The sequence below is a fragment of the Vigna angularis genome, chromosome 7 (assembly GCF_016808095.1).
Source record: "Vigna angularis cultivar LongXiaoDou No.4 chromosome 7, ASM1680809v1, whole genome shotgun sequence".
Classification (NCBI taxonomy): domain Eukaryota; kingdom Viridiplantae; phylum Streptophyta; class Magnoliopsida; order Fabales; family Fabaceae; genus Vigna; species Vigna angularis.
Window position 1 is genome coordinate 10,253,835 of NC_068976.1, and position 104,912 is coordinate 10,358,746.

The 104,912-nt window shown below is 35.4% G+C and overlaps 4 protein-coding genes across 7 annotated transcripts; 2 read left to right on the forward strand and 2 right to left on the reverse strand.

Moving 5' to 3' along the window:
* The first annotated feature begins 968 nt into the window (after positions 1 to 968).
* On the forward strand, positions 969 to 2,476 carry LOC128197939 (molybdate transporter 1-like). The gene has a single exon (XM_052880843.1). It carries the CDS (start codon positions 971 to 973, stop codon positions 2,351 to 2,353), a length of 1,383 nt encoding a protein of 460 aa, XP_052736803.1. The 5' UTR covers positions 969 to 970; the 3' UTR covers positions 2,354 to 2,476.
* Positions 2,477 to 14,552: 12,076 nt separating this feature from the next.
* LOC108336966 (uncharacterized protein PB18E9.04c) lies at positions 14,553 to 18,765 on the reverse strand. Its single transcript, XM_052880620.1, has 11 exons — positions 18,712 to 18,765; positions 18,560 to 18,621; positions 18,328 to 18,421; positions 17,826 to 18,236; positions 17,208 to 17,795; positions 16,780 to 16,935; positions 16,590 to 16,697; positions 16,411 to 16,494; positions 15,352 to 15,478; positions 15,222 to 15,264; positions 14,553 to 14,984 (listed from the first exon to the last, which is right to left on the reverse strand). Exons 1-11 carry the CDS (start codon positions 18,763 to 18,765, stop codon positions 14,846 to 14,848), a joined length of 1,866 nt encoding a protein of 621 aa, XP_052736580.1. The 3' UTR covers positions 14,553 to 14,845.
* Positions 18,766 to 26,364: 7,599 nt separating this feature from the next.
* LOC108338331 (uncharacterized) lies at positions 26,365 to 32,994 on the reverse strand. Of its 3 annotated transcripts, none has more exons than XM_052880341.1 (6): positions 32,796 to 32,994; positions 30,181 to 32,625; positions 29,905 to 29,992; positions 28,274 to 29,655; positions 27,329 to 27,569; positions 26,365 to 27,241 (listed from the first exon to the last, which is right to left on the reverse strand). In XM_052880341.1, the coding sequence occupies exons 2-6, from the start codon at positions 32,539 to 32,541 to the stop codon at positions 26,763 to 26,765; spliced, it is 4,551 nt and encodes a 1,516-aa protein (XP_052736301.1). In that variant the 5' UTR covers positions 32,542 to 32,625; positions 32,796 to 32,994; the 3' UTR covers positions 26,365 to 26,762. The 3 variants fall into 3 exon arrangements, with proteins under 3 accessions (XP_052736301.1, XP_052736300.1, XP_017430623.1); XM_052880340.1 differs by having other exon boundaries at positions 28,274 to 29,411; positions 29,493 to 29,992; XM_017575134.2 differs by having other exon boundaries at positions 28,274 to 29,992.
* Positions 32,995 to 39,328: 6,334 nt separating this feature from the next.
* Positions 39,329 to 101,974, forward strand: LOC108337981 (protein TIC236, chloroplastic). 2 transcript variants are annotated; one of them, XM_052880584.1, is made up of 23 exons: positions 39,344 to 41,500; positions 44,079 to 44,277; positions 44,375 to 44,434; positions 53,130 to 53,234; positions 54,479 to 54,619; positions 55,433 to 55,495; positions 62,744 to 62,974; positions 63,076 to 63,159; positions 76,778 to 76,935; positions 77,700 to 78,219; positions 85,413 to 85,583; positions 85,734 to 85,793; positions 86,384 to 86,506; positions 87,233 to 87,505; positions 90,800 to 90,865; positions 91,038 to 91,169; positions 91,253 to 92,074; positions 92,153 to 92,433; positions 92,609 to 92,868; positions 94,700 to 94,947; positions 95,087 to 95,278; positions 100,551 to 100,823; positions 101,483 to 101,974. In XM_052880584.1, the coding sequence occupies exons 1-23, from the start codon at positions 39,558 to 39,560 to the stop codon at positions 101,627 to 101,629; spliced, it is 6,552 nt and encodes a 2,183-aa protein (XP_052736544.1). In that variant the 5' UTR covers positions 39,344 to 39,557; the 3' UTR covers positions 101,630 to 101,974. The 2 variants fall into 2 exon arrangements, with proteins under 2 accessions (XP_052736545.1, XP_052736544.1); XM_052880585.1 differs by lacking the exons at positions 94,700 to 94,947; positions 95,087 to 95,278; positions 100,551 to 100,823; positions 101,483 to 101,974 and having other exon boundaries at positions 39,329 to 41,500; positions 92,153 to 92,410; positions 92,609 to 92,757.
* The last annotated feature ends 2,938 nt before the right edge of the window (positions 101,975 to 104,912 follow it).

The window sequence follows — 104,912 nt, forward strand, 5'->3', positions numbered from 1 at the left end:
GTGTTAGAATTATTGTTAGAATGATTAGTGTGAGCTGTGTGTGTGCTGTCAAGTATGAGCTGTGTGTGTGTGAGTTGTGTTCCAACCAAAGTGAGTTGGAAAGGAAATGGGTAGTTACTTTCTTTCCCTATAAATGTAATGCTAATGTAAAATGAGAGGTAAGCCCTCTCATTCAATAATATATTTCTATGTTCCTTCAATAGGTATTAACTTATAATTGGCTTGGAAAGTTAAACTTAAGGATATAGTGCCTAGGGAAATTTTTCTGGTTATGTTGTTGTTTGGTGCAGTTGTAATGTCAGTGAAATGAGCTTGGCTTATTGGTTATGTGTAGTGTGCTTGTTTGTGATTGGTGTACCTGTGTTCAACTTGGCTAAGAACAAACTTGGTTTTATTTCTTTTATTGCTGCGTTTTTTATTTTATTTTGCATCATATTTTTGTTTTGGGCCAGATTAAGGGGCCCATAGGCCGTGAGAGTTAGACAGGGTCAGTTTTACAGGAGCTCATTTCTTTCTTTCTCCTTTTTCGTTAGTTTCTCTTTTTGCTTCTCTTTCTTCTTCTTTTTCAAAAAACCCTAGGGTCAGGGTAATTGGTTGCGAAAGGGAGAGCGGCGTGAGGAAGAAATAATTGTTCCGAGGAGGTAATGGAAAAAAGAATTAATGGAGAAAGGGAATCGGAGGTTAGGAGTTTCACTTCTATATATTAAATTAGATTTAAATTCACTTCTTAATAATTAAAAAAAAAAGAAATAAAGTAAAATAATATATCAGAGAAGAATTTCGTTATATAATTCTTTTAAAAAAAATTATCTATTTCTATCGAAACATAAAAAAGTTGGACCACTTTAATAAATTTTTCAACAATTGCACATCTCAAGGAATTGATATTTCGGTGCACACATTCTTATAAGAGTGACTAGCCAACACAGAATAATACAAACCCAAGAGAGTCTCATTCAGAAACGCATTCATGGCAAACCAAAACCCTTCTTCAATTCCAATCTCAAACCCCGAAACAATCCAAACCGATCAAACCACAGGTTTCTCAGCCAAAGTGATCGTGCAGAAGGTCAAAACCAACTTGGTTTTACGTTCAAAATGGGCCGAACTCAACGGCGCCATAGGTGACCTCGGCACCTACATACCAATAATTCTATCTCTAACACTTTCCAAGAACCTCAACCTCGGCACGACATTGATCTTCACAGGTATCTACAACATCCTCACCGGGGCAATTTATGGGGTTCCCATGCCTGTCCAGCCCATGAAGTCCATCGCCGCAGAGGCCCTAAAAGATGCCAGCTTCGGCGTGCCGGAGATCATGGCCGCCGGAATCTTAACCGGAGGCGTGTTGGTGGTTCTGGGTGTGACAAGGTTGATGCAGCTTGTGTACACACTGATTCCTCTATCCGTCGTGAGGGGAATTCAACTGGCACAGGGCTTGTCCTTTGCTTTCACAGCTGTTAAGTACATGAGAAAAACCCAAGACCTGCCAAAGTCGAAGGCTTTGGGTGACAGGAATTGGTTAGGGTTAGATGGGTTGGTTCTGGCAATAGTTTGTCTGTGTTTTATTGTTATAGTGAATGGTGATAAGGATGATGATGGGTGTGAAAAGAGGGTTGAAGAAGATGGGAGAAACAGAAGTAGAGTGAGTAGAGCGAAGAGTGTTGTTTTTTCACTTCCTTCTGCTTTCATAGTGTTTGTGTTGGGGGTTGTTTTGGCCTTTGTGAGGAGGCCTGAGATGGTGCACGAGATAAAGTTTGGACCTTCCTCTATGGAAGTGGTGAAGTTGTCTAAGCATGCATGGAAGAAAGGGTTTGTGAAGGGTACGATTCCTCAACTTCCATTGTCAATTTTGAACTCTGTGATAGGTGTTTGCAAGTTGTCAAAGGATTTGTTCCCAGAAAAGGACTTTTCTGCAACTTCCCTTTCAGTGAGTGTGGGGTTGATGAATCTTGTTGGCAGTTGGTTTGGTGCAATGCCATGCTGCCATGGGGCCGGAGGACTTGCAGGACAGTATAAATTTGGTGGAAGGAGTGGTGGTTGTGTGGCCATTCTTGGTGGTGCAAAGTTGGTGTTGGGATTGGTGTTAGGAAGTTCTTTGGCACACATTTTAAGACAGTTTCCAGTGGGGATCTTGGGAGTGTTGCTTCTGTTTGCCGGAATTGAATTAGCCACCTGCTGCAGGGACATTAATAGCAAACAAGATTCTTTTGTGATGCTTATTTGCACTGCAGTTTCACTTGTGGGATCAAGTGCAGCTCTTGGCTTTTTGTGTGGAATGATAGTTTATGTGCTTCTTAGGCTCAGGAATTGGACTAGTGATAAACTTTTTCCTAACATGGGACCATAAAACACAACAAAAAAGGAGCATAATATATACAATATTATAGCTTATTGTCTCTTAGTTATTAGGTTCTTGTGTAACTCTATTACTACTAAATAAATCACGGAATGAAAAATCGTATTTTTCTAATGTGCTTTTTCTTCATACAATTCATTTTCCTTTGTTTGCATTTCAATTTAATCGGGACTCATAGTAAGGAGTTAAAATTTTTATTTTTATTAACTTATTTAACGTTTTACTTTTCATTTTTATTCGAGATCTCAAATTAATTATATTATCCTAATATATGTACGTTTTTTAGTTTAAATTATTTTATTCATATAAATAACTTTAAAATATTATTTTTTATATCAAATTTAACAAAAATTTAACCATTTACAACCAAAATCATTAAATTTTAAGATATATTTGTTGGTCTAAATATTTATAAATTAATCTTATATATAACCAAATTTGGTTACATCATAATATTATTTGATATTATATATTCAGAAGATATTTGATGTATATAGTACAATGTCACATTATTGTTATTTTATTAACTATTATATATACGGTAAATTGTTATTTTATTAGTCTTATATGTTTATCACATGAGTCATATGGTTCAAAAGTTCTATAAATATAAATGGTACTTAAGAGAAAATACACACAATCACTCGTATTCATTTTGTCTAACTTAAAAAGATTCAAACTCTTTTAATGATTTGAACATCAAAGAATTTTTTATAGGTAGATCTTTTTGTATTCTAATCCTAAAAAATACACATCAAAATTATTTAATTCACTTAAACTTTGTCAGATATGTTTGAAAGTTCATACTCAATATTCCGATAATAACATCTTCAAATACTCAAAAGTCTTTTACTTCAAATACTAAAAAAAATGTCTTTGGTGAAAGAGGAATTATTATCCCAATCAAGTCCCAACATAAACTATACAAAATAATAAGCTGGTAATTCAAATTTTCCTAATACAAATATAATATTCAAATTATTTGTGAGCTCACAATTCTATTCATTTATAACATCCAATCAAATAAACATTTTATTCACACATTAAATTCAAGTCTATTTATCTCATGGAAGGACCTATACACATTAGTTGTCATATTTACATTACACTTGATCGATCACATAGATATTTGAAGGTTTTAACAAAAATAAACAAATGTGTTTCATTTATACCTTAGAAATTTTGTACCTATCTTACACTACCATTGTTTTTACATTTAGTAAAGGGAAGAAACACAATTTACCCATATTACGGTAAATTCCTAGAACTTATAAACTAGACGCAATTATTTTTTCCATCACAAGTTAAGGTATAAAATCTTCATTAACTCTTATCATCTCATATCTTTTTTTGCTATCTGAGTCTAATAAAGAATAGATTCAAGATAATTCTCAAATTTTATAGACACACATTAATGTGACCAAGTCATATCCACACACTCTAGCTTTTCCACCTTAAGTTGCAATCAAATTTTAATTAACTTGTCTTGATATTCTCGCTATTCCAACAATAGTTTCACACAAGTTAAAATCTATTAAAAAAACTTTAAACATAAAACTAAAAGTACCACCAAGCTCTAACTAGTAAAAATTCGATTTTGCTCAACAAACCATGAAACACAAATTTCTCTTCATCCAACCATTCACATGCAACTAATCAAATAAAAAGAAATAAAGAAAAACTTATTCTGAAAGAGTTTATGGGGAACAATTATTATTCTCATCTTTATTAGTTTTCCCATTACAAAATCTTGAGAAAAAAAAATGAACGAATATATTAAAAATAATATTATGGACAGATAATACTTTTCATGGAATGAGATTTAAATGGTTTATTCTTTTATTTGTAAACTATTTAATTTAACTCTATCCTTTCACAGCTATATATATAATAATCTATAACAAGAATTCTTGTTAGATGGATGATGAACATTTATTATAATGTCAACGACATGAATATGAATTTGCTTTCATAATCAAAGAAAAAAACAAGAAAAGGAATATAACATTCCAATTTGAGCTAATGCGATCACCTTTCCGAATATATTTGAAAATTGGATGCTCGAACATATTTTTCAGAGAGTAGCAAAAACCATCAGGAATTAACCACTACCAGTAGTGATATTTTCTGTTTCTTTCACCTTTTCCACTTGTTTTCTTATAAACTTTAAACTTTAATCTATTGTCAAAGCTAATCAAAAGTGGTTTTCATGTTTATCAGTTGTCAATGATCAATAGAAGAGAGAGTAAACATTTTTTTTTCACACCCAATAACGTGTTGTGTTGAACTAATGATGGTGAAGAATAAGAATAGATAAAACTTTTCTGATAAGACTAGCCATTATGGAATATATGTTATGAATGAATATAATCGTTTTAAAAGTACTAACCGCATATCTTGCACTGAGCTAGATTACCATAGAGTTTCTGTTCATCCACTTAATATCAAATAAAATTATCATGGAGCATAAAAGGGTAAGAATCCCAAAAAGGGTTCAACTCATAGGGAAAAACAACAACAACAAAAATCTTCATTGAATTTAGAAGATATTAATGATGCATTTACAGCTGGAATGCACACCGGTAAATATAATTAACTTTATTTCTTAAATAGTTAAACGTATATAAATATAATTTTATTAGTTTATAGATGTCATTCGGAAATTTTTAAAAAATAAATTAAGGAGATTGATCATATATATGAATTGCCAATATAGGAAATCATGATATCACTTTAATACAAAGTATGATTTTTTTGAGTATAACTCCAAACATACATTTTTACATCAACTAGATCTTTATATTCATTTATACCATTCTTCTTCTCCCTTTAATAATGTTTAGAGTATGGCAATTATACTATCATGGAGATTTTCCACATTCATTTTCTTTTTGAATAGGGTTCTTCTGTGTTTTTCCAAAAATATAATGTTGTCACGTTTCCCATCAGATTGTACATATGCTCACCAATTAGGGTGTTGGTGTACTTTCAGTCTCTTGACATCGATTACCAATATTTCTTAATCTATGATATGGATTACTACATTTAAAAACGTTTAGATGGTCAATATAACAAGTTTTTTTTCTCATGTTTTAGTTGATGGTAACTCAAGTCTTCTTCGTATAGGACAAACATAATGTTGTCTAACCTTCAAGTTTTTATATGTTAGAAAGTTATCAAGGATCCAAAATAATAATGCATGCAAGTTCAAATATTCTTTTCAATATATTTCAAAGACATCAATCATTTGTCCTATAACAATCTCTGGTCTTCAACTTAAATGTACAAGGTGGCTACATAAAGCATAATTTCTTTTATAGCATTATAGGCCTTTAAGAGAAGGTCGTCTAATGAACAAGAATAAATCAGATGCTAAGATGCTTGTATTGGTTTATCTTAAAAACTAGGGTTACGTTCATTTGTTCTTTAAGAAATTCATAAAATGTTTCATTAATCAAATATTGATTATAAAGTGGTGCACAAACCACTAGTTATCATGCATATAGAAAAAATTATTGACTTTCGTCTTAATCATTACTGCATGTAAAAACTTTTGCATCGGTTATTTTGGAAACTATACTTCGATTCTTTAATTAAAGTATATTCAGACGAGGTAAAATATATATAACTTTAGACTTCGTTTCATAACTCAAGCTTATTCTTTACTCTATGTTTCGATTATTTTTGAATAAGAATCAAAGTCTACTCCTATATATTATTTTAAAAAAATTCAATTTTTTTCCATGCTAACATATTTTCCACTGTAGAATTATCGTGCTCCCCATCAACAAATAGAATCACCACTACCTTTACTACCTCTACACTGAACAAAAGAGATTAAAAAAAATTTGCATTAGGAAAAACGAATTATGAAACCAAAAAGAAAATGCAAGACCAAAGAGTGAGCACCTAACCGCTTTCGAAATGAAAAAAAAAGGAAGTTTGTAGTGACAACACGACTACAAACTTTGCGTTGGCTACGATAAAGAGAAGGAAAGAGAGTGGAGAAGTGACAACGAAAGTGGCAGTGTGATTCGCATTTGATGAAGAGGAAGGGAGCAAAGTGGTTCTTGCAATAGAGAACTGATGCGATGCAAATGAAAAAACTTTTGAAGAATAATGTTAACCCTAGTAGACGAATAGACGTCGGTTCTTTAAAGAATCGAAGCGTATAGTTGTGCAAATATTTTTAAAAATGATACCAATAACCACTTTTTAAATATATGCGCAACTATAGGCTTTCGGTTCTTTAAAGAATCGAAAGCTGCAATTTTCCAAATATTTACAAAAATTTCACTAATAACATTTTTGAAATTATTTAGAAAATTATAAGCCTTAGTTCTTTAAAAAATTGAAACATATACCCGTATAAGTTTCAATTATTTTAGAATTAAAGTTTATAGTTGTAAAAAAAATTTAAAATACCATCACATTTTGAAGAATTTTGTTTTTCTTGAAACAAAAACATATTAATCGATTTCAAAAATATTTTTTATAACAGTGAATCTCCCTCTAAGACTAAGAATTTTTAACTATCATTGCTAGTTATAAATAACAATGAACAAGGTGTACCCAAAGGATAATTTTTGTAGAAGGGTACACAACAAGGATTTCCTTACAATGGTATAATTACATAAAGTGAAGGGTAAAATTGTAATTTTTGTGTTAAAATATGTTATTTATATTTTGTCATCTTTCATGCATATTTCACGAGAATATAGACATTATAGAGCAATGTACATCTTTATATTGTTCCTTCAATTTTATATGCAAAATTATTTTAATTAACTCGAATATTCTCTCATATCTTTACATATGAAATATCTGAACAATATCATACATTTATATCAATTATAAAAGTAAAAATAAAAAAGCTGTGAAACTATGTCTTTTTATCATAGGTAAACACTCAAGTATGGGTAAATAAATTAATTTAAAAAAATAAAAATATAAAAATATAAAAAGTATGTTTTCAATTAATGGTAAGTAAAAAAAGACAATAAATAAATAAATTTTCTTTAAATTTTCAAATTTTAATTTTAGCACGAAAAAAGAAAAAATATAATACCAAAAATAATAATAAAATAAAACAACCTAATTTGTTTTTAATCATTTTGTGAGCCCAACAGCTGAATGGTTCTATACATATCATCATCCTACTTTTGTTATACATCCCTAATGAGACATGTCCCAAGAAAATATTTTGAAATCTCTGCTTTTACAGAAAGATATGATTTTGATAATTAGAAGCAATATTTCTGATAAGAATTAGAATTAATATCTTGATATTATGTTATGATTTGTTCCATCAGGTTTTGTAATTAGAGAAAGATATGATTATAATAATTTAAAGTAATATACTTGATAATAATTAGAATCAAATATCTCAAATATTATATTATGATTTGACTTTTGCAATATGGAGACCAATTCCTTCCTTACACAACCTATCATATGAAAAAAGAGGCACACAAATACACATGGACCCACAAACACACATATCTTCTTTTCGAAATCTCTTCTCCATTTTCCTCCTGCACACCATCATTTCATACCTCCTTTCTACATATTAAACTTCATACTTCATCTCGTCCATTACACTCAAAACTAATCACCATTCATCCTTCATCGCTACACCCAACATCATCCTTCTAATCTTCCTCATATCTTCATAAAAAATGGTTTCGAGTGAGGTCTTCCTACATCATCATTCTCTTAGCATTTTCCAATAAGGAACACACATTTTTCCTTATTCCATTTTTTCTACACTATTTTGCTCACATTCTAAGGTTGTGAACTTCTCTTTTGTTATTTTACAACATTTATTTCGTTTTCCAAGTCCCATTATATTCTTTTACATTTATGTATCATAGATTTTCAAACTCATTTTTCATCTTAAAAAAAATAAAATATAAAAAATGATAAAAAACTATAAAAATCATAAAAAATGATTTTTAAGCATTTTTAAAGGTATCAATACTCTTATGATCGTCCACATCGTTCTAGTACTTAATAACTTTTTTTAAATAATTTAATAAAAATTTTAAAGATATAAGTACTTGTGTGATCATTTGCATCGTTCTAGTACTTCATACTTTTCTTTCTAAATAATTTGGTAGATATATTATCTTTATCTTATTTTTATCTTTTATATCTTTAATTAGTTTGTTATTATTTCTTATTTGTATTTTAGGCTTAAACTATATTTCTTTTATTATAAATGGAGTACATTATTTGTATATTCAACATAAGAGAGATCAATCTCATAGATAGTTTTCACTATATTTAACATAATTAAATAATATTTTAAAAGTATGAGTACTCATGTGATCGTCCGCATACTTTTGTTTTTCTCAACCATGTTAAAATACAAAAACTATAAAATCTTGAAAAAAAAAATATAGTTTTATCCATCACTTGTTTTTTGTGCTTGTGAGATCGTTCACATCGTATGAAATATATTTTTAAATATTTCAAAAATATAAAAAAAATAGAATAATATATATATATATAATTCTCAAAAATAAAAAATATCAATATTTTCAATAAAAAAGTGTCAGAACTACGTGATCCCTAATTTTTCATCATGAATGGAGATACGTAGGAGCAAAGTTAGTTCTTGTCAAACTCATTTCCCAAAAATCCAAAACAATCCATAACAATTTCCTAACAAATTTCCATACATTTTTTTTCAGATAAAGAACTATGTAACCCTAATTTCTCATTTTGAATGAGAATATGTAGGAGTAAGTCATTTCTTGTCGAGCCAAAAGACCGAAAAAATAATTTTTTCTATAAGGTGTTAGGGAAAATCAAACATTTTGAAAATTACATCAACTTTGTACATTTAATTAAAGGTACTGCCCCTTAAGCAGGTACAATAAGGTATTAATATCCTCCCTGCACGTAACCAACTCCCAGACCCAAAATTCGATTTTCGTGGACCATGTCTTATTTTATGATTTTTCATAGTTTTTACATAATAAACTACTCCAAAACTCTTTCTCAAACCCACTTTTTTTGATTCGTCATCCTATCGTGATCCCGGTTGCGACAAATGATGACTTCACTAAAGACGTTAGAGAGTCAGGCCTAGTTGATTAGATGTGAAAATTATGTTATTTTTCTTTCCCCTTTATTCATATATATGTTGGTTCTTGTTCATTTTGATAATTGTATCTATATTGTTGACTATTTTGGTTATTGGAATAATTGTGTATCTGAATATTGAATCTTAGGGTAGGTGCCATGTTTATATTTTCCTGGGAAAAAAAAATTTGGTTCGTTTTGCTGGTGGAGGTTTGAGTATGCATTGAATTCTCCCTTGACACACACATTATGCATATCATGAGCGAGATCTTATACCCGAGTTCGAGTGTAACATAGAATTAGAAGGGTTGTGTAGTAGTACCACTTAGGACATACTTCCTATTTGGCTATCGTGAAAACCCCAGCCAAATTTTGTTCTTTTCATTTGTATTTTCACATATAGTTGAGGCTCAACTATTGTGGAAGTGTTGTGAAGAGGTGGCTTTGATCTTTAGGTTTAGGGAACCACCTTGTGATATTGCATATACTTTACCTTAGACCTTAAGCATTGAACCTTTGTTAAGGCACAAAGGGAGACTGTTTGCATTTTTTAATCCTCACCTTCTCGTGTGCATACTATACGTGTGAATAAATATTGCTTACGACACATGCACTACATTTAAGGTAGGTTTTTCATTCACATCAACATAGTTTTATGCAGGTTGGTGTCTCTTTGCGATTTGTGGCATAGTGGATTGTGGCGGCGCATGATGGAGCTCGTGGTGACAAGTTGGTTCAGTGAGGTGGTTGTTGGCCTAAGAAACATGGACGGCGACACAAGGAAGGAGAAAGGGAATTAGGGTTTCTAGTGAAAGAGACGAAGCTGATGTGGCAGGATTTGATGAGGTGGCTGCCTCTCATTTGTTGATTGTGTGTGTAACGTCATTTTAAAAAACCAACATTAGCATGCAACATCAATGTGATTTTAATGTCGTTGGCCCAATTTTGGCAGGGGTCTAATTTGAGCAATTTTGCAAAAGTCAGGACCTAATTGAGACGAAAAAAAACTAAAGGGTCTATTTGAGATTCACACCCAAAAAAAAGACCTAACGAACGATTAAACCATTTGCAAACATTAATAACAAAGTTGATAAAGTTAAAAAAAATAAAAACTATAAAAAGAAAAAAGGAATATTCAAGTTTAAAAATATTTTAATGTTTATTTTTTTCTTTCTCTAAACTCTAATGAAATCTCTTTTTTATACACAAATAAAGATTATAATACACTACTTAAACGAAATCACACAAAAAATAAATATTAAACTAAAAATAATTTAAATTTATCATAGATCTTTCCTTTTTGAACATCAATCCATGTTAGATGGTGATGAACAAGATTCATAATAATGATATTAAATTATTATACTATAGCAAATGAAACATCTTTACACTTATGATAATAAGTTAGAAAATAAAAATATTTATATAAAAAATCATAAAACCAATATTATACATGGTGAAAATAAATAACAAATAAAAATATTAAAAAAAGTAAAAATTATCAAATGTGTGTCTTTAAAAACAATTTGATACACATTGAACGAAATGGTACAAAGGAAAACTAATGTATAATTAAGGGTATGATAAGATGGAAAGTACCTTAGAGATTTAAGAATACTCTTTAGATATCAAAGTAGTCAAATGTTGAGAGTTTAATGAAATTTATTTTAACAAATCAAAAGTTTTCAAGTAAAACAAAAATTAAGGATCAAAACGAATATAGAAGACAAGTTGTTTATATTTCCTAACAAATGAAAGGTTTATGCTATTAAACACATGAAATTGAAAGTCAAACATTCTCATGTGAAAAAATAAACAATAAATAAAAATATTAGAAAAGAGTAGAAATAATTAAATTTGATACCTAAACACTATTTGTTTGATGATATACAATTTTGAACATAACGACACAAAGGTTGTGATAAGAGAGAAAATAACTTGGAGATGTTAGTGAATTTTATGAATATGGAACAAGTAAAACAATTAGAAAACAAGAGAAAAAAGAATGTAGCGAAAAAAAAAGAATGGTTATAAAACCAAAGACCGGGAGAATAATATGTGTGTGTATTTGTGTTTGTTTGTGTATGTGTCTGTGTGTGTGTCTCTATGTATGTGTGTGTCTATGTCTGTGTGTGTCTGTGTCTATGTGTTTGTATGTGTGTGATGTGTTTGTGTATATGTGTTTGTCTATGTTTGTGTATGTGTTTTTGTGTCTATATGTCTATGCCTATATTTGTGTTTGTGTGTCTGTGTTTGTGTTTGTGTTTGTGTCTGTATGTGTTTATGTTTGTGTGTCTGTGTGTATACATTTATGAAAAGTTATATAATAAGTTGTGAGTACTTTAATAATTTAAATAGGATGTGGATGAAGACATGAATGGATATTTGGACGGGTATGAAAATACTGCATTGATTCATTTAAACTTATGTAATATCTTGATCTTATATCGATTAATGTTTGCAATTTTCTTTAAAAAAACAGTATAAAATTCATTGTCACTATAATTTCATGTTAATGAATATAGTTGATGTGATGTAAAAATATATTTTTAAGCTTTGCATTAGTGTATGGTTGTCTTATCGGTAACGAATGACTATTTTATGAGATATTTCTTTTTCATTTAAAGATATCTTTTGGTTAATTTAAAAATATTAAATAGGTGATAAATTATTAATACTATTGCCAAATTATTTAAATATAATGGTGATTTTCGCTCTCCATGTGATTAGGAATAAATTTACCTATACAATTAACCGTATGTATTTGTTGTACTATAATAAAATCGTTGAAATAGTTAATAGTGTGGTGAATTTTACCTCACAATAAATGTAATGGGATACAATTGTCAATACGTACTTGTTGTGACACTATAGTTAAATTTCACAACTAATTAATGGTATTATGATATTATTGAAATATATAATGTTAATTAAATCTACCTTAAGTGTAATTATTTGTGCTAGCTAGACATTAAACAAACCAAAATCTCGTCTCTTTTTATTATAATTTATTTTCTCTCTCTCATTTTTCATAAAGGGTTGAGATTTTAGTGGAAAAAAATGTCACATGATAGGATCCATTAGACCCACTTAGAGGAGTAAACCATGGTTGGTCCTCTTATTGTTCTCATGCCACGTTCATCTTTTGCCAATCAATTGCAAGTTTTTAATGAAAATTTTTGCTCTATCCTTACCCAAAGGGCAAGAGGTTGAAAAGGTTAAAATCTTTGCCAATGTTAAAGTGGATTCTCTCAAAGCATATTCTCTTCTTCACAATTACCTACATTTATATTTTAAAGGTAACTTACATGACTTCATTCTCAATTTTATTCCCATTCACACCGTAATGTGACCTTAAACATAAAGGAACCAATGATTATCCTAAAGTTTGTGAAGGACATGATTTAGGTTGAATAACAAAAGATCAATTCAGAAGCTCCTTCAATTCTAGTTTGGGTCAAGTTCAAAAGAACCATTAGTAGTAAATGAAAATGATGGGGAAATCAAAATGGTTGCTTTGTTGAAAAAAGTGAAAAAGATTATAAAAAGTAGTTGATACGTAATTTAAAGAAAAGCAAGTGTAGTTTAAAATTACTAAGAACATTGACAAACGATGAAAGTGAGAAAAAGTGAAAAGACAAGGAAAAAAACGTCGACAATACCTAAATTTTCTTGTTTGTGGAGCTTAACAATAAAAGACAAGAATTTAATATAGTATTTGTTTGATCCAAACAACTCAGAGCATCATATTAAATATAAATGAATGAGAAGAAAAACATTTAAAAAGACAGACATGAAACCTTCGTGTGTATAAATTTTATTAAAAGAAAATAAAAACAAAAAATATGAGAGTTCCAAATCAAACCCATATAATATATTATAAAGAGAACCTCGAAACAAAAATAAAACATGATTAAAACAAAAATGAAAGAAATTTTGAAAGTAAATAGCTGATTATTATTATGAAAAGATCAAGAGAAATTTGAGATGACAAAGAAAAATGCCATTTATATTTTATTATATTTTCTAAACCTAAGACAGTCAATATATCCGTAAAATGATTATCTTCTCTGAAAATATGAGTGCAATTAAATTTCATATCATGACCAAACTTCATACATTTTCTTTTTGATGATCTCTTATAGTTTTGGTGAGAATTCATCGTCCCAATTTAAGTGTTCTACTTTTATAAGATATAGGTAGATACTCCTATGATTGATCTATAAATCACTGTGGCTCAATACAATAATTAGGTCTCTGTTGAATTTGAATTTCAATCATGGCCATGATAAAGTATCATATAGGGAGGAACTACAGATTTTGCAGTGGCAGTCCTTGTCTCTATAATGGAATTTTTGTTTTTCTAAGTCCAAAGAAAAGAATACTATTGCCTCACTATATAGGTTGTAAAACTAAACAGATAAGCATTACAATCTCTACCAATCATATGCAGCGTTCTCAATACATATTAATAGAAAAAAGAAACACAAAAGTGGGCATCAAACAAAACTTACTAAGAGAATCTGAAACTTAGGAAATCACATTTACTTCAACAAAATTCACAGACAGTATAATAAAACAATTCATCTTACCAAGCAAAAGATATAGTTCTTAGACTTGACATTGAAATGGAAATTTGTTATGCTTGTCACATAGTTCCATTTGAAAAAATTATAAGCAATTTTGAGTCGAAGTCTTTTTATACCAGGGTTTTTTATACTAACTTTTGAATTCATTATTCGAATTTTTATATTGATTCTAAAATTGGTATAAAAAGTTCGCTAATGAAAAAATAAATTTGTATATGATTCAGACTTCTTACATAGATTCATTAACGAACTAGTATAAAAAGTATGACATTCTATACCGGTTAACCTTCCAAGAGTGATAGACATCAATTTCAATACCTTTGCTGTTGAAGACATAGTATAAGAGACATTGTTGACTGAAGTATATTAACCTTAAACAGAAACATGGTTTCTTTTTCAAAGAAAGTTGTATTATGTTCTAAAAATATGAATATCAGAGATTTTGCTAATTTGGACAGAACATTTAACTACTATTAATAACTAACATGGAAATCAAATAAACATTGCTAAGGTTTACACTCAAAGACAATAATATTTGACTTGTATTGTTATGTACAAGAGAGTTGTAAAAATTTACATGTAATTACAATAAATACATTGTATGGTTAAATCATTTAATCAGCAGCCCTGTGATGTGTAAAGTTTTCTGCATCCACTTGGGAATATGTGTGCTTTTATATTTACATTACAATTTGCAAAGGATACTAAGTGAACTTGGCACAAGAATGACAGGATCATAATCCTTCTGCAATTTTTGTTATTGACATAAGGCAGAAGGTTTTGGCAGTGTAGCAAATTGTTTAAACTAGTCAAATGGGTTTGCTCTTGTATTGGAAATAGAAATTGAACTTTTGCAGGTCTGGAATGATCTATTTGCATGTTGAAGGGGATCTATAGATCCAAAAGAAGTTATGTCACCATTGAAGCTCTCAGCTCTTTGAGGTCTACAAAATATTAAATTGCAGTTATAATTACAAGACTGTTGACATTTTCAACTGAGAATATCATCTTTGCATTAGCTGTCAAATCCCAAATAATGAACATACTTTTTCCTATTTCTAATGAAAGAAATAACATGTTTTATATCTAATAAAGGAAATCTATCTTCATGGTATTTTTCATAGCTTATAATGAAGTGACTATACTATAAGTAATCCAAAATAATACTGAGTATGATTTACCTTGTGGGTTGCTCCTTATTATCAACTTGATCAAAGTACATACCTTAGAAGAGTGAACAAACAAATCATGACCATAGAACAAGAAAAAACATGTTCAAAGGAAAGGGAAGACAACAAGAGCAATATGTACCCATAACTGGGGATGTATAACTTGGAGACTGAGACACCAAAGACCCCAGGCTTGCAGTATGCATCAATGCTGTTCTGGGAGATGATAGAGCTTGTGGTGCACCAGGCACAGAACCCATAGAAGGAAGCTATATATAGACAAATACCACAAGTCTTGGAAGGTTAAAACAATATTTTGGCTTCATTCAAAGATGAAAATTTAAAGATAGAATTATCCATAAACATTTCAGCATGACAGGCATTATTTGCTCAATCAATTGAAGCTTCTGTAATGTAAATTTAGTCATAAATTAAACCAAAAGCTAAATTTTTTTAACAGTGTGTTCATGTTTACTCACACAACCCATAGTAATATCTATAAGTTTTGGCCTGTTATGTATTGAGTTGATGCGAAATTAGAATTATTCCCTATCCTAAACTTTAACGTAATTTGGTTTTTAAATTTTAAAAACAAATAGATATAGTCTTCCTAATACGTTAAATTTTTCTTGTGTCAAAAAAACATTTCAAGTTGCTGCTTATATTATTCGAAGACTATATTTATCATTTTTTTAATTTTAGAATCAAAATATATCAATTTGAAACAAGAACGAATTTGAATTTCACCTCTATGGAAAACATATCTAAACCATACAATTAGTCCCTATCCTAAAAGTAAAACTTTCTTATTGAGTTCCAACTTGTTATCAACTGAAGTGATTGTTATATATTAATGAATCTCCATTTCCATAAGCGTAGATGAACAAAATGCAAGACATAACCAAAATGCTCCTAAATGGTGAATCTCGAATTATACTTCTTCAAAAGGATATATTAAGATGAGACATGTTTTGAGTTTCAGCTGAACTTGTATGCATTTGAGTGGCTCCTAGTTACATAAAATCTGTTCTCTTTTTCCAACTTGTGAGTTATTTCTCACTCACTCTGTGCTTTGAATTGCATTATAAGTTTCAGGTTTTATTTTACAAGCAAGCTAAAATAAATAAGAAAACTAGAACAGTTAAGAATTGAAAATTTTTAGAAAACCTGCTAAATTATATCAGTTTAATGTTGTACATACCGATGAGACATGGGTTATATTTCTCACATCAGTTAATTCAAAGGGGTTTATGGACATTGGTGAATTTGAAAGTGCTGAGAGAGGCTGTAAATGAAACACCATATCAATCAATCAATCACCAATGAGTATCTAAAGCAAGAGATGAGATAAAGTTAGTAATGAGTTGCATAGAATGGTACCACAGCATTATGATAATACTGCAAGCCATATCCCATGCCAGATGGTTGAACATTCTGCCAATTTGGAAGGGGTGCTGGCCTAGATAAATAGCTTGGTGTAAAAAGGTTCTGCAAAGAAATTATTTATGAATCCAGTTGTTTTTTCATCTTAAAAACAAAGAAACTTAGGACCGATGGCTACATCTGTTACCTCTGGAATTTCTTGTCTTCCACTAGCCTTAGTTTCCACTTTACTTGGCTGCAAGCCAACATCAGATTTGGTTTCTTGAGTGGGTTTTGAGGTAGTTTGAGAAGGTAGTTCAGTAAAAGACCATGAAGGATCTTTTTCACTTGGAGTTACTGATGGCTGTGTGTAATCAAAGTAAAGAACAAGATGAGTAATACGTAACTAAAGTCTCTCATCTACCATGACAATGTTGACATGCTTCTTCTTCTAAACATTTCAGTATATCAAACTAAAAAGTTCAATTGATAATGCTGCTTTCAGTCATAAAGTGTTAAGAAATGGATTTTAAACCTAATTCAATCTCTCGCTTTATCTTTTGTCAACGTTAATCTCCAACATAGAGTTAAAAGAATGGTATACGCTATATCAAGAAGGCATAGTGCATGTCTCACCTTATTATTTGAAGCTACTTCTATGACTGGTGAATTTGTTGGTTGTGCAGTTGAACTAAAAGCTACTGATACAGATGGAAGATACTGCATGCTTGATGGATTATGTTGATGTGAATCTTCAGTATGTGGAGGAACTTCATTAGAAGGTTGTGCTGGTTCAGTGGCTGGGGTTGATGTGCATGGCCAAACACTAGTATTGTTGGTATTGTTGGATGATGCAGCTGTTTTCCCTGCTGAAGTAGGTGGAAAGTCCCAATCAATAGCATTTTGTACTGTTGTAGTTGTTGGATCATTATTAGCACTGCTTGGAACTGGTGACATGCCACCAGTCACTGGAGTCATAGGACCTGACAATTCAGAAAGTAAAAGGTCTATAGGATTTTTTGCTGATGGTGCCTTTTCTGAGGAAGGATTAGAGGTACTTGTGTTTGGTGGAGTTTTAGGAACATTGTCCTCTGTTGAAGCTTCAAATATGGCCCAGTTATTTTCATTTGATTGTTGTGCTATAGATGGTGGTGGTGTTTCTGGATTATTATTTTTTTGCTCAGATGGTTTTTCCTCAACAGAACCCTTGCCACCAGGAGGTTTGATCTATCAAATTCAAAATTTTCAAGGATTCAGAGTGAGTGGTAATATAAGTTCATAAAACTGTGTTTGAGGAGGTTGACCTACTTTTAGGGGTTGAGCTTTCTCCTTTGATACTTCACCCAAAGGAGCTGCAACAGTTTCCACTTTCTTCAGATCATCACTTGAAGTTTTCTTTAGCTTTGCTTCTATATTTGCAAGTCTTCTATTTCTACGTTCATCATCTTTGTACCTGTCATCAACAACTTCAATCTGTATAGGACTTCTGATATGGCCACCATTCCTTGAATACTTTTGAGCATATCTAGGACTTCTGCTTTCATCATATAAATATCTCAAATTCTTGTCATCACTTTTTGGATAAGGACCGGGACTTGAATTTGGAGTTCTGAACTCTAAACGAAATGAACTACTTCTCTTACTTGCATTAGGCTCCTTCTCACTCTAAAAACACACCAAAAAGAACTCATTTTCAGTCATCTTTTGTGTTGCTAAAGTCATGATAATATCACGTGGAAGAGTGCATAAAAGTTACCAATCTAATCCTAGAAAGATTGCTGCTACTTTCTCCAGTGTATCTTCTTTCCACATACACACACTTGATGAATTCTCGGAGTTTCTGTATATTACTGGAAGCAAATACTTTATGAGGATATATATCATAGTTAAACACTTATTGGATCTTATAAATGAGAGCTTCATAATGTTCTATACAAAAGGAAAGTGAAAAAAATGTAGTAATTTCCAATGTGTAAAAGATGCAGAACCTGGAATCTGGCTTAGAATTGCGAAGAGGATCCCATTCTTTAAGATAAACCTGATTTGCTCTCTGTGCATGGAGTATTATGTTGTGTTTATTGCCAAATTATGAGAGTGGCTTGAAATTTGAGCAGAAAATAGCATGGTTATGCATGCATACCTCATTTCCACCAGCTTGAAGAGCAGAGACTTCTTCTGGACTAAATTTAGCCATTGAGACAGATTTTACTCTGTGAGTAAACTCTCGACTGTAATTCATCATACACCAGACTAAGTACACAGAAATAACTATCAACAATAATGATAAAATATCAAAGCTTAATTTTGCTTTTAATCTTTGAAAATTTATAGGTATCAAGTTTTAGTGCCTCAGATTTTTTCTTAAAAAAATTAATTTCTCAAATTCAAAAAACTTTTTGTCTATATGCTTACTGTATCCCACTGCAATTTGTGCATACAAATGTGGAGAAAGTTGTGCATACATATTGTGGTCCCTGAATCATAAGAATAGTCAATGTTATGTTAGATAGTGTCATATGGAAATATTGCATGCATCTAATATATATATATATATATATATATATATATATATATATATATATATATATATATATATATATAAAGTCATGTAAAGTGAAAGAGATAATCTAGTAAGAGGATATAGTTTAACACAAATTAGACTCCTCAAGTTGAAAATTCATACTCTAAGTTTTAAGCACATAAATCAATGAGAGAATCAGTTTATTGAGAGGCTATGAGAAAAAAAGTACTGATCATATGGAATATTATATCAGCAATGCTTGGATTGAAAGCACAAATTGAGGGAAATGAGATGGACGGGAGGAAATTATCTTCTGGTTTTATTTTGTTTATTTTCCATTGCCAACTATTTTTTCTTCCTTCATGTGTGTGGAAAGCATTTTGAAAAGTATGATAGGAAATATAATTTTAGTTTGCTAACTACATTGCAATCCTAGTTTTTATCTATTTCATTAGCTTATAATAAGAGATAATATAATAGTAAGTAATACTTTTAACACAGTATTCTATTGATTGTGAGCTCCGTGAATGTATAATAGACTTGTCTAGTAAAGAGAAAAAAAATTGCTTAATTTAGTAATTTAATTTCTTTTAAGTTTTTTATTTTTTTTTGTCTCATAATTTTTTTCTACATTTTGTTAAAAAGATATAATATAGTATATTTTGTTAAATTGGCTTAACGTTGCTGGGAAGGCGTCACGTTTCAAAATCTGAATCAATTTTTTTTTTAAATTCTTCTGATCACTCTGCCTGACTTCTACCTTTTTCCACCTCTCACCACCTATCAAAGGAAAGGTTAGCTCTCCTCATAGAACCAAAAATGCCTCAAACGAAAGTCCTAAATATTTCTCACCCTAAATCCCTAACCTAATGGAAGAATTGACTCCAAAAAATAAAATAAACAAACTTTTTAACATATATAGAGTTTAACAAGGAAAATTGGAATAGAATAAGTTTAAGGATTCCACCAAAATAAGGACTTAATTGAGTAAAAAAATATAGAATCAAAACGAATCAAAAGTCTAAATATAGGGACCAAAACGAATCAAAGGTCTAACCCACCTAGCCTTCATTATAGGACTATTGATGTCAGTTGCGATAATTTGTACATCTTGTTGGTGTCCATTGTGATTGGCTCAACTTTTTCTATCTATTAGACTATGTCTAGTAATTTTATATGGCATTTACATCTTGGTCACATGATTGAAGAGAGTGTTGATATTATGAAGTTCGGTTACTTGGTGATAATCATATGAAATATCTAAAGTTTTGTGAGGACGAGATTTAAAAAAGGCAACACAGACAATCAATTGTTTAGGCAAAGCACAAAATAAAGTCCTGTTCAACTACGTCCATATTAATTGTTGATGTCCTTTGAGAGTTTCAAAATTGGGAGGTGCACAATATTTTCTCTTCAATAGTGGTAATTACTTGAGAATGTCTTTAGTTTTCAAAAAGAAGAAGAAAGATGAGGTTTTTGGTCACTTTAAGCACTAGAGGATGCTCATACTAAACCAAATTAATATGAGGATGAAATATTTGAGAACAAACAATGAATTAGATTTCTATAATTAAGAGTTTACAAAATTGTAGAAAGAGATGAAGATATTATGGGAAACGCACAATTTGTCACCACTGTAACAAAATAGAGTAGTAGAAAGACACTTGAACCTTAGTTAGAAAAGGTGAGTGTATGTTGTCTCATTTGGGTTGGATGAAATATTTTATACTAAGGCAATCAATACAACATGCTTCTTAGTTGAATCAATATTCATCTATGACTATCAATTTAAGACCCTTGATAAGGTTTGGTTTAATATATCAACTAATTACTTAACTCTAAAGGTGTTAGTGAATTCATCATATTATCATGTAAATGAAGGAAAGCTTGAGCATAGATCAAAGAAGGTGGTGTTTGTGGGTGAAGGAGCATAAGTTAAAGGATTCTAAACTTGGTCACCATTTAGAGAAAGGAAATTGTGAGTAGGGATGTGATATTTGATGAAGTTTCTACGGTAAATTTGAAGTTTAAAGGAAGTTTATTAAGTAAGTTTAAATGATATTTTTTCAACAAATGGATATTGAAAACTATTAGATTTAGCATTTATCATTTTAACGGTTATAATTTATAATTAAAATGCAACTCTTTCTACATAACAATGTAATAGTCCAAACATACAATTCAATCGTGACTTAAACCAGTATATCTTTTCCACATGAAAATTAATGCACTCTACAAAAATCCTCTCATCCAAAGTAAGACAACCACTTTTGTTGAATCAAACAAGTATATGTAATCCATGAGAAGTTCAAACCCCTTTTGAAAATGATGCATGAGATTTGGTGGAGATACTATTGGAAAGAATATTTTTTATATACAAACAAATTTTCAAGAAGAAAGTCGATCATTTGTGTTTTAAAGTGTCACATATTTAGTTTTGATAATCTAGAGCAATCAACATTATCTTTGTCAAGTATAAACCTAACTTGGTAATCAATGACAAATTATAAATAATTAATTAAAACATTTTTTTAATCTTATATTTTATTTTCAAATAATTTTTTATATAAGGATAAAAATATAATTTTACATTTTTATTAATTAAAACATTTTTTTAATTTGTGAAACTCATTACACCTTTTAGAAATTTTAATAAACTTTTTTGTCATTTCTTTTCATCTCATCTTTCTATTAATACAAACAACCTCCTTTTCACTTTTTTTACTTAGATTTATTTTTATCCAAACACAAGTTTAGTGTAATTATTTTTAGTCAAAAACAAGATCCATCACAAAATTAGGTATCACTTCGTATTCATAAAAAAAAAATATTAAATCATAGAAGATTGATATATACAAGGGATAATCCAACAATTTTCTAAATAAATATCTTTATATGAACACTCTTTTGAATTATAAATGCAGAGGTTCAAACTTTGTTTTACAAATTAAATAAGTTCATTTATGGTCTTAAACAAGACTTCTAAAACATGTATGAAAATTCTATTCCACTTTGTCTAATCGTGGACTTTTACAATCTAGGAAAGACTATTGCTTCTTTACCTCTAATTCTTTCAAGATTCCTTTTAACAATTTATTTTCTTTATTTTCCTTCGATCCCTTCTCAAGTAATTAAAACTATTGCAATTTTTTCTCCTCACCAATACATGTAATAAATTTCTTTAAACATGCTCAAATAATTTAAATTGATTTATCCACATTTTTTTGTCCATAGGTGTTATACGAATATTACCCAATATACAATTATTATATACATATTTAACAAAAAAAAAAATTAATAGGCTTTCCCTTGGATGCACAGTTGAGTTACGCCCCAAAATTAAAATCACATATCAATATGCTATTATTAACCTTCAAAAATATGACATTTAATTTGTATGCTTAAAAATAATTTAGTCATGAAGAATAATTAATAGTAAATTTTCAGTAACAATCCAAGTATAATTTCATACCAAAAGATTGCAGTTGATGCATCTTTTATTTCCGGGAAGTTTTAAAAGACTTCGAATTATTCTTTCAACCCTTTCTTCTTCTGTTTTCTGGCTTCTCATTTTGAACTGCTCAAAACCTTAACAACAATAAACATAAAAAAAAAAAAAAATTAATTTTGGTCAAATTATAACAGTGAAAACAACTTTGCATATAACCATAAACCTCAGATTGTTTTTCTCATTTTGTAATGATAGTAAGCAAAGTTAAATTTAATGATTTACTCTATAAGATTATAAATAATCAAACAAAAAAGTTCTAATATTTAACATGATATATTTTAACTTGAATGTGATGACCATGAAATGTGAACTATATAAATAGTATAACAATAAATAATAATGTGACAAAGCATCATTAATAGTTGTTGGTATATAAATTACATTCTTAAAAAATAACAAACAGAATAATAATTTGCATTGTCATGTCAAAATTAAACTCTTACCTTTGAAGTGTCTAGGCAACTATGTAGAAAATTTTATATATGTGAAAAAACATAATTAGCTTTCTAGCTGTAAAAACATCTCAATGGATTTGAACATTTTATAACATCATGTTTATCAAACTATGATTATGTCATTTTTTTTAACATGATTCCCAAATCATTTTCTTTTATAGGCAAAGTCGATACTATGTATCAAATACAAAATATTAGATTTACATAACAATTTCTTCATATATCATGTCAAATTTCTTGTAAGATGCATGATCTGCATAATTGCCAAACTATCTTTATCTTATAAATTATCATAATTGAAAGTGTAAATCATGTATCTTACAAATCGATTATGTATCATGTTATTGTGTTGCATTTCACAACAATAATATTATAAGAAAAATCGAAGGTTTTAGAGAGAACATACTCTAATCCGAATAAGAAACAAGTAGCCTGACGGTAATGAAAATTGGTCTCAAAACAAATCTCAGAAACTTGAGAATTTAGGGATTGTATGTCAGAAAATTTTGCTATTTAAGTAAAGGAGAGAAAATTGCCGATAATGATGGTAATTTCAATTTTTATTTAGCTTTCTTTATCAATGAACCAAACTTTATTTATAATACTACATCGGTCTTAAGTTTTACTATTTCACTAATCTCTATTTTTTAACCATTAACTTAATATAGAGTATTTTAGACTTAGTTAATAATTAATATTCATTACAAAAGTTAGATTTTCTATTTAAAAATATTTTTCATATTCATAGTACTAAGACTAAGACTTTATTAAAACATTTAAATCCAATAATATTACTCATATCACCTTCATGCATTTTGGTATTCCTAATATAGTATCTGGATTTTTATTTTTTTTTTCTACGCAACATATGCAAAATCACTTTATTTTATCTTAACTTGAGCATTTATATTCAAATTAAACATAATTCATTACTTATTCATTTACCTATAAGGAGTAAATGCATGGACGAATCTATGTATGACAGGTGACTGCTTTTTTTTTTCTTCCTGTATAATTGAACTATCTAATTTATAATAGTGTAAACAAAACCTTCAATAATTTACTTACACAATTTTTTTATATTATTTTTACACTAAAATACATAACTTTACACAAAACTAAAGCTATTTTTACTTTGAATAATTAAAAAAGAAACGTAATAGAAAGTTCCATCATAAAATAAATTCTATTTTAAATAATAAAATATTTCTATAATCCATAAAATATATCAATTATTTAAAAATCTTAAGGAAATATAATAAGTATTTCTTAAAAATTGTATTGAGTGGTATAGTTGTTGCCCAATATAGATATATTATTTTGTTGACTAGTCTTATGGGTTCTCTACTACAAAAAGTATATCCATCACTCCTACTTATCATTTTACAATTTTTTTCAATTTCTTCATGAGATTGAGAAGACGAGCAACTTCTAATTATAAACAAAAAAGGAATTGATTGAAGAAAGGGAACCAATCAATAAACAATCATTAAAAAAGGAAAGAACAAACAGATATTATACACTACTTTTAATAACATATCAATGCATCTAAAGTTCAATTATATCATATCTCTAATATGAAATATATCTTGTCGCTCTTCAATCACTCACAATCTTAAAAACCATTTAAAATCTAACTTAACATAGTATGAGAAGGGTGAGAGAGGAAAAAGAAACAACATAATTATATTATATGTGAAGAATTAGGAAGATAAGAGAATTGTCAATCTAATGAGAAATGAAGATATGTTTTGGGCTTGGTATTCTATCTCATTTTGTTTAATCAATAAGTTATATTCTTTATATTGTATTTAAACATTATAATTTTCCTGATGTTTACAGTTTACTTTTAGTACATTATTTTATATTATTATTATAATATTTCAAAAGTTGTCACAATAAATTATTCTCTTTAAAATAATAAGATTATATATGCTTTCCGTTTTTAAATTGATTAACTTATATATAAAATAGTATGGTAAAAATAAGGGTTAAATATGTTTTTAATCTTTAAACTTAAACGCGAAATTGGAATTCATTCTTGTTCCAAACTTTAATGTATTTTGATTTCAAAATTTTATAAAATAAAGTAATATAGTTCTTTTAAACTAATGATATTAATTTTTTGGGCTTTTAAAAGGTGTATCAGTTGGACATTTGAGCTAAAAACTTGTTAAAAGGATATAAACAACTCAAATGTCATCCTAAAATGTATTTAATAGGTCAAAGAAAAAGTTAACCTAGTTGGGTTAGAAAAAATATATTTATTCATCTTAAAGTTTAGAAATGAAATTGTATCAAAGTTTAAGACATAAACAAATTATAATTTTGCATCAAAATTTAAAAATTAAAAACATATTTAATCCTAAAAATAATAATTATTACTTATCCTCAACATCAACTGACAACATGGTTTCTCTTGTAGCTTCATCTAATATCATCTTTGATCCAAACTTCAAACCATTTCAATATATTCTAAGTTGCTCATGTTTTCAAATCCATGATTTGGATATTTTCTAAGTAGAGATTTGAATCACAATCAAACTTCACAAAATGACTCATGGTCCTTTCCCTGAACGTTATGCAGATGGAGGAAAGAAATTGTTAAGGAATTTTTTTTTATTTAACAATGCTTCAGTTCATAAAGCTCTTATATAGGTGACATTGTAACTAGACTGACTTTTCTAGTTAGAAAAAAATGAAAAAGGCGATATATGTACAACTTCTTTACCAAGTGGAATTCCCATTGTACACATAGCCCATAGAATGTTGACAAATATATGTAAGGGTATTCATTACCTATTCTAACAAATGGATGAGCAATCATTATGCTAACAAAAACTTGTTTCATCTTCATTGTCTTAGTAATGGGAGGAGCAACAATGTTGGAGAAGTTTTGGAGACATTGTTGTGTGGCATAATCTCTCAAGGTCTATCTGGGTGGATTTTTCTTTCTGCATTGTTATTTTTTTAAGTGGAAGTTTGATGCAACTCAAGTTTTTGTTCATTCTTGTCTCTGCACATTTTTCCTAGTGGTTTTTTCTAGAGTTGTGAGATTATAATTAAAACAAAAATATTCAAAATTAACAATTTATAAACATGTATACAAAGTGGCATTGTAGTCCCCGATAATGACACTAGAAAACTTGACGAGATTGTGGTATAAATAATCTTTTTTCTTAACAAGTCCTATAGTTTTCAAAAAAAATAGTACAATATCGTATCTACAAGGAATTTATGATCAATTTCTATAATGGTAAACTTCTAATTGAATGTGTGTTTTCCAGTATTTATAAGCACAGCATGTAGCAGTGGTAAATGTGTGTTTTCCAGTATTTATAAGCACATCATGTAGCAGTGCTAGTGGTAAAAATTGAATGGAAGGATCAACTGCGAGACATACACTACTCCACTATTATCTAAAACCTATGAAAGAAACAGTACTACTTGCAATTCAAAGTGGTGTTGTATTATTGGCCGATTTCTATTTTTATATTGAATGTTTGAAACTGAGAAGGGGGGAGGGAATCTGTACAAATATAGGTAGGCAGTCAAAACTTCATAGACCTATTCATGCAGATCAGTGCTACAGTTACTCTGAACCCGATTCTCGTGAATTTGAGTTCTCTATTGAACACCCGAATAATGGAAAGAAGGCCACAACTCATGACCAAGTAAAACCAAAGGCCATGTGATTTGCCAGATTAGTACTCCGAAGCTTTAATTTCACCAAGTGAGTCCAAAGAAGCATTCATTGCTTCTGCAATCATTAGAGATGTAATGGCCTTGTGAATTGCTACATCTGCTTTATATAGCAATCTTGTAGCCCTATCTCTCTTCAACTTAGCCATGTGCCGTTTAATACGAGCCTCAGCCACGGCATCTCGTAGCCTTAACTCCTCAAGGACAGAAGTATCCAACTGTTCAATCCCTTGCCTCTTGGGGCCAGCAAGCAGGTGATGCCTGTTATGAGGCACATCATATCTAGACTGGTGAAATTTTGGGACATGATTTCTGTAACCCGATCCTTTACTGGTAGGATGGTATTTCAAGCTGCCAGCATCACGTGGTACCAACATCCTTGGTGAGGTCAGAGGCAATGGTGATTCATCAAAAGAATCGTAATAATGGCCTTGGTATAGGAACTTTTCATCGCCAAAAGGTAAGGCATTATGTCTTCTTCCTGAGATCAAAACAATTACATGTTAAGCTGAATGTTTAATATTTTGTTTAAAAAATGTAGAACCAAGCTTGTAAATCAAATACTCACGGAAGCCATCCTGATCTAGATTACTGTTTGCGTGCCCAGATACTGAAATCTTCTTTTGGGATCGATGCTTCAATCCCTTGTTCACTGATTCCAAACCCCTAGGCTTCATACAGAAAGCAAACATGGCCGGTTTCTCCAAAGTTGTAACCTTGTCCACACATGCATTGGAATGGGTATTGTTCTTTGTCATGGCTACCTCCCACTCTCTCACTTGTTTCAGATACCTTTCCCATAGAGGGGGCTAAAAAGTACATAATTCAGAGATGAAATTTCAGGCATGTTAATAACAAAACATACATATTAGGCATAGAGGAAAACAGACCATGTTGAGAAATGCCAAGGTAAAACGGACAAAATCATATGCTTTTAACAAGTCAAACATAAAAATGTCCCACTTCCCTTATTCTACCGTAGCAATTCAAATAAATTCTCTGAAGTTGTATCCAAGAAATGTTGTAAGAAATCACTCTCTCCTAACATGTTTTATTATGTGGCAGCTTTAATACGGCATAAGTCGTGTTTAAATTTATTCTGTTTAGTTAGTACTTGTCAGAATAAAAAAATTACCCAATATTTGCAAATTAAATAAATATCAAACAGTAGGTAAGAAATCCAAATAGGTAGTAGCAGGGTTTTCACCTGGAAGCCATAAAATGAAATTTAAGTGTAGAAAATAGTAAGTGGAACAACAAATAACATGCATCACTATTCAGAGGCTCGGAAACTTTCCCTAATAGAAAGGCCTCAAGAAATAGATAGCCATAATATTTTAAGTGTAAGAAAAAATAGATCAATCCATTACAATATATATTACTCCTCTCCAACTCTTATATCAGCAAAACCAGAATGTCTTTCATATAAATTCATCAAATATATGGAGGAAGAGACATATTCCCAAAATCAAAATAATTACAATAAAAACAAGAAACGTGATTTGAACATTACCTGAAATTGCCGTATTAAAGCCATTCCACTCTTCTTCCTTCTCTCCTGCCAATGGTCATATATGATTTTGACAATAGACAAAGGCCCAACATCAACCGTGAGTTCCTCTATCTCATTAGAAGTAAACTGGTCACGCTTCTTAGTATATGCTGCCTTTTCAAACATGTCCAATGTCTTCTCAAACATCTCCTCTGAAATCCAACTCAAGTCACTGTTATCTTTTACAGAATTTTGAGCATTTGCAATCCATTGCTCATCTTCGCTATCCATGTCATACAAAACACGGGATGGATCCAGAGCCATCTCAACATCTGTTTCAACCTGTTGGAAGTACATAAAGCTCCGAACAAAAGTTGCCTCACATCCATTATCATCATTTTCTTCTATCAAGCGAACACCAGGAATAGGTATATTTTTAACTGAAGCGGCCCGGATGTTACGGTTGTAGCATTCCTCATGCATCTCCTTGAAAAGAGCCCACTGACTCCTATCAAGAAATTCCAAGATCCAATCCTTCCCTCCTTTCCACATCATTGCATGTGTGTATCGATTTGTTGATCCAGGCTGCAGAAACTGATGTGCTTTGTATGAATACCGAGTAATTCCTAAAAGTTTCACAGAAAGTCTCCACTCATTGTGGTCAAACAGCTCTAGTACAATATGGGCCCCAGATTCTCTCCAACCCTTATCACCAAGAGTAATCAAGACATTTGCACCACAAGATAAGCATTCAAAATTCTTTTCAGGGACCCTGGCAACATCTGATGACTTCTTCTCACTGGCCTTTCTAATTCGTTTGTGAGGAAGCCCTTTCTGATGATGGTTTCTCGGCCTTGAACTGAATTCATAACCAGCAGAAGGCACTGAGTATGATACTTGTGTGCGTGGTTTCTTAGGTCCACTGTTAAAATCATTGTAAAGTGAATCAGCCTTTCCATCAGACCACACATGAGACTGAAATCCCAATGATGAGGAACTATTCGGGTTCCGATACCAAGAACTTCTACGAGCAGTTAAATTAGAGCTTGGCATGACACCTCCATTCCAAGAGATATCAGGAGAGTGTTCAGCATCACGTAAATCACCATCACCATCACCACCAGGTTTCTCAAATTGATCAACTGCAGGAATTTGGATACTGAGATCACCAATAAAAGAATGAGAACCATCATCATCCTTATCTTGACGAACTAAAGAACTCAAAGGTAAAGAGCCTAACCCTTGCTCCATATGGTGTGATTTCCATTCGGGTCCGAGCCTCTCAGAAAAATGGGAAATGGAAGTACCAAAACTGGTATGACCAATGTTCTGGTACTTTTGAGAGAGAATTTGATAACTGAAGGCAGAGGGATGATCTGAGTCATTACAAGACCCTCCATCACCTGCAGCACCATTGGACAAAATCTCAATATCTTTCCTCAGGATAATTTCAGAATTCCGGTTTGAGCAACCATTGGTGCTGGTACATCCATTGGTCCCCAAACTAGGGTCTTCCTGATCAAACTCCGGTGCGTGATCAGAAAAGCTAATATGAGTTGCAGACTGCTGCATCAGCAACTTGAGATGGAAACAAAGAAAAAATGTAGGTGCTGCAGCAAAAGAAAGAGTAAATGGAGGAAGTTTCCTCTCACCAACATCAGAATGCTGATGAATATCAGCTTGAGTAGACACTTTGGAAATACCCATGATGTTAATCCCTGGCCTGCCCCTCCGCATGACCTGTTCATGCAGAAGTTGCATGATTCACAACAAAACCCAAGATAAGCTAACTTGCAGTGACTTTTGGAAGATTTGATATACAATGTTGAATTACAGTAACAAGCATTAAACATGACAAATAAATCTTAAAATGAGGGTTAAAGATGAAGTTACCCATCAAGATATAAAGGAAAAAGGGGAGCAAGTACCTTGACTGTGGAGGACCCACTGACAGAAGTTATGGACAACCCACTTGATCCATTTTGAAGTGCCTGGATGTTATCATATGTGCATTCAGAAAGATGGAGCTTCTTACTCAGAAGGCAATGCCTCTTAAGCTTTGAATCTAAGTCCGTCCACTTAGAATTATTCACTCCAGAGAAATTATAGAACTCAAAAACAAGCGGCTTCTTAATCACATGAAGACCAGAAAACTTGAATCCAATAGATGTACATGGAAATTGCAAGTCAACATACTTCCCTCGGCAGGCAGGTTGATGAAATACCCTAAGGACAAAAAAGACAAAGGCTACAGCCATGTTCAAGCAGCCTTCAAATAATAGAAATCTCAACCCAACCACATTATCGACAAAAAGCATCTCCAAACAAACTCTAGGCCACTTGGTCATAACTGTACCATACTGGAGCAAAAAAAAGGGATAAAGCAACCACAAATTTTCAGATTCAAAATGATTATTCAACATGAAACACATTGGAAAATTTAAGCCAAATCTGAACAATAATGATTCCATGTCCCAAAATACTTTTGATACTCCGGCCTTGTAAGTGAAGCACAATGGGCCCTCAACTTCATCCATGTCATCCCTTGAATTCATCATATTCTCAACCCCAAACATATGGTCAAGTGAAACAGAACCAGATGCACTTCTAATAGCATGCTTTTCTTCATAGATATGAGAGGGTATTAGAGCAGGCTTTCGAATCCGCCTTCTGAAATAGACAATAGGCTGTTTTACATCTTTCCTGCGAGTGGCACTTTGCAATGAAGACTTCATCTTAAAATCATCACTTAATTTATCCTGTGATCCATAATCACTGGATAAATTATTTTCAACACCCTTCAGAGAATGCTTACATAATTGTCTCTTTGATGTGACAGGTTCGTCATATAAGAATGATGACATTGTACTTGGAAGTGTGACAGAAGTTTTCTGTTTCTTAATGCCTTGAAAAGAAGATATATACCGATGAGAAGATCGAGCCAACCATGAAATAATAGGTTCTGAGTCCATACTGCTCCCACCATGGTGAGCATTCTCAGTATTGTCTTCTGTTCTTTGCCTTTCTTTTCTGGATTTGCTACCCTTCTGTTGATCAGAACTTCTACGTTTTGCAAAAGCTCTTTCACCTTTTGCATTTCCTGGAACTTCACTACGAAGTAACAAGAGTTTGAATCTCTCAGTATGTAGATTAACCCATTCTACATCCCGATCATCATATTTGATATGGTAAAGCTTGCTTCCTTCATCGTAATCATCCACAAGGCCATAATACCATCTCTGGTCTAAAGGCCAAAAAATTTTAATTCTCCGGTTCAGTACCCAATATACATCTATATCACCTAAAAGAATTTCATAAAAATGGCGCCTCTTCCTGGAATTACCTTTGTTTTTATATTGTTTCCTAGGCCTCAAAACTCTGCCATCAGTATCAGCTGATGCAGATTCTGAACCTGATTGAAACTTCAAATCACGGTTAACAATACTTTGACTAGAAGATTGAAAAAATGACAAACCATTTGAACCTTTGGTCGAAAATCCAGTACAGCTTGGATCAAACCTTGAAGATAGCATCCTAGCTGCATTCTCCTCAAGATTTTCCTCTTCATCTTCTTGCAAATCATCAGATATTTTACAACTCGAAACCAAAGGTTCAACCTCCTTCGAAACCTTAGTTGTATCTAAAGCTGAAGACTTTCGTTTCCTATTCTTCCTTCGTGACTTTTTCAAAGAAGAATCTCCACCATCAATATTTACAACAGAATGAGATGCACAATTCCCATTCTCCTTAAAATTTTGAACTGAATTTGAATCACTATTCCTATTTTCCTTATTAAATTCATCAAATTCTTTCTTATGCTTAGTCTTGTAAGATTCAACCCCACTGCCCAAATCATCATCACTACCTAACTTTGGCACAGGATGGACATAGCCACTTCTACAATCGAGATGCTCCACCAAAGTTGATGCTTGCCCAGGCTCTGATTTTTTCTTCCGCATAAAACTCCTCTTCCTCTTGGGAATGTGAAAATCATCACCACAAACTCCAAATGAAACTTTATTTGACACACTACTGTTCAATCTCTGACTGACCCCTAACTTCAACTCACTGCTACCATCACCATTTTCTAAGCTACTTAAAGAGACTTCTCTTTTAGCCTTCTTTCTATTCCTCTTCTCATCACCATTCCCACTACTACTGTTAATCCTCTTTATGTTCTTCTTTGAAGTTTTTAGAGACAATTTTGATTTATATAGACTTTTAAGATCCAGAGATTTTGATTGCTTGGGAACTGTAGTGCCATTGGAGTTCTCTGTTCTGCTTTCCATGGCAAATCAACATAACAAACGCCCACAACAAAATTCCCCTAATTGTCACATGTCATCATACATATCTGGCCCTTTTTCTTGGATCTGAAACGTCAAAACCACAAAGGTATCACCAAAAATCTCACAACCAACACAAACCTAAATTCAATATACCAAACTCCCCATGCATTGCGTTATTGTATCAAAAAAACACTATGAAAAATCATGGAAAGTTTTAACACCGAAAAAATACAATTATCAGAAAATTTACTAACCTGATCCCGAATGCCACAAAACAATCGATTCTCCCCACAGACATAGAAGATCACCAGTGCGAATTGGCAGATTAGGGTTTGAGAATGACTTGTGGATTCGAAACCCTAATAGAATCCCCGAAATTGAAATTCCCAATAATTTTGATTTTTATTTTTCTGTTTATTTTTTTCTTCTGTTTTTTAACCGCTAGGGTTTCATTAGGGAGGTAAAGCGTTTAAATTGAAAATTCCTCCAACTTCAAATGAAAAATAAAAATGCAAAACTATTTCAAATCAACACGTGTAACGTCACCCCACGTGTGATCGAAATCTTTTAACTTACTACCGTTGTAGTGATCGTCTGCGGCCCAGTGTATAGTAAGCAGGTGCTGATCAAATCTTTGGCATCTGATTCAATTCTTTTTAAGAAAACAATTTAGAAAAAACGGAAAAGTAGAAACAGAAATTAACCATTTTGAACTATGTGTTTTGAGTTTTGACCATAGTATTTCATAAAACTTCCGAAATGCCACAGACTTTTTTTTTGTCATTCGGCCTCTATTATATAGAGTTTTTGCATTTTGTAACTTGTATTAATATTGTTTTCTGTACCTCCACAATTACTAACTGTATTTTTATAAGAGAAAAAGATATAAATACCCTTTACTATTGCACCACACTGTCATTGTTCTTGTTGCTATCTCCATTTTTATCACCACTCTGTTGTAGAAGAGTGAGAGAAGTTGTAGGAAAAGAAGAAGAAAAAAAAAAACCGTTCTGAAAAGTTTTTTTCCAAATGTATTTCATGTATTGTAGAAAGTTCTTTTTGGAACACATTTCGTTATTACGGGTGTTCTTGTAAACATATTTCATAAGATACTATATGCATTTTAGAGAGTTTATTCTGAAAAATCCATTCCAAAATATATTTCATGCTTTTCGAAGATTCTCTTCAAACAATAACAATTATATATTTATTGTGTTTTTAAGAATTATTTATATTTTTTTTTAATATCCATATATCACATATCATTCTATTATTTTCAAAATAAATGTAATAACATATTGAAATATATGTAGTATCTGATACATTTATCGTATGTATGCATCATAGATTCTAATACAAAAAATAGATAAATTAAAGAAAAATAATTTTAACAATTTTAAAATGATATTAAAATAATATTTTATTAATAGGTATATGTAGTAAAAGAAAGATATGAAGTGTGGTAACTACACCAAAACAGTGGTATATTTTCAAAAAATGGTAAGAATTTAGACAAATTTTATATTTAGAGTTTAATTTAATATAAATTAGTCATTCTTTTGTTATTTTTATTAATTATAAATTTCTTGATAAATTTGTAGAAAAAATAATAATATATTTGTATTAACTTATAAAATTAAAATTTATAAGGACATAATCAATTATTTAAAAGTAAAAGTGTTATAGAAATATAAATATTTTATTATTTAAGTGCAATGTTTATAAATAGAAAAAATTAATTACTCAAATATCATTTGAGAAAAATCACCATCATCTATAAAAAAACACTTTCTATTTATCTTATATATTTTCTTTCCAGACTTTTTTCATTCTTTCATGAATCAAAGCTGGTCTTAGTGATTCTAATAGATAATAAAGCAATGTGTTTGACCAAAATTTTTTTTAGAGGAAGTTTTTCTTTGTACATGTTCATGGGTTGGTTTATGGTGAAAAGTGGAATTTAAGTCTAAATAAAATGGTTTGATCTCTAGTTGATATGAGACTTCTATACATCATTTAAAAAAACACATCTATCTAAAGCAATTTCTATTTACCTATTCTTAATGATTCTAATAAAAAAAATAGAGCAAATATGTCTAATCAAAATTTTAGAAGAAGTTTCTCTTTGTACATTGTCTTGGGTTGGTTTACGATGTTTTGCATGCATGGGCCTAGGAGTCTTATATGTGGTCCTTTTATAGTAAAAATGAATATTTATTAGTTATGGTCATAAGGGTTATATAAATCATTGATTAGAATTTTTTGTGTTCAAGTTTGGTTTTCGTTTGTTATAAGAGAAGTTGGAAGTTCTAATTTAAACAAACAAGTTTTAACAAGGGAAGTTATTTATGTTTTTCATGAAACCTTATAATAATCTAAATGTTAGAGTACTTGGTCACAAGATTTGGGTTCTACGCTGAAAATTGTTTGAATATTTGAAATTGAGTGTTATTTGAATTTTTGTTAATAGATTAATATTGCATAAAGTTTTGATTTGGATACTAGTTGAGAAATTGATATAATGGCTAGATTATTCATGTTAAGATATAAAGTTTCTTAAATTCAGTTTTGAATATGTTTAGATGAATGAAGTTAGTTTTTATGACTTTCCACATCTTAAGACTACGAGTTTGAATGATTAAAGTTATATTATAATTTGAAAACAATTTTGGTTTTTCTATGTGAGGTTGATTTTTTAATGTTTTTCACTTAAGTTGAGGATTTTTGCTTAAGTGAAAATATAATTGAAAATCAACCTTCCTTTTAGTCTTATTTTTTCTTAAGCTAAGGATTTTTCGCTTAAGTGAAAATGGAATTGCAACTCAACCCTGTTAAGACAAAATAGTATAGAGAATAGACCGTCTAAGTAACTTAAGTTTTGAAATTTAACAAAAAGTCATAAACGAAATATTGTTGTGTATGAAAAGTTGTTTAAAACAATAACGTCTAAAGAAGAAATAATTAATAACCTCTGAAGATAACATTTTTTAGACTAAGTTGTCTAAATGAATTTGAAAATCATAAACAGTATCCAAAAGAAAGTATCTCTCTTTGAAATCATCTAATAGACTATACGAGCAAAACAACCTAGCGTCTCAAGAAAAAAAAGTTTATCTCGTGTATAACATTAAAGCTAAAAGAAGTTTTTATTCAATACGATATTATCTTAAACAAAGCTTTTAAAAGAAAATATTGTCTGATGAAAGACCGATAAACGCTATAGCCTTTGAAAAGTCATCTTATGTTGATACCATATGATGATTATTTGTGTTCTATGTCTTACCAAACAATGCATTTATGAATGGAATGAAAAATGATAAAATGTCTTGAATACACTACACTATCTAACGCTTATGAACGTTCAAAACGTCTAATGCATGTACGATAAAGTACTTTGATGCTTGTATACTTTGGTTTTTGATATTCATGTAGATCAATAAAGTAGAAAGATATGATCAAAATCACTACACCCAAAGAAAAAGACGTTGTTGTTAAGACAAAATCATCTATACATCTAAACACTCTCATGTTTTGAAGTTTAACCAAATGACATTAAACAAAATAATAATCTGAAAATACTATAGGAGAAAACATAAGACTTAGGTTCAAAATTCCCAACATAGAAAAACATTTAGGACCTCCTACCACTCTCACCACATAACTAATCATTCTCTACTTGAAACTGAATGGTTATTAAAGTATCAATATAACCTCCAATGCTAGGACTCCCACACCAACGTGTACACTAATAAACTACAAACACTTAATCTCTCCGCGAGATCCTTGGCCAATTTCATATCATGTTCATATTCATCAACCAATTCATCGTGAATTATAAATTCATATTTTATTTCAAAACCAACATAAACCTTCATATTCCATCATATATTTTATTGTACAATCAATATAACAACATATGTATAAACTGTTCGAGACTTTAGAAACATGATTGCAGTTTCTATAAAACTAAAAAATGCATGTTCTTTTATTCAAATTAAATATAATTGAATGATTAATGCAATGCTAAGACAATCAAATCATTTTGATAATTGTGAAAAAAGTTATACAGTAAACAAACGACAAAGGTCAATGTTATGAACCACCTAAACTACTGGAATATTAAGTAGAAAATTTTCTAACTATAGGTCTCTAATTAAAGATCTAACCAATCAAAATAAATAAAAATATATCTAAAACGTACGGTAAGAATTTTAGTTCGATCCGGCGGTTAATGAAGTGGAAATCTTCATTTTATCGATATGGCTCAAAGATAGAACTAAGGTGGTGATCAGGTCCTTCAAAATGCACAACTAATTTCTCTAAGCTCAGACATCCAATTAATAATCCAAGTGATCAAAGTGAATTAATATGTCTTAGGATCTATATATCAAAATTTTAGCTTGATCTCACAGATAATTATGTGGGAATTGAGGTTTTTCCGAGACAACTTAGAAATAGAATTAAAGTAATTATCAACTCCCTCCAAAATGTGAAATTAATTTCTCTAATCTCATTCACCCAATTTATAATCCATGCGATTGAAATGAATCAATATATCTTAAGAACTATATATCAAAATTTCAAGTTGATCTAACGGTTAACTAGGTGAGAAAAGAGATTTTACCGAGAAGACTCAAAAGTAGAAATAAAGTAGTTATCAATTTTCTCAAAATGCAGGATTAATTCCTTTAAGTAAAAACCTCAAATTAATAATCCGAATAGTCAAGGTGAAGTAATATGTCTTAGGAATCATATATCAAAGTTTCAGCTTAATCTATAAGTAAACGAAGTGGAAACGAAGTTTTTACCGAGGTAACTTGGAAAATAGAAAACATGGAAAACATAGTTAAGAAAACCAAAACTCACACAAGTTGATAGATAGCCACCCTTACTAAAACCCAACATGTTCATATCTCATGTAATCAGATTCATGATCCTGAAATATACAATTATCATGCACAAAGAAAAGAGTCAGTGATGAGTGCATATTTATGCCTTCATTTAGCCTTTAATATTGTATTTTTAATTGGTTTTTGTACTTTGATGGAATATGTTAATTAGGATTTGTTATAGTTGAGTTTATTTAGCACGTGATAGAAAAACATGTTAAAAATAGATTTTTAGTTGCATAAATGTTCTTTTGATATTTTGATGTGTGTTGGTGCAACTACAGTTAAGTTGAACTCATTGAGGCGTTGAAATAAATTAGTTAAAGTTTCATGACACCATAAAGATAAATCCAAAAATAAAAAATAACAAACAAGAATTCAATCCAAGCATAGCATAAAAAACAGAAGAAATTTGACTAAGTCAAGAAGATGGACAAACAACAAAAATTGGACCTTGCGATTTTCTCTATTTTTTTCTACAAAAAGGGCTTTGATGATTGATAAATGTTTATGATAAAAGATAATTTGGAAAGAGTATATCTTAAAATTTTTTATTTGATATTGTTAAATAATTACCTTATTTAACTTTATTCTTAAATATCACAAGATAATATTTGTCCAATCTTTTTAAATCTAAAAAATATATTTTTAAATATTTTTAGATCTCCTCAATAGTCAACATAACTACCATATGAGCTACCACAACAATCATCTGTCTTTGACTCACCAAAAATAGAGTAAGTCTGCCGCAAAAAAACTAGGTCAAAAATTACAACTTGCTCATCATAAGACGGATTAACGAGCTAAGTGTGCACTCTTTTTTTTTTAATTTTATTTTTAAAATATGTTTGCATATACACTTATAAATAAATATTTAATTATATAAATATTTTCTAAGATTGATTAATTAATAATTTTAATTAGACAAATTAAAATAATTATTATATTTACATATTAAATTATTTTATTATAAGTAATAATTGAAATTTAATTTGTAAGTGTTAATGGTTTAAATTATAATAATATTGCATATTTATATCTTAAAAAAATATAATATAGAAAATTTATTTATTTTAATTATTTTTATTTTAATTTTTAGTATACTTTAAAAAAAAAGAAGCAAAAATTGTGTATAAAATAAAGTTAACTAGTCTTTCACGATCATTTTAAAAGACAACAAAAATTAGGATTGTTATTCAATCATATGCTCAATTATTCTCATTTTAAATCCATCCACTATCATTGTTAGGTCAATGACTGTGTATTTGAAGTAGAAGTTTGAAATTATGTCATAATTTTATTCTTAAAAAGTTTCAGAAAAGAAAAAAACATATTTAAACTTCTTTTAATCAATACCACAACAACAATAATATATTTAAAAAATATTATATAAAAATGCATTTTACTAAGTAAAAAAAACGCATGAACACATCCTAAACTATTTTTCATGTAAACCCATTCGTCTAACCAGTTTACTATACCAATTCAAAATGAACACATTTTAGTTTTCTGAAGATTTTTTTATTCTAGAATACAAAGCTAAAATACTCACATTTTGGAGAAAACAAGGGTAAAACTCGTTACAATAAAATCATAATACAATTATGTTTTTAGTGCATCTAATAGGGTTTGCTACATAGTTTTTCATTAAAATAAATTACATATTAAATTTGACATATCTTAATTTTATACAAAGAAAACACATAAAATTTGTATTTAGGGGAATTTTGAAGAGACTAAAATTGTATTTTAGGTTTAAATCTCTGTGAGGATCTTCACATAATTGTAGGAATTATAAGTGGGTTTAAACCATGGTAGAAGAGAAATATAGCAATGTAAATACACTTTCTTTCTTGTGGCCTAAAAGTGAAACCCAATTTTTTACTTTCACCTTTCCACCCTCCAAACAGAGCCAAGCAATTTCAACCCTTCTCCCAATCGAAACCATCTGGTGAGTGCCGTAGCCATTCTCAAAACGCAACACAACACAAACCAAGATTCTCAGACTCATACTCGCTTCGTTTTTCACACTTCCACAGCGTGCCCCTCAAAATTAAACGCGCTGGTGATGAAGGGAGTCGAAATTTGTCTCCATTTTCAATGATTCTTCTGAGATGAGACCCCATAATGAGTCTGAAAAACCATACCTTGTTTCTGGGAACAAGTCTTCATGGCTCTTTGGAAAGTGGCACCAGCAAGAGGAACCCTTTTCTTTTGGAGAGAAGGAAGTTGCCGCAGAAGGGTCTTTGCAATTGCACGTGCTGCGTGTCCCCAAGACGGTGCCGTTTGGTAAGCCAAGCGTTACGGCTTTCAGCTTTTTCTGGGCAAAACGTGAGATTATTGGGAAAAGACTTGATTTTGAGAGGTGGGTCGAGGTTAGAATGTGCCAGGGAACCTTATTTTAGGAGTGAGGCTTTGGGCAGTTGTTTGACACCGTTGTGGAAAGAGGGGCTGCTTTTGATAAGGGCTTCTGTTTGCACTGCTGTTGTATCTGGAGTGTGCATGCTGGTGTGGTATGGCCAGAATAAAGCAAAGGGTTTCATTGAGGCCAATTTGTTGCCTTCTGTTTGTTCAGTAATCAGTGAGTACATTCAGCGTGACCTTGTGTTTGGCAAGGTTCGGCGAATTTCGCCGTTGAGCATTACTTTGGAATCTTGCTCATTTGGGCCTCACAAGGAGGAGTTTTCGTGTGGCGAGGCTCCCACGGTGAAGCTTCGCCTCCGCCCCTTTGTGAGTTTGAGGAGTGGAAAGTTGGTGATTGATGCGGTTTTGTCGCATCCAAGTCTCTTGGTAGCACAGAAGAAGGACTTTACTTGGTTGGGAATACCCTTCAATGAAGGAGGCATGGGGAGAAGTTTCTCGGCTGAAGAAGGCATAGATTATCGTACAAGAACAAGGAGGCTTGCACGAGAGGAAGCCTTGGCTCATTGGGAAAGAGAAAGGGATGATGCTGCTAAGGAAGCTGCTGAGGTGGGGTACTTTGTTTCTGAGAGGAGTTGTGGTGTGTCCCAAGGTGATGATGGTTTAAAGGAGATGGAAACTCGTTCCGTGGAGTCAACTGCATCTGCGCCCTTTTTCTGCATGAATGATGGGAAGCACGATCATAGGTTGATGGACAAAGGTGTTAATTATGATACGAAGCATGCAGCTTTGGAAAAATCATTTGGAGTGAGATTACCTGCATCGGGACTTCGATTTTGGTCCAGAGTAATATCCGGGCCTAGGAAATACAAGTTTAAGAGGAAGGGTAATGGGGGTAGCATCTTTGCATCTGGTGTTGCTATCAAAAAGAGAATGTTTGAACGTAGTGCATCAGCTGCTCATGCATACTTTTGTAATCAATCACAATGGAAATTTGGGGAGCCTTTGTCGCCTTCTGAATGTTATCATTTTATGAGTCATGATATGCATTTGGTGAAAAGTGAGGTTGACAGAAATGCCAAACCTGTTGTTGGTGATGAAAAAAGAAGTGATGATAGCCAAAGTGTAACACAATTCAAAGATCTGGCATTGCCTCCCTTAGTGAATGAAAATATTGGCATTCAATCGGATTACTTAAACTTAGTTTGTGATCCAACATTACACACAAGAGAGGGTGAATTTGAAAATTTGCAATCTAGTGATGATGTTGCAGAACCGGCTAATCCAAATGGTATTAAAGAGAAAAATGAGGAGTTTGTACCATATGTTGCTGCCAGTCATATGGACGATAATGACAGCTCTTCAGGGGGGCAACGAGGTTTGACATCTGAAAATTTGAGTTTTGTGAAGCCTAACTCTCAGTTGGAAACCTATTTTCAAAATCCATTTGAGCTCTTGCTTGTGAAATTTGACTTAACATCAATTTTAAGAAATATGGAAGAGTTGACATCTTGGTTTCTTTCTGGCCCCTTTGCAAAATTGAAGTCTGTCGTGGGTCTGAGAGTTGAAGATATTGTTTCCGAACATGTTGATGGGATAGATTTTGTGCAGTCCGAAGGTGTTACAAAGGTTCTGCCTATTACATTGGATTCAGTTCATTTCAAAGGTGCAACGTTGATGCTGCTTGCATATGGTGACAAGGAAGTTAGGTGAGAGTTGATCTTATCATTACCTCTTAATTTAAAATCAGTCTACAGCTGAAGTAATGGACACACCAGTTCATGAGTCCATGGTTTTAATATTGTGTACATCATTACAAATGTTATGTTGGGCGTTCTTTCAGAAATATATCATCTTGATAGTTAACTTGCTTATATCATTACTTCTGTTTTTTAAGTAGTATGACAATGACAATTCTAGTAGCAACATTTTTTACTAATGACAATGACAATTCTAGTAAGTGGACTGGATACCGACCGAACCAGTGAAGGCATGGTTTCAAGGTTCAAAGGTTCTACTAAAGTCAATCCGGTCTCAATAAAATACTATTATTTTATTTTTTATAATACATTAATATAATATAAGAGGAAAAATTAACAAAAATAAATTAGTACACATAAATTTATAAAATTAAAATTATAATTTCGCTTAAAATGGTCACAATTCATAACATATAATAAAAGTAATTCATATATGAAGGTAAACAAATCTAATACATCATGTTCAAGTTCAGATCTCTTAGAAAACCAACTACAAATCACTTAAAAGAACTAACTACAACAAAAAAACACATGCTTCACTTTTTAACAAATTTCCCGGGTCATGGCCATTTTTATTTAAGTCCAGTTTTTGGAAGATTTGGACGACTTCTTAGTTCTACCGGTTGAACTGGCCCGGTCCAGTTTTGACAAGTATGTTTAGTAGTGGGATTTCTATTTTGCATATTTAATTAGCCATCTTTGTTTTCAGAAATCTAGAAGAATGAAGAATTAGTGTTTTGTATTGGACAGAACATCCTTAAGTGCTATTTATTGGATGTTCAAAGTCTCTAATTCAAGATTTTGTAGGTCTCTATTCCAGTTATGCATGTGTTTCCTTCAAGCATTTATTAATTATATATTTTTAGTTTGCTTTTACCTTCTTCTGTGTGTCAATCAAACCATTGCATATTGCTATATTCTGAAGATGCTGAAGAATATAATATAATTTTGCTTTTGCTTATTGAGCTCTATACAATAGAAATGCTGCCATTAATAATATGTTATCTAAAGTCTTGATATTTGTTTTTATCAAGTAATTATGGCTCATGATTGTTTTTAGCTCATTAGTTGAGGTTGAGTTTTACCATTTTATTTTCTTGAGCTTTGACATAATTGTAATTTGTAAAAACAATTTCTTTCTTTGGTGTATACTTGAAACTTTAAAGTTTTGAATTTTGTTTCTAAAAGAGTAAGTTTATGCTCATTTAAAAGGATATTTTTTACATTTATTTTCTGGATACAATAGAAAGGATATTTTAGATGTCATTTTTCAATATGGAGGGATTAAATTGAAGTTCGCTTCTGTTGCAGGACCACATTTATAATCCTTATATCATCACTGAACTAAAATCAGTGTTTAGTTACACTACGTTATTGATCTTGAAAAGTTGAAACTGTAGACTGTTAGTATAACTACATAATAAGGGTTTCCAATTTAGCTTGTCATGTAGGTATATATATAATCTAGTTATCTCACTTTCATATTGTTAATTAAACTAACTAAACAGTCTTAATTGATATGTAATATTTTAATAGCTTAATTAAGTTTCAAGCCCCTTATAAATTTGTGTATTTTCAATTGAATCTCTATTAATTTTTTTTGTCTATTGAGTATCCAATTTTTATACCTTTTCAATTTTCCCATCTGTTTAATTTTTTCGTTAATTGGGTGACGTGATTGTTATCTTGTCTTGTCATCTTGCTTCCTTGTCTCCACATATTAAGAAATGTGAGGTTTTGTGATTAATATAAAAAAATTAAAGTAATAAAAGTCATTTGTCGTTTTACATTAACTGTAATATTGTTTTATTAATTACAAAACTTCACATTTCTTAACATGTGAATAAAAGGAAGCGAGATGATGAGACAAAATAACAGTCATGTCACCCAATTATTGATAAAAATTAAATGACATCGACTTAACTGAAAAGTATAAAAATTGAGTATCAAATACACAAACTGTTTAATAGGGACTAAATTGAAAATACATAAATTTATGAGAGATTTAAAACTTCATTAAGTCTTATTTAATATTCTATAAGAGTAGTGTTAATCTTGGTTTTTTAGAATAAACTTGTTTGTTTCGATTTGGATATTTTCAGTATAATGTTTTAGATTATATTGCATAAATTTGTTGTGAGATGAGTGCCTGTAACATGAATTAGACTTAAAACAGAGAGAAAAGCACAGCAGATGAGCCAGAAACATGCTTGGGAGAGTCTCCCAGCTTTTCATACATATATATCTGTGATAGAGCTGTACAAGAGGATTCCTTTAATCAAGGAAGAATATTGCAAGATCAACACGATATTTAGCCTAATTTCCATAAATATGCACTGCTAAAGAAAGCGAAAGAGTTATAATGAAATTAATCAATTGTTCTAACCCAATTTCAGTCTTCAATTCATTAAATCTCAATACAATCTTTTTATAATCTCAGCTCTTGTATACAATATAAATGATGCTTTTATATTGTAACCAAATAGTAATGGTCTGTGAATTAAAGATTTTGTACTACTGTTTTTAGGGAGATGGAGAATGTCAATGGACATGTAAAGTTCCAAAATCACTATAGTCGCATACATGTGGATCTGAGTGGAAATTGTAATACTTGGAGATCAGATCTTATATCTGAAGATGGAGGCTGGTTGTCTGCCAATGTTTTTGTTGACACTATTGATCAGAGTTGGCATGCTAATCTAAAAATTGATAATCTTTTTGTCCCGGTAACATTTATAATAGTTAATGGTCCATCATTACTTGCTTTGCCATTTAATTTCTACAATTTGCTTATGTAGTTTGTTTGGCTTGAGTTTGGTGCAGCTGTTTGAAAGGATCCTTGAAATTCCAATTATCTGGTCTAAAGGGAGGGCTAGCGGCGAGGTGTTTTTCTAACTTAAGTTCATTTACCTTTCTATTCTATTTTTAGGAAGATTTTTCTTGAGTTAAACACTAATTTTCCTACTTATGATGTTAAATATCAAACTCAACATCTACATAAATATATTTGGCATGTGTAGTACTTGTGACTAGTTTAGTGGTTATATAGACCTAAGACTTGCCTCCTGACTGGAACAATAGTTTGAGTTAAAGCCAAAGCGACTTGAGCAATGTGAACGATTGGTTGTTGTTTTTCTTCTATAATCAGTATATTGTTTCTTTTTTTCTTCTGTCAAAACAATGCCTAAAACCAATATTGTCAATAGGGGATGATGAAAAGTCATGAAAAGTTGAAATTGTGCTATATCATAGCAGTTGAAATATAACACCTAGATAACAATCACATATTAAAAAAATCAGGCTACTTGCAAGTAAAAGTAAGCTCTTTAAACATTGGGTAATATTAACTCAAAAGTTAAATTGTGCAAGGCCAAATGTTGATCAAAGCATATAAAAAAGCTAAAATTTGTATTAGCAGAGAAAAGAGAATAGAAAAGAAGTTGAAATTTGCAAGAAACTGATGTAAAAGAAAAGAGAGGAACAAATTAAAGAAATTAGGGAAAGATTAAAGGGAAGTAAGAAAAACAAAAAGAGAGTATTGTTACAATGGAAAAACAGATACGATAGTTGAATATAGTGAAAAATTATATATTAGATTAATTTCCTTGTGCCCTCCAACTAGGGTTTTTTCTGTGTTGTGGCCTTCGCTCACTAGGGTTTTCTTCTCCTGTGCCACTGTTGCTACAAACTAGGGTTTTCATCTTCTCCTTTTCTGCGACTCCATTCTGCATGAGCTAACCGTGATGCAAAATGGAGTCGTCATGGACCACCAGAAGAAACTCACATTGCCATCGCCATGTTGTGGTGGCAAGCTGCAAAATCACCACCAATTTCTGCCATGGTGCTGCCATAATATTTTCGATACCACTGGACAATAATAAGGGATTCGAGAGGTTGGGTAGTACTAATGCCACAAGCTTGTGTTTGTAACCTTTGATAGCAGTTATAAAAGGCAAATTGACAACACTAGTAAAGGAGAAGAAAAGAAAACTATTTTTTCTTTTTCTTTTTTTTATAAAAGTTCATACTTTGACATCTTAGTTAGGTTGATACCCAAAGTACATCTATTATTTGTCATCACATGAAAAATATTATTAAAATAAAAAGATAAAAGAACAAAAAACATGGGGAGACCGAACTAAATCCGTGAACAAAAAATAGAGGACTAAACTTCTCCCATAGCTAAACTTTCCTAAACATATAAAGTTGATATTTGTTATGAAAAAAAAAAAATCTAAACTGATAGGAGGATGCATAATAGGGTACCTGATAGGATATAAGGTAATAGATAATGTTAGGGTTTGGAAGGTATACGAGAGATGAAGAAAGTATATGAGAGAAGAAGAAGGGCACCAAACGGTGGAAGGCGGGGAGAGGTCGAGCCGAACGGTGGAAGGCAGTGAGGGAGAAGAAGAAGGGCACCGAACAGTGGAAGGCGGGGAGAGGTCGAGCCGAACGGTTGAAGGCAGTGAGGGCTCGAGCCGAACGATGGAAAGAGGTGAAGAACTGGAGCCGATCGGTTGAAGAGTTACTATCCTAATTGTTGTAGCAGTTAGGATGGGCGGGAAATATTTGTAGTAAATAGAGCCATATTATAGGGAAATATTCAGTATAAGATACTTATAGTAAATAGAGTTATATTATAGGGAAATATTCAGTATAAGATATTTATAGTAAATAGAGCTATATCTAGGGAAATATTCAGTATAAGATGGGGGGGGGGGGGGGGGGGATATTTAATATAAATAGAGCTAGACTCTATTGTTAGGGTTATGCTTTTGATTATTGAGTTTGTTCATAGTAGGCGGCTACAGTTTTGTGAGGGAGGTTATGCTCCCAACTATCCTTGTTTAGAGAATTTTATTACCATTAATAAGAGAAATTCATTCTTTCATTATCCTTGTTAGGATATTTATCCTATTTTATCATCATTATATTGTGTTAAGGGTTACCCTATTTATCATGATTATATTGTGTCTAGGATTATCCTATTTATCATGATTATATTGTGTCTAGGGTTACCCTATTTATCATGTACTTTTGTATCAATTTATTCTTATAAATAGAAGATTGTAAGAGGGATCAATCAAGCCCTCTAGAATTATTTTACAGTTTAATTCTCAAGTTGGTATCAGAGCGGGTCGATCCCGCTCTGGTTTCTGTCTCGTAATATTTGTCCGACGCCACAGTCCGTCGTCGCTCGCCACCGTCTGCCGCTGCCCGTCGCCGGCCACCGTCCGCCGTTGCCGTCCGCCGTCATCGGCCACCGTCATCCATCGCTGTCACAGTTCCGTTCGTCTAAACCCTTAGGGTTTTCTTGTTCCTCGCTGGTACTATTCGTCTTCTTCAGAAATGACGTCTGGCAGTACTCTTTCTTTCTCCGGAAGTCCATCAATTACCTCCGAGAAGCTAAATGGAAAAAATTATCTATCATGGTCTGCTGCCGTTGAAATGTGGTTCCTTGGCCAAGGGCATTATGACCACCTTGAGCGAGATGGAAGCCATGTGCCTATTGAAAAAGTTGATCAGTGGAAACAAGCAAATTTCCAGTTGTGTGCCCTGTTATGGCAATCAGTGGAACCCAAACTTCTTGTATCTTTGAGGGCTTTCAAAACTTGTCACTTCTTTTGGAAGAAAGCCCAAAACATTTATGCCAACGATATTCAACATCTCTATGACACTACGAACATGCTTGCATCTCTTAAAATGGCAGATCATGATATGGTGTCCTGCATGGCTGAAGCCCAATCTGCTGTCGAAGAACTCAGGATGTTTTTGGAAGTGGACCCATTAGAGGATATCAAAAAGAAACTAGACAAATTTTACATGGTGTTGATCCTTCGTGCCCTACATTCCGATTTTGATCATCTCAGAGATCAACTTCTAACTAGTCATGAGGTCCCCTCTATGGAAACATTGACCACTCGCCTTCTGCGTGTCCCGGTACCTCAAACTCAAGAAGCACATGAACTAGTGGAACCATCTGTCATGGTTGTCACACGAGGAAGAGGAGGACGTGGCACTAGAGGAGGAGGACGAGGAGGTCGGGGACGTCCTCAATGCACATACTATAAAAGGATGGGTCATACTCAAGAGAATTGCTACTCCTTACATGGTTTCCCTTCCAAAACCGCCAATATTTCGAAGACTGAAACTTCCACTTCGAAGACGGAAACTTCCACTTCTATGTTTTCTGAGGATGAATATCAAGAGTATTTAAGGTTAAAGTCTAACAACTTGGCACAACCATCTCAATCTCCCAGTACATCAACAGCCTGCCTTTCTCAATCTATGGAAGGTCAAAATTCATGGGTAATTGACTCAGGTGCTTCTGATCACATTTCTGATAATACCTCTTTGTTCTCATCTATTTCTTTTCGAGAAAAACCTCATTTGATAACCCTTGCAAATGGATCTAAAACTTCCTCCAAAGGAGTCGGCCATGTTTCTTTGTCTCCCTCCCTCAATCTCAACTCAGTCCTTTTTGTCCCTAATTGTCCTTTTAATTTAATTTCCCTAAGCCAGTTGACCAAAATGTTAAATTGTTCAATAACCTTTGATCATAAATCTTTTGTTATACAGGAGCGTGGTTCGGGGAGACAGATTGGAGAAGGATATGAAGCTGGCGGATTATACCATTTTGGATCTCATCCAAGGGTGTCCTGTGTTGCTGCTCCTAATCCTAAAGGGCTACATGATCGACTTGGCCATCCTCATTTGTCCAAATTAAAAAAGATGTGTCCTGAACTTAGTGGTCTCCAAACCTTAGAATGTGAGTCATGTCAATTAGGAAAACATGTTAGATCTTCCTTTCCTAAGAGGTCTCAATCAATATGTAATTCTAGTTTTTCCATCATCCATTCTGATATATGGGGACCTAGTCGTATCTCCTCATTTGGTTTTAGATATTTTGTTACCTTTATTGATAAATATTCAAGATGTACTTGGGTTTATCTTATGAAAAATCGTTCTGAATTGTTAACTATCTTTACATCTTTTTTGAATGAAATCAAGAATCAATTTGGTCAAGTAATCAAAATATTAAGAAGTGATAATGCAAAAGAGTATTTCTCATCCTCCTTTTTTGCCATCTTGAGTTCCCATGATATCTTACATCAGTCTACTTGTCCTCATACACCGCAGCAAAATGGTATAGCAGAACGCAAAAATAGACACTTGGTTGAAACTGCTCGTACCCTTTTGCTTGGTGCCCATATTCCTGTCCATCACTGGGGGATGCCATCTTAACTGCATGTTATCTTATTAATAGGATGCCCTCCTCCTCTCTTGATAATAAAGTCCCTTTCTCCATTTTGTTTCCTAATGTTCCTCTCTTTCATACATCTCCCCGAGTGTTTGGCTATGTATGTTTTGTTCATGACATGTCTCCAGGTCTAGACAAACTCTCCGCTCGCACTCTCAAATGTGTCTTCTTAGGCTATTCTCGACTTCAAAAAGGATATCGGTGTTACTCTCCTGAAACTCAGAAGTATTACATGTCGGCCAATGTCACATTCTTTGAACAGACTCCTTACTTCTCTCCATCTGTTCAGGATGTTTCTATCCTCCAGCAGGTCCTTCCTATTCTAATGGCTGAGTCAAATAGCTCCACTGTCTCTGTCATTCCAAGTCTTGATCACAATCCTTCTACACCCGTTTCTCCACACACTGAGATCATCCCACACAGGGCCTCAATGGATAGTCCACCTCCCCAAGACAATGGTGAATCTCCTACTTCAGATTCTTCTCCCTCGTCACCTCCTCCCACGCCTCCTGGTGAAAATGATTCAGCATGGCCTATTGCCCTCAGAAAAGGTACTCGTTCCACTCGAAACCCTCATCCCATTTATAATTTTCTAAGCTATCATCGATTGTCGCCCTCCTATTTTTCTCTTTTATCCTCAGTGTCCTCTGTTGTTATACCCAAGAATGTGAAAGAAGCACTTGATCATCCTGGATGGCGACAAGCTATGATTGCAGAAATGCAGGCTCTTGACCACAATAATACTTGGGAACTGGTGCCTCTTCCCCAGGCAAAAAGGCGGTTGGTTGTCGATGGGTGTATGCAGTTAAAGTCGGCCCTGATGGTGAAATTGATCGGCTCAAAGCTCGGCTTGTTGCAAAAGGTTACACTCAGGTTTATGGTCTTGATTATTGTGACACTTTCTCTCTTGTAGCCAAGATGACTACTATTCGCCTCTTCTTTGCCATGGCAGCCATTCGTCATTGGCCACTTCATCAATTGGATATCAAGAATGCCTTCCTACATGGTGATCTTGAGGAAGAAGTTTATATGGAGCAACCTCCTGGGTTTGTTGCTCAGGGGGAGTCTGGTATGGTATGCAAATTGCATCGATCTCTATATGGCCTCAAGCAATCCCCACGTGCTTGGTTTGGAAAGTTTAGCTCCATTGTTCAAAAATTTGGGCTAAAACACAGTGAAGCAGACCATTCAGTTTTTTACTGTCATTCTTCTCTCGGGAAATGTGTTTACTTAATAGTATATGTTGATGATATTGTCATTACAGGAAATGATGTTGTTGGAATATCTCAACTAAAAGAGTACTTGTGTAGATATTTTCAAACCAAGGATCTTGGAAGTCTCAAATACTTCTTAGGCATTGAAGTAGTGCAATCAAGAGATGGAGTTGTAATCTCCCAGAGGAAGTATGTTCTTGATATATTACAAGAAACAGGCATGATTGATTGTAGACCGGTAGACAGTCCCATGGATCCAAACCAGAAATTAAGGACAGAAGAAGGTGAATTATTCTCCGATCCAGAGAGGTATAGGAGGCTGGTTGGAAAACTGATTTATCTCACTATTACAAGGCTAGATCTATCCTTTGCAGTTGGAGTGGTTAGTCAGTTCATGCAGGCTCCATGTGTTGACCATTAGAATGCTCTCATTCGCATTCTAAGGTATGTAAAGAAGGCTCCCGGGCAAGGATTGTTATATGAAGATAAAGGAAGCATTAAGGTCTCTGGGTATTGTGATGTAGATTAGGCAGGTTCACCTATTCATAGACGGTCTACGACAGGATATTGTGTTTTTCTGGGAGGAAACATTATTTCATGGAAAAGTAAGAAACAAAATGTTGTAGCTAGATCAACCGTGGAAGCCGAGTATAGGGCAATGGCATCACTAACATGTGAACTTATATGGGTGAAACAATTCCTTCAAGAGGTTAAATTTTGTGACATCCATACTATGAAGATGTATTGCGACAATCAAGCTGCTCTCCACATTGCATCAAATCCAGTGTTTCACGAGAGGACTAAACATATAGAAATTGATTGTCATTTTGTTCGTGAAAAGTTGTTAACCAAAGAAATATGTACTGAGTTTATTGGGTCAAACGATCAACTCGCAGATGTATTGACCAAGTCATTAAGGGGTCCTCGGATTGAGTTTATTTGTTCCAAGCTTGGTACATACAATTTGTATGCTCCAGCTTGAGGGGGAGTGTTAGGATATTTATCCTATTTTATCATTATTATAGTGTGTCAAGGGTTACCCTATTTATCATGATTATATTGTGTCTAGGATTACCCTATTTATCATGATTATATTGTGTCTAGGGTTACCCTATTTATCATGTACTTTTGTATCAATTTATTCTTATAAATAGAAGATTGTGAGAGGGATCAATCAAGCCCTCTAGAATTATTTTACAGTTTAATTCTCAAGTATCCTTTCCACCTACTGTGATCGTGGTTAATTAGGTTTCCTACTGAGAAACCTAACAGTACCATTTAAAAGCTTCTCTATTATTCAAACCTAAATTAGTCAATTTGTTAGCACAGTGACTCCCTTCCCTAAAAATATGGGAAACTTTGAACTCTATATCACTACAAAACTTCAAACATTTGGTTACCAGATATGTGATTAGTTGCACTAAGTTTAGTGACTCAAGGACCAATTGGTGGAGATTGAGAGACAAGCAGGTGAATTACTAGTGTGTGCCACCAAAGTAGTGTGACTATAGATTGGTGTGTTGCTCACCATTTGATAGTCTTTAAATGTTGCTAGAGATAAATCAACTGGTATAGGATCAACAAATGACTGAGTAGTAGATGCTTGGGTGATATTGTGTGAATTAGGGGTTTCCCCTGCAACTCTCAACACTTATCAATTATATGTATAGTGTGGTGTCAATGTTTGCATTTCAGATGAATTTTAGAATTACATGTGAGAGCGTCCAAAATTATTACTGTGATGCAAAGGCTGTGTTAATACTTGATTTATGTAGGAATGAATTGAACACTGGTAGGTAGATGGGATTTGCTGCCCAACTCACTTAACCATAACCTGATTTTCAAGCCCAAGTGGAATAGTTAGACCCATCTATGTTGTAAATACTAACCATGTGGTTAGAAAAGATGAGAGAATCTATTTTGGAGGTTGATGTGGTGTTGGAAGACTTCTTTTGTGGAAGGATGAAAAAATAAAAACCTAAGGAGAGGGAAAAGTAGATTGGACAACTAAACACTGATGGAGCAACCAGCACAAGGGTATGAGGACACGGGAGGCAACCTGGCGAATATTGGTTAGAGAAGAAAGAGTTTGCCAGAGGTCGTACTGGAACAGTGAATGTGAAGTTGGGAGAAAGGCTGGCAAAAGAAAATCCTTTGAAGACGGTGGGTCTAACATGCCAACATGGTTTTGAAAAAGGCTCTAGATATGTTAAACTCTAGTAAAGAAAGAAACATTTAGTTGCAACCTTGTGTTTCTAAGACAGCGTGAGTACTTTATTTATATTGAGAAAAATGAATCAATATAATAAATAGATTAGATTTGATATAATATAATAACAAAGATATAATATCGGAATAAATAAAAAAATTCGGAAAAATACATATATGATCAAGATATTCTTGATTATATTGCGATCAATTTCTTGTTTCTATAATTATAACATAAGAGAAATGATGCATACCCACAAAGTTTGTTGTGATGTTCATATTTGCTTTTAGTAATTTTAAAGTCTATTTCCATGTATCTTTGACAATTTATATTTCCATTTGTGGATATTAGTTTGGATGTGTAAATAGGATCTCCTTTTCTGTCTGTTTTATTGATTCAATTGCTTAATTTTAATATAGGCTTAATTATAATTTGTCTTTGAAATTTGCGATAATTCTGATTTTGGTCCTCTAAAATTAAAAAAATTTGATTTTAGTCCCTCAAAATAAAAGATAATTTTCGCCGCTAGACTCTAAATTTGAGGGATTGAACTAAATTTTTAAATACTGTTTTAGTCCCTCAAATTTAGGATTAAGGGACTTAAACCATATTTGTACTAAATTCAAGGTACTGAAACACTTTTTTTTATTCGGTGGATTGATAACTTATTTACCTCAAATTTTAGGGTCTGAAACATAAATAAACCTTTATCATATTATTTGATGAACTAGCATTTTATTTCATAGGGAGACAAGTCCTACATTTTTTGGTTCAGATTCTGCTGTGGAACTTTATTTGTCATGTTACCGTGAGTTCTTCACCCTTATAATTATCTATGTATGATGCTAAGTTTTCTTATAGGGTATGTATTTTTTTGTTACCTATGTTTAGGTTCACCTGTGCATGTCCAAGGGGGAGACTTTTCCAAATTTTCACGGACAACTTGATGTGATAGGGTTGGATTTCCAGCCATTGGATGCTCCATCATCTTTTTCCGTACAACTTCCTATACTCTCTTCTTAGGACACTTGGAGTTTCTTCTTTTCTATATTTGGTATTCCTTATTCAATGTGATTGGGCTTGGTGTTATTTGAAAAGTACCTGAAGTGTTGCGTTTTATATTGTTTACTCAGCATATGCTTTGATGTTGTATGAAAATTTTGAAATATGCTATTTATTGGTTAAGTGCCATTACAATACTAAAATTAGAAGGATGATATGATGGACCACATATATCTATGGTGGACCATTACTTACATCCTATAGATTAATGTAAGCTGGATAATGTTGTTAAAGATATGATTAAATGGCCTATAAATTTGAAAATGTGTATAGCTATTAGTATATACACTATAGTTAACATATATAGTTTTCAAATGTGTTGTACAACTTCTTCTTTTCTTTGTACATAGGTAGATTTACCTGTAAACTATGTTACTACTGTGTATAGCTGTCAGTTCTTATAATAGCTAGTAGTAAGCTACATCTATATAATGTTGTACTGTGTCATCAACTGTTTGTTGTAAACATGTCCAGCATGTAGATATGCATACAATATCTACATAATGTTATACAGTTATCCGTGGCTAAATATTCTGTTACACTTCATAGTTGCTTGTAACATGGGAATGGGATCTAGTTCCAGTATTATTGAGTGGAAGACAATAATTGCTTATTTCATAAGGAAACTGTTGCTAGAAAAAATTAGAATTGCCTTTTCAATATCAAAAGTATTTATTTGAGTTACACAAGGGCTCCCTGCTTTGAGTTGGAATGGCAGAAGTAATGTTTAGCGTATCCTTTTTTCTACTTCTAGTTTTCTTTTTCTACCTAAGTTGTATCTTTTCTTCTCAATTTACGTGGTTAACACTTCCTTGGTACTCTTGATAATTTTTGTTTTGTTTTATAGATTGTATTTCGTAAATGATCATACAGGGTGTTTCTTTTTTATCTGTTTATTTACATGTTTGCAATTTAATTAATTTTCTCTCTTTTTTTAAGATTTACTTATATTTGTATTCTCACTTTTGAGAAGTGTCTTTTATCTTCACCTTTGTATTTATCTTAATGAAATAATTCTTTTACCATTATGGATTGCATTGGTATAACTTTTGATGACATCTGTACCACACATGTGAAGTATTTAGGCATATTGATATGTAAACGGGCTGAGTATTTTTCATGATATGAACTGAAATTTGTTTCCCCCCTTTTTGTTCTATTTTTTTATGTCATTGAAGAACATATCAGGGAGTTTATGTTTTCGTGGTCAAAGAATATTTTTACACAATGCAAGTGGCTGGTTTGGCAGTGTTCCTTTAGAAGCATCAGGAGACTTTGGCATTCATCCTGAAGAAGGAGAGTTTCATCTTATGTGTCAGGTACTTTTCTCTCATGCATGCTCACAAACACAAATTGTAGCTTAGTCAAATATAATTTTTGTTTTGTATGAGAGTTCATTTGGAGAAGTTGATATTTTATTTTCTACAAGTTATCCTTTGAAATAGCCAAGCATTTTTCACCGGTGAGTGTACAATTCTCCTATAATCTGCACTCATACTAATATTATTTCCAATTGAGTTTATTTTTGCAAAAATTAACTATTTAGTTATTCTTTCATATGCACCTAACACCAGAAGCTAACACAAAAGTCCTTTGGGCTTGAATTGTGGATTGAGCATAGACCCACCTCATTTTGTGCTAAAGGAATTTTGTTTTAGTGTAATTATAAAAGTGGTACCCATGACCACCTTAAGATGTTTCTACAGCATGCCACTGCCATGGAACCAACTATAGTTAAAAATTTTGCATTCTCAAATTTAGTTTAGAAATTTGAAAGTATGTATTTCCTGTCGGATTGGGTAAGTCCTTCATATTCCACTCTGTTGCCATTATTGGTAGTACTGACAGCATACCTAATTAGTCTTGCTGCTACTCCAGCCATAGTCCATTAAGCCCTGTGGTATCCAAAGTGTACAACTCTTTGGGGAATAAGAAAATTTGGTTTGTAAATGGGAGAATTTCCAGAGTGCTCTCTGTAAAGTTACAGACACTCATACATAATGAGATATTATGATCATAAGAATTCTGTATAGTGAGTTCATTTTTCATATTTATACCTTATTTAATTTGATGGTAGATAGTTGTGCTTCTTTTCATCTTTTCATTAATGTTTTGTTTGGTCATATATACAGGTTCCTGGTGTTGAAGTGAATGCTTTGATGAGAACCTTTAAGATGAAACCTCTTCTCTTCCCGGTACATTTCTTTAGCTCGGTGCACTAATTTTAGTACTTTAAAGTTTGAATATGCTGGAATTGATAGAGTAAAATCAAAATATTATTTCGGAATAATCTGCATTTGTATTCAACATTATGGCAACAAGCACTATCTACAAATACAACAATTTATCCTGTGAAAATAATAAAAACTGGGTATAGGATTAATTTCCTTTTGTGTTGAAAATACACATAGGGTAATATATTTATAAAGAAGAATAGAACAGGAAAATCTGGCTAATCCAAATACACATGATATTGTAACTAACATAAGATATTGTAACTTATATCTAACATACTGATAGGATATAATGTGTATGATAGGAGGAAACATATTAAGAAGTAGTTGTGAGTTAGGTTGTTAGGGTGAGTGAGGTTTCCTTTATATAGTTGGTGGGTCCTGGTATGGAGGGGACTTTTGGATAATTTTGTAGATTGAGCTTTAGCTCTTTGTGAAGGAGAAACCCTTGGAGGAGAGAGTGGTCTCCTATTTTGTGTTCTTTTCAGTTTATACAATAAAGAATATTACTCTTCTTTCTCTTTTCAATTTTGGATTCCTAACAAATTGGTCTGACCTGTCGGATCAAGAAGTGGTGGAAGCATTGAAGGAAGAGTCAATACTTTGGAGAGGTGGGTCAGCAAACAGAAAAGGGTGATAGCAGAATGGAGAGGAAATATCCAAGATGTTGAAATGTAATGTATTTTCTAGTGGGCGTTTTAGAGTGGGCTTTTTAGGAGCCTTTTGTTTTTCCTTTTTATGTTGATCTATGATAGGAGGCTAAAGGTGTATGTGAGAAGAAACAGACGGGAGAAGTAGTTAGTTAGTTAGTGGGTCAGTAGCCTAACTGTTTTATCAGTTAGGAAGGGAGATGTATCTGTTAGGAGGTCAAACTTGTATAAATAGCTAGAGAGGAGAAGGATAGTGACTTTTGTTAATTCTTGTATCTGAATCAGACTTGTAGTCTGCTTGGGGGGAGATTAGGCTCCCACGTTCCTATATTCTTGTATTCTTTCTTGTGTCTCTATAAATCAGAGGAGGTTATTCAGTATTCTGGTGGATTCTGTGTGAGTTAAGTGTGGGAAGCTTATAGGTTTCATTACTCGAGACCTATCATTTGGTCCGACCTGCCGGATCCAAACGAATTGGAGAAAACGCGAAGATGGAGAATGCGACGGAGGCAAGGCTTGAAGCCATTGAGATTACGATGGAGGGGATGAAGGCTGAATCGGCGGCGGTACGAAGGGACCTTCAACAAATAATGCAGATTTTGGGAACGCAAGGCCATCACGGTCCTCAGACGGAAGGGAGTTCAGAAGATAGCTCCGTCAACGATAATCAGCATAGGGGACCCAGAGTGATTGGAGTCGGTGAAAATGGTGGAAAAGGGGGAGAACAGAAACCGTGGAGGAAGAGGGTAGAGTTACCGACCTTTGAAGGAGAGGAGCCACTCAGTTGGCTCAATCGGACAGAAAGATTCTTTGACATACAGAAAGTAACGGACGACGAAGAAAAGGTGGAACTCGCATATGTGAGCATGGAGGGGAGTGCGGCGTACTGGTTTACGTTTTGGAAAGAGAAGGCCCGAAATCGATCGTGGGATGGCTTGAAGACGGCCATGATTAATCGCTTTGGAAAGGGATTCAGAGGCACGGTGTTCGAGCGATTGGCCACTCTACGGTAAGAAGGCACGGTGGAAGAATTTGTTCGGAGTTTCGAAACGTTGATGGGGCAGACGAAAGGGGTACCGGAGGAACAGGTGTTAGGGTATTTCTTGGCTGGGTTACGGGAAGACGTGAAGTTACAGGTGCGAATTCAGAATCCTTCTGAATTAATGGAAGCGATGAGGATAGCAAGGGATGTGGAAGCCGCGGCGCTGCGAGTTCAAGGATGGCAAGCAAGTGGGTTTAAGACGAACCCACACGTTATGCGACCCATCGGAAATGTGACGCGAACGGAGCCGGTGAGAACTGCGACGACCCAAGTGGTGAAAACGGAGGGTGGAGGAGTCGCGAGAAGAGAGGGAGTGGCGTCGAACATGGTGACGAGAGGGAGCGTTGCGACGGCCGGTGACGGTCGAACCAGGGCGGTCCGTAACTTGCCCTATCCTGAGTTCCTTAAGAGGCGAGAAGAGGGTAGGTGTTATCGATGTGGAGGGCCCTTTGCCCCCGGCCACCGGTGCACAGAGAAGAGCCTCAGAGTGTTGTTACTGGCGGAGGACGAAGACGAAGGAGAGACGGAGGTGATTGACGATACAGGGGAGAAGACGATGGAGTTATCGGCGTTTTCTGCTGAGGGGTGGACCGGTCCGAGAACTTTGAAGCTGATGGGAACGATAGGTGAACGGAGGGTGGTAGTGTTGATCGACAGTGGCGCCAGTCACAATTACATCAGTCGGAAGGTGATGGAGGAATTGGGATTGACTGTGACGGACACTCCGGCATACTGCGTAAGCTTGGGTGATGGCCATCGGAGGGAGGCGCGTGGTCGGTGTGACAAGGTAACAGTGCAGTTGGAGGAAGTCGACGTGGAAGAAGATTTTTACGTCTTTGATTTAGGAGGGGTGGATATAATTTTGGGAGTTGCATGGCTGGCCACATTAGGAGAAGTGAGTAGTAACTGGGGTAATATGACTATGATTTACAAGGTGGGGGATAGGAAGATATGCATTAAGGGTGACCCATCCCTATCGAGACAGCTGGTAAAGGCTGAGTCACTGTTAAAAGTGGTGGATGCAGAAGCGGGGGCCATGGTGTGGAGTTTAAGTAGAGTGGAGGCAGATGATAGTAGTGAGTGGGGGACAGATTTGACCGTGGGACAGAGGGCAGAGTTAGTGACTCTGCTGCAGACCCACTCACACTTATTTCGAGGTTTGCATGGCTTACCTCCGACACGTGTCCAGCAGCACCGTATCCAGCTCAAGGAGGGCCATAACTCTATAAATGTAAGGCCTTACAGGTATCCTCACCTCCTCAAAAGTGAAATTGAAAAGCAAGTTGAAGAAATGTTGAGAGCTGGAATCATCCGTCCCAGCACAAGTCCATTTTCGAGCCCAGTTATATTAGTGAAAAAAAAAGATGGAAGTTGGCGTTTTTGTGTGGATTATAGGGCGTTAAACAAGGCGACCATACCGGATAAATCCCCCATACCGGTGATAGAGGAATTATTGGATGAACTCACGGGTGCCAGGTACTTTTCTAAGATTGATCTCAAGTCCGGGTATCATCAGATACGTATGGAGGAAGAAGACGTGGCTAAAACTGCATTTCGCACCCACCAAGGACATTATGAGTTTCTCGTGATGCTCTTTGGCCTCATGAATGCCCCGGCAACTTTCCAAAGTACCATGAACAACTTATTGCGGCCCTATTTGAGGAAGTGGGTTTTAGTATTTTTTGATGATATCCTCATTTACAGCCCCAGCTGGGAGGATCATCTGAAGCAGCTGAATCTGGTGATGCAAACGCTGGAACGGGATGGATGGGTGACAAATCAAAAGAAGTGTGAGTTCGGGAGAAGAAAAATTCGTTACCTGGGCCATCAAATTTCAGAAGGAGGGGTGGAGATGGATGATGAGAAGGTAAAGGCCGTAAGAGAGTGGGAAGAACCCAGAAATTTGAAAGTGTTGAGAGGGTTTTTGGGTTTAACCGGATACTACAGGAGGTTTGTGGAGGGGTATGGCAAATTGGCCAAACCATTGACTGACCTATTGAAGAAAGGCAAATTTGAATGGAACGAAGGGGCGAGAGAAGCAATGAAGCAGCTGAAAAATGCGATGACTGCGACACGTCGTCATTTCCGTCGTTTTCTGTGAGGAGTATGTTTCCAGCCACTGCAATATGTTTCCAGCCACTGCATACCCCATCAGTCAATGATGGCAGTCCCTGCATGGCCCATCAGTCAGTGATGGCAGTCCCTGCAGTTTTGTCGCTTTCAACCACTGCAGGTCCCATCAGTCAATGATGGCTAATTATTACCTGTAGTTTGTTGCTTTTAGCCACTACAGGCCCCATCCTTACTTATGACAGTTTAGTCCCTGCAGTTTGGTCGCTTTCAACCACTACAGGCCCCATCAGTCACTGATGGCAATTTAATCCTTTAGTTTGTCACTCTTAGCCACTACAGACCCCATCCTTACTTGATGGCAGTTTAGTCCGTGTAGTTTGGTCGCTTTTAGCCACTGCAAGCCCCATCCTTTCTCGATGGAATTTAGTCTCTGCAGTTTGTCGCTTTTAGTCATGCAGGCCCATCCTTATTTGATGGCAATCCAGTTTCTGCAGTTTGTCGCTGTCTACCACTCGTCATTCACTTTGATGGAAATCAACTTTGTCAAAGTCATCCTACTTGAAGGTTCATGGTGCTAGATGAAGTTTCGTGGTTGTCCAATATTATTCTCTATAAGCTTATTGGTTAAGCTAGTTTGTGAGTCCAATTTGGTTTATAGACATTCTCTCTCGATGGTCTGAAGCATATGTGCATCTTGTTCAGAGCCAAAGTTACCACGTCTATTGTCTCGACATTTTAGACAAGTTGATTTTGTTGGATTGAGTTTATTTATGCCAAGCTTGACACATACAATTTGTATGCTCCAGCTTGAGGGAGTGTTAGAATATTTACCCTATTTATCATGATTATATTGTGTCTAGGGTTACCCTATTTATCATGATTATATTGTGTCTAAGGTTACCCTATTTATTATGATTATATTGTGTCTAGGGTTACCTTATTATTTATCATGATTATATTGTGTCTAATAAGGTTACCCTAATTATCATGTACTCTTGTATCAATTTATTTTTATAAATAGAAGATTATGAGAGGGATCGATTAAGTCTTCAAGAATTATTTCTTTTCAATCTCAAGTGATGGAGGAGAAATTTCAATCAATTGGGAGGAGAAAATAGAAGAGGATACCATTGACAATAATGGAGCTAGGAAGGGTGAGGAAGAACCACTTTTCCTGTGGGTTAAAGGAGTGGAGTTGTCCACATTTGAAGGGAATGGCACCCAAGGTCAAACAACAAGGGCAAGAAATGTTTTTGAAGATCAGAAAATCAAAGGATCAACAAAGGTACACCCAACAATCAATAACATGGAAGAAAATGCAGTCCAAGGGTTCAAGATCTGGTAACAAAAATTCAAGAACCTTTCTTGGGAAGATCTTTCTAAAGCCCTCTGTAGGAGTTGTAGGGGCAGAGAATGCAGCACCATTTTCGAAAAGTGTGGGGGTAGAAAACAGAGTGCCATTGTTGGAAAATGGGCAACAATTAAACAACAAGAAAGGGTGGACGATTACATTCAGGGATTTAAAGTGGGAAACAACAATAGGGGTGAATTTTGTTATGCTATTGATGTGCTGCCTAGTAATAATACGCAACATGATGGTTTATGGGTTGTGGATATTCTTTATATCCATAAAGATATTGGCATTTGTGAGGAGGTGGGTTTGATTTCTTGGTGCCAACAGTTGGGGGAAATGCACAGAGAGTTTTACTTGAGAGTTTGGCAGCAATAACATGGACTGGGAGTGGGAAAAAATTCATCCAAGAATTCAAGATATTGGTGTCACAAGCAAATAAAACACCAGAAGATCAATTGCAGGGATTATTCTTTGTAGGGCTGCAATCTAACATTCACAATCGGTTCCCACAACAGGATCTAAAGGACTTGATTAGATATTTGCAAAGTGCTCTAATTGTGGGAGAAAAGCCAGCAATAAAGAATCACACCCTCTGTTAGGGTGAGTGAAGTTTCCTTTATATAGTTGGGGGGTCCTGGTATGGAGGGGACTTTTGGATAATTTTGTAGATTGAGCTTTAGCTCTTTGTGAAGGGGAAACCCTTGGAGGAGAGTGCTCTCCTATTTTGTGTTCTTTTCAGTTTATACAATAAAGAATATTACTCTTCTTTCTCTTTTCAATTCTAGATTCCTAACACACACCCTACTAGGTGAGGTTGGCTACATGATTCACCAATGTTATTGGGCTCAATCTAAATGTTATCTACTTTGCTTGTCAGTGGTATGCTTTCATATGTTCATAGTATTATCCATAGAGGAGCTATTGCTTGTTATGGATCTTCTTCCTTATTGTGTGTCCACACATCCATCTTAACATTTAGACTTATATTCTTGCTTCTTTTTTTCTTATTCCTTTAAAACTCAACATTCACTACCTCATAGTATAGATCTGGAAGGCAAATTGTCACTCCTAGTAAGGGAAGAGAAAAAATAATGATTGCTAGATACATGATCAATTGTACCAAAGACAATGGTCTAGGGACTCGGGGAAGGAGATTGAGAAAGTCAAACAAAATAATGATCGGTGTGTGCTACCAAAGCAGTGTTACTAGTAAATTGGGGAGTGTAACACATTTTGTGAAAGTCCTGAGATGTTGTGTTTAGCTCCTTAGTGTTTTTGTTTTCTAACATGTTTAGTTTCTCAAAGAGCATGATGTTAACTTTTTGTTCAATCATGGTAACCCTAGTTTCTCAAAGAGCATGATGTTAATTTTATGTTCAATCATGGTAACCCTAGGCTAGGGAGGGGGGGAGGGGGGGGGGGGGGGGGGGGGGGGGGGGGGGTCACTTAATTGCAACCTCAAGGGTAGTGATTTAATCTTAAAAGTTATATCAATTAGAGATATGGCTTAAATATGTGGCTATTTATTGAAGGACTTCTATATCAATATTAATATTGCCACTACCAAATTTGATCAGACACTCCTCAACTAGCTTCTTTACCCACATCTATCCAGAAAATTGTGAGGACTTTTTGCCATTTAGCACTGCATTCAAGCACCAATGCAGTGACTTTAGTCCGTTTAACACTACTGTACTTAACGACCTACATCAGCATTATAAATATCATTGGTTGGGAGTTGGTAGCAGCTGTGGGAAAATAGTTTGAGTTGTATTATAACCAATAATTACATTAATTATGAACACAGCCTGTGTGGGACTGATGAAGTTATGCTAAAAGTGGTGATACCAATGGAGGGTACTAACAATGGTTCCAGACCAGATCGCACAGGGAATTTTTCAGCCAACTGTAAAATGTGTTTGAGGGGGGGGGGGGGGGGGGCATGTTATTATGTGCATGCATGTTCTTGCAATTTTTAATTATAAATATGAAGAACCAATTTTATGCACACTTAACTTTTGCACATTTGAATATCCCTTATTTTTAACTTTTTTCTTCTCTTATCTCAGTCTTTTATTTTTGAATTGCAGCTGGCAGGATCAGTAACTGCTCTATTTAACTGTCAAGGCCCACTGGATACACCTGTATTTGTTGGCACTGGAATGGTTTCAAGGACGTTCTCTTATTTACAAACTGATACCACTGCATCTGTAGCATCTGAAGCACTTGCTACAAGTAAGGAAGCTGGAGCGCTGGCAGCATTTGATCGTGTACCATTTTCATATGTATCTGCTAATTTCACTTTCAACACCGATAACTGTGTAAGTTGTCAAGGATAATAATTTAGCATGGGTATCTTTAGATTAGTGCTTTATTATTAGAGTTTGCTATACTGTGGTAGCACTTACTCTGCATATTGTAGGTTGCTGATTTATATGGAATTAGGGCATGCCTTGTAGATGGTGGTGAAATTCGAGGGGCTGGGAATGCATGGATTTGCCCAGAGGTCTGTTAGAGAGCCTTTTTCTTTTTGTATTTTTTTTAGTCATAATTTGTTTTTAAATATGCCGTACTTTAAACAACTAGGAAGCATAACATCGTCATTTAGGTTATATACACTCACTTTTTGACCATTTTTGTTTTTTTTCCTAGGGTGGTGGGGGTTTGTTAAATCAAGAGAAAGAGAGAGAGAGAAAGAGAAAGAGAAAGAAGAGACATGTTTAACTAAACTGATTTTATTGAATTGAACTCTTTACATGTATATTTTATACTACAAGATGCAGAGTACAATGGTACAATATGGTCAACTATTGACTATAGTTGACCATTGATTATAGCATAGTTAACCCCTAACTATTAGATGTAAACAACAACTATTAATTGTACACTAACAGCCCCCCTCAAACTCAAGGTGGAGATTTATCAAACGAGAAATTCTTCACATTGAGCTTGACATGAAGTAAAGTAAACCGAGTGGAGGAAAGGGGTTTGGTCAAAACATTTACCCACTGATCAAGGGCAGGAATACGACAAATATGCAGGTACTTGGCCAGGACTTTGTCTCTAACAAAATACATCAATCTCCATATGCAATGGAGACTGCACTTTGATTATCACACAATAGAACAGGAGTAGAAAACTTGACATGCAACTATGGGAGAAGTGCAGAAATCCAGGATAACTCAGCAGAAGTTTAAGCCAAACTTCTGTAGTCAGCCTCCGGACTCGAGCATGCAACAACTTGTTTCTTTCTAGACCACCAAGAGATGAGATTTGGACCGAGGAAAATGGCTGCCCTAGATGTAGATCTTCTATCATCAACATCAGAAGCCCAATCAACATCACAATAGGCTTTTAAAGAAAAGGAGTAGTGAGGAGAAGCAACTTGAAAATGAAGGCCATGAAAGATGGTACCCTTAAGATACCACAAAATGCGCTTCACAATAGTCCAGTGAGATTCAAGAGGGGGGAGGCCATGAATTGGCAGACCTTGTTCACAGAAAAGCTAATTTCAGGACGAGTTATGGTTGACATATGGAGAGCACTCACAACTGACCCATGGTTGACATATGGAGAGCACTCTCAACTGACCCATATAATGTTGGATCAGAAAACAAATCAACGCCATGTTTATAAACCTTGCAATTGCTAACCATTGGTGAAGAAATAGGATGAGCCTCAATCATATTTGTTTTGATTAGCAAATCTCTATAATGTATTTGGTTTGAGTCATGATAAGAGATGAATCAGACATATATTTGACTTCAAGACCCAGAAAATAATCCAGCTGTCCCCTTTCTTTTAAGGAAAATGCAGCATGAAATTTTGTTGTTATAGACTGAATAAGAGCCGCAAATGTATCAGTGATGATTATATAAAGAATAAAGAAGAGTCACAGGTATTGCTAACAAACCCAAGCTGATGGAGCATGTGTTGTAATTTATGAAACTATTGATGAGGGGCCTGCTTAAGACCATATAGAGCTTTATTTATGTTAGATATATTATATCTTTTATCTTTTAGTTAGTTTGTTATTATTTCTCATTTGTATTTTGGGCTTAGCCCATATTTCTTCTATTATAAATAGAGAATCCTATGTGCGTATTTAACACAAAGGAAATTAATCTAATATATAGTTTTTCACTATATTCAATATGGTATCAGAGCAGGTTCTCTGATCCTCTTCTAGTGGTCTCTGCTGTCTGCCGGCGGCAGCCCCTACAGTTTCAGTGGGCAGCCCCTACAATTTCAGTGGGCAGCTCTTTTTCTCTTTTTCTTAAATCTGTGCCACAGTCAGCACCAGTCCAGACCCAGAGTGCCACTGTTGTCGCCGCCACTTTCCGCTGCCGTCGCTGCTATCGCAGCCACTTTCCGACGCCGCCGCCGCTGCCGCTGCCGCCGCCGTCACCACCACCGGCCACCGTCACAGTTTCGACGGGTGACCTGCGGATCTGGACTGTCTCTTCGAGCGACGGCCAACCACGCCGGTTTCGAGAGCCACTTCTCAGTCACGCGCCGCCACGCAGCGCTTCTTTCCGGCCAGTCTGCCGTCGCCGCCGCCGAACGTCGTTTGCTCCGGCGAAGTCAAGGGTTAGGTGCGCCTTGAGAAGCGCAACCCAACCCTAGTGGTCCCGTCCTCCGAAGCCTCCGCACCAGCTGTCACGCGCCGCTTCTTCTCCGTCAGATCTCGGGTGCGTGTTTGTTACGTGCCGCCTTCCCAGCGTCGGCATCAAACGCCGACACTGCCGGTCGTCTCGACGGAGCTTCCTCTCTCTGTTCTGACCCTCCATAACGCCATTGCTGCCATCTTCGTCTGTCTTCATAGCATCTTCATCTCGCCGCACGTTCCGCACGTTCCGCACGTTCCGCATCGTCGGACCTTCCTCTTGCTTCTGCGATTCTGTGCTTCATCTCAGCTGCTGATGCCGCTTGAAGAACCTGAACCAGGTTATTGTTGTTCTCAACAGTGATGTTTTGATGTTGCTGCTCCGTTGATTCAACCTGTGACCAAGCTCGCTGTCCAGGCGCCGTTTTCCGCTGTCAGGCGCCGTTTTCCGTTGTCCGGGCGCCGTTTTTCCGCTGTCCAGGCGCCGTTTGCCTCTTTTCGGCACTGTTTGCCTCTTTTCGGCACTGTTTGCCTCTTTTCGGCACTGTTTGCCGCTGTTCGGCATTGTTTGCCGCTGTTCGGCACTGTTTGCCGCTGTCCGGGCGCCGTTTGCCGCTGTCCAGGCGCCGTATGCTTCCAACAACTGTAGGCCCCATCACCTCTTCAGTTAGTGATGACAGTCCCTGTAGTTTTGTCGCTTCCAGCCACTACAGGCCCCATCAGTCAGTGGCAATTTAGTCCCTACAGTTTTATAGTCGTCAACCGCCGCTGCAGTCGCTACCGCCTCAGACAGACGCAACTGCGTCAGTTCTTCTTGGGCTAGAGTTAGCCCGATCTTCTTGTGATACACTGCTAAGTATCACCACTTGGGAGTTGTCCAGCAAAGAATTTTGGACCTCCAACGTATCTTTGGATCTTTGTTGCCTTTATTTCAGCATTATAGCTTAATATTTTGTTTCTGTTATAGTGGTCGAGCAACTGTGATATTCCACATTTCCGCCCTTCACACTAAGGGGGAGTACGTTTCCAAGACACTGCAAGTCACATATATATATATATATATATATATATATATATATATATATATATATATATATATATATATATATATATATATATATATATATATATATATATATATATATATATATATATATATATATATATATATATATATATATATATATATATATATATATATATATATATATATATATATATGGGTGTAGTCCCTGCAGTTTTGTAGATTTCAGCTACTACTGTTGATCCCGTCACCCAACCATCATTGATGAGGATTTAGTGTAGTTCCTGCAGTTTTGTAGCTCTTAGCTTTGAGCTACCACTGTTGATCCCGTCACTCATCCATCATTGATTGGAAATCAGTCCTTGCAGTTTGTCATTGTCCACCACGACTTTCCTTCATCCACTTTTGAAGTTGAAGTTTCACAAGCTGCTGTTAGTCCATCTATGTTTGCCTCACACTCTTGAAGACAAATCATCTAGTTCAACACTGAGTTCATCTATTCCAAGCTTAGTTCATACAATTTGTATGTTCCAGCTTGAGGGGGAGTGTTAGATATATTATATCTTTTATCTTTTAGTTAGTTTGTTATTATTTCTCATTTGTATTTTAGGCTTAGCCCATATTTCTTCTATTATAAATAGAGAACCCTATGTGCGTATTTAACACAAAGGAGATTAATCTAATATATAGTTTTTCACTATATTCAACAGTTGTTATAGACTGAATAAGAGCCGCAAATGTATCAGTGATGATTATATAAAGAATAAAGAAGAGTCACAGGTATTGCTAACAAACCCAAGCTGATGGAGCGTGTGTTGTAATTTATGAAACTATTGACGAGGGGCCTGCTTAAGACCATATAGAGCTTTATTTAATTAACAAACCAGTGATTTATCCTCCACTTCAAAACCAGTTGGCTGAACCATATAAACAGTCTCTTAAAGAAAACCATTTAAGAAGGCAATATTAACATCCAACTGAAATAAATTTCAGCCATAGGTGACACAAGAGTAATAACAATTTTGATGGTGACTGGTTTTACTACGGGTGAGAATGTCTCTTGAAAGTCAAAACCATGTATTTGATGAAAACCCTTGGCCACGAGTCTAGCTTTGTATTTATTAATAGAGCCATTCCTTAACTTGAAATACCCACTTACACCCAATAGGTTGTCTGTTAAACAGTAAAGGAACTAAATCCGGAGTATGTTGCTTGATAAGAGCATCATATTCTTGTTGCATTGCAGCAGACAAGTCAGCATCTTTAAGAACTTGTTTCACAGTTTTGGGTTCAGAATGAAAAAGTAACATGGAAGGACAAATTCTGCATGAAACAATACTAGACTTAGATCAAGTCTGCATGGGATGAATGTTGAGCAGAACAACATCCTAACAGCTTCAGTATTAGCTGTATGAGGTGCATTACAAAAAAAAAATGCTGAAGATGGAACCTGTGATAGGTAAAACCTTCATAGTAGCTGTATGAGGTGCAGTACAAGAAACAGATTCTGAAGATGTTGAAATCTGTGATGAGTTAACAGCCACCGGAGGAGGTGGCATAGTAGGAGATGAAGGAGTGGGTGTAAGATTGAGATGTAAATTAAAATATTGATCCAAATTTGTAACAATATTGGGAGTATTGGCAAAAATACAAGTGTAAGGAAATTCATCTTCATTGAACCGAACATCCTTGGAAATATAAACTTTACCACAAGAAGACAAGCACTTATAGCCTTTATGAATTTTAGAATAACCTAGAAATATGCATTCCTCAGAATGAAAAACAAGTTTGTGATAGTGATAAGGTTTTAAAAGAGGAAAACAGGTACACCCAAATACTTTAAGAAATGAGACATCTGGATCTTTATTGAAGAGAACACAATATGGAATAGCAAAATTCAGAGAGGCAGTTGGAAGCCTTTTAATAAGTAAACTGTTGTAGGAAAGGCATAATCCCAAAATTTTAAAGGAAGAGAAGCTTTATGCAATAGAGTGAGACCCAAATCAACAATGTGTCCGTGTTCCTTTCAACCACTCCATTTTGATGATGTGTATTGGGAAAAATAAGTCTATGATGAATATCAAAATTAGCTAAGAGCTTAGTGAAGGGTGTTAGAAGTCTCACATCAACTAGAGATGAGGCCAATTTAAAATATATAAGTGAGTGAAAACCTCACCTTAGAAGCCGGTTTTGTAGAGTTGAGTTTGACTTAAAGTCCACTTCTTAACATGATATCAGAGTCATTGTTAAAGTCTATTGTTAAGAAAATGCTTTAGGAGTTTTTATTTTTAAATTTAATTGAATCAAAGTTTGTTCCTTATTTTTAGGATTTAGTTATTTTTAATTATGGGCTAAAGTGGTGGATTATAATTAGGATAAAAGTGTTAGTGGGTAGTTACTTTTTTATGTTTAAATACTGTACCGTTTCCATCATTTCACAATGAATAATACTGAAGTATTTTGTTTCAAGCACGCTACTGTGTTGCTTTTTTAAAAATAACCATTGGTATCAGGAGCCTTCTTCTTGAGGGACCTGTGAGAAAAATCTGAAAGCATGGAAGGAGATTCAAGTTTTTCAGCAATGGCACCACCAGTCTTCAATGGTGAAAATTATCAAATTTGGGCGGTACGAATGGAAGCCTACCTAGAAGCTCTGGATCTATGGGAAGCAATTGAAGAGGATTATGAAATTCCTGCGCTACCTAGCAATCCAACGATGGCTCAAATCAAGAATCACAAAGACGAAAAAACTTAAAAAGCTAGGGCAAAGGCGTGCCTCTTTGCTGCAGTTTCACCAACAATTTTCACTCGAATCATGACTCTAAAGTCAGCCAAAGCCATATGGGATTACCTAAAAAAAGAATACGATGGAGATGACTGAATCAAAGGCATGCAAGTGTTGAATCTCATTAGAGACTTTGAATTGCAAAAGATGAAGGAATTTGAAACTATCAAAGAGTACTTTGAGAGGCTTCTGAACATAGAAACAGAGTAAGATTGCTTGGTTCTGAATTTAAGGACTCTCATATCGTTGAAAAAATTTTGGTTACTGTACTTGAAAGATTTGAAGCTACCATAACTACCTTAGAAAACACTAAGGATCTATCCAAGATCACCTTGGCATAATTGCTGAATTCCATGCAGGCACAAGAACAACGACGGGCTATGAGAGAAGAAGGCTTTCTTGAGGAAGCCTTGCCTGCTAAACATGAAGACAGTTGGAAAAATAGAAAAAGGAACCAACAACCAAATAGAGAAGATGTTGTCAGAAATGAAAGCAAAGCTGGAAGTTCCAAGGGAAAGTATCCTCCTTGCAAGCATTGCAACACGGTGGGGCATCCTCCATTCAAGTGCTAGAGAAGGCCTGACGCTAAATGCACCAAGTGCAATCAACTTGGGCATGAAGCTATCATATGCAAAAACCAAACTCAGCAGGGGGAAGAAGATGCTCAAATTGCAAATGAAGAGGAGGAAGATCAACTTTTTGTTGCAACCTGTTTTTCAACCAATGCTTCAAGCGAATCTTGGCTAATTGATAGTGGTTGTACTAACCACATGACTTTTGACAAGGCACTCTTTACAGATATGAGGCCAACTGATGTCACCAAAGTCAGAATAGGCAATGGTGTATATCTCAGTCAAAGGAAAGGGGACAATTGCAATTACAAGCAGCGCAGGCACAAAATTTATTCTAGATGTTCTTTTTGTTCCTGAAATTGACCAGAATTTGTTAAGTGTTGGTCAACTGATTGAAAGAGGATTTAAAGTTGTTTTTGAAGACAAAAATTGCCTGATTAAAGATGCAGCTGGTCAAGATATGTTCAAGGTAAAAATGAAAGGGAAAAGCTTTTCTCTAAATCCATTAGAGGAGGAGCAAGCTGTTTTCTCACTCAGAAAATTTGGTAGAAATCTGGCACACGAGGCTTGGACATTACCATCATAAAGGGCTGCTGCAGTTGAGTGAAAAAAGGTTGGCAGTTGATGTTCCTGAGCCTGAGGATCGAATTTCTAATTGCAGAGCTTGTCAATTTGGCAAGCAAAATCGAAAAGCTTTTCTAAAGGTAACATGGAGAGCATCAAGGAAGCTTCAATTAATTCACACTGATGTTGCAGGTCCTCAAAGAACACCTTCATTAAAAGGTAATCTTTATTATATTATATTTGTTGATGACTTCGCCAGGATGTGTTGGATTGTTTTCTTCAAGTACAAATCAGAGGTAGCTCAAATTTTTTGGAAATTCAAAGTCAAGGTTGAGAATGAAACTGGTCTCAAAATTCAAAACTTGAGGTCAGACAATGGCAAGGAGTACACATCTGAAAAGTTTAATCAATTTTGTGAAGATTCTGGCATTGAACATCAACTTACTGCTCCTTATACCCCACAACAAAATGGGGTTAGTTTGAGGAGAAATAGATATATTTTGGAGATGACAAGATGCATGCTCTATGAGAAGAATCTACCAAAAACATTTTGGGCAGAGGCTGCAGGTACAGCTGTTTTTCTTCAAAATAGACTTCCCACAAAGGCGTTGAAGGATCAAACACCATTTGAGGTCTGGTATGGTTACAAACCATCTCTGAAATTTCTTAAGATATTTGGTTGTTTGTGCTTCACTCATGTTCCACAGCGCAAGCGAGATAAGCTTGATAAAAGAGCAGTAGCAGGAATTTTTATAGGCTACAACACAGTTAGCAAAGCCTATAAAATCTTTCAACCGCAAACTGGAAAAATGGTTATTAGCAGGGATGTTCACTTTATGGAAGATGAAGAATGGAATTCAGATGATACAAAGAAGATAGATCTAGCCTCTACAAATGTGAACTTCAAGTTTTCAGCTTCAGATACATAACAAAATGAAGATGAAAGCTGGCAAAATGAATTGGTAGATGATGCTCCTGTAAGATGTACTAGATCACTCTCGGATATTTATGAGAGGTGCAACGTTGCTGTTTGTGAACCTGCAGCTTTTGGAGCAGCAGAGAAAGATCAAAATTGGATGGCTGCAATGAAGGAGGAGCTGTCTATGATTGAGAAGAACAAAACATGGGAGCTTGTTGACAAACGCCAACGTAAAAAGGTAATTGGGGTAAAATGGGTATTTAGAACCAAGTTAAATGCTGATGGTTCAATCAATAAGCATAAAGCAAGGCGTGTAGTTAAGGGGTATGCACAAATTTTTGGTGTTGATTATTCTGACACATTTGCACCAGTTGCCAGACTTGATACAATCAGGTTACTTCTTGCTATTTCTGCACAACTTGGCTGGAAAGTGCATCAAATGGATGTCAAATCAGCATTTCTTAATGGAATCCTTGAAGAAGAAATTTATGTTGAGCAACCCAAAGGTTTCGTTGTGAAAGGCAAAGAAGACAAAGTCTATCATTTACACAAAGCTTTGTATGGCCTAAAACAGGCCCCAAGAGCTTGGTATAGTCGAATAGATGATTATTTGCTTGGCCTTGGCTTTGAAAGAAGGCTTTCAGAATCTACGCTCTATGTTAAACACAATAGCAATGAGATGCTTGTTGTTTCTCTTTATGTGGATGACCTTTTAATTACTGGGAGCAGTGCAAAATTTATTGATGAGTTTAAACTAGATATGATGCAGGCTTTTGAAATGACTGATCTTGGTCTGATGACTTATTTCCTTGGGATGGAGATCAATCAAGAAAAGGACCAGGTTTTCATTTGTCAAAAGAAATATGCAAAAGAAATTCTAAAAAAATTCAGAATGGAGGATTGCAAAGTGACAAATACTCCTATGAATCAAAAGGAGAAGTTGTGCAAAGAAGATGGTACCGATAAAGTTGATGAAGGGTATTTTAGAAGTTTGATTGGTTGTTTGATGTATCTTACAGCAACTCGTCCTGACATTTTGAATGCTGTGAATATTGTGTCTAGATTTATGCATTGTGCAAGTGAACTTCATCTCAAGGCTGCAAAGAGAGTGATTCGATATGTCAAAGGAACAAGTGGTTTTGGTGTTAAATTTACAAGGAGCAAGGAGTTCAAGCTGGTTGGTTTCTCTGACAGTGATTGGGGAGGTTCTGTTGATGATATGAGGAGCACTTCAGGTCACTGTTTTACTATTGGATCTGCTGTTTTTTCGTGGAACTCAAAAAAACAAGAAACAGTGGCTCAATCCATTGCTGAGGCTGAGTTTATTGCTGCAACAGCTGCAGTTAATCAAGCTTTGTGGCTGAGGAAGATTTTAATTGATCTTAATCTAGAGCAGAAGGAAAGTACAGAGATTTTTGTAGACAATCAAGCTGCAATTGCTATCTCTCATAATCCTGTGTTTCATGGAAAGACTAAACATTTTAACATCAAGTTATTCTTTCTAAGGGAAGTACAGAAACATGGAGATGTGATTCTTATTTACTTCAAAACAGAAGATCAAGTTGCAGATATCCTTACTAAACCATTGCCTACTTTCAAGTTTGAATTTTTAAGGTCAAGACTTGGTGTTTGCAACTCCTAAAGCAAGGAGGAGTGTTAAGAAAATGCTTTAGGAGTTTTTATTTTTAAATTTAATTGAGTCAAAGTTTGTTCCTTATATTTAGGATTTAGTTATTTTTAATTATGGGCTGAAGTGGTGGATTAAAATTAGGATAAAAGTGTTAGTGGGTAGTTACTTTTTTATGTTTAAATACTGTAACGTTTCCATCATTTCACAATGAATAATACTGAAGTATTTTGTTTCAAGCATGCTAGTGTGTTGCTTTTTTAAAAATGACATCTATCTTAGCGAGATTTGTTGGTTGTTGAGTATATTATTCTACCCATTACGAGGACATAGAATTGAATATATTTGTAACAAGTTTAGTACATACAATATATCTCACAATTTAGGGTAGAATAATCGATATATTAAATTATGTTGAGAATACAATTCATATATACAAGGCTAGAAAGTTATTTTAGGAAGTATAATAATAGCTCCTAAACAACCAGATCCCTATGATTTAGGGATATTTCCATCATACACTATAATTGTAATATGCTAAATAAGGAAACAATACAACTAATAAAACACAAATTCTAATAGAAATAATACTACTAACAAAACAAATTCTAACACTCCTCCTTAAGCTGGTAAATAAGTATTTTCCATTCCCAGCTTGGAAACAATCCTCTCGAAGTTGTTGTTGTTCAACCCTTTTGTTAGAATATATGCAAGGTTGTCTTGTGAGGAGATATATGGAGTGCAGATCAAACCACTGTCTAATTTTTATTTGATAAAATGTTTGTCAACCTCAATATGTTTGGTTCTATCATGCTGCATTGGATTATGAGCTATGCTAATAGACGATTTGTTATCACAATAAAATCTTATTGGTTCATCCGATTTTATTCTGAAGACTTCCAAGATGATCTTCAGCCAGAGTAGTTCACATATCCCTTGTGCCATTACTTTGAACTCTACTTCAGCACTGGATTTGGCTACCACACTTTGTTTTTTACTCTTCCAAGTCATAAGATTTCCTCCAAGGAAAGTGTAATATCCTGTAGTTAACCTGCTATCCACAATTGACCCTGCAGAGTCTGCATCTGTATATGCTTCTAGACTTACATTCCCATTTCGTTCGAACAAAATTCCATGCCTGGGATCCCTTTCAAATATTGCACAACTTTTAGTGTAGCTTGTAAGTGAATCTTTTTCGGTTGGTGCATGAACAGGCTAACTAGACTCACAACGAATGCAACATCAGGTCTAGTGAGATAAATATATCAGTCAACCAACTAGCCTTTGATACATTTCCTTGTTAACTGTAGTATCTTCTTCTGCGTTTCCTAGTTGCAGGTTTGAATCAATTGGTGTACGTGCAAGCTTGCATGTTGTCTTACCAGTCTCTTTCAACAAATCAGTGATGTATTCCTGTTGAGATATGAATATTCCCTTTTTAGAATGGGCCACTTCAATTCCCAAAAAATACACCAATTTTCCCAGGGTCTTAATTTCAACTTCTTTAGCTAGATGTTGGCCTAACAGTTGTTGCTCCTCCTCATCATCACCTGTCACTATAATATTATCCGCATAAACCAATAACATTGTTACTCCCCTTGATTTAGAGTGTTTAATTATCAGAGTGTGGTCTCCTTGACTTTGTTTAAAGCTAGACCTATCATAACTTTATTAAACCTTCCAAACCACGCTTATGGTGAATCTTTCAGCCCATAAAATGTCTTTTTTTAGCTTGCAAACAGTGTTGGCAGCTTTTCTTTCTCCATATCTAAGGGGCAATTCCATGTAAATCTCCTCTTCAATTTCTCCATGGAGGAAGGCATTTTTAACATCAAATTGTTGCAAGTTCCAACCATAATTAGTCGGTAGGGAGATTAAAGGATCAGGAGTAGTTACCTCATGTAATGTTGGGTTGGATTTTTGGACATGGACAAATTCCATAATGGCCTTTGTCTTCCTTGTATAAACCAGTTTTTTTCCCAAATTTTAAGTGTTATGGATGGGCTTATTTGTACTTCTACTTGACCTGTTATAGTCATCAGAGAGTCATCTGCAATGGATATTTTCTTGTTGCTAGGGCAAAGGGTGTAAGAAGAGAAATGTTTAGGTAGGGGTGTCATGTGGTCGGTAGCCCTAGAATCCAATATGGGTTATAGTTTTTATATGAGGTAGTAAGTTCAAAAGAAAAAAGAAACTCACCAAAAGTACCTGAATGTGCTTGAGAACAACTACCTATTGACTTATCCAACTTATTGAGGAATGATCTCATCTTCTCTACTTCATCCTGGTTAAGTTGAATCACTCCTCCTTTGTTTTCTTCACTGGTTACAACTCCTATGTGTGCTTGTCCTCCCTTTCTGGTGTTGTCTCCTTGGTTTTCCCCACTTCTTGTCTCGGTTTTGGGACCCCAATCTCTACGAGGTGGCTTTCCATGCAGCTTCCAATATTTATCACGAGTGTGGCGAGGCTTGTTACACAAGGTACACCACACTCCATAACCTTTCTTCTCCATATTGGCTACTCCCTCCTTTTTCTGGTCTACCATCATGGCTGATTCGAAAGCTACCATGGCTGAATTTTCCATGGTTGGGGTTTCTAGTATTATTCCCCTTCTGCTTTCTTCACTTCTGACCATAGCTACTACTTCATTAATTCCTGGAATTTTTTCTTTTCCAAGGATATGGACTCTCACTTGATCAAAATCAGAGTTAAGCCCTACCAAGAAATCATAGACTCTATCTTGCTCAATATACTCTTTGAGCATTGTTGAATCATCTGAGCACTTGGCTTTTATGACCCTATAATGGTCTAACTCCATCCATAGTGATTTGAGTTGATTGGCGTACTCTGTAACAGTCTTGTTTCCTTGTTTTGCAGCCACAATCTTTACCTTCACATCATATATTTGAGCAACATCTTTAGCTTTGGAGTATGTCTGCTCCATGACATTCCAATCTCCTTTGCAGAATTAAGAAACATGCAAGGATCAATGATTTCTGGGATCATTGAGTTCCGTAGCCATTCCATGATCATAGAGTCCTCTTCATACCATTTTGTAAATTTGGGATCTTCTTCTCTGGGTGCATCTTCAGTCAAGTGGTTAGCTTTCCCTATACCTTTCAAAGTTCTGCAAACAAGTTGGGCCCATGTCAAGTAATTATTCCCATTCAATCGGTTGGCAGTATTAAGGTTCTACAGTTATTCCTGAGTGTTATGTGACTCAGTATTCACCACTTTAGCAATTGGGTCTACCATGTCCATTGCAGTACAACGACCATAATGTAATGAGTATGTATTTGATTTTTGCAACATCACTGCAAATCATAGTAGCAATGAAGGTTGGCTATCTTAAAAAAAAAACTATTGACAACAATGAAGGCTGCCACCTAGGGTTTTGGTTTGCATAGTCAGAGGCAGCTCACAATTTAGGGTAGAATAATTGATATATTAAATTATGCTGAGAATACAATTCATATATACAAGGCTAGAAAACAATTTTAGGAAGTATAATAATAGCACCCAGACAACCAGATCTCTATGATTCAGGGATATTCCCATCATACACAATAATTGTAATCTGCTAAATAAGGAAACAACACAACTGATAAAACACAGATTCTGACAGAAATAATTCAGCTAATAAAACAGATTCTAACAATTTATATGCAGCAACTTGAGAGGGAGTGTTAGATGTGATAGGCTTAGGCCCATCTCTTTGTATTTTTCTATTTATAAATGGATAACCCTATGTGCTCTATACACATTCAGCCTGTGTTGTTTTCTCTTTTATTTCAACTGTTACAATGTTAGATTTTCCTAATTTCTTTAAAATACACCATATATACAGATTGATGAAATATTCAAAAGTATCAAATATCGGATAAGTGAGGCAAATGAAAGTATTGTTATTTCATTATACTAATATGGAAATTAGGTTTTTTTATTTGGTTAAAAGCTAGTGTGTAGATATCTGGTCTCTAGAATTTCTATAACCTACTTCTACTAATCTGTAATCTTTTGTTCTCAGGGTGAGGAGGATGAGACAGCGATAGACGTCAATTTTTCTGGAAGTTTGGCCTTTGATAACATCGTGCTCCGTTATATACCAAGTTATTATCATCAGATGCCACTTAAATTAGGAGTGTTAAATGGTGAAACAAAACTTTCAGGATCCCTTTTACGACCGTAAGATGAACCATTCCAGTTTTTTAGTAATTCGTTTCATCAGCTAAAATTTGGCATTATTGTTGCTTGTGATGATAACTGATATCATCTTCTTGGGAGGTTGCACGTTGCACATTGGGAAATCTTAGCCTTTAAAACAAACCTCTAAAGCCTTAGGTATAGTAATGATAGGACCAAAATGTATGCAATACCTGAGGCAAGTGATTTTTGTCTGTTTGGGGAGCATCTGTAGTATTTGTGATGGTATACCGTGGATTGTCTTCAAAGAAGGTGGCATTTCTGATGATATAGAACCTATGTAGTTTCCCGAGGGTATTGAGGCATGGTTTCTGCATTTGTTGGTTTTTTTCTCTCTCACCACACATTATTATTGATAATGGTAACTATGGAGGAAGACCAAGAAATGACCCTATACGAATTAGGAGGCATAGTCAATTAGATTGTCATAGTCTTGATTTGTAGGAAATTTTACATGATAGTATATTCCTATCTGGTGATTTGTGATCTATCATTAATTATTTTATTTTGTTTGTCTGCATTGTTTTCTCTCTGATGCAGTTGCACGAGTTTGTTATACTTGATAATTTTTATATGCTACATAATGTTTCAATTATGCTTGTTATTTAGTTTTGCTATTCTCACCAAATTCTATCACTGATTTTCTGCTTTCCTCAATGGGCTAGCATTCACCATTAATAACACTTGGTGCCAATTCTGTTATTCTTACACAATTTCTCTTAAATTTTAAAAAAATAATAATGCAGAAGGTTTGATATAAAGTGGACTGCACCTACAGCTGAAGGGTCTTTCAGTGATGCTCGAGGAGACATCATAATCTCACATGATTTTATTACTGTGAATTCTGCTTCAGCTGCATTTGATCTGTATACGCGAGTTCAAACATCTTATCCTGATGATTTTCATCATAAGAAAGAGTTCAATATTCCAAGAGCCATCCCATTTACAATTGATGGAGTTGAGTTGGATTTACGTATGCGTGGGTTTGAATTCTTCAGCTTGGTTTCTGCATACACTATGGATACCCCAAGGCCTTTGCATTTGAAAGTGGCTGGAAGAATAAAGTTTCAGGGAAAGGTTTTAAAACCAATTGGCAATATTACAGAACAAAATCTTGAGATGACAAGGCAGAATGTACAAATGTTAGATAAAGGAATTGTAGATAGTCTTGTTGGCGAGGTTTCAATCTCTGGTCTCAAACTGAATCAACTTATGCTTGCCCCTCAGTTGTCTGGGTTGTTGAGAGTTTCTCCCAAGTGTATTAAGGTGATGCATAAAATTCTCTCTTCCAAAAATGGTTTTAATTGTGAGCTATTGTGGATTTATTGAAGTTTATTCTCACTGCTCAGCCATATTGGATCACATTGTTATCATTGTTCATGGACATGGTTTCTAGTGAAGATGTTTGAATTTAATGTTTGAAAATCACAAAAAAAGAATTCTTAGTAAAATATTTCTTGTTCAATGATAATTAATCACTCAATTGGTAGTTGTTTTCAAAGAATTGATTTTGAACAATCACTTATTTACATAATTGACCTCCTGAACAGGTTTATTTGTTTATTTCATGAAATCCTTTTCCTAATTTCCACTATACTATTATCGTATGACATCTTTTAATGTTGTCATGTTTGTGTTAAGCACCTGATAGCTGGCATTTCTTTGTAGCCAGGGTCAAACTGTTAAAATTCATTGTGTTAGACTAGTTTATATTATCTTCTGAGCAAAAGCTGTTTTGTGTTGTATCTATCTGTCACCTAGAATTGTAGGGGTAAACTGTTACCCTCCAAATCCTATGATAAACTCTATTATGTTTTTCTCTCTTTCCTTAAGCCACTGATCCTTATATATACATATGTATGTAAATATATATCTATTTCCACACAAACACACATAGATAGATCTGAGAAAACTATCGACATGTACAGAGTAGGATCTGAGAAAACATCAGCACCATGTTTGGACTGTTTATTATTGGAAACAATTGGAGAAGATATAGCACGAGCTTCAACCATGTGAGTTTTGTGAAGTAAATCACGTATGTACTTGGTTTGAGTCATAGGAACAGAATTATCATGTAAATATTTGATCTCAAGATCAAGAAAATAGTCTAATTGACCAAGCTGCTTCAGAGAGAAAGTAGAATGAAGATTTTCAGTAACACTCTGAATTAGACTAGGAGAACTGCTAGTTATGATAATATCATCAACATAAACTAGAAAAAAAATAACCTCAGTTTCCTTTTTATATATGAACAAAGAAGTATCAAAAGTACTAGTAAGAAACCCAAGCTCATGAAGAGTAGTCTGCAGACGAGTAAACCACTGTCTTGGGGCTTGTTTCAGCCCATGAAGTGTCTTGTTCAACTTCCAAACAAGTGACTTATCAGATACCTCAAATCCAAGAGGTTGCTGCATATATACAGTCTAATCCAGAAAACCATTTAAAAAAGCATTATTAACATCAAGTTAAAACACTTTCCACCCATGAGAAATAACAACAGTAAGAACAACTCTAATTGTAACTGGTTTCACCACTGGAGAAAAGGTTTTATGAAAGTCAAAACCTTGAATTTGAGGAAAGCTTTTAGCGACAAGACAAGCTTTACATTTATTGATTGAGCCATCAACATTTTCCTTGATTCTAAACACCCCTTTACTACCAATAGCTTTTTTGTTAGAAGGTAAAGAAACCAGATCCCAAGTCTTTTGATTGATTAAGGCCTCATACTCTTGCTGCATTGTAGCCTGCCTGTTTTTATCTCAAGAACTTGTTTAACACTAGTATGTTCAGAATGAGATGACGATAGAGATGGATGAATTGTGTTGAAGGATGCCAGAATTGGACCGATTTTGCATTGGATGATAGTTCAGAACAGGTGTAGAAGGAGAATCTGACACAGAAGATGATGAAACACCTGGACTAGAACCAGAAGGGGAAACATTTGGTGTTGAATCACTGTCACATGACATGGAAGTGCTAGGTACTGAATTTTCAGGCTGTTGAGGTGGTGAAAACTTTGAATTTAATGTGAAGTAATGACTAAGATCTTTAATAGAATTTGGTGATTTAGGAAATAAATCAGAATAAGGAAACCGATGCTCATCAAATGAAACATCCTTTGAAATAAATATTTGACCACTAGAAGATAAGCATTTATAACTTTTATGTGTCAATGTTTACATTCAATAACTCCATTTTGATGATGAGTATGAAGACAAATTAGTCTATGAACAATGCCATGATGACCTAAAAAGTTTGTAAAAGGACGTTATTCACCACCCCAATCAGACTGAACATTTTTAATTTTCGAATTCACTTGCATCTCAACCATGTTCTTAAAATTTTGAAAAACAGTTAAGGTTTCGACTTTAGTTTTTGTTGGCAAAATCCAAGTATATCTAGAAAAGGCATCAACAAAAGAAACGCAATACTTGTATCCTGCATGAGAAGTAATGTGTGCAGGGCCCCACATATCAGTAAAATTGAGTTCTAGTGGAGAATACTCAGAATTAGATTCATGAAAGGGCAGTCTATGTGATTTTCCAGCACAACAGGATTTACATAAACCAGAGTCAATTGTGTTGTACGCTGGAATATTACAATGTTTGAAGACAATATTCACAATATGATTACTGGGATGATGTTAGGGATGGAGAGTTTACGAGTGAAGGAATAAAGCATTAAATGCCTAGCTGCCTTAGCAGTTAGGAAGAGCGGGGTTATTGGTTGTATAAATAGCAAATAATCAATTGTAGTGGGGGCGGGTGGGGGGGGGGGGAATTGTTTTGATTGTAGTCTAACAGGGTTTGTCATCCTGAGGAGGGAGGTTAGGCTCTCTAGAGGGAGGTTATGTTCCCACCCAAACCCAGTCCTTGTAAAGAGATTCGTTTACGGTGAATAATAGCAAAAACTCATTCTTTCATTTCTGTTTCTATCTTTTGAGTATTTTCTTGTTAGGTTCCAAACCCAGGAACCTAACAATTGGTCCGAACTGCCGGATCTGTTTCGGAGGGAAGAAGAGCTAGCGAGGAGAAACGGGAACGAGAAACTGCCGGATTGGAGTGGGGGTGAAGGATCCAAAAGTAATCAAAAAATTACCGAATCATCAAGGGAGAACTGCCAGATTCAAAGTGGGGTGTGCCAGTTCGAGAAACTGCCGTATCGAGATGCTGCCGGAATCGTGTGCGGGTGAAGGAAATTGCGGTTGATAGAATGAAGACGCAGACAGGGGAGCTACGACCAGATTATGCAGCAATACGCCAAGATTTGCAAGAAATAATGAGGATGATGGGGGCGCGGGCTCACAACAATGACGAACAATCAGGTGGAAGTCAGGCTTCCGTAAACGGGAACCAGCGATAGGCTTCCGTCAAAGGGAACTAGCGACGGTGCGAGGAGGATATTGGAGGGAGAGTGGGTGGCGATCATGGTGGGACCCAAACCCACAATCACGGTGGCGATCACCAGGAGGTGCAGAATCAATGGCGGAAAAGGGTTGAATTAACCGCTTTCGAAGGGCTGGACCCGTTAAACTGGATCAATAGGGCGGAGAGGGTTTTCGAGCTTCAAGGAGTAGCGGAGGAGGAGAAAGTGCGGTTCACGGACATAAGCATGGAGGGCAACGCGGGCTACTGGTTCAGAGCCTGGAAGGATAAAGCTAAGAATTGTTCGTGGGATGGGTTGAAGGAAGCCCTGGTGACAAGGTTTGGAACCTATGTTGAGCATTTGGCGGCATCGAAACAGACGGGGACGGTGGCGATGCGGATTGCAAAGGATGTTGAAGAATTTCAGGGAGGCGAAAAGGTCGGGAACGGGAGAGGGATTGAAGACCAGTCGTCTTGGGGACGACCGAGCGAAGAAGTGACACGGTCCGAGACCTATTGCTATAACACATGTCGATTGAAAGTTACCGAGCGGTTAGAGGCCGATCGCCATAATCCAGGACGACCGTTCGGTCCATGCCATCAGTGGCCAGGAAAGAGTCGAGGGACGGTTATTTTGGGGGAGGATGAAGAGGTGGAGACTGAGGAAGCTGAGACCGAAGTAGACCGGAAGCAGATGGAGATGTCCGTTTTCTCAGCTGGAGGCCTCACTCAGCCAAAAATGATGAAGCCGAACGGTTTGATAGGGGGCCGAACGAGTATGGTTTTGACCGATAGTGGAGCCAGCCACAATTTCATAGGCAAGGGACTGGTCGGGGATCGGGGTTTACCCATGGAGGATACCCAACCGTACCATGTGAGCTTGGGGGATGAGCAGAGGAAGAAAACCAACACCGACCGAACGGTTGAAGTTAGCAGAAAGGAATCGAACGGTAGATCGAGTGTTGCCGAGCGGTCCGAGGTCGAATGCAATATCCCAGGTGAGGTTGCCGAACGGTCCGAGACAGAATTAGACCTAAAGCAGACGGAGTTGTCCACTCTCTCGGCTGGAGGCCCTATTCAGCCAAAAGCAATGAAGCTGCACGGGTCGACAGGGGACCGAACGATTTTGACCAGTATAGGACGAAACCGATCGGTATTGACCAATATAGGACGAAACCGATCGGTATTGACTAGTAGAGGTCAAACCCGAACGATATTGAGGGTGATAGGAAAGAAAGAGGAAGAATGGAAGATAGTGGGGGAGGAGTTGCCACCACCCAAGCCTCCTGATCAAGCCGAACGGTAACGGGGGACAACCGAACGGTATCAACAGGATAGACCGAGCGGTTGCAATAACAGACCGAGCGGTTAATGGGTAGCGATAACAGACCGAGCGGTTAAGGGGTAGAGATAACAGACCGAGCGGCCGAACGGTATCAGCATGAGAGACCGAGTGGACAAGTTTCCCGTTTCCAACCTTGAGGACAAGGTTGTTCAGCAGCGAGGTGTAATGTTAGGGATGGAGAGTTTACGAGTGAAGGAATAAAACATTAAATGCCTAACTGCCTTAGCAGTTAGGAAGAGCGGGGTTATTGGTTGTATAAATAGCAAATAATCAATTGTAGTGGGGGGAATTGTTTTGATTGTAGTCTAACAGGGTTTGTCATCCTGAGGAGGGAGGTTAGGCTCTCTAGAGGGAGGTTATGCTCCCAAACCCAATCCTTGTAAAGAGATTCGTTTACGGTGAATAATAGCAAAAACTCATTCTTTCATTTCTGTTTCTATCTTTTGAGTGTTTTCTTGTTAGGTTCCAAACCCAGGAACCTAACAGATGACCTAATCTTTTTTCCACCAATCAAACCTATTAGTGTCAGAAATAGACTTATTAACCGTGTTTATTACAAAGGAAACTGGAGCCGAATGAGGAGTGGACACAAAAGTGGACTGCAGCTGAGATGGTTGATTGAAAAGATGAGCATTGGTGAAAGAATACAATCCATTAGCTCCAACAACTCCATTGCAAACTGACTGACACTTAACAAGTTTTTAGTAATAGAAGGAACATGCAGCAAATGCTATAATTGAAACAAGACTCTGGAATCATAAGGTGATAGAAAAGAAGATGAACCAACACAAGAGATACTCAAACTTGCACCATTTCCAATGAAAACATGATTTGGTCTTTCAAACTGTTGGAGTTGTTTAATGTTTAGAGGTTCACTTGTGACATGAAAACTGCCACCAAAATTTTAGTATCCAAGAAGTATTGGCATTACTTGGTGTTTCAGACTTCATGATCATTGCACTAGGTTGACCAGTGGTATTAGATTTGTTGTTTGGATTCAGCCAAGTATTTGAAGTCTTATAAGAGCCAGCTGAGTAAGGAATTAATTGTTGTGTGGCTGGATCAGTGAAACACAGATTATGTGGCTGAAATGAGACATCAGACCGGAAGTAACAAAATTAGCTGTATGACCCAATTTGCCTGGCAAATTGGGCACTGAAAATTAGTGAACTTGCCACCACGTCCTCTAAAAGAACCACCGCCACCACTAGGGGATCCTTGAAACCTCCGCTTGGAGTAACACCTCTAGAGGAAGAGCCTTGAATATAATTCAATGAAGGTTGAACCATGGTTTGAGACTCTTGCACATAACAAGTAATGTTTCATGACCATACAATAAAGCTTCAATCTCATCAATAGAAGGTGTGTGTTTCTTACTTTCAGTTACAGACACAACATGAGCATAATCTGATGGCAATCCTTCCATAATAGCATGTACATGTTCTTCATGTTGGACAAGAACTCCAACTGCAACAAGCTCATCCACATAATTCTTGAATTTCAGTAAGTAGTCTTCCATGGATTTGGAATCAAGTTTGACAGCTCTCATAGAAAGCTCGAAGCTTTCTAGCAGGAGAGTTAGTTTGAAGACTAAAATATTCATGGATCTTCTCCCAAACATCATAGGAATGAGTAATCAAGAACACGATATAAAACTGATTTGAAAAATAATGACTTATTTATTGATATCAATCGCACCAATTACATTCTAGTTGGAAATAAGACTGATTTATTATTCTCTCAATCATGAAAAATACATTCTCATATCCTCTATTTGTAATAATCTAATTCTCCTAAAAAGAGAAATAGGAAAACTAGGAAAACAAAATAAAATAAAAGATTATATATCTATTTCCTCTAATTAGAAAGATTCTAAAGATATTTTCTCTAATTACAACAATTCTTACCATCTCTATTTGTAATAGCCAAAACTTTTAGAAAAAGTAATAAATATATGCTGAAATAAATAAGAAGTTTCTAAATATAATTTTTCCTAATTACTATGGAGATATTTAGAATATCTTTTATGCCAATAATCTGCACTGGACAACACATGGGAAGACAGCTTCTAATTTTTTGTGGGCCGTTCATCCCATTATGACATTGCTTGAGTACTGAGTTTATTCATCCACTTGTGGATCTTGTTATATGACCATCACTCCTTTGTACAATATATATAGTTCAATCCAAAACCAGTAGAATAGACCCCCTCTACCAGGATATATTATAACTAACTATTCATTTTAGTTTTTTTACGTGAGACAGGCTTCTTTATGTTGTCAGTCATTTTGCTGTGCTTTTATCTGACGGTTCCTGTTGGAAATCCTTAGATAACATCAATTTATATATAAGTGGGTACAAACCTCATTTTGCAAGCTGATTTTGTGAGGTTGAGTTAGGCTTAAAGTTCACTTCTTAACATGGTATTAAAGTCATTATTAGAGTCTATCCTAGTGAGATTTGTTATTTTTTGGGCATATTGTTCCACCCGCTATCAGACCTATATTGGATCACCCATTAATGTTTAATCTCACGTTCAAGATGTGTGTACCTGAGCGTGAGGGAGTGTGTTGAAAGTCTCACATTGATTAGAGATAAGATTAATTTATAGTATATAAGTGCAAACCTTATTTTACAAACCGATTTTATGGGATTGAGTTAGACTTAAAGTTTATTTAACAGATTCAGATTATCTAGCTCTATTTAATATATAGTGGTTGTAACAGTCAATTATTTGTGAAATACAGTTGGATGCATCTGGTAGACCAGATGAAAGTCTTGCAGTGGAGTTTGTTGGGCCGCTACAGCCCAGTAGTGAAGATGGTCTGCAAAGTGGGAAATTATTGTCCATTTCCCTTCAGAAAGGGCAATTGAGGGCTAACATTTGTTTTCAACCATTTCATTCTGCCAACTTGGAGGTAACTAAATTTAAATTTCAGGACCGCTGTTTGATTCTAGATCTGTTTGTTTGTCTGCTTGAAAGATTTAGTTCACTTAGTAATTAGACCAAAAGTTGGTATTGAAACTTTTGCTTGAATTTTTTCAAATTAGCTGGAGCTGACTTGTAGGTACGGCATTTTCCACTTGATGAATTGGAGCTTGCTTCTCTTAGGGGAACCATACAGAGGGTAAGTCATCATACCAGCATGTTATGATTTATTTTTCAGCATCTTCCTTGCTCTTTGTTGTACTTCTATTTGACATATCTGGATCCTTTCAAATTTGATCCAATTATACCAGGGAGAGTATCTGCGTGAACAATCTATCCTGACATTTGAACCCTGATTCCAATTTTAGAGAAACAAATTTTGTTAATGAAAAAAATGGCATATGATTATTGATTTTAGTTATTGTTTGGTTTATCATTTACCATACCTGAACAAGGGTTGTCCATGATTTCCAACTTTGGTTAATTTTTCATAAATTGGGACTCTGTTTGCGAAGATTTCCAAAATTGTTATTCTTCTATGCTTTTTGTTGTGTCTCATTCTTAGAATTTGGAATTGAGACCTAACTTGATTCTACATAGTATAGTAGTTGATAGGAACTTGGGTATTTTGAGATAAGTAAGTCCAAAATCAAGTAGTATGAGGTATTATTCCTTCATCTGTCATGCCAATTTTTTTTCCAGTTCTACTTGAATGATAACTTGCATGAGGTATTATTTAATGGTCATGTCACAGAAACAAGTTTGAATTGTCTGTTTCTTTGATATCAGGCAGAAATTCAGCTTAATCTTCAAAAGAGAAGAGGACATGGAGTCCTGTCTGTACTTCGGCCAAAATTCAGTGGTGTGCTTGGTGAAGCCCTAGATGTGGCAGCTAGGTGGAGTGGAGACGTTGTGAGTGCGTTAAACCATCTTCATATATGTTTGCACATAAATTTCTGTTACATGCTAGTTTACTTATTGCTATCTGGGTAAAATAAAATCGTATCATATCTGGCGAAGTTAATTTTGAGTATGCGGGGTAATGCTCATTACTTTGGTTCTGTTAGTTTATGTTCATTTTTTTAATTTAAATATGACTTACACAAAGTTAAATCTAAAGTAGTATCTCTTTATGCTTTCCCTTGGTGATTGTCAGTAATAGATCAATATCCTTTTAACATAAAAAATACAGGTTTTCAGTTGATTATCTGATTAAAATGTGTATAGGCAATGTGTCGAGTGAGGGCTATTTTTATGAGAGCGTGATGAACAAATTTCAACCACATATTCACCATCCATCAATGAGGATTAAAAAGTTACTTAATTGTTGCATGACCACAAAAAAGTCATATGATTAATGTAACCCACTTCCTCCCTTACTATATAAGAAATAAGAAATACATTAGAGTGACAGGATATTATTAGTGAAAAGATAACACCACCATATCATGTTGCTACAAACAAATTACCGATCACATTTAGGATAGTTATCCTATCCTATTCTATCATATCATCTCCAGCAATTGGAGTCTAAAGATTCTATTTTGTTACCTTGGAATTCAAAGAGCATCATCTATTGAATCCAATACTCATTCTTTTTTGTAATACTGATCCCCCAATTGGTGCATTATTATTCAGATCACTATTGAAAAAACTGTTTTGCAACAAAACTACAGTTATTATGAACTTCAAGGTGAATATGTGTTGCCTGGTACCCGAGATCGTAGTTCTGTTGACAGAGAAGGTGGCCTTATAAAAAGGTTAATGTCTGGTCATATTGGCAATGCTATATCCTCTATGGGCAGGTGGAGAATGAAACTTGAAGTTCCTAGAGCAGAGGTTGCCGAGATGCTTCCCCTTGCAAGGCTTCTTTCTCGAAGTTTGGATCCTGCTGTTCGTTCAAGATCTAAGGTTGCATCACTATCATTATTTATGCATTGGAAGTTACATATATTCATTATCAGCCCTCTAAATATAGCATATTAATATGCTTTGCTAATGCCATAATTTTGGCAACTTATGGAAATGTATATCATATATCTAGATTTTGTGTCTAGGCTTTTTTTAGTTGTGTAAATATACTAATTTTGAATTTACTGTGCTCACTATACATGTAAATAAATTTATCAAATTCATGATTTTCATTCTGCATGTAGTTTACTACACGTGCTTGTTTATTTTCTCTCTGCCTATTGGCTTGCACATAAAGAGAGGAAAATCAAAACCAGGCATGGCTGATGGACCCATTGTTGACTTTTATTACCAACTGGTTTGTTGACCTCTATGATGTATCCGTTTCCAGTGCATAGTCTTAGAAATTAGGATAGAATAAATTGATTTCACACATACAATGCTGGAAAGCTAATTTAGGAAATACAATAGCAACACTAATTTAATCAAATCCCTATGATTCAGGATATTTTCCTTTTTCATTTTAATATTAATCTGCTAAATAAGGAAATAATAATAGCAGTTGCTTCGAGAAAACTACCTCTGCCCACTGTCAATACCTTTGTTTTCTTTGTCATTCACTAGAGACCCAGCCACTGTGCCACACAACAAGCTCTAGTGTATCATTGTTACTGTTGCACATGGTAGTGGTCTGGCTGCTAGCTTTACTACTCTCACCTTTATATCCCCTCTTCAGATGTGGCCTCACCTCCATTGTGCCTTGAGTTTTTCAATGCATTTGCTCAGAACCATTGCAGTTACCTTGAGGCATTAACCTTTTGGATTTTGTGAGCTAAAACATGGCTTTTTGAGATCCAGATATGTTAGGTTTCTGTAATTGGAAACCTAATTCTCTCCTCTCACAATTCACAACAGGAATACCAAAACAGAAGAATGAATCGTATTTTTTTATTTGCACACTAACAATGTCAAGAATCAATGTACACTTATGGGTAAATGCGGGAGCCTAATCCCCCTCCTTAGGCTTATGTCCTGACTATACAAGTAAACTATTCACACCTTAACCAACTAACAATTATTCTATTTATAATGTGTTCTTCCCTCCAACTAACTGTTATTACAGTTATGCTTCCTAACCAGATACATCCCCCTTTTTCCCCCTTATCCCACTCTATTCTTCTTTCTTCTTTCATATATTTTCTAGCCCCTATCATTGCCCCCAAGGTTAAATTCTGGAAATTGATCTTGTATTGCCACCGAGTCCTCCCAAGTAGCCCCATCGGCTCCACCCTCCTGCCACTCAACCAATATCTATTCCACTAAATTCTTGCCATGTTGCTTCTGTCTCCTGCCCAACACACGCTTCGGCCAAAATGAGGGCCCTTCTGCCTACAAGCCCTCGGGTAACTCCCTTTCCACCTTCTTTGTTTCCACAACCAATTTTAACTGCGATACATGAAACACAGGGTGAATTCGTGCTGTATCTGGTAATAACAGCCTTTAAGCCACCTTTCCCACTTGCTGCACCACCTTAAAAGGTCCGAAATACCTGACCGAAAGCTTAGGGTGTAACCTCACTGGCATGGAGGATTGCCTATGGGGTCTAATCTTCAAGTAGACTCAGTCATCAACCTTGATCTCTGCTGGCTTTCTCTTGCGGTTAGCATGCTTGGCCATCAAATCTTGAGCTCTCATCAAATGAAATCTGAGCTGCTGCAATGCCTCATCCCTGGTTTGCAATTCCTGTGCCACAACTTCCACCAACATTTCGCCTGGAATGAACCTTGTCAATGTTAGGGGAGCTCGTCCATATACAATCTCAAAGGGTGTACACCTAGCTGCCCCTTGATAACTGGTGTTGTACCAGTATTCGGCCCAAGGAAGAACGGAACACCAGCTCCTGGGCTTCTCTAAACAGAAACATCTTAAGTATCCTTCTAACACCCTGTTTAAAACCTCTGTTTGGCCATCTGACTCTGGATGATATGTTGTACTCATTTGGAGTTGGGTGCCTTGTATTTTGAACAACTCCTTCCAGAACAAGCTCAAAAATAGGGGATCCCTGCACTCACTATCGTCATCGGTACGCCGTGTAACCTCACCACTTCCTTCACAAAGATTTTATCCATTGTGCGAGCCGCGTAGGGGTGTTTCAAGGGAATAAAGTGCCCGTACTTACTCAATCGATCTATCACAACCAACACAGCGTCATGGCCCTGCGATTTGGGAAGCTTTACTATGAAATCCATACTAATCTCTTCCCAAATTGCTTGGGGAATCGGTAAGGGTTGCAGCAACCCTTGAGGTGAGGAGGCCAGATATTTGTGTTGTTGGCAAATTGGACATTAGGCCACGAAATCTGTAACCGCCTTCTTCATCCCTACCCAGTATAATGACTGGGGCGCCCTGCGGTATGTGTGGTATACTCCCGAATGACCCCCAGTAGCAGTAGTATGGAACTTAGCTAATATCTTAGGTATCCATGCTGACTTGGCTGAAATAACCAATCTACCCTTGTAGTGGAGCCTGCCTCTTTCCAGGGTATAAGCTGAATTAGACTCAGGATCCTCCTTCAATTTCTCCACTATCTTCCTCAATTGATCGTCCTCCTCTACCTCCCCCAAAACCTCCTGAAAATCCTGCCAATAGGGCCGAGCCACTATCCTCAACTCCTTCTCCTCCTTTGCTTCTTCCCCTTTTCTGGATAGGCTGCCTTATACATTATTTCGAAATCATACCCAAGGAGTTTAGCTATCCAATTATGTTGATTCTGCGTAGTAATCTTCTGCTCCAGCAGATATCTCAGACTCCTCTGGTCTGTATGCACCACAAACTGCTGTCCAAGGAGATAGGGTCTCCAATGCTGGATAGCTAATACCAAGGCCATGAGCTCCTTCTCATAAATGGACCTGCTCAGTGTTCCCTCTGATAACGCCTTGCTAAAAAATGCAATCGGCCTCTTGTTCTCGGTGAAAACAGCCCCCACTCCTCCACCAGAGGCATCACACTCAATATGAAACTGCTGGGTGAAATCAGGCAAGGCCAAAACTGGTGCAGTAGTCACTTCTATCTTCAACTGCTCCAGTGCAGCAGACCTTTTAACTCTCCTTACGTACACTCAATTAATCTTGGGCCTAGGGGCTACATCATTCTGACCTCAAATCATGTAGAGAATGTTTTTAGCTAGTCTGGTTCCTTTACTGTCTCCTTCACCGAAATTTACTATTCATCTGTATATTCTGTTTCTTCTCTTAAGGAAAACTGATTATGCATGTTTCTACATTGTGTATGCAGGATTTCTTCATTCAAAATTTGCAGTCAGTGGGATTATACACTGAAAGCCTTCAACAACTGCTTGAGGTATTATCAAAAGATTGCCATATGTTGTTTTCCTTTCTAGAGATGCAATATTTGATTCCTGATTTTGCCATGTCTTTTGAATTATTATTTATTGATAATATAATTAGTCGAATAAAATTTATTGAACAAGTTAATTTTTCTGGCTATTTTCAATGATATACACGACATTCAGACAGTGAGGGGGCTTCATGCTCCATCAAATGATGTCGTTCTTGAAGATTTAAGTCTGCCTGGTTTATCTGAACTCAAAGGTCACTGGCATGGATCTCTTGATGCTAGCGGTGGGGGAAATGGAGACACCCTGGTAAAATGTTCAGTTTTTTTGTATTCTTCTAGTAGTATAAATAGTGTATTTTGAATATTAACAGTCTTATTCTTTTATTTCAGGCAGAATTTGATTTTCATGGAGAGGATTGGGAGTGGGGAGACTACAAAACTCAGCGTGTGTTGGCAGTGGGTGCTTACAGTAATGATGACGGCATGCACCTGGAGAAAATTCTTATCCAGAAGGATAATGCCACCATCCATGCAGATGGAACATTGCTAGGGCCTAAAACCAACCTCCATTTTGCAGTCTTGAATTTTCCTGTTAGTCTTGTTCCAACTGTAGTTCAGATCATTGAATCTACAGCAATGGATGTTGTTCATTCTCTACGGCAGTTATTGGCACCCATTAAGGGTATATTGCACATGGAAGGAGATCTTAGAGGAAGTTTAGCAAAACCAGAATGTGATGTGCAAGTAAGACTACTTGATGGTTCTGTTGGTGGTGTTGATCTTGGAAGAGCTGAAGTTGTTGCCTCTCTAACCTCAACCAGTCGTTTTCTTTTCAATGCAAAATTTGAACCTATAACCCAAAATGGGCATGTACTTGTTCAGGGTAGCATTCCTGTTGCGTTTGTACAAAATAACACATTACAGGAAGATGTAGAATTAGATAAGAGTCAGATTACTTGGGTTCCTGATTGGGTGAAGGAGAAAAATAGAGGGAACGCTGATGATGCTGGTGACAAGAAGGTTAGTAGAGATAGAAATGAAGAAAGTTGGAATACTCAACTAGCAGAAAGCCTTAAAGGACTAAATTGGCAAATTTTGGATGTTGGAGAAGTCAGGATTGATGCTGATATAAAAGACGGGGGAATGACATTGGTTACAGCTTTATCTCCACATGCCAATTGGCTTCATGGAAATGCGGATTTGAAGCTTGAGGTTGGTAAAATGAATATAATTTTTCCCAAATATTGATATTTACTTCTCTGAATCTTGTCACATGGCTTGACTTAATAGGTCAGAGGTACAGTTGATCAACCGGTACTTAATGGACACGCATCATTCCACAGGGCATCTATTTCTTCACCAGTGCTACGAAAACCACTTACCAACTTTGGTGGAAATGTTCACGTGCAATCAAACAGGTTATGCATCACCTCACTTGAGAGTAGGGTAAGCAGAAAAGGAAAGCTTCTTGTAAAAGGGAATCTGCCACTCAGAGCAAGTGAAGCAGCCCCAGATGACAAGATTGAATTGAAGTGCGAAGTTTTAGAAGTACGGGCACAAAAAATATTAAGGTTACTTTCATAGCTTCTTTGAATTTCTTAAGTTTACTTCTAGACTTGATAATGGATGCAGAGGGGCTCAAGTGACGACTAAATCATAAATATTATTGATTTTTTGAACTGCATCCTCCACCTCCGGCCTTGTTATATATAGTCTCTTTTTAACACAATGCTATTCATTTGACAGTGGTCAGGTTGATTCTCAGTTGCAAATAACTGGTTCAATATTGCAACCGAACATATCTGGGAACATAAAAATAAGTCAGGGAGAAGCATATTTGCCACATGATAAAGGTGGTACTCCTGCTTCTAATAGATTTCCGTCCAATCATTCTGGGCTTCCTACTGCTGGTGTCAGTCGTGTGTTTGCTTCAAGATATGTATCACGATTTCTCAACTCAGAATCTGCTTCTTCAAGGACGACAGTGTCTCAGTCCTCTGGCTCTGGTATTATTATACAGTTTAGCCTGAGTTTTTTCTAATCATTTGGTGATGAATGTTCTGAAATCAGAATGGATTCTCTTATTATTAATTCAAACTGAGAGGGTCTTGCTTCCATTTCTATATCATTATATTTACCTTGTGAGAGAGGGGGGGTTGGAAGTCCCACATTGACTAGATATAAGGTCAATTTATAATATATAAGTGAATGCAAATCTCATCTTACAAACTAGTTTTGTGGGGTTGATTTAAGCTTAAAGTTTACTTCTTAACACGGTAATGAAGGTTGCATTTTAGGGCTTACATAGCAATGAAGGCTGTAAAAAAAATCTCACAATTAAAGTGTCCCAAGAATCAAGAGGCATTTTAGGGCTTACATAGCGATGAAGGCTGTAAAAAAAATCACACAATTAGAGGCTCCCAAGGATCAAGAGCTCTAATATCTTCTGAAGTTTAAAAGAAAATAATTTCTTTCTTATTCGATCTCATTACATATGTCTGATATACATATACATACATTAATTGGATAAATTTGGAAATAAATGTTAAGAAGTAGACTTTAAGCCTAACTCAACCCCATAAAACTGGCTTGTAAGGTGAGATTTATTATAAATTGGCCTTATCTCTAGTCGATGTGAGACTTCCAACACATCCCCTCACGCCGAGGTAGACATCATCTTGAGTGTGAGACTAGACATTAATGGGTAGTCCGATAACGGCCCGATAGCGAGTGGAACAACATGTCCAACAAACAACAAATATCGCTAGGATAGGCTCTAACCATAGCTCTGATACCATGTTAAGGAGTTGACTTTAAGTCTAACTCAACCCCACAAAACCGACTTCTAAGGTAAGGTTTGCACCCACTTATATATTATAAATTGGCCTTATCTCTAGTCGATGTGGAACTTCCAACACACTCCCCTCATGCCGAGGTATATACATCATCTCTAGTGTGAGATTAGACATTAATGGGTAGTCCGATAACGGGTGGAACAACATGCCCAACAAACAACAAATATCGCTAGGATAGGCTCTAACCATAGCTTTGATACTATGTTAAGAAGTGGACTTTAAGCCTAACTCAATCCCACAAAACCAGCTTGTAAAGTGAGGTTTACACCCACTTATATATTATAAATTGGTCTTATCTCTAATCGATGTGAGACTTCCAACAATAAGCATTGCCTATTCTAGGTAACAGATCCCAAAGATTGTGGGATTGAAATTCTAGCAATAAAATCAAGATACAACCAATATACGAAATTAAAAGTAATAGGAATATGTTAAGAAGTGGAACTAGACTAGTGAGTGGTCTGATAGTAGTTCAATATTGGGTTGAATAATATACCCAACAAACAACAAATATCACTAGGATATGTTCTAACTTACTCTGGTACCATGTTAAGAATTGGATTTTAAGTCTAACTCAACCCCAGAAAACTGGCTTGTACAGTGAGGTTTGTACTCACTTTATATACTATAAATTGGCCTTTAGTCGATGAGGACTTCCAACAGAATCAAATCTAAAACTACCTAAAATATCAATCAGCACAAAGTCACTATTGCTGCAACAAATCAAATGTGCTAATCATATGTATTGCTGAGTCAGCTGAATCATGACAAGGGCTAAATAATTTACAAATGGCATTTTACACTTTACCATCTCACATATTTCATAATTTGTATCAGGAGAGACCTCAATCATTAATTTGATTCCTTGATCTTCTACTTTTGCTTATGCTATTCATAATTTTAGTTCAGTTCATTATGTTATATTATTCACAATGGCTGATAGTACATGGATTCATACCTTTCTTTCCTTCAAAAACAACAGTGACGGCTAACAAGTCAACTCAGGTTGAAAAACAGATGGAGCAAGTGCAGATTAAACCAAATGTAGAAATCTGTCTCAATGATTTGAAGCTTGTTCTTGGACCAGAGTTGAAGATAGTGTATCCTTTGATTCTTAATTTCAGTGTAAGTGGAGAGCTTGAGTTAAATGGTCGGGCCCATCCCAAATGGATAAAACCTAGAGGCATACTAACATTTGAGAATGGTGAAGTCGATCTAGTTGCAACACAGGTATATGTAACATTTTCTTTTTGCAACTCGTGCAAATTGTGCACTTCGGTGTGGTTTCTTTGAGGCTAGTTTTCTTTTGGTTTGTCTTGGGTATTTATTAACACATTCTTCACGTTCATACTATCCTTTTGAAATGTAGGTGAGACTAAATCGAGAGCACTTAAACATTGCAAAATTTGAGCCTGAGTATGGACTAGATCCAATGCTTGATTTAGCTTTGGTGGGATCTGAGTGGCAGTTCAGAATTCAAGGTAGAGCTAGCAATTGGCAGGACAAACTTGTGGTGACCTCAACTCGTTCTATGGAACAGGATGCACTCTCACCCACTGAGGTAAACATGCTGTTGTAAATAGAAAACTATTAGGGTAAAAATATCCCCAATATCTCCATTGTGGTTAGGAGAAAATATCTTTAGAATCTTCCAATTCATTCAACATTCTTTTTTTTCCTTATTTTAAAGAGATTGATTATGACAGATTGATGTGATGAGAATGTAATTGGTTGTGATTTTTCTCTATAAAATAATTAATTGTTTCCTTGTATAGTTAAAGTTGGTATCAGAGCCTTCAATCTTTGAAGGCACGCTGTTTGCCATCACTGTTGTGGTAATAGATGTGCCAGAAAGGTACAACCCACATTGGCAATCACAATGCCACACTAAGTCCCACACCACCAATAGTGTTGGTGTGTGCGGCCCATGTGCCTTACTTTGATGAAGCCCACTTGCTGCCCCCACAACAAATAGGGTTGTTCAGACTCTTGAGCCCATTTCAAGGACTAGTAGCATTTCATTTGACTTCGATTTGAGTATATTTTAGTTTCTTGATTCTTTTGGAAAACAAATTCTCCTCTACGTCTTTGGTTTATATCTTCTATTTATATTCATAAAGAGTTGATACAATAGGGAGATAGAAGATCAAGGGATTGTCCTAAATTGCTAGGGATTTAATGCAATGGAGAGAGCAACTTGAGTATAGTAATACCTCTTCATAGTTTGGATTTCACAAAAGTTAAGCTCTTGAATGAACTGCTTCACCCATATAAGTTCATACATTAGTGATGCCATTGCCCTGTATTCAGCTCCAGCTGTCGATTTGGGCCACTACACCTTGTTGCTTACTTTTCTATGAAATAATGTTTCCTCTAAGGAAAACACAATATCTAATAGTAGACTATTTGTCAATAGGCGAACATGCCCAATTTGCATCATAATACCCAAATACCTTAATGCTTCCTCTATTTTCATATAACAACCCTTGTTCGACAGCCTTTTTGAGGTACCTTAGAATGTGAATGATAACATTTCAATGGCCAACACATGGAGCCTGCATAATTTGACTAACCACTCCAACTGCAAAAGATAGATCAATTTTCCAACCTACCTTCATATTTCTCTGGATCACAGAATAAATCACCTTCTGTCATTAATCTCTGATTTGGGTCCATAGGACTGTCCACCAATATTAGACTCAGCCATTGGAATAGGAAGAACCTTTTGTATGACTTGAACATCTTGAATAGATGGAGAGAAGTAAGGAGTTTTTTCAAAGAATGTAACATTGACAAATGTGTAGTACTTATTTGTTTCAAGAGAGTAACACTGGTACCCTTTTTGAAGTCATGAATAACCTAAGAAGACATATTTGATAACACGAGCAAAAAGTTTGTCTAACCCTAGAGACATGTCATGAACAAAGCATACACAACCAAAAACTCGAGGAGAAATGTGAAAGAGAGGATCATTTGAAAACAGAATGGAGAAAGGAACGTTATGATTGAGAGAGGATGACATCCTATTAAGAAGAAAACATGCAATTAAGATGGCATCCCCTAGTGATGGACAAGAATATGGGAAACAAGCAAAAGGGTAGGAGCAATTTTAGTCAAGTGTCTATTTTTTCTTTTTGCTATACCATTTTTGTTATGGTGTATGAGGACAAGTGGACTGATGTAATATACTATGTGAACTCAAAACTATTGAAAAAGTGGATGAGAAGTACTCTTTGGCATTGTCACTTAAGATTTTGATTACTTGACCAATTTGATTTTTTATTTTTTTTTTTCATTCAAAAAGAGATGTGAAGATGGATAACAATTCAAAACAATCTTTCATAAGATAAACCCAAGTACATCTCAAATATTCATCAATGAACGTAACAAAATACCTAAAACCAAAATGAGACACAACTAGGTCCCTAGATATCAGAATGGATAATAGAGAAACTATAATTAATAGAGAAACAAAATTGAGAACCACAAATGAAATGAAAACATGAGGAACCTACCCCTCAAATGGTTTTATTCACCTATGAAGTTTGTCAGACTCCTTCCTCCTACAATATCGAATCCTTACTCTTTCTGTTCTAAGTGAATCCTTGATCATTAGTTCTGAAATAAAAATGTGGTTTCTTTTATTATTGTTATTATTATTTGACTTTCCAAATTCATATTTCTTTAACATAAATATTAGTAAATCAAATATATTCAACTATAAGAAAACAATTTAATTTATATCAGCAATTACTAACAGAATGGAATCATGTAATGTGTTGGTCATTTTCATGATATAGGAACTAACTTTTGGATATTCAATCTATTTCACATCTGATCATCTAAGAGAAATACATAATTTGAAATCTTAAAAGTTCATATCCTTACTTGTATTATGTTAGTATTAGATCAGGTCCTTAAGTTGATTTATGTCTCAATCTTTTGTTGGTAGAGAACACTTGGAACCTAGGATTGTTATGTGGATTGTAAGAGATTTGTGAGTGTTAATGTGAATTGTTTCTGTTGCAATTTGAGATAATGTCTTTAGAATCTTCCTAATTAGAGGAAATAGATATATAATCTTTTATTTTATTTTATTTTCCTAGTTTCCCTATTTCCCTTTTTTGGAGAATTAGATTATTACAAATAGAGGGTATCAGAATGTATTTTTTATGATTGAGAATAATAAATCAGTCTTATTTTCAACTTGGTATCAGAGCTTGTCTGATCTGCTTCTGCTGTCTTTGTTGTCTGCCGGCAGCCGGCCGCCATGGCCGCCGACGGCCCCTAAAAGTCTCTTCTTTAACATGTGTTTTTAATGGGCTCCAATTGCCCTAGTCAAGTTCTGCCTTAGAATTCTGGCCTTTTTTCAAGTATTACCAAATACAGAGTTTGTTTGAGTATGATCAGAATGGGATTCGAACCCATTCCCTTTCGGACCAGTAGCTGAAACTGGTGCTTTAGATCTGTTGATGCCCAATCAATTTTTGCTCCTTTTGGCATTCTTATTGACCGAAAGTCTCTTCTTCGAAGAACCCAAGAAAGGCCACTGCCTTTGTTGCTTACTCCGCTATGCACCGCCGCTCTCTGCCGCGGTCACCATCCGCCGTCGTCCTCCGTACGTCGTCGGCTACCGTCCGCCGCCGATCAACGTCGCAGTTCCGACGGGTGACCAGCGAATCTGGATCGTCTCTTCGAGTGCGATCTAACCCTGGTGGTTGACGTCTCAGACTCCTCCGCATGTGCCATCACGCGCCTCCTCTCTCCGTTAGATCTCGTGTGTGTTTGTCACGCACCGCTGTCCCGGTGTCGGAATCACACCATGTCACTGTCCCGTTGTTGGAATCACACCGCGCCGCTTCCGGTCGACTCGCCGAACCTCCTCCTCTCTGTTTTGACCTTCCATAGTAGAATCTACATCTTCTTTGCTTCTCACTATTCGCCGCAAGCTTCATTCGTTTTTTGTTTCTCGAGCAACAATGCTTCGTCTCCGCTGCTGATGCGCCAGCTCCTAGTACTACTTCTCCTGCTTTCGTCATCTTCTTCTCCATTGAGAAGGGTTCTTTGCCTTCAAGGGCTTTCTGCCACCACCAATGGGTTTCTTCTTCCTCTTTCTTGTGCGGCACTGATTGGTGCTTCTTGCCGACGTCTCCGCCGCTTGTGTCGCCGAATGCACCGGCACCTGTGGCCAAGCCTGTCTCCACCATCTGGTTACCATTCTGTGATTCTCTCTTGCAAGTGTGATGTCCCTGTTGGCCTGTGGCATGAAGGGGAGTCTATTTCTGTAGCTGTGATGTTCCAGTCAACAATTCATCAGCCTTGTTGGCGGGTGCTTTAATGCCGATGTTGCTGCAGTCAATTGTTGTAACCTTTGCAGTTTGTCGCTGTTGCCTCAATAAGCTGCCGCATTTTCTTTAGTCAAGATTAAGAGTGTCTCGTGAAGTGCATTAGCCGTCGTTTTTGTTGTTTGCCGTGAGGGGAAATATTTTTCAGCCCGTGCAGAGAACTTTCTTATTGGGCTAGAGTTTAGCTCGTACTTTTGTGATACAGTGTAAGTATCACCATTTGGGAGTAGTCCAGTAGAGAACTTAGGACCTCCAAAGTCTCTTCGATATTTGGTGTTTTTTGGTTTCTACCATCACTAATGTGAAAGGCTCTCTTCACCGTCAATGCTTTGTTATAACAGCCTGCTGAATTGGCTCTTTCGAAGTTATGGGATTCAGATTTTTTTCCTCGTACGGATCGGTTCTCACCAGTTGTGCCACCTACACGTTCTGTTGTTCAGTCGTGAGGAGGAGAAAGTTTCAACCGCTGCAGGGTAGTGTAGTCCTTGCAGGTCTGTTGCTGTTAGCCTCTGCAGGATAGATGTTTTCTGAAGGCCTCTTGCTGTTCAGGGCAGTTAAGTCCCTGAAGGTTTGTTGTTATTTAGGGTAGTTAAGTCCGTACAGGTTTGTGGTTGTTAGCCTTTTAGTTCCAGCTGCTGCAGGGTAGTGTAGTCCCTGCAGGTCTGTTATTGTTAGCCTTTGCAGGACAGTTGTTTCCTAAAGGCTTGTTGTTGTTCAGGGCAGTTAAGTCCCTGAAGGTTTGTTGCTGTTTAGGGTAGTTAAGTCCCTACAGGTTTGTGGTTGTTAGCCTTTGAAGGCCTCCCATATGTTACTCATGGAAATCATGTTCTTGAAGTTTTGTTGTTGTTCGCCACTATTGATGGCAATTCAGTCCCTCCAGTTTGTTGTTGTTCGCCACTGGAGGCCCTTCATCTGTTCTTGTAGTTTGTTGTTGTTTGCTGCTGCAAGTCATCATCCATTTTTGATGGAAATCTCTCTTGTCCATTGTTGTCCAAGTGGAAGTTTCATGGTGCTAGTTCACCCTCGTCCATTGCTGTCCAAGTTGAAGTTTCATGGTGCTAGTTTGCCCTCGTCCATTGTTGTCCAAGTTGAAGTTTCATTGTGCTAGTTCGCTTTTGTCCATTGTTGTCCAATTTGGTTTATTGACGTTCTCTACAATTGAGTTTGACTACTATTCCAAGCTTGGTTCATACAATTTTTTATGATCCAGCTTGAGGAGGAATGTTGTAATTTGAGATAATATCTTTAGAATCTTCCTAATTAGAGGAAATAGATATATAATCTTTTATTTTATTTTATTTTCCTAGTTTTCTTATTTCCCTTTTTAGGAGAATTAGATTATTACAAATAGAGGGTATTAGAATGTATTTTTTATGATTGAGAATAATAAATCAGTCTTATTTTCAACTGTTTCATCTGTGAAAATCAGCATCTTTGTGATTTGATTTTCAAGAAGACTGGTTCTATTAATTGTTTTTAACTATACAGGCTGCCAGAAGGTTTGAGAGTCAGTTGGCTGAATCCATTTTGGAAGGCAATGGTCAGCTTGCTTTTGAAAAGCTTGCAACTGCAACTCTGGAAAAATTAATGCCACGAATAGAAGGGAAGGGCGAGTTTGGCCAGGCTAGGTGGAGGCTAGTATATGCACCTCAGATACCCAGTTTAGTTTCTGTTGATCCTACAGCAGATCCTCTCAAGTCACTTGCCAGTAATATATCGTTTGGTACAGAAGTTGAAGTTCAGCTTGGTAAACGTCTTCAGGTAATCATAAGAAAACAAGTTAACTCTCAAATCCTTGCTTCCCATCACCATTTTTACAGTTAATTATAATTTACTTGTGTAAATCAATTGAAAATCTGTATTAAATATCAATAGAGGGGGAAAATTAGCTTTGACATTCTTTAATATATATGTATATATATATATATATATATATATATATATATATATATATATATATATATATATATATATATATATAGCAATAGATGATACCTTTAAATGGGTTTCAGATGACAACTCTTTTCTAACCGTGATGAAAATATAAGTACAAAACAACAAATGTCATTTTATGAATAACAAATGCTTAGTTACTCGTTAATCACTCTGAACATTGCTAATGCTAAGTGGTTTCTGCACTTGTTCACTTTATTGTTTCTAAACTAAATACCTTTTTGTAACATTTATTTTTACAATCTAAATATAATAATATTTCGATTAGGGAGATGTTTGATTTCCATTAAGTACACATTCTAAAGTAGAAGCATATCATTCAAATTAGGGAGATGTATTTGTTAGTTTCTACATCATATAGAAGCATCTATTATTTGTTTTATGGTGAAATCTTAAATACTTTAATTTTCACTAAGAACCTGTGCCAATGTTAAAGCTGAAGGTTCCTGCTATCATTTTTCTTTCAGGCCACCATTGTTAGGCAAATGAAGGAGTCTGAGATGGCAATGCAATGGACACTGAGCTATCTTCTTACAAGTCGTTTGCGAGTGCTCCTCCAATCTGCTCCATCTAAACGCCTTCTCTTTGAATACTCTGCTACATCCCAAGATTGAGCTGCATCCAATTAATATTTGCAACTACATCCCTCACACCAACCCATCCACCCACCCAACCACAGAACTGCATCACTGTTAATAGTAGAAAAGAGGAAATGTGTTCTGAAACTATTGTTAAAAAGAACAGCTTAAACACACTTCAAATTTTTTCCCTTGCATATTATGTGGGGGAAGGGGGTCTTTGGGATGCTTTTTGAATGTGAAAAAGGTAGTATAGATGCATATTTTTTGCTCAAATTGAGCCTGTTTATATGTAGATGCTTAATTCATGAATATTTCAGCCAGTAGTTTTGTACATAAATTCAACTTCAGTGAAAGTATTATAGCATATTGTTTGACACATGAAGCTAAGAAGCATGCTTTTGCTTTGCTTTCTGTATCCGAATCATCAAACTAACTTGCATCCCTAATTGTCCAATTTATTCTCTCGATTGCGTTAGCTGGTAGATTTGATAATTTCACAATGAGTTTGTTTGAGAGTGTGTAAGCAGTGTCAGTCTATGCAAGTATTATCGCTGTTAGTCTCAATGGTAGACACAGGTAAAAAACTGTTACTATCGGAGAGTAATATTAAAAGATTCGGTACTATTATTTGGATACTTAACAAATTTTTAAACACACTTTACAGCTACTATTTTTCCTCTTAACTCTCTTTCTTTACAAATACAACAATTAACTTTTCTAATGACCAAAAGATTCTTAAAAATGAGTTATTAACTAGTGCAAGTGGTGTCAAAAAAACATTTTCCGTTACTTTCGTTATAACATCTTTTATGGAAAGTTAGTGCGTCAGAAATAGTTTTGCAATATGTCGTTTTGTACCGGGGTGGGGATAATAGAATTACTTTTATGGAAATGAGTGAAGAAAAGTAGAATTGAAAGAAAAAATAAAATTGGGAAATTGGTAACTTAGAAATAGGGATGGAAAAAAGGTTGAATTCAACAATCCAGTCAAAAAAAAGCGGGTTGGGACGACTTCTTCAACTTGACAGTCTACCACAGTCTGTCTCGGTCAATTCAACAGGCTAATTTGACAATTCAGCATCATTAAAAAAACTGAGGTAAAGAACTCGTCCTCACTTAACCTAGCATGTTAGTATTAAAAAAGTTAAATATAAAGAACTCGCACAGCCTCACAGGAATGTTATATTCAAATAAGTGATAAATTATATAATGTATGAATATATTTTGATATTATGAAAAATTCAAATGCATGCATGAATGTTATATTAAAAAGAGTGATAGATTATTCAAATGCAGTATGACATCAGCCCAACAGCCCATCTGACAGCTCGGCATAAATCCATTATTAAGTGGCAGACTAGTCCAATTCAACCCACTTTCTACAGATCAAAGTCAAGTCAGACTTAAACAAGGTTAATCTGTGTCGCCACCCATACTTAGAAACTGAGTTATCGCTTATCGAGGTACTAAGAAAGAACCGCGACCTCTTCTCTAGACTGCGGCGGACATGCCGTGAATTCACCATTTTGTCATGTCTCACAAACTGGCACTCTTCAAGGAGGTACCACTGGTCGCACAGAAAAAGCGATGGCTAAGGGAAGAAAAGTAGAAGAGTTTAAAGGCAAAATTCAACAAGCTAAAGGAAGCGGGAATTGTGCGAGAGATCACATATACCACATGGATGGCTAACATGGTTATGGTAAAGAAACTGGCCAGACAATTGCAAATGTGCAGCGATTACACAGATCTTATTCAAGCCAGTCCCAAAGACACCTACCCATTACCCAGCATGGACGGTCTAGTTGACGGAGCCTCGGAACAAAAAATCCTGAGTTTTCTGGATGTTTAGTCAAGGTACAATCAAATCACAATATACCTGTCGGACCAGGCCAAGACTGTCTTTATCACCGAGCGGTCTAATTTCTGCTGCAAAGTTATGTCGTTTAGCTTAAAACATGCAGGAGCAACATATTAGAGGCTTATGGACAGTCTTTCGCGAGTAGATCGGGCAGTTCATGGAGGTATATGTGGACTATATGGTAGTACGCTCTAATTCCACCAAGGACCACGTGAAGGACTTAGAAGAGGTATTCTGCCAACTCAGACGATACAACATCAAGTTAAACACGTCCAAGTACACGTTCGATGTGGGAGTGGGTAAGTTCTTGGGTTTCATGCTAACTTCCCGAGGAATCGAGGCAAACCTGGACAAGTGCGCAACCATTCAAGAGATGCGAAGCCTACAAACCTTGAAGGAAGCCAGTGTCTAGTTAGACGGATGACTTCACTCTCCCGATTCATTCCTAAGTTGGCTGAACGCATCGGGCCAATTTTGAATAAGATGAAGAAGGATTCTATGGAGAAGTGGGACGACCAATGTGAAGCTCTGTTCGTAGAGGTCAAAGCCATCCTGGCTAGCCCACCAGTCATGGTCTGCTCAGTCAAGAATCAAGAGTTATAGCTCTACCTGGCGGTAGCCGAAGAGGCCGTCAACACAGCTTTAGTCCAAGAAAACCTAGACCCTAAGCTTATTTACGTCATCAATAGAGTTTTTCAAGGTTCAAAGACCAGGTATCAATAAGTGGAGAAGCTAGCCTTAGCGCTACTCACCGTAGCCAGGCGTCTAAGGCCATACTTTCAAAGTCATCAAGTGGTCGTCTACACAGACCACCCCATCGCAAAAATCTTGCGTAAGCCAGACCTAACCGAACAGATGGTGGGATGGGCAGTAACGTTATCGGAGTTCGGTCTACGATTCGAGCTAAGAGGCTCAGTCAAAGGACAACAACTAGCAGAGTTCGCGGCTGAACTGACTTTACTAAGTGACCTTTCGAACTTCGTTTGGAAGTTATTTGTTGACGAATCATTCGATAAGAGGGGGGATGAGCTAATGTGGTCTTAGAAGGCCCGAATGGTCTAACAATCGAACACTCCCTCATTTTCAAGTTTAAAGTTTCAAATAAACAAGCGGAGTATGAGGCCTTGGTGGTTGGCCTAGACCTCACCAGAGATGCCGGAGCAACGTATATCGTGTGTCGGATGGACTCCCAATTGATTGTAGGCCAAATGAATGGGAAGTTTCAGGTCAAGGACGACCAGTTACTGCAATACTTTCACAAAGCTATTGGCCTGGTCAAGGCATTTAACTTTGTGGAAATCAAACACATCCCTAAGGAGGAGAATACACGGGCAGACACGTTGTTCAAACTAACGTCCAACAAGGAGAAAGGACAGTTGTCCACTGTGATTAGGCAGGTGTTGTTAAAGCCATCGATGGAATGCATGATGACGACCACTCTCACAGAAGAAGACTAGA

Excerpts from the sequence above, each read along its gene's own strand:
- LOC128197939 (XM_052880843.1), top strand. The coding sequence starts at position 971 with ATGGCAAACCAAAACCCTTCTTCAATTCCAATCTCAAACCCCGAAACA.
- LOC108338331 (XM_017575134.2), bottom strand. The coding sequence starts at position 32,541 with ATGGAAAGCAGAACAGAGAACTCCAATGGCACTACAGTTCCCAAGCAA. Across the intron at positions 27,570-28,273 it reads CTTTAATACGGCAATTTCAG|CCCCCTCTATGGGAAAGGTA; the intron begins GTAATGTTCAAA and ends TGTACTTTTTAG. Across the intron at positions 27,242-27,328 it reads TCTAGATCAGGATGGCTTCC|GAAGAAGACATAATGCCTTA; the intron begins GTGAGTATTTGA and ends TTTTGATCTCAG.
- LOC108336966 (XM_052880620.1), bottom strand. The coding sequence starts at position 18,765 with ATGGCTAAATTTAGTCCAGAAGAAGTCTCTGCTCTTCAAGCTGGTGGA. Across the intron at positions 18,237-18,327 it reads ATCTTTCTAGGATTAGATTG|AGTGAGAAGGAGCCTAATGC; the intron begins GTAACTTTTATG and ends GTGTGTTTTTAG. Across the intron at positions 16,698-16,779 it reads GAAGACAAGAAATTCCAGAG|AACCTTTTTACACCAAGCTA; the intron begins GTAACAGATGTA and ends ATTTCTTTGCAG.
- LOC108337981 (XM_052880584.1), top strand. The coding sequence starts at position 39,558 with ATGAGTCTGAAAAACCATACCTTGTTTCTGGGAACAAGTCTTCATGGC. Across the intron at positions 87,506-90,799 it reads CTGTTCGTTCAAGATCTAAG|GATTTCTTCATTCAAAATTT; the intron begins GTTGCATCACTA and ends TTGTGTATGCAG. Across the intron at positions 100,824-101,482 it reads AGCTTGGTAAACGTCTTCAG|GCCACCATTGTTAGGCAAAT; the intron begins GTAATCATAAGA and ends TTTTTCTTTCAG.